We start from the raw sequence: 110,170 nt of genomic DNA, 5'->3' as shown, positions 1-110,170 counted from the left end.
TATAGTTTTACCAGCTAGGTGTGCATTTAAAAAAAAAAATTGTTTAATTTGCCCTGGTTTTGAAACTTACATAAATGGAATCATATCGTATGGTATCTTCTGTGGCCCAATGCATCACATGGCCATAACTCATTTTCACTACTGTATAGTATTCCATCATATGAGTATGCCACAACTTATATATTTCACTGTCAACAGGCATTTGGATTGTTTCTAGATTGTGGCTAATGTGGACAATATTACTATAAACACTCTTGAGCATGTCTCCTAGTGCATATGTGTAGAATTTGCCTGGGAGTAGAATTAATGGGATGTGAATTATGTGCTTGTTCAGTTTTACCAGGTGCAGGCAGGGTGTTTTCCCAAAGTGGTTGCATAACTTTTCCCTCCCATCAGCAGGATTCTCTTGTATCCCATCCTTACCATTATCATACTATACTTTATACCAACTTGAGAGGTGTAAAATGGTATCCTGTTAGAGTTTAAACTTGCATTTTCCTAATTACTCATTAGTTTCAGCATCTTTTCCTATACCTATAAGCAGTATGTGTTTGTCTTTTTGTGAATAGTCCAGTGTGTCTTGTCATTTTTCTGTTGGCTTGTTGATATCTTTCTTATTGAAATGTAGGTGTTCTTTCCATGCTCCGAACACAAATCCACTCATGGTTGCAGATTTGGCTAAATCTTCTGGGTTGAGGCTTAGCTTTTCATTCTCCTTAGGTGCCTTTTAATGTAGTCAGATTTACCAATCTTATTCCTTACGGTTTTTACTTCCTGCATCTTGAGAAATTTTTCTCTAGTCTGAACTCAAGAGCTGTTTTCCTATATGATCTTCTAAAAGTTTTGTAACTTTTTTCCCACTTAAGCCTTTAGTCTTACTGAAATTGCCATTTAAATATGCTGTAAGGTTGTATCTAATTTTATTTTTTCTATATGGATAACCAGTTATTCCAGCACTATTTATTGAATAATCTATCCCTTTCATACTAACCTACAATACCATCCCTGAAACAAATTATGTTTCTGTACACACATGGAAATCTTTCTGTTCCATTGGTGTATTTTTCTTTTGCTGCCCTAATAACTCACTATCTTAATTACTAAAGCCTTATAATAAATCCTGATATTTATTACAGCAAATCTTTATACTGTGTTCTTTGTTTCAGAAATGTCTTGGATGTTCTTAGTGCTTACTTTTCCATGTACATGTTAGAATTATATTGCCAAATTCCATTAAAAATTCTGTCCAGGTTTTGATTGTAATTGCATTGAATCTATAGATTGAGAAGAATTGGCAACTGCATGACATTAAGTCTCCTTATCTAAAAACATGGTATACCTATTTAGTTGTCTTCTACTTCTTTTTTTAATCTTTTCTATTTATAATAGAGACAGGGTCTCCCTATGTTGCCCAGGTTGGTCTCGAACTCCTGGCCTCAGGCAATCCTCCTACCTCATCTTTCCAAAGTGCTGGGATTACAAGTGTGAGCCACTGTACCTCGCCCTAGTTGTCTTCTTAAATATATTTTAATAAAATTTTTATAAATTTTTTCTTAAAGGTCTCATACATCTTTTATTAGATTTATTCCTAGGTATTTTAAATTTCTGATTACTGTTATAAATTTTATCCATGGTAAAAATTAAATTTTCTAACTAACTGTTGTTGGTGTATGATAATGCCACCTTTGTATGTTGATGTTGTATCCAGCAACTTTTCCTACTCTCTGATTAAGTTTGATGATTATTCTGCAAATTCTGCACAGCATTCTATGTAGATAGTGATGTCATATCATCTGCAGAAATAAGTTTTGTTTCTTCCATTCTAAACCATATACCTTTTGTTTATTTGTCTTGCAAACTGCTCTAAGACATCCAGTACAGTGGTGAGTGTAAACAGTGACAATGGACATTTTTGTCTTGTTCTTGGCCTGAAAGAGGATGCTTTCAATATTTCAATGTTAAATATGCCATTTATTGTAGGTTTTGCATAGATGCCTTTAATAAGACTAAAGAAGTGCTTCTACTCTTAATTTGCCAAGAGTTTTTATAAGAATGGATATGAATTTTGTCATATGGTTTTCCATTTATAAATTTTTGCTTTTATTCTGTTACTAAAATAAATCATATTCATTTTCCCCTGTTAAATTCATCTTATACTCCTAGGATTAAGCCAGCTTGGTCATGCTATATTAATTTTTTTTTGGATTTTGCTGGATTGGTTTATTTTTTTCACATTTTCACACATATATTAGTGAGTAAGATGGACCTGCATATTTTCTTTCTTACACTCTAGGAAGTCCTCGCCACCCCCAGCTGCTGTCCAGGCCAATAATAAACTGACCTGAGGTATCAAGGTTCTGGGATATCAAGCTGGGAAGGTCCCCTCATTCTATTTTTTGATGGATGTGTTAAAAGGACTTATCTGCTCCTTGAACATTTGGTAGCAGCCACCAGTAAAGCCATCAGCTCAATGCTTTTTTTAAGGATAATTTTTAACTGACACCAATTTAGTGTCTTTGGTGGCTACAGGACTATTGCATTTTCTATTTTCCCTCTAGTAGGCAGAAAGCTGAAACTCTCTGTCCCTTCTTAGGCCAAGATCCTCCTCTTTCTCCCCAAATGATACTGAGGGTGGTAGGAAGTGGCATTAGAACTTGCTCTTGTCTTACTCAGAACTCAGCATCTCTGTTTCCTGTGCAAGAGCCCTTATTTGGCATAAAATCGAGGTAGTTGCTAGTGATCTCTCCCTCCCATCTGTCCCTCTTAAGTGTCCCTGGAGAGGGATAGATCAGATGCCATAAACCCGTGATTCTCCCAGAAGTCACGGAGTGAGACCAGATTGTTGAAAGTGCCATGAATAATTAAGAACCTTCTGGGGAAGTTGTTCATCTTGAGGCACTGCCCTCACTTCTCTCACTGAAGGAATCCAGATTCCCCCAGGGATCTCCAGAGGATCCAGGCTCAATAAACCTGCTTCCTGCATTCTTCTCTCCTTTCTTCTTCTCCCCTGGCTCTATGTCCACTCCCACAGGTATAGCCTTTCCCTACATTGTGTTAAAGCAAACTAACTATGGCCTGAGAAGGACTCCATACTTCCATATTTGGGTCCTTGTAGATGAAGGGTAACCTAGCTTAATAGACAAAATTGAAAACCTAACTTAGTAGTGTGTACCTGTAACAATAGCTGAGTGTTGGCCAATCCCAGCGGCCATACTTGAATTACTCATATGCTGCTGAATGTTCAAACTGCATTCAAACAAGGCAAACGCCAAGTTGTAACCAATCTCGCTGTTTCTGTGCTTCACTTCCAATTCCTGTACTTCACTTTACCTTTTTTGTCTATAAATTTGTTCTGACCACGAGGCACCCCTGGAGACTCTGAATCTGCTGTGATTCTAGGGGCTGCCCAATTTTTGATTTGTTCATTGCTCAATTAAACTCCTTAAACTCCTTCAGCTGTAGTTTGTGTTTTGTTTTGTTTTGTTTTGTTTTGTTTGTTTTGTTTTGTTTTGTTTTGTTTGAGACAAAGTCTCACTCTGTCACCCAGGCCGGAGTGCAGTGGCGTGATCTCGGCTCACTGCAACCTCCGCCTCCCAAGTTCAAGTGATTCTCCTGCCTCTGCCTCCTGGGTAGCTGGGATTACAGGCACATGCCACCACAGCTGGCTAATTTTTGTATTTTTAGTAGAGATGGGGTTTCACCATGTTAGCCAGGCCTGTCTTGAATGTCTTGAAATTCTGACCTCAGGTGATCTGCCCTCCTTGGCCTCTCAAATTATTGGGATTACAGGAGTGAGCCACCGCGCCCAGCTGAAGTTTTTCTTTTATCATTTGTAAATGCCGTTGAAGATGCCACTTTTCCTACAGTATAAGGCTCTCACATGGGAAATGCATGTCCCTTGACTCTAGGGCCTGCTGTCGCTGAGTTTGGGGGGAACTGAAGGGGACCCTGGCTAAGAGAGCAGCTCCATCGGAGATGCAGAATGGAAAAGGTGGCAAAGCAGTAGACAGAAGCACGTCTGAAAGGTTGGTGGAGCTAGGTGCAGCTGCAGGGTCTCCCGGCAACACCCTCCTCCACACCATGCTTTTTCTAGGCCTCCTCCCCAGATGCCACCACCTGGTCTAGGCTAGATTAACTACTCACAAGCACTCTTTATGCTCATTCAACCTCTTCCTGTTCGTAAAGCCCATTTCCCCTTGTTCAGAGCTTGGTGCCAAGAGAAAGTAGCCAGATCCCTCTTAATTAATTCAGGCATTAGGGCAACAAATGTGTTTCAAATATATCTCAAGGAAAGAAACAACCCTTCCAAAGGCCTACAGTGACATTTGTCTTGGGCCTCGCCTCATTTTGCTCAGGGTGGGAGTGAGGAAGGGAGAGCATGCAGACATTCCCGTCATTCCTTGGCACCCCCTCCACAGGCATGTGGGATCTTGGGGGCTTAGGATGGCCCCAGCCCCACCCACTCCCTCCTCCAGGGTGTCCTTGCCATTCCCAGCTGTCACCCGGGCCAATAATAAACTGATGAGGCCAGGCAAGCAGAAGCCCAGGCTTAGGTGAGGGCACCTCCCAGTCCCCCCGCCCACTCAGCCGCTTCACCCTTGGAGATCACACTCCAAGGGGGGACAGTAAAGGGGTCACCTGAGAAGGGGGGCATCTAGAGGAAAGGAACAAGGGCCCAGTGTCCACAACTACTGCCGTTACCACCGCTTGTCCTCGGCCTTTGTCCGAAGCAGAGCAGCAGGGACACAGGGAAGCCAGGCCACCCAAACCAGCCCAGACCCACCCACTGGTGCCCTTGTTTCCCTAAGTTCCTTCCTGGCATCTAGGGTAAGATAGTCAAGCTGTAGCTTTAGTTCATATGACCTTACTTGGGCCTCCTTAGAGGTGGAAATCTCCACCCTCTCCACGTTTAAAGTTAACTCTCTGTGTGCACATGTAGCTTATCTGTGCCCACAGTTAAGTCCTGGGCTGCCTTCTGCTGCACAACCCAGCGCTACGTCACTCAACCCTGGAGTATGAGAGTACTTGGCTCCGTAACATGAGCCAGGGCAGGGCTTCATGCTCAACATCTGGGATCCCTAAAGTCAGAGTACAGAAAAAATGTCACCCCACCATCTTCCTACTGCCACCACCTGGACACAAAGGTGACTCAGTATGGAGGGAAGATCACGAGGTCTTTACCCCTTGGGCAAGTCACTTCTCATCCCAAGTCCTCTGTGTCCCATTGTACAGTGGGCAGGTTGGACTAGATGACCTACTGGCCACAGCTAGCCACGGCCAGCCACTGGGTACCTCTTCTCAGAAAACAAGGAAAGCAAGGGAGGGCCAGAGTCTCCACTTGGCATCAAGCATCACCTCTTCACCCTGATCCCCCAACCAGAAAGCTCTTTGCAATATCATCCTGAGCTAAATGTGGGAGACTTGCTCTATGGCTTCCTCCTCCTGACACACGTGTATGCATGCGCCCAAGCACACACGCACACCACACCCTTGTGCAACACGCGTGCTTGCAGAGGAAACTTGTCCTTTCTTGGCCAAGCACAGGGGCCTGCAACAATGGGTGGGTGTCTTACATTGCACTTCACACCAGAGCCTATCCTTAGAGATTCCTCAGGGTCTCAGCCTGCGCTAGCTGACCCCGCAGGCCTTCCTTGGCCTTCCACCTGTCAGGTTCCACATCTGCATCAGCCACTGAGCTGCAGCCAGCCAATGGTGGAGCCACATGCCCAGGCTGTGCTCCAGAGCATCCCTACAGTGACTCAGGCCACTGACCTTTGAACACATCCAGACCTCCCCTCTGCCAGCAGAGAGATCTCCCAGCACACCAGACCCCAAATGCCTTGAGACAATCTCTTTCTAATCTCTTAATCCAGGGGTGGGAGCCATTTTCTATTAAGGGACAGTGACCTCAGTGGAAAATCATACTCATACGAGGGCCACATCACTGTATAAAATTACTGAAGTTCAGCGTGGCTGCTGCTGTTTCTTTTTAATTAAGAAAGATGTAGAAAACATTCAGAACACTTGATTTTTAAAGGAAGACAAAATCATGCAAAATAAACATGACCAATATGTTAAAATATGTTTTCCAAATTTGAGGCAGTTGAGATGATGTGACTTAAAAGAATGTAAAGGAAAGAAAGAGTGAGAAATCGTGGTGGGAAAAGGAGAAAGACCAAAAAAATAAGGAAGACATGAAGAGCAGAAGAGCAGAGAAAGGGCAGACCAGTGGAAGGGAGAGGGAAAGAGGGCGATGAGGTGAGGAGCAGCAAGGAGGGCTCGTTAAGCCCAGCTGCTGGATCGTTACTTTCTGCTCCATGCTTTTTGTCAACGCTAATCTTGTAAGGCTGGTTTTCAGATTATTACCTGGATTGTAGGCTACCACTTACACAAAGTCACTTGGTAGATGCTCATTTCTATTATACCATTTCATCTTTGCAAGAACTCTAAAAATTAGGCTTGAGAAAAGCAAGACCTAGAAAGGCTGTCCAAGCTCACACACCATAACAATTGGTCAGGACTCCAGTTCATCTGCAGATCAAAGCTTCTGCTGTTGACACTATACTATTTCTATTTTCTACCTTGCCATTATCTTCCTGTTGAACTGTTGATGATCTTTGTTCATTGCCCCCTTGATCACCCTGAGGCAATGAACAAATGATCCAGCTACTCTTTCCTTTCTTCTGTTCTCTGAACCCATTAAACTCGTCCCATCTCTATTCCCCACCTGCCCTGACCTCAAAGCGTGGTCTGATCTCCTCTCTTCCTGGACTTCCATGCCCAGATCTTCCCATGGCAGCCCAGCTTACCCTTCAGGTCTCCCCTGAAGCATCATTCCTTCAGAGAGTCCTTTCAACCACCTCCCTGTCGCTCTCTCACATCACTCCAAACTGTTTTTTATCATGGCACTGCTGCGCGATGTTTTTTTGTTTGTTTGTTTTTGCTGTTGACTATCCACCTTTCTGGGCTAGAAGAGAAACTCCATGTAAGCTGAACTTGATCAACCTTGTTTCTTACTGTATCTCCAGAATCTAATATTATTTCTGGCAAATAGTAGATGCTTAATATGTGTTTGTTGAATGAATGAGTGAATAAATGAACTGTTCTCTATCCCTTTATAGACTCTGCTCTTAGCTATTAGTGGGGCATTTTTGTACAGAACCAATAAATCAATCCCTAGGTTGCATTCCCCATATCAATCAGCTCAAGTTCTCCTTCTACAACTCTAATCAAAACTCATTCATTCCACAAGCATGTCCAAGCTCTTGGCTGAGACTGTGGATGAAAATAAATGAGATTTGACTCCAGATTCAAGGCCTGAGCTTCTGGAGTTGATAGAGTTTAGAAGGGAGGGGATAAAGCATGCCCACAAATATTATAATTCAAGATTAAATAAGTCATAAACAATTTAAAAAGAACAAATTAAATATGTTCAGAGGAAATTTCCTCTGGTTGGATGATCCATGGGGACGCTAATGTAAATAAACAGTAGAGCCGAGATCGAGCTTTGAATGAGGGTTCAGACCTCATTGCAGTCTCAGGCAGTCAGCCATGAGACTTAGAGCCATGACCTCAGATTGAAGGCCAGAGTGTGTCCAGACTGGACCAGGCACGTGAAGAGGCAGCAGGGGATAAGGATGGAGAGAGAGGCTATGTCCAGGTTTGTGGACTGCACATAGCCATGGGAGAGAGTGAACTGCATGGGCACCGTGACCCAGGCAGCAAAGTAAACCAGCAACACAGCCGCTGCACTTGCAGCTGACAGGAGAGAAGGGGGTTGGTGCAGGACCCTCACTCGCAGACCCAGGGGTTAACCAAGTTTCTGTCTGAGAAGCTCAGTGGGGCAGATTTCTCTCCTTTCTTAGTAATGTGAAATGTAAGCTGGTCAACAAGCATGATTTCTCAACAGCAGGAAATGAAGCAACTGTTTTTGAGACAGCATCCCACCCTGATGGAAGGCAAGGCTTCAGGCTGTGGTCATTTTCATGTCAAGTTAATCCTGGTTGTAGAAAACACTTCTCCTGAGGAGGCTGGCCTGTCAGGGAAGGGGTGGAGACCGGGGGCCCTGGGGTAGGAATGGGAATGAGGAATGAGCAGGGCTCCATGTTATTACTCATGAGCGGTGGGGGCTTTGCTGGAAGAAGATAGGGGAGTGTGGAGAAACTGGAGGCCCACTAGGAGGTGGTGTGGGAGGCTGGCGGTGAGCAAAAGGGAAGGAGGTGCAACGAGCTTCAAGGGGGACTTGGAGGTCTCAGGGAAGGATGCCAGACCTGGAATAGTTCCCAGCCTCTGCGTCTTTTCTTTTTTATTTTTCGACACAGTCTCGCTCTGTCTTCTAGGCTAGAGTACAGTGGCGCAATCTCAGCTCACTGCAACCTCCGCCTTCTGAGTTCAAGTGATTCTCCTGCCTCAGCCTTCTGAGTAGCTGGGATTACAGGGGCCCACGACCACACCAGGCTAATTTTTGTATTTTTAATAGAGACAGGGTTTCACTATGTTGGCCAGGATGGTCTTGATCTCTTGACCTCGTGGTCTGCCTGCCTTGGCCTCCCAAGTGCCAGGATTACAGGCGTGAGCCACCACACCCGGCCCTCTGCATCTTTTCTCTCCACCTTTCTGAGGCCCATGGCCCCTCCCAGACTCAGTCATAGCCCTAGCCTCTGAGACCTGGGACCACAGACATTTCTTCTAGTTCCTTCTCCTGGGCCCATCTCTGTCAATGCTTTACCATATTGCATTGTAAGTAATGGCTCAAACAGCTGCCTCCTACATAGACCCTGGGCCCCTTAAGGGCAAGGGCCCCGTCCCCCTCCTCTGCTGGCCCTAGCACCTGGAACAGTAGGGCTGAACCTGCAGGGCCTGTGGATGTCAGGCTGAATGATGTAGTTGCTGTTGTACCTTCTGGATCTCTTCCACCTCCACCTGACGTCTAAATGTCAGGATGCCTCAGGGCCTAGGCATGGGCTTCTGCCCTTCTTGCTCTACGTGAACTCATCCGTTCCCATGACTTTAAATAGCATCTTGATGCCAGTGACTCCCACATTTATGTATCTCCAGCCTAGACCTCTCCTCCGAGTTCCAGATGCATGTATCCACCAGCCCGCTTGCTCTCTCTACCCAGATAAAACATAAAGAGCTCTTTAATATGGCTGAGACAGACTCCCTACTCTGAAACTTATCCCCACCCCTCAAATTCCTCACACTAAACAATTAGCACAACCTTGTCCACCTTGCTAAAGGTAGGACTCACCGGGTGGTTACTGGTCCTTCTATTCCCTCATCCTTTTACATCCAACTCATCAGTAGGTATGCAGATGTTCCCTCCACAGAAAGTCCGTAGTCCACCTTTCTTTCCACCTCCATGCCCCCAGCCCAGGGCAGGCCACCGCATCTCTTGCCTGGACCTTGTTAATAACTGCTTATGCTCATGCCTCTTCCACTCTTGCCACACCCCAAATCTATTCTCTACAGAGACACCAGAGTGACTTTCCGAAACATAAACCTTATCCTGGACTGCCTGTTTAAATGCACAGAGGACAAAACCCCTCTGTGGTTTCCACAGGCTTCAGGACCCAGACCTGCCTCTCTCCTCTGGGCCTCTTGCCTCTCTCCACTTCCCCAATCTACTCTAGCCAGCTGGTCAGCTTGCTTGTGCTTTACTCTTTCTGTTTTCAACAAGCTAAGCTCTTTCTCACCTCTGGGACTTTGCATATGGTGTTCTCTGCCTGGATCATTTTCTCTCTTCTTAAGGTAGCTGACTCCCTCTCATCCCTCAGATTTCTGCTCAAGATCACCTCCTCGGAAAGGCCTCCCTGACTGTTCTAACTAGAGGAGGTTCCACTCCTCACTCTCCCGAGCTTAGCCCAGGACTTGGCACCTAATGGGGCTCAGTAACTCTTTCCTGAAAGAATGAGCAGATGCTGCCCTTAGTCCCAAGCAGACTCCTGTGAGCTCTTTAGCTTCTCCTTCTAAGCCATCAAGGATTCACTCTCCTTTCCCCTTATTTTTAAGTTTTCTCAAAACTTCCCTCATAAACACCATATTGTCGAGTTTCTGTCTCCCCCTAAAATAGCTGCAGAACTGGACAAAGACTGGCTATTCGCTTCCTAGCTGTCCCTTTCGGTTTCAGGGTTTAAATGCTAGTCATTGCAGGGGAACGGTGGGGAGAATGGAAAATTACCAACAGGGAGAAGTGGCAGAATCCAGGGACTGACCGTGTTCTTACACCCATGGTCCTCAGTCTATAGTTAGCTTCTGACTTCCTTTCTTGGCAAGATCTATACCAGCTATCTAGGACAGTCCTGATTTCTACTGTTCTGTCCTATTGTCCCACTGTGTATCATAAATTTTCTTACAATATGGGCTCCCTCTCTTTTTCCTCCCACTCTCCTTTTATCCCACGAGAGCAGCCTTAAACAACCCCCGCACTCAATGTGGAAAGAGCTGAATTCGGTTCAAATCTTGCTCAACCACATAAAATCTGCACGACTTTGGGCAAAGCACTGATCCTCTCTCAGCTTCCGTTTGCTCACCTACTGAGAGGGATAAGGCCAACAGCTCCATTCCAGGATCTGGCGGGGGGCGGCGGGGAGGGGGACGGCGGTGACTGGAATAGCATGTGTTGAGCACTTGGCACCCAAAGCAAGTCTCCCTTGCCCCTCAGGATAAATAATGGAGTGAATTAGTCTTTCAGCCAAAGGACTCTGGGCTCCAGTGAGTAATGTAATGCTTTACCCAAACAGTGGGAGTGTTGAAGTAATTTGGATGTTAGGGGACTGTTATATTCTCTCAGTTCAGTTGTGGCTTGAGTGATGAGTCAGGTCATGTCTGTAGACAGAGAGCTCTGTCTCCTTAAAGAGGAGGTGCCCAGCTCCAATCCCTGGGGAAAGGTTGTATCTTTATTGGAAACCAGAGCTCAGAAGACTAGCCTTAGGGAGATGGAAGACGGCCCCGACTTGGAAGTAGGGATGCATCCTTCAATAGGGGTCCCTGAACAGATGGCGCCCTCCATGTGGAATCAGGAGTCAAGCATAGCTTGAAGGTCTGACAGTTTGGCACCCACCTCGAAGCGTGCACTTCCCCTGCCTCACCCTCAAGCCTCCCCCGAGTTTTATCTGAATGACTTGGCTCAGGCTCCGCTTTTCAGGGCGAGGGCTCTGCCACCTCCTCGGCCAGAGTGTCAAGGGGTGACCAGTGACCCTGAGACCACCTTGGCTACAATCTCTCAAGGGAAAGGTGCCTCTTGGTGAATCTGAGTGACAGCGTAGGGATCATGCAGTCCAGCTGCTTCTTCCTCCCCACGAGGGAGGTCTTCACCCAGTGCCAACCTGGGTAGGCCTGCCTCGAGCTTATTTTTATTGAGGGAGCTGGCACTTTCTTTCAAATATCAGGGGCATTGCAGACCATGCAGGTTTCATCTCCTCCAGGCCCTTACCTAGCAGGAGAAAGGTCACTTTCAGGCATGTCCTCACACTCCCTGCACTCAGGTTGGCTTTGGGCCATGCCTGGTCAAAGGAAGCCTGGAGACTGGGCTCCAGGACAGGCTCTGTCATTAGCAGCCAAGCGGCTTGGAAAGGTCACCTGCTCTCTGCTTCCTCATTGTCAATGAGGAAAACAATCTCTGTTTTTGTTTTCTGTGGCCGCTGTAACTAATCACTACAAATTATAATGACTTAAAACAGCACATATTTAATATCTTACAGTTTTTTGAGGTTACAAGCTTAAAATAAGTTTGATGAGGCTAAAATCAAGATGTCCACAGTGCTGTGTTCCTTCTGGAGTCTCCAGAGCAGAATCCATTTCCCTGCCTTTCTAACCTTCTAGAAGCTGCCCGCATCCCTTGGCTTGTGGCTCCTTCCTCCATCTTCAACGCACATCACTCATACCTCTGCTGCCCTTGTCACATTCCCTTTTCTGTGCCTGACTCTCCATCGTCCACTCATGAGGACCTTTGTGATTACATTGGGCCCACCCAGATAATCCAAAATAACCTCCCCAACTAAGACTCTTAACTTAGACACATCTTCAAAGTCTCTTTTGCCATGTGCGGTTACATGTTCTCAGGTTCTGGGGTCTAAGACATGGACATCTTTGGGGAGCCATTATTCTCTCTACCACAACCTCGTTACTACATAAGCTGTTCTCAAATCGCATCCATCTCCCAGGCTTCAGGAAGGACCTTCTCATCTCATCGCAGGCCAAAGGGCCTGGTCCCCTAAGGATGAGGCCTGGTCCCCTAAGTACTCCTAAGGATGGAGAGTCTGTAGATACCTTTATTTGCCTGTTTTCTTTGTTTGGCTGGTTTTGCTTTTATTTTTATTTATTTATTTTTATTTTTTATTTTTGGAGACAGGGTCTTGCTCTCACCCAGGCTGGAGTGCAATGGCAAGATCTCAGCTCACTGCAACCTCTGCCTCCTGGGTTCAAGCGATTCTCCTGCCTCAGCCTCCCAGATAGCTGGGATTATAGGTGCGTGCCACCACACCTGAGCCATTTTAGTAGAGACAGGGTTTCACCATGTTGGCTAGGCTGGTCTCAAACTCCTGACCTCAGGTGATCCGCCTGCCTTGGTCTCCCAAAGTACTGGGATTACAGGCATGAGCCACTGCACTCAGGCTAGTTGCCTGTTTTAATGTTGAAGGCTCTTAAAGGGAGTTATAAGTGCTACCTGACCCATCTCCGTTATGGCAAAAGGGATCCATGTAGTTCTGCTGTATGCGTTTTCCAAATTCAATGTTTAATGGGGGAGCCACAGAATCGTCTCAACCGCAGAAGGTGGAAATCTCACAGGAGAGCCAGAAATGAAGCTGGGGTTGGAGAAGGGGAACCGGCCTCCTCAGAACACCTGCTCCGTGCCAGACCCTCACATGCATACCTCATTGAATTCTTACCACAATCCTGTGAGGAGCTGAGGTTCAAGGGTGCTGAGTCATGCTAACAAGGTCAGCAAGTGGCAGAGCCGAATGGGGGTTGGGGATTTTTCTGATTCTACCACAGGACCATGTGGGGTTGGGGTCACCTAGGCTCTGGCTTTGTACATTGCCAGTGTTTCTCTTATCCTGGCATCAAAAACAACTCAAAGGAGAGGACGGTTGTTTATGGTGAACAGGGCTATTTAGACAGGTTAGAGCTGTACATTTGAAGATGGGATTTAGAATGTATGGAGAAGGAGTGTGTGTGTGTGTGTGTGTGGTGTGTGTGTGTGTGTGTTTCATTAACCTCCACTTACTTCTGCATACCCAATGGAGAGGAGAAGGAGGATCATCCAGTGGATCGGAGTTTAAGATTGTCAACAAGACGTCACTAAGAACATCTTCTGCATGCCCTATAGATAAGTGCAAAGCATCCCTCAAAACAGTGGTTCGAAATCACAATCACCATCCAGAGAGATGTGTTAGAGACATGGGTCCTTGGGTGGAAGAAATCTGTTGAGAAAGTCAGGCCCTCACCCAAACATGGCTATGGGGAAGTCCAGCAGAAAGAGACACAACCCCTGCCCTCAGGAGGCACCAGATCTGAAAAGAAAAGGAGGCGAGAGTCCCTACCTTCAGGGAGATCCTAAAGTGTGTGGCAGATGGAAGAGAGAGCCCTGCCTTCAGGGAGCCTCTAGTCTGAGAGGTAAGATGAGACACACGGGCACTAAAACACCATCATAGACACAGGTGTTCCCAAAACTCACAGGCCCAATTGTTGTAAGAACACAGTCAGAGGATAGAGCAATTAGATGTGAGCCTGTGAAAGAGGGAAGGTTCCAGAAGAAGATGAGTCTGGAACAGAGAAAGGATCACTGAAGTGAGGAGTGGGCACCAGAATAGGGGTTACTCTGTGAAGGCGGGAGCAAGTCAGTTGATCCCTGGGATGGAGGACACCCAGATCAGCTTGAGTGGCCATCACTTCTTTAACAAGATGGGCCAAAACCAGGGTCCGGAAAATACATACACACATGGCTGCTCCAGGGGCCTTCAGAGGGGTGAAGACCGCTGGCCCCGACTTCTAGATTGGTTCCTTACCCCACTTTCACTCCCAGTCCCCAGCCCATGGCTGCTGTGTGCCAGAAAGCACAGACCCTGGGAGTCACTGCTCCCTTACAGGAGAGGCCGCCTGAACACAGTTGTCCCACATCCAGGCAGAAAAGGGGCACAGGGCCACGTTTCACCCTGTCTGCTAACCAGGAAACTGATTTCAGCCTGGCTAAGGGGACCCTTGTACAATTACTTGTCTATTATCTTCATGTGGCTTCTCCAGAGAGACCAGGTTTTCATGGCCCTATGAGGGACTGTCAACTTCAGTTTAGTTTAACAAATGTGTGCTGAGCATTGCTGACACTTTGCCTTGTTTCCAACATGACTCAGCACTTCACATACCATGGTAGGAAAAAAAAAAACAACAGGGTCGCCCTGACTGGGTCTGGTCCCCAAAATTAGCCTTGACTATTTCCCAGAAACTTGGCCTCTCTAACAAAAACCATTTGATCCCTGAGTTTTGCTCTGCTGAAGTCTGAGGATACGTTGTGACTCTGATGACCATGTGAGAAAGTTGCTGTTTTCCACTGTGAAGAAATGGTACCAATGTGAACACGGTCATCTAGGCCATTTGGGACTTTTTCCTTTAAACATTTGTGCTTTGTATTTGGTGAGCCAATTTTCTTTGAAAGCTGACTCCCTTCCACTCTTTGCGAGTGAAAGTTTGTTTTCTTCTCTTTTTTTTAATAGCTAACAATAATTTATTGTATATTTCAAAATAGCTAGAAGAGTTTATTTGAAGTGTTCATTGTTTTCTTTTCTTTTCTAAATGTATTAGTCTCTGGTCCTCCTTTGACAACTTATTCCTGGAGGTTCTACAAAGCTATAGGCCACCTGGCTCCTAGCAAGGGAGCCAGCAGACAGGTGGAACTCACAGTACACATTACCCCTTGGATCTGATCTGCAGCCCACCTCCTCTGGCTCCTCTGAAATGTCTCCTGTGCAATGATAGAGCTAAATCAATTCTTGCCAAGTCTGTTTCTGGTTCTGGTTCTGATGGTGTGTGGCCAATTGTGCCCACATTGGTAGCAGCAGGAGTGGAATCTGGGTTTGATGCTATGGCCTGACCATGACATGATTTCTGTCAGGATCAGCAGACGAGGTTTCTGGAATCTGACTCCCCTGGTAGTATTTTCAGGGTGAATGCGTTTGTCCAAGGATTCCGAGACTTCTTGGAGTTTGAGAATACAGGGTTGAAGAAGTTGTTTGACGTCTCTATGACTGTTGGAATTCTCTGTGGTATGTGTTTCATGTTGGTGTCAGTAGGTTCTTTTCATTCCAAGCTCAGTCCTCATCCTTAAGTTCTGACTTTTAAAGTTATTATGGTCCAAATAGCTATTGATAGCTACAAAGGTAAAATTCCTATAGCTAAGATAAAAGGAAAATCAGCTTTCATTAATTTCTCTAAATAATTAAATGATGCTGGGTGCTGTGGCTCACGCCTATAATCCCAGCACTTTGGGAGGCTGAGGCAGGAGGATTGTTTGAGCTCAGGAGTTCAAGACTAGCCTGGGTAACACAGTGAGATCCCATCTCTACAAAAAAATGTTTTAAAAATTATCCAGGCAGGGGGGTGTGCACCTGTAATCCCAACCTGTCAGGAGGCTGAGTTGGGAGGATCACTTGAGCCTGGGAGGCTGACGATGATGTGAACGGTGATCATGCCACCACACTCTGGCCAGGCATCAGAATGAGACCCTGTCTCAAAAATGAATTAGGCCAGGCATGGTGGCTCACTCCTGTAAGCCCAGCACTTTGGGAGGCTGAGGTGGGTTGAGCACTCGAGACCAGGAGGAGTTCGAGACTAGCTTGGCCAGCATGGCAAAATCCTGTCTCTACTAAAAATACAAAAAGAAAAAAAAAAAAAAAAAGTAGCCAGGTGTGGTGGTGCACACCTATAATCCTGGCTATTCAAGAAGCTGAGGCACAGGAATCGCTTGAGCCTGGGAGGTGGAGGCTGCAGTGAGGTGAGATTACACCACTGAATTCCAGCCTGGGTGACAGAGCAAGACTCTGTCTCAAAATAATAATAATAACAATTAATCAAACGATTTAGAAATAATGTCTCTTCATAAATTTGTATATGAGATTAAAAAGGGAGCATTATTGGAAGGATACGTACATAAAAAGAGAGAGATTGCGCTGTTAAATTCAGAAGGAGATCTCCAAATTACTCAGATTTTCAACAATGATGCTTCTTCTTAAAAGGCCTAATGGGACTTAATTATATGTCTTATCACGTGTCATTTATTTCAAATGTTGTCTCTAGGTTTAAATATCCTTGTCAATTGGTGACATTCTTACCCATAAAGATAAAATTAAGGCCCTGGAGATTTGTTAATGCCCCACTCTCTCATACAAATCGATTGCACATTATACCTTAATAAAAGACTCCATTCTCCTCCATTCTAGCTGATTAACCAGAACCATTTAATTTTATTATAAATGGATGATATTTCCGTTTTCCTTTCATATACTAAAGGTTCCTGCTACAAGCTAAAGAACAGGACTATTGATATCACAGGACATAAACACCCATGGACACGGGCTTCCCTCTATAAGCTGTCTTTGGACCTGTTAGACTGAACCAAGGGACTGACTCAGATTCTCCAGAATGGTTTTGGTCTAGATTCTAGAATAGGGGTCAGAAAACTGGCTGTCAGGTTTTTTTTTTAATAAAGTTTTATTGGAACACAGTCATGCTCCTTGGGTCAGTATTCTCATGGCTGCTTTCCTGCTACAAGGGCCATGTTGAGTAGTTGCATACAGAGTGAGAGCAACTGATCAGAAAGTATACAATTTTATAGAAGAAAGTTTGGTCTACCTAACCCAAGACCAACAAAACAAAAATGAATTACCTAGGACTAAGTGGAATAAGAACTGGTTTCATTATGATTGATGTTTTATTTTAATTAATATCAGAAAAAAAATCTGCTTACCCTATCTCTCATTCTGAATTTAACATATACCTACACAAACTGGAGTAAGGCACTCTTTTTAAAAAGGTTTTAATAATATATTTTATTTGACTCAGTATATCCACAATATTAACATTTCAACATGTAGTCAATCTAAAAAGTATTAATGAGAGAGCTAACTTTTTTTTTTTTCAACCCATGTCTTCAAATCCAGTGTTGGTTTTTATACTTACAGCACATGGAAGCACTCTTTAAATGTCACTTCGTCCCGATTGAACTTTCAAATTTCAAAAGAAAAAAAAAGTCCCATGGGAAATCTTAAAATAGATTATAAACTAGTGTATCATCAGAACAATTTTGAAAGAAGAAAAAAAAACCCTGCATTTCCTGGCAGGCTAGCAATATTAACAAATATGGCAATCTTAAAGAAAATAGCACTGATATAATACTTCACACATAAAAGCAATTTCTTCCCAGCTCTAGGGGCTTTACAAGGCATCCGGAGAGAAGTTCACTGTGCAGCCTGATCAGATTATAATGACCTGTGTCGACTGGACTCATCTACAGAACAGTACTCGTAACTCCCGCAGCCCTTGTTACAATCTTGTGTTTAATGTTGGGGTGTCGTAGGCCTCAGAAGCAGGTCTTAGACAATAAAAACATTCTCTAATCTTTCCCCTTCTCTGGTCATAAAGAAATCCCCTGACCTACCTTGTCGGATTGTAGGTCCTAAGACCCCTGTTTCAAAAGAGAGTCTGCCCAGTTCCCTGGAGGAAGGAATGCTGCATAGAGGCCAATCAGAATCTGAACAGACAGGCCTTGCTGGGTTTCCCTATTGCCTCTATTAGTATTAGACCACACCCTTCTTGTCCAATCACATTTCTACATGGTTGTCAATCATGACTACCCAGCGAAGTCTCCATAAAGGGCCATGATGACTGGGTACAGAGCACTTCCAGGTAGCTGAGCCTGTGGAGGTTCCTGGAGAGCAGCACCCCCAGGGAGGGCATGGACGCTCCAAGCCCCTTCCCCATACCTCGCCCTGTGTATCTCAGCATCTGCATACTTTGTAATATCTTTTATAATGCACTGGTAAATGTGTTTCCCTGAGTTCTGTGAAATGCTCTAACAAATTAAACCTAAAGAAGTGAGTGTGGGAACCCCAACTTGAAGCTGGTCAGTCAAAAGTTCCAGAGGCCCAGACTTGTGGTTGGTGCCTGAAGGGGCAGCGGTTTTGTAGGACTGAGCCCTCAACCTGTGGGATCTGATGCTCTCTGCAGGCCGAGAGCATCAGAATTGAACTGGAGGATACCCCGCTGGTGTCCACTGCAAGTGCTTGCTTGGTGATGGCGAGAGACCCACACACTTGGTGGCAGAAGTCTCCTGTGTTGATGGTTGTCATTGTGTTGAGTGAGAGAACAGAACAAGCACACTTTATGTTTTTTCCTCTTATCAGTGCTTTTACAAGTTCCTTTCCTTTTTATGATCAAATATCCTATGTTATAAATTTGAGGAGGAAAATTGTAACCAAACAAATTAATATAGCTTATTCACTTCTAGATAGAATGAATGTTTATGGTCATGTAGGGTATTTATATAGATCCAATGAGAATCTGTCCTTTTTCTTACCAGAAAATAACTGGATATTGACCATGCCAAAATTCCATTTAATTAGGTATGTGTTAAAGAAAAAAATTATCCAATGCCATTTGTTGAAGTATGTACGGATATCTTTATTCAAGATCGTCATGATAGGTACAGGAACCAGGGCAATGGGGTCTTGCAGTTGTGGGGAGAGATTGGACTCAACTATGAATACAGCATAGGCAAGTGGAAATCAGTAGCTAAGGACCAGGAGGTCAGTGGATAGAAATTACTAAGAGGAAACAGGAGTAAGGGAGATTCTGGCTAAACAGACCTAACAGGATTCTTGCTGCAGACAGGCCAGGGTGATCAAACATCCCCTGGGGCGTGATGAAGGACAAGGAAACTGGTCAGATGTCAAGGGTGATCAGATGTTGAGGGTAGGGGGTTCTTGCTAAATTGACTTAGCAGGGCTCTTTGCTAAAACCGGATTTTACAAGGAAGCGCACAGATGGGCCCAGGAGAAGATTCAGAAGCCCGACTGAAATTTGGCCAAACAAAGAATTTTTGTTATATGATAAGCCACTATTAAGGAATAAAGACTACATTTTACATGTGGAAATGACACCCATGAAGTCCTCTAGAAAACTCTGGGATGGCTTTAGAACTGATGAAATTCCAGCCTTAGAGGTAGTTAAAAAAAAAAAATGAATAAATAAAACCTACATTTCCTGGCAGTCTAGGAATATTAACACATATGGGAATCTTAGAGAAAATGGTGCTGATATAATACTTTACACATAAAAGTAATTTCTTCCCAGCCCTAGGGGCTTTACAAAGCCTCCTAGACAGAAGCTCACTGTAAAACATTAATATCATGTGGCTCTGGTTTCACTAGCCATACAAAAAGCAAGTATTTATTTATTCATCAACACCTCCTGTTATGTCAATAGAAATGAATTTTGGTCAAATAAAACAAAATATCAATTTGATGATGCTGCATCAGGAAGTTTTTAAGCAACATATACTGTTAAGCCCATGCCTCAATGGCAAGGATTTGCCCACAAGGAAAGAAAATCCATGGAGGCAAAGCCCAACTCTTCACTCTGCTGGCTTCATTCATGACCAAGTACCACTGCGGGGTGGGGATGGGGATAATTTGCATCTGGAGATAAGCCAAAAATAATATGTTATCCTGACTGGTTTAGGACTCTAAAATAATAAGCCTTGGCTATTTCCCATAAATTTGGATTCCCAGCTGGGTGCGGTGGCACACGCCTATGATCCCAGCATTTTGGAGGGCTGAGGCAGGAGGATGGCTTGAGCCCAGAAGGTTGAGGCTGCAGTGAGCCCAGATTACGCCACTGCACTCCAGCCTGGGTGACAGAGTGAGACCCTGCCTCAAAAAAAAAAAAAAAAAGAGAATTCCCTGACAAAAATAATTTTATCCCTGATTTTTGCTATGCTGTTAAGTGAAGATGTGTTGCAAAAACGATGCTGATCTCCACTAAACGTGATAACCTTGGGTCATTTTTTTACCCCTTCAAATACTTGTTGCGTTTCGTATTTGATGAGCCCGTCTTTCTGAAATCTGACTCGCTTCCGCTTTTCACAAGCAACTGTTTTCTTCTCTAAGTGTTTCTGCCTCTGAGTCTTCGACAGCTTCTGCTGTGCGCCAGCACCACCACCGAGCTGAGGATTTGGAGATGATTTGAATTCCTGCCTGGCAGAAGTCCACTCTCTGGAGGAAGAGACTACTTGAAAAAGAGAGAATTCTCCTCAAGTATTTGGTGGGGTGTCAACACCACCTCTGTTTGCTCTGACACGCCATGCAAAATGAAGGAATCCTCAAAACCACTGTGCCCAAGGAGCCAGCCCAGGCTCCCAGGAACTTGTTTTCTGAATGGTGGTAATGTCCACCCTCTGGCTCCTGATCCAGCTTCATCTTGTGCCTCTCTTGAGCTCCCTCCCCCTAATTCCATGCCTCAACCACTCTTGAATTCTTCTGGTTCCTGGAACATAACAGCCTCTTCCTGCCCCAGGTTTTTGCACAGTTTTTTTCTGTGGGGGTGCAGTGGGCAGGGGGCAGGCTAACACCTACCTTTCCTTTGTAATACATTACTTGTTTTTCTTTGTTTAATGTCCATCTTCTTGGCCAGACTGTATGCTTCATGAGGACAGGGACTGCCTCTCTGTTCCCATTCACCTTTCTGTCTCTACTGTCTACCTCAGTGCAAGGCAACTAGTCTAGTACACTTGCTTAAAAAGCATTGGTTGAACACTATCAATGTACTGTGGGGCCTAGAAATGTTTGATTAGGGAAATTAAGTCAGGAAGCTTGTTTTGTGGTTTTATGGCACGTCCTGAGTCAGTTCTTCACAGGGTAACAAAAACTATTGAATGAGATGAAATTTTGAGAACATCAGAGTTTAAACCCAAAATATAAGAGTATGAAGTTTTGCATCATTTTGAGATCATTTGTTCATTTACTAATTTATTCAATGAGTACTTTACTGAGCATCTACTATGTCTCAAGCACTGGGGATAGATACAAAGGTGGATAAAATGACCCAGCCCTTGCCTTTACTGAGTGTATAGTCTAGTGAGGGAGGCAAACAATAAAACATCCACTCCCACACACAACATATAAAATTATAACTGAGTCACATATTAAGGAGAGAGGTACAAAGTGCTCTGACAGCCCCATAGCAGGTTTTCTGTCACCTGGAAATTGCCTTTTCTGCAGACAAGGTGCCTGCTGAGCTGCAATCTGAAGGATGAGGAAGAATAAAGCAGCCAAAGAAGAGCAGTGTTAGGCTGCAATTCTCCATGGGTTGCCTGCATTTCCTGCACAGCTTATGCACAGAGGCACCGGCTTCTTTGTTCTAGGCAATCTTTTTAGTGATGTTTGCACAGCAAACAGCCTTGGAAGATAGAAAGAGTGCCCCCTCCAGACCAAAAGGCAGATTTGTTTACTCTCCAGTAATAAAGATAATGTCTCCCTTATCTTGGGCTGGCCAAGGTGAGGAAGGCTTACTGCTCAACATGAAAGATTTGGGTTCCTTAAACTAGTGATTCCTCTGCTGTGATGTAACTCATTGCATTCACAGCATCTACCCGGGCTCCTCCAACACTGCCCTTGTGGGACTTGGGGGCTAAGGGGAACTGACCCAAACATGAAGTTCATGCTGCTTGCTGTGCTATGGATAATAAAGTCCTTTGTCTCTGACCTAGGAGTCTCCTGTCTTCTGCCAACATCCATGAAACTGTAACTATCTCATTAATTTGCAAGCAGCATAAAATCTCAGATCTTTCATAGTTATTTACAGGCAAGTGGATGTCATATATAAAGGCCCTGTGGTGGGAGTCAGTAGAGCAAATATAAGGATTAAAAAAAAGACATACAAGCATGAGTGGAATATAGGGAGTGTGGGGGTCATGGCCTGAGATAAGGCTGGGAGGTGGTGAGCCAATGGCACGCTTGGCAAATCCTGTCGACACAGGCCCAGGGGGTGTCTTGGCCATTCGTTGTGACAAAGCTGACTTCAGACAGAACATGTGGAATTAATAAACTGAGCTGGAGGGAGCATAGGACAGCAAGGCCTGGGCCAATGTAAGCCTATGAAATAATTTTTAACAGAGGAAGATAGTGAAAATAGGAGGTGTTTTCTTAACATCCTGTGCTCTGTGGTGAAAAATTTTGCATTTGCATGCCACTTCATAATATCACTATTAGAAATTAGAAGTCCACCTCTCAGCGCCCCAAGTGAAGAAGAAGAAGCTATCACTGACTATCATTGCTGTCAGTCATCTTGGGTACAAAAGGAGGCAATCATCTTAAAAAGGAAAAGTGATGCCCCTTTAGTATTCACCAAGCGTGATTCTGGACAAGCCACTTTTTGTCCACCCCTCTTACAATGAAGGGAAGGGACTGGCTGAGTTTTAAAGGAAGACAAAAGAGAAAGAGGGAAAAAAGAGGGAGAGAGGAGAGAGACCTCACCAAGAGAGAGCTGCAAAACCAGCCTGGACAAAATTCGATTATGACCTAACATTAGTGAAAAATAAACGTCCTTTCTTGAGAAGCCCTCGGATCCATTCTGGCTCTTGGAGATCTGAACTTTTCACTCACTGCCTATTAAGCCTACAAAGAATGGAGTTGTCCTGGATATTTGGCCAAAAAAAAAAAAAAAGTATCCACAAACAGGGACGTAATCAGGCAGAGAGCCTCGTTAAGAAGTTTTATTCTTGTCCTAGGAGTGATGAGAGATCACTGAAGGATTTAGAGAGGGGCGGTATCATCAGACTTGGGTTCCAAAGCCTCACTGAAAGCGACGGGGAGCTGACTGATCCGAGATGCTCCATGCAGCTGCCTGTAGGAACTGTATTTCCTCCGTAGTGCCTCACTGCAGCACCGAGCTTGCAAAAGATCCTATCTCACTCATCTTTATGGGAATTTCAAAACGGAAACAAAATCGCACCAGGGCTTAAACCATTCTTGGGAATTTCCCCGTCTTTCCCTCTAAATAATCAGCACATAAACTGCCAAAAAAAAAAAAGGAAAAAAAGCAGACATGGGCCCAAAAGGGAGTGCTCAGTTTCAGGCTGTTTGCTTTCCTTCCTCCCAAGGCTCTCTGGCCCTTACCCAGCCTGAAGACACAGAGAAAGTGTGAGGGGGAGGGTAGGAGTAGGAGGGTAGGTCAGGCAGGGCAATGCTGAGCCTGGGAAGAAAACAACTGCCTTGTTTAGGGCACTGTGGCTTATGTAACTCAATTGTGCCCAGTTTCCACCTGGCCAGGGGCCTGGAGTGAATGCTGAAGATGCAAAGGTAGAGGCTGCCAGAAAAGCCAGGAAATTGCTGGCAAGAGCACCAGTGGTGGGGTGCAGGAGTGGGAGGAAGGCTAGGAAATGCAGCTGAGTCACATCTCCGGAAGCCCCCCATCATCACCCTAGTGGCTCCCCTGCTGGCAGGTGCCTCATGAAGACCTGACCCAAAGTTTTCAAAACTCTGTGGTTTCTCAACCCTCCTCTGGTAATCCATAGTACTCCCCCGCCTCCACTTGCCAGCCTCGTGATTCCTTCATTGACACATAGCTCAGTTCCCATAAAAGGGCTGGTTTGCTGCATCAGGGAGTGGAGTGGGACAGGTATATAAAGGAAGTACAGGGCCTGGGGAAGAGGCCCTGTCTAGGTAGCTGGCACCAGGAGCCGTGGGCAAGGGAAGAGGCTACACCCTGACCTGCTCTGCGACAGCCAGAATGTGTGTGAAGGCGGCTCAAACAGGTACCTGGGCTAGTCAAGTTCAATCCATCAGAGTTGTGTTTTCAGGCCCAGACAGCCCGCAGAGCCATCTACCTGCTGGGTAGGGGACTAAGGGAGTGGGGAAAGCAGGAGGGGAAGCAGAGCCAGGGGCCAGAGGAGGGACTGAGGCTGCAACCAGGAGGTGGGGGGGGACGGTGTTGGGGGTGGTTCTCAGTTGCTTGGGGGAGGGAGCAGGGCGGAAGGGCAGGATGCACTTGCAGGGTTCTGACCCTGGATTTCTCTTCAGGCTGTGTGGTCCTGGTGCTGCTCCAGTGCTGTGAGTAATCCCTCCACCCCTACTTTAAGTCCAGAGGTGTGGCGAGGGCACAGGGCAGGTGTGGAAGAGGTCTTAGATCCAGGGGAACACTTTGCCAGTTCCTTCTGTGGTTTCAATGGCTTGGAAATATTCACGTTCGCTAAACCGGAGTGAGGAGTATATGGATGTTTATTTTACTATACTCTTTGGTTATGTGAAAATTCTCAAAATAAGAAATTTTAAAAGGTCCTGGTTCAGTGAAGGCTTTGACTAACAGTCCCTGAGAGCTGCTGGTACAGTTGCCCAGTAGCTGCTTGGATGAGTGACGCCCACATTGTTTGCAGCAGGAGAAACGGAATTAGAGGCGAGGAAGGACTTCCTGGTCCATTGTGATATTGTGCCCCAGTTTGGGGGACATGCTGAGGGAGCACAGGACTGCCATTCTGGGTGGGTTACAAGTTAAAGGCACTCTCACCAGGGGGCAGAGAAAGGTGGGCCAGAGTCCCTCATGGACGAAGGACCTCACTGCAGGTCACTAAAGGTACCAGCCTGAAAGCCAGAGCCATCTGTGACACAGGCTGTCTTGGGCCTTCCACTCCCACAAAGCCACTGCTTCCAAGAAGCCTGTTGTGCTGGCACCAGGTCCCATTTCACCCTTATTCACCAGCTCCTGCCCTTCCCCCACACAATGCCTATAGTGTATTCATCCCCTGCATTTGATATTTTCTAAGCATTTTCAGAACAGGCCTTATTTTCACCAGTCAGGGAACTCCCCAGAGGCAGGGGTACCTGAACCAGCTCCTTGCATTTAAGAATTATGACTTTGCTCACAATCTGCACCCCACTCCTCCTCACCCACCCCCACACCCCATTGGTGCTCAGCTCTGGGCTCAGCCTGAGGTCTCTTGCCGAATCCTGGCCCCGGCCCCACCCCTGACTTATCCTTCAGGCTCTGCATACAAACTGGTCTGCTACTACACCAGCTGGTCCCAGTACCGGGAAGGCGACGGGAGCTGCTTCCCAGATGCCATCGACCGTTCCCTCTGTACCCACATCATCTACAGCTTTGCCAATATAAGCAACGATCACATTGACACCTGGGAGTGGAATGATGTGACGCTTTACGGCATGCTCAACACACTCAAGAACAGGTTGGGCCAGGGCTGGCCAGGAGAGTAGGGACCAGCTGGCCTGGTCCCAGGGCAGGGCAACCCCACCCAGAAGGATGGGCAAGGCCCCACCCTACTCATCTATGATTGGAGAATTAGAGGGGCTTGGCTTAAATGGGCAGAGGGGATGACCATAGGTGCTGGGCAATATTTGGGGTGATGAGAGAGTGTAGATGGAAGCACAGCTGAGCCCCTCTGGGAAGGGGGAACCCTCTCCCCGCCACCAATGTGCTCTCCAGGGAGCATGAAAAATGTGCATGACTCTACTTTGCCATACTCTGTCTTCTCCACTGGGGAAAACAAAAATGGGCAGCAGACCTCAGAGTAACTCCCATGAAGCCTGTGACCCCTCAGAGATCCACCACTATGAATCTCTATGGGATTCCCAAGAAGTCCTATGGGAGGACATCAGCGACCTAACCCAGCCTCTCACCCAAAGCAGGAAACCTACTATGACCTCTAAGACATGGGGCCACCCAGTGTCATGACAACCACATTCCACCCCTGCCCTCCCCACCTCCCTGTGCCCCACAGGAACCCCAATCTGAAGACGCTCCTGTCTGTCGGAGGATGGAACTTTGGCTCTCAAAGGTAGGAGCCTCTCCCCAGGGGCAGGACGGCAGAGGATGATGGCACAGGAGTGAGGAGCTTGGGTCTCCCCCACCCCTGGTATGGATGTTCCAGGGGCTCCAGACTGGTTAGGTACAAGGCCTACCTGGTTGTCAGGGGCCTGCCTGATGTGTAGCAAAGAAAGCAGAGCCCAGAGAGGGAGCGGAACTTGCCAAGAGTCACACAGCAAGTTAACAGTGGATCTCCCAATTCCCTGCTGACGCTGTATTTACAACCTTACAGGCCCAAAAATATGGGACTTCTGGGGCTACTGCCATTAGGGCTGGAAAGAGACAGATGGAAACCAATGGTGAAATTGAGGAGTGGGGAGACCCTGGGAGGAGTCTTTGGATTAGGTGGGGTTGGAGCAGGGCTTGAAATGGGGGTGGGTATGGCCACTGTTGGCACCTATGTGCTGGGTGCTCTCTCTGTGTCCAGCACCCTGTCTCCCCATGATCCCGTGTCGTCCTCACAACAGTATGGTGAGCTGTTATAATTGTCCCCGTTTTACAGATAATGAAACTGAGACTCAGGTTATAGCCTTTCACAGTGGTTGGCTAGTAAGTGATAGAGTAGGACTTGGAAACCTGGAATGCCTGGCTCTAAGGCACATGCATGCCTAGAGGTAACCCCTCTCCCAGTCATGCCCTCCCAGAGCTGTGTGGCCTCAGGCTCCCAGCTCTGCAGGTCCTGGAAACCCCACCAACAGCCCAAGGCACCTAGCATATCAGTGCTGAGCACAACATGGGGCTGATTTGGTCCTAGATTTTCCAAGATGGCCTCCAACACCCAGAGTCGCCAGACTTTCATCAAGTCAGTACCGCCATTTCTGCGCACCCACGGCTTTGATGGGCTGGACCTTGCCTGGCTCTACCCTGGACGGAGAGACAAGCAGCATTTTACCACCCTAATCAAGGTGCTGGTCAGGTCAGGGACAGGGAGGGAGGTGGGCAGGTAGGAGGGAATGGGGTGGGCTAGAAGCTGGCTTCAGCTGCTGTCCTCCTGAGGACAGGCAAAGAGGGACTTCAGCCTCACTGCAGTGTCCTGGGACCCTGTGCCCTGAAGACCTCACACAGCAAGGAAGGCTTCTTGTGACCATGGTGGGAGGTGGGAGTGGGGTTCTAAGAGGGGGAAGGTTGTGACTGAGCCGAGCACCCACTCGTCACTACCCACTTAGTGCAATGCCCATTGTCCACCCTGCGATCCCATCCTGATGCCACCCATACCCAGCATGCACTGCGTCCAGCAGCTCTCAGCTCTGTCTGGGGCAGCCCAAGCATCTCCAGTTACCAGGGGCAGAAGGAAGTCTCAACAAATTGTTCACAATACCAATAGAAATCACTTTAACTTTGGGATTTCACGTACCAGCTAGAACAAAGCACAGACCGAAAGGCAAATGTCTCCCAAAGTCATCTGCAGGCCAATAGGGGTCACCCACTGTTCCGATGCTCCCTCCAGGACAGGGAGTAATTGAGTGCTGATGGGCGTTCATGGGTCTGGGGACAAGGGTAGTCAGTTTTTTAGGAAAAGGATGAGTCGCCTGAGGATGGGACCACTGATGAGCCACTTTATCACTTCCACTAGGCCCCAGGCAGATTGGAGATCATAGCAAATGGGATGCACAGAGACCTAGGCCCCCTCGACAAGTCTACCTCTCGTGCCCTCTGGGACCCTCTCTCTCACCTGCCTGTCTCCCATCTAGGAAATGAAGGCTGAATTTGCAAAGGAAGCCCAGCCAGGGAAAAAGCAGCTCCTGCTCAGTGCAGCAGTGTCTGCGGGGAAGGTCACCATTGACAGCAGCTATGACATTGCCCAGATATCCGAGTGAGTCTCCTGCCCCAGGCAGCCTCCCCAGAACCTCTGTCAACACTCCTGTTTCCCCACCACCCCCAGCCCTAGCACTGCATGTAGACTGAGGACACTGGGCTTCCAGTCCCAGTTCTTCCAAAGCCTTGATGTGTGACCTTGAGCAGGTCGCTTACCCGCCCTGTGCCTCAGTTGCCCCATCTGTCAAATGGGGCATAACAATCCTTGCCTTTCCTTTTTCACTTGGGCTGTTGTTAAGCAGTTGAGAGAGTTGCTATGAAAGTATTTTGGAAAGGGAAATGGAAAAAGCTATTCAAACCCTCTGGCCATTGCAGAGTATTTTCTCCATGCCAGGCTGAGCAGAGTGCTGGGCCCTGGAAAGGCCAACAGCAGCCTCTTTCTAGAGTGCTGGGGAGTCCTCAAGGCTCTCTCACACACACAGGCCTCCCCCTTTCCTGTTGGCCCCACGCCTCATCCTCACCCCGCCCCTCATGCCTGTGAGGAACAAGGAACAGCCAAGCAGCCTCATCTCTCCAGAGAGCAGAGCCATGGGTCTCGGGAAACCCAGGAGTAAGAAACAAAGACTCTTCAAAATGACTTCAGAGCTTCCTTTAGGATTCCAGGGAGGTGTGAACTCAGTGCTTAATTAAATGGATTCTTTAGAGGGTGGGAAACAGGTGGCTCTCAAACATTTGCCCCACATATCCGAAGAAGCTCGTATTTTCGTGCAATCCGCCCCCAGGGGTCTCACCGGGTTTTGCGGGCGTGCAAAACCTCCTCCCACCCAGTGCCTCTTAGGTTCAGGTCATCCTTTGGCCTTGCTCTTTCCCCGCTAGGCTGTCTGTTGATACTACTTTGAATCTGCTTTCACTGAGATAAGCATGGCAGGAGTGGTGGGGGTAAGGTGGGATAGAGGCCAGCTCCCAAACATGTGCTGGACATAACAGAGGACCCATTCTTGACTGAAGTGCCCTTGTGGGACCCTGAGCCCATGCCCTGGAGTGGTACAGGGTGGTGTGCCAGCAATGGGGTTCAGGCTAGCAGCCTGTCTGGCTGCTGTCTGCTTCCCTTGTTCACATCCTGCTGGAGCCTTAAATGGGAGCCCAAACACTTCCTCTTTTTTTGTTTGTTTTTTTGTTTTTTTGAGATGAAATCTGATGAAATCTCACTGTGTTGCCCAGGCTGGAGTGCAGTGGCGCAACCTCTGCGGCCCAGGTTCAAGCAATTCTCCTGCCTCAGCCTCCGGAGTAGCTGGGATTACAGGCACCTGCCACCACGTCTGGCTTATTTAGTAGAGACGGGGGGGGGGTTCACCATCTTGGCCAGGCTGATCTTGAACTCCTGGCCTCATGATCCACCCTCCCCAGCCTCCCAAAATGCTGGGATTCCAGGTGTGAGCCACCGCACCTGGCCTAAATCTTTTCGATTAATAATTTCCTGCCTCACCCTCCATCCCCTTCCTCCTCAGACACCTGGATTTCATTAGCATCATGACGTACGATTTTCATGGAGCCTGGCGTGGGACCACAGGCCATCATAGTCCCCTGTTCCGAGGCCAGGAGGATGCGAGTCCTGACAGATTTAGCAACACTGTGAGTTCTCAGAAGGAGGGAGGGCCAGGAAGGGGCCGCAAGACCTGCCAACTGCCAGTGCTCACACACCAACCCCTCTAGTCCTCAGTACAGTCCTGCAAGACAGGGGTTATGAGGCCCATTCCACAGATTAGGAAACTGAGGCCCAAAGTCTGGGCATGCTCCATGGCTTTGGGAAAGTGGTCTGCAGGGTAAATGGAATGTAGGCAGGGGGCAGAATGGGGAGAAGCTGGGAACTGAGGAGGTGGGAGCCATTGTGCCCCCAGAGCCAATCACCTGATTTCTGCATCTGCCAAATAGTAATAGTCCCTTCCTATGCCTCAAAGGATTTTTTTCAAGAATGCAACTGTAAAATTCACTTTAAAGTGACATGATCAGTTCCCGGAGGGACAGGGGAATCCCCAGTGCACCATATACCTATAATCGCTGTCAAGACAGCAGCAGTATTAATTGCTCAATCTTCCGCACCTGCGCACTAACTGCTCACGTTGTTCCCACCCTACCCCACCCAGGACTATGCTGTGGGGTACATGTTGAGGTTGGGGGCTCCTGCCGGCAAGCTGGTGATGGGCATCCCCACCTTCGGGAAAAGCTTCACTCTGGCCTCTTCTGAGACTGGTGTTGGAGCCCCAATCTCGGGACCAGGAATTCCAGGCCGGTTCACCAAGGAGGCAGGGACTCTTGCCTACTATGAGGTAATGGAGTTAGGGTAGAAGGTAGGATTCCCCCCACACCACCGGCAGCCCTGGGGAAGGTGATTCCCCACCACGTTCTTGCTTTTTCTCCTTTGGAAATAAAGAAAATGTCCGGTTGCCCCAGCATGCCTGAGGAAGTGGAAGGGAAAGGTTAGGACATTTGTTGCTGAAAGTCTCCAGCAGGTACAGGCACATGGGCCTGCACCACTAGGCCCCTGGGATATCCCTCTGGCTATGGGGCTGAGGTCTTCCTTCCAGCCCAGGAAAGAGCAGAGGTCAAGAGGCAGATTTTTTGTTTCATCTAGCCTCCGCTGCTCTGTGTGTCCTTGGGCCTGTCCTCAGTGTCAACCAGCAGGCCTCACATCTCTGTTTAAATGGAAGAAGCTAAGCAGGGCCAAGGCAGCCACCATCTCTGGGACATTTGCATCTGTTTTATATAAACTTGTGTGACGCATGCAGCCTGCAGACCCTGGAGAGAGTGAGGCCGCAGGATGCAGCAGGAGCTAAAAGAGATTTGGAGAGTGGCGTCTCCTGGTGACCTGCAAGGTCTCAGAACGACCTTTCCCCTGTTATCTGCTCAGATCTGTGACTTCCTCCGCGGAGCCACAGTCCATAGAATCCTCGGCCAGCAGGTCCCCTATGCCACCAAAGGCAACCAGTGGGTAGGATACGACGACCAGGAAAGCGTCAAAAGCAAGGTAGGCTTCCCCAAGGCCACGCCTCAGGACAAAGAGAAAGAAGGAGGCCCTGCTCCCAGCAGCCAGATTCCTGTCCCTTGCACTGAGGGCTGGGCTGGGCTCACAGAGCACATGTGCCCTGTACACACTCTGTGCCAGGGAACCCAGCCCTGCTCCTCTGGGCCTCCCCTGCCAGGTGCAGTACCTGAAGGACAGGCAGCTGGCAGGTGCCATGGTATGGGCCCTGGACCTGGATGACTTCCAGGGCTCCTTCTGCGGCCAGGATCTGCGCTTCCCTCTCACCAATGCCATCAAGGATGCACTCGCCGCAACTTAGCCCTCTGTTCTTCTGCACGCAGCACGGGGGCCAAGGATGCCCCATCCCCCTCTGGCTCCAGCTGGCCAGGAGCCTGATCACCTGCCCTGCTGAGTCCCAGGTTGAGCCTCAGTCTCCCTCCCTTGGAGCCTATGCAGAGGGCCACAACACACAGATTTGAGCTCAGCCCTGGTGGGCAGGGAGGTAGGGATAGGGCTGCAGGGATAGTGAGGCATCACAGTGTAAGACTCGGGATTAGTACACACTTATTGATTAATGGAAATATTTACAGATCCCCAAGCCTGGCAAGGGAATTTCTTAAACTCCCTGCCCCCCAGTTCTTATCAAAGGACACCATTTTGGCAAGCTCTATCACCAAGTAGCCAAACATCCTACAAGACACAGTGACCATACTAATTATACCCTCTGCAAAGCCCAGTTTAAAATCTTCACTTAGGAACGTAATCGTGTCCCCTATCCTACTTCCCCTTCCTAATTTCACAGCTGCTCAATAAAGTACAAGAGCTTAACAGTGTGTTGGCGCTTTGCTTTGGTCTATCTTTGAGCGCCCACTAGACCCATTGGACTCACCTCCCCCATCTCTTCTGGATTCCTTCCTCTGAGGCTTGGGACCCCTGAGCTTGCAGAGATGAGGCCACCATGTCCTCTGCCTAGCCGAAGAGAGCCCCAGTGGGAGGCCAGCATCCTCAGATTCACCTGCCTTGGACTTAACCCAAGCATGGCTGATGACCTTCCACATATTAAGAGGTCGAGTCAGGGTGGATCACAAGGTCAGGAGATCAAGACCATCCTGGCTAGCATGGTGAAACCCCATCTCTACTAAAAATATTAAAAAATTAGCCAGGCGTGGTGGCGGGTGCCTGTAGTCCCAGCTACTTGGGAGGCTGAAGTGGGAGAATGGCATGAACCAGGGAGGTGGAGCTTGCAGTGAGCTGAGATCACACCACTGCACTCCAAACTGGGCGACAGAGCGAGACTCCATCTCAAAAAAAAAAAAAAAAAAAAAAGTCACTGCCATCCAGATTTCTAAATTAAATTCCCTGTTGAAAGAAACTTTTTCTGTTTCCTGAAGGTTAGCAGGCCCTGGGAAAGAAGTCTTTTCATCCCAACGCTCCATCTCTTCCGACCCACGGGAAGGTGGTGGGAGCTCATCACAGGACCAGGTTAGAAAGCCCTGAACTCTGGACCCTCTGGGCCAGCAGGAAATGCAGATGTCATCTCATGCACCCTTCCTGCCTATTGGGACTGGAGTCCCTTCAGAGTGCTTAAGAGATGGCCCTCCAGCCTCCCAGTGAGGGGCAGCTCATTACCTTGGAAGCAACCCATTCCATTGCTGGACTGAAATCTGTCAACAGTCCTAGTGCCGGGCTTAGCCCTTTGTTCTGTTCATCCCTCCCCTAACACTCATCACTCCACCCATCCAGAGATCAAAGTACCTCTGCTCAAGCTGGACTGAGATAGGAGGTCGGGAGGATGTGATGGGGTGGTTCAGAAGAATAGACAGATTTCCAGCCTTTATGAAATGGAGATGCTCTCATCAGGCTTCTGTTGAATTCTCAGAGCCCCAGGAATGCCTTTATCCAAAGACACTCCAGATATACACTCCAAAACTAAAGAGAATTGATTTGTGGATTCTCTGATGTTTGGATTATCTGTGACTTGGGATAATCACAAGTTGGCCTGATGGTTTGTGACTCTGGTTTGAAGTGGAGGGAAGGAGGAAATATCTGAAATGTGAACCAGCTGGAGCTGGGCAGATGCTACTGATCCCAAGGTCATAGTCCTGCTGAAGGCGAAGAAAGCAAGGACTCGGCAAGGCATGGGGTGGGCTGTGGGGAGGGAGTACCTGGTATTTCACCTTTGGCTGGTGGGGCCAAGTATTCCCTAATCCCTGCCACTGTCTACCCCACGGCACAGGGATCTTTGAAACCCCAAGGCTGCAAGCCCTCATGGGCAGCCAACCGCCCTCCCCTGGGGCCGCCCTTCCCCCAGCCTGGGACAGGCTCTCCAGGGCTGACTCAGGGTCCTGTGGGGTTAGTCATATTCGCTTATAGCTGCAGAGTCAGAGGCCAAGGATGGAGATCGGACCAGCTGGGCACTAGCACCCTGGCTGTTGAAGGCCAGTCGGGGTGATAGATGAGGGAGTGACTCCTCAAGGGGCCCTTGTGGTTCCAGGACCCGCTCCCTGCCTGGCAAGACCTGGAGTCACATAGCAGAGGGCAAGGGCATCCAGAGAGGGCCAGATCCAGAGGCTCCCAGGCCCTGCACTGCCACTCCCCAGCCGAGACAGCAGGGTTGAGAGGCAGCGACACCCTGGTGTCCCCAGTCCCCAGGAAAGGAAAGAGCATGCATGCTGCTGAGGGCCCTGAATAAATCACATTTACTTATTTTTAAATTGTGAGCACATCTTACATGCTAAAGTGCATAGATGTATTTGATTTGAAGAATGACTATGTAGTGAGAACCTGTGTAACCACCATCCGGGTCAGGAAAGGAAATCTCATTAGCACCCCTGCAGCCATCATGATCACATACACCCTGTTCCTCCACCTAGAGGTCATCGCCATACCAACTTTTGTACTGGCCTCATCTTCCTTTCTGGCCTTACCACCTACGGATGCACCTTGAAGAAGAGAGCCCAGTGTTGACTGCATTTGGATTTAATGTAGATGAGACAGATGAGATGCACCATTTCTGTGTGCCTTGCTCTTCTGCTCATCACTGGGTCTGTGAGTAGCTGAAGTTGCTCATTTGACCCCATGCTTTGCTTTATATTTGCATAAACACTCCACAGTTATTTATCTGTCACACTGTTGAGGGACAGCTGTTTCCCCCACATTTGACAATTACAAATAGCATTACCATGAACCTTCTTCTTCACGGCTCCTGGGGCAGGTGTGGGTGTTATATGAGTGGCACAGCTGGGTCACGGAGTAGGCACCTCATCCATTTTACTAGGCACTAGTAAAACTCTCACATTTTCCAGAGTGACTGCTCCAACACCAGCAATAAAAGTTCTTAATGCTCTCCCTCCTTCCTGACACATGGTGTTTTCTGGCTTTCCAGTGATTCCCAGTCTTAACATTTTATTGAATAAATGAATCAACAACTAGAAATCTGGCCATATCTGTCTCCTTTGGCACACTGAGAAAGCCCGTGCCCACAGCCTGCTTGGAAGAGTCTAGAAGCTTCAGAGTGCTCTCCTCCACTGGGGCGTCTTCAAGATCTGCCTACAACTGTACCCCACCCCGAAGGGCAAGGGTTTCTCTGTAATAGGTGGAAAACTGAGGCCCACAACAGGCATCAGGGGAGACCAGCTCCTTACCACCTGCCCAACAGAGACAGGAGCCAGGGGACTAGTCCCCCTTTCCGGGGTTCCAATGCTGGAGGACCATCCTCCGAGCAGCTCCACCCTCAGCATCTCAATTCCCTCTCTCTCTAGGGCCCTCAGCCTCATACAGAACAAGCAAGAGTCCCTGGGAACTGTGGGAGCCCGGGAAATGCGGGCCCCAGAGGCAAAGCTGGGAGTGCTCACAAGGAAGACTATTCCAAACTCTCAGGGCCCCAGCACCCAGTCTGAGAAGCTCTGGGCACAAGTGGCTCCATAGAGGCCAGACACACAGAGCCTGAGCTGGGCTCATTCTCCAGATAGAAGTTCTTCCTCCCATTGCCCTGACACCTGGCACACAGCCTGCTTGCTGTCCCATCTCACCCATCTGCACCCTCCCCCAGCTGGGCACCAGCACCCTGGCTGTTGAAGGCCAGTTGGGGTGATGGATGAGGGAGTGACTCCTCAAGGGGCCCTTGTGGTTCCTCCCCCAGAGCTATTCCTGGCCTGGGCGCCTCTCCACCCTCCAGTCCTCCTGCTTGACCTGACCCCACAGCTGGGAATCGTTTGCTGGGGGTGGGGCAGCCCCTGACTATATAAGCCTGGACCTAGGTGTCCCGGGCACCCTAGAGGCCCAGGTCCCCCAACGGCTGACCCCTGCACACTCCAGCCTGGCCCCCCAGCCAGTCCAGCAATGATGGAGAAAACCACCTCCAAGGACCCTGCCTGCAGTACAGAAGAGACCGCATCTGAATCTGCCAAGGTGCCCACCGCAGAGCCTCCCCGAGAAGTGGCAGTATCAGAGTCCACCGGGGAAGAGCGGGTGCCCAAGCCGCAGGCCCCTGCCCCTCAGGCCCCTGTAGCCCCCACAACCACTAAGCCTGCACCCCCAAGTGAAGGTGACTGAAGGTGGGGCAGGGGAAGGAGGGAGGCAGGCATGTCGGGGGTGGAGGGGAGCTCTTGGCCATGAACCTCTTCATCTCCCCAGATGTCCCCAGTGCCCCACTGCTGCTGACCCTGGAGGATGTGAGCAACAGCTCTGTGACTGTGAGCTGGGAGCCCCCAGAGAGCCTGGGGAGACTGGGCCTCCAGGGCTATGTGCTGGAGCTCTGCAGAGAGGGAGGTGAGTGCTGGGCTAAGTTTTGCATACACCCAGGGGAGGTTGTCACGGAGGGTTGCAGGGACAAGTGCTCAGGCCCTGTTGGTCAGTCTGGGAGAGACGCAGAAGGGGGTGATGCAAGCAGTGGGCTCCTCAACCCACCTATCCTTTCTTGCTCCACCAGCAGGAGAGCAAGAAAGGGTAGGTAGGTGGGTTGAGGGGCTCCCCTGTCCTCAGTTCCAAGGAGTCTCTGAGTAAGAGAAGGGTAAAGGGACTCGGGGTTCTCCTTTGGCAGGAAGGGAAGGAAGTGCTAAGTCTCAGAGGACCCGGAAGTGTAGGAAGTGGAGGGGGAGGAGCAGGAGAGGGGGATGTTAGCATAAGAGACAGTGAGGAGAAAGCAGGAATGGGGTGAGAGTATGGGGGCTACATCCCTGATGCCACTGTCCCCCTCCATGGCCCAAGTCCAGCCTGGCCTCTGCCTCTGCCCCTACCTTGCTGGTGACTTTGCAATTGTGTCCAACCCTCTCTGGGCTTCAACAACCTCATCTCTGGCCATGATTTCAGGGCTCTAACATCAGGTGTCTTTTATGCCATTTGACAAGAAGTCAGGGAAGGCAAAGAAGGGAAAAATGAGGCCCAGAGAGGGAGGCCGATTTCCCTAGATCACCAGCAGGCAAAGAAGCCCCATGGAGAGGGGTGCCTGTGGCCACACTGCCAAGACCTCACACTCTCTCCATCCCCTCAGCCTCGGAGTGGGTGCCTGTGAGTGCCCGGCCCATGATGGTGACCCAGCAGACCGTGCGGAACCTGGCTCTGGGAGACAAGCTCCTCCTGCGGGTGTCTGCAGTGAGTTCTGCAGGAGCTGGCCCGCCGGCCATGCTGGACCAGCCCGTCCACATCCGAGAGAATATCGGTAAAGCCCATCCTGGCCTTCAGCTCCCCAGCCCTTCCCAAACACCTCATCTAATGGAGAAACTGAGGCCAGCAGGTAGAGGGAGCCAGGCAGTCATTTCCCCCGTCCCACACTCACATGCACAAGCCACACACTATCACATCTTGCCTGAAGAAAGTTCCAGGTTCCTCAGCAGCAGGGGGTCTCTGGAGGTCTAAGAAGCCATTTCCCTGAGTGGTCCAGCCCCCATGCCTTGAGGAAGGGGCTTCCTGATGCTCAGAAACAAAAGGTCAAGTTCCCTGGGTCACCTGCTCAATGCTAAGAGTCCATCTGTTCTTTCTCCCATCTAATCTCAATTCTTCCAGTGGCTATAAACACTCATTTTCTGCCCATTTCCTGTGTCCTGGGTTCCAGATTCTCTCAAAGGTCTTGAAACAAAGAGAAGGCCCTACTTGCCCCTTGTTCCACCATGGCCCTAGTGGAAAGAAAAAGAGGGTCTGCGAAAGGTCCATGAAGACTTCTCCATCGCAGAGGGTGTACCTCACTGGGGCCCCGCAGGCCAGCTGCCATCCCCATTGCTAATATTTCTATTTGCAAGGTGCATTAACCTCAGTCCTCCCCTTGCTCCCCTCCCAGAGCTGATCGGGTTTCAGTCTGTTAATGACAGTGAGTCATTTGGTGTGATCTGAGGTCTCTGGGGACAGCACAGTCCCCCAGGGTGAGGAGAGACACAGGCAGGCAGGTGGCCTGAGGCCTTCTCCACCTTCTTTCTTGTTCCTCCACAAGGGGATGGATGGTTCCTGGGAGAGGCTAAACAGAACTCTGTAGCTCTAGACAAGGCCTCCAGAAGGAGAGGGGATCCACAGGAGGGGTCAAGTCTGGATTCAAAAGGAAATGTTCAGCTCTGAGGCCTGAGAGACATGGGAACCATGGGGTTAGGGAGCTTAGATTCACAGACTATTTGAGGCCAAACAGATCCCAAGGAGCCCAGAGCATCCCTTGAGGTCACCCAGCCTTTTATTGGCAGTCCCAGAGTCTGATGCCTACACAGGACCCTCATGCCCCACTGCACTTCAGGGCGTCTTCTCCAGTGGCACCCAAAACCCAAGGACATTCCCAGCCTTTGGCTCTGAGTGAGATGTGGCCCCACCTGGCAGCTGCAGTATGGCTGTGTCGACTCTAGTCTTGGAGGTGCCAGGAAGGCCTCTTGGTTGGGAGGGTGCTGGGCCTTCCCCAGAGAACCAGTGAGCTCAGACTCTGAGAGGCCCCTGAGGCCCAGCATTGATGGACCCAGCCAGACTCAGCACCCACTTCTCCATTCAAATTCCTCTGGCAGGAGAGAAGGGGATTTCCTGGAGAGAAGAGGGAGAGGAGGCTGTGAATAAGTGGGGAACAGCCAGGCTTGTCATGGGCAGGGCAGAGTGGGGTCCCTGTCCAGGATCCTTGACTGCTCAGCTGTCCCTCCTCAGCCACCTGGAGCTGCCAAGCATTCTTGACCCCCTGCAGCTGTCCCTAGAGCATTCCATGCCTGAGCTCCCAGAGTCAAGTGCCTACTCAGCTAATCCTCAGAGACATCGTGTTCCTTCTCACTGTCTCATCCTCCTCCGCCCTGCATGCCACCAACCAACTGCTGCCACCTGTTTGCTGCAAAGGAGCCTCAGTCATGGGCCCAGCACCCGCCCGGGGGACAGGGGTGGTGGCCACTGCAGCTTCCTTCAGAATGCCCAGGGGCTTCAGTGGTTGCCCCTGACCAGGTGAGGGTCAGAAGGTCATTCCTTAGCATAACAGGTGGCTGAAATAGGACTTCAGGAAGGACTTCCCAGCTCTGAGACTAACAGATTATGGGAGGGTGACAGAGGAAGAAGGGGGGACACCTGCCCTGGCTTCACTTAGGAAAGGAAAGATCCTAATCCTCTCAATAAGGCCTGGATACAGAGGAAGGGACAAACAGGGTTTCATAAGGACTTCTCTGAAAGTCCTGGGCTTGTGGAGGGTCAGGGGTATTAGAGCAGGAAGACGGCAGTGGCCTGCCCTTCTTAGAAGTGCAGCCAGACAGGTGCAGCACCTGCTCCCCAGCAGGGGGAGACAGAGAGTCAGCTGGGGCCCATCTGGTGCTTGGGAATGCCTGGGCTGCAAGGCAAATCCCATCCTGGCAGAGTCGAGGCGCCAAGGGAGTGCCCAGGATGCTTACCAGTTCACACCATGGAGGCGCTGACCTCCTGAAACCTCCTGCTCCCTTAAGGGATGTGGGCCCCTAGACCTCAGGAGTGAAAGCTTCACCCTTTCTGCAAGGAGGGACCCCACGGCAGCCAGGCACACGCAGGACCCTCCTCCCAGCCAGCATCCCTCACCAGCTATCCCCTGCCCCACCTCAGAAACCCCAATCAGCCACCCCACTGCACTGCTAAGCCCGGACTCTTGCTTTGATCCAGAGGCCCCCAAGATCCGTGTCCCCCGCCACCTCCGTCAGACCTACATCCGCCAGGTGGGAGAGACGGTCAACCTGCAAATCCCCTTCCAGGTGGGTATTACCCCCACCAAGGGTAAGAGGCTGGGTGGGAACCAGGTCCATTTAAGGGGAGCCTGGGAAGTGGCAGGATCTCCAAGGGTCGGGCTGAGACCCAGCGAGACGGCCTCATCCTCCCACAATCATGCCCATGACTCATTGGTGATTCTCAGCCTGGGGATGGGCAGGTGGGCCCCAGAGCAGGCTGGACACCTGGAGGATGTGGCTCAGGGCAGCCCCTGTGGCTCCAGCCTCTGCTGCCCCTCCTGAGAAGGGCCAAAGGGACAGGCTTCCCCGAGAACAGCTCGAGACTCCTGGAGTTAAGGGGGTGTGGGGACGCTGGCACCTCCCTACACTCACCCTGGGGGCTCCTCCCTGCCAGGGGAAGCCTAAGCCTCGGGCCACATGGACCCACAACGGCCATGCCCTGGACAGCCAGCGGGTGAGCGTGCGCACTGGGGACCAGGACTCCATTCTCTTCATTCGCTCGGCCCAGCGCTCTGACTCGGGCCGCTACGAGCTCACCGTGCACGTGGAAGGCCTGGAGGCCAAGGCAGCCATTGACATCCTGGTGATTGGTATGGAGCCAGGGGAACAGTGCTGCCTCAAGGGGGACCTGGAGCCCCCGACCGCCTATCCCAGAGCTGACGGCTGATGGGAGCAGGCCAAGGGAGTGTGGCAGGAGCCAAATCTTGGATGTAGGGGCTCTGTGGCCAGTCTGGCCCTCATGCTCACTTCCCCTCGCACTCTGGGCCTACAGAGAAACCTGGACCTCCCAGCAGCATCCGGCTCCTGGATGTCTGGGGCTGCAACGCTGCTCTTCAGTGGACGCCACCCCAGGACACAGGCAACACAGAGCTCCTGGGCTACACGGTGCAGAAGGCAGACAAAAAGACAGGGGTGAGGCAGAGCGGGGTCGGGGTACGAAGTGGTCAAGGTGGTGGAGAAGGCCCATCCCACTGAGTCTAGGGACCGAGTCTAGGGATCCAGTTCTGGTCTGCCCACTGCTAACCTGACTCCCTAGGAGGCCCTTAACAAGACTTTTCCTCTCTGGACCTCAGATGCCTCCTGAAAACTGTGAGGAGGGCTGGCCCGGGCTGTCTGAAGCCTTTCAAGCTCTGGAGCCACACTTCTCAAATCTTAATGTCCACATGAGCCACCTGGGGAGCTTGCTAAGAGGCAGAGTGTGACTCAGTAGGTCCAGGGTGGGGGCTGAAGGCCTGCATTTCTAAGAAGTTTCCAGGTGATGCTGAAGTTGCACATCTGTGGGCCACACTTTGCACATGAAGGCTCTAGGATTCTCTGAGGACCCTTCAGAGGTCACCTGAGTGACCCAGGGAGCCCTTCTTCCAATTCAATGTCCCTGAGGTCCAAAGCTGGATGGTTCAGCATCCCAGGGTTGGGGGCATGGAATGAGTTCTGTGAGGAGAGGGCTCCAGGGTAAGCAGGGAGGGTGAGGACAGGGGTGAGAAATGAGGGTGACGCCCAGGGCCCTGCAGCAATGGTTCACAGTGCTGGAGCGCTACCACCCAACCACCTGCACCATCTCTGACCTCATCATCGGCAACTCGTACTCCTTCCGGGTCTTCTCAGAAAACCTATGTGGACTCAGCGCCTCAGCCACCGTCACCAAGGAGCTCGCCCACATCCAGAAGGCAGGTGGGTTTGGGCTCAGAGCTGGCTGTGCTAATTCTCTCCCTGTCCCTGCCTCTTCCTTGGCATCTCTGCACCCCTCTCTCTGGGCTTCTCCTGGGCGTCTGCCCCTGGAACACGTGCTGTCCCCTCACTCCACAGCTATGCCTACACACACACAGAATGGCTGTAAAGTAGTGGATGTGGCTGGTTGATTTTAACAAACACATCAGAGCAAATCCACACAAATGAAAGATGCCCCTTTGGAGGCTGTGTACTTATTCCAGAGATGCGTGTGCATCTGCCAAGTTTCAGGCAGAGAGTGCCCGAGGGAATCTAAAGGGTGACCTGTGCATGGATGGGTAGTGTGCTAAAAAGGGTGAGTTCGCTAAAAACAAGCCTCCCAACCCTAATACACACCACATAGATGGACAAGAGAGATAGGAGTATTTACTGTCTCCACACAGGCACCTGACCCTCTTGCGTCAAATGTTAAACCCCGGGCCCTTTTCCCTGTCCCTTGTGTGCCCTGAGGCCCTCTCTGACCCACAGTCTGTGTGGGTTCCAGAAGGCAAACTTTTTTTAACACTAGCCTGAACTGCACAGAATTAGGAAGAAATTTTTGTTTAGAAAAGGAAAGCCAGTCAAGTCTCCAATGACAAACACAAAGGAAATATGGCATCTCTGAGTTACTAACCTCCACCTTCTGCCAAGATGCTCTCATCTCTGCTTTTTCCACCTTCTCTTCTCTGCTCACCACCCTGACCCACCCAGCTACAGTCTCAGCTTTCTCTGCCTCTTTGAGATTGTCCAAGTTCCCGCAAATAAGCCATGACTTGCTATCCATAGATCATGGATCACAGTCAGTCCTAACAGGTCTCCTTCACTCCTGTAAGCTCAGATTCACCCGACTTTCTCCCCTGAACGCAGATATTACTGCCAAACCTAAAGGGTTTATTGAGCGAGACTTCTCAGAAGCCCCCTCATTCACCCAGCCCCTGGCTGACCACACCTCCACCCCTGGCTACAGCACCCAGCTGTTCTGCAGTGTCCGAGCTTCACCCAAGGTGAGGGTCCAGGCCCTGCTGAGCCCTGGGCTGGTGGGGGCAGATGGGGACAGCAGGGCTGAGGAATCCTCCAGGCATCCACACCTAAGCCTGGGAATAGCCTTTGAGTGCCCCGCTCCAGTCCACACCTCCCCAGCTGTCTTCTGACCATGCCTCCCAGCCCAAGATCATCTGGATGAAAAACAAGATGGAGATCCAGGGCAACCCCAAATACCGCGCCCTCTCTGAGCAAGGCGTCTGCACCCTAGAGATCCGGAAACCCAGCCCCTTTGATTCTGGGGTCTACACCTGCAAGGCCATCAACGTGCTGGGGGAGGCATCTGTGGACTGCCGGCTGGAGGTCAAAGGTGAGAGTTTAAGGATGGGAGAGCAGGAGTAAGCACCTCTCTGGAGCTGAACTAGAGGCAGCAGAGAGCTTAAAATCAAGGCAGAAGAGAAGGGGTAATAAGATTGGGGTCAAGCGGGAGGGTGGACAGGTGTAGAAGAGGGTGTATAACCGTGAACCCTGTCAGTTCCCCGCCACTTCCCCCAAACTCTAACTGTAGACTCTCTTCCAGCCTCAGCCACGCACTGAAGAGCCACAGGAGGAGGCTGTGATGAGGAGCCAGGTAAATGGCCTGACCCACCCCCTCTGTTACTCTGCGGGTGGCACGGAAGCAGAGAGGAGGCCGGGAGCAGGGGGTGGGAGTGAGAAGGGAAGGTGGTGGTCAGCTCTGGGAACAAACTTGAGGACACAGGCAACTAGCACGCATCTCCAGAGACTCGCAGTGATGTTGCAGGGCCAGGCGATGCCGGTGTGGTCCGGAAGGGGGTTGATTCCATGGACCGCCACATGACCAGAGTCTACTCCCAGCTCTGAGTGACCTTCAGCAAAGGTGTTCTGTTTGGACACATTTCCTCATCCGAAAACTGGGGATAACAACCTTTCCCTGCCTTCCCTCCCCTGGTGGTGGTTCTGAGGCTCTGCATAAGTACAGAAGTATCTAGAACTGCAGTGGGCAGAGTTCAGACCTGGGCTTGGTCCTGAGGGAGGGAGGCCTGGTGAGAAAGAGGGTGCTGCTCCCCCTCCCCTCTCTGCACCTCTCTGGCCTGCAGCTGAGGTCTGTTCACACTAGGGGCTCAGGAAGCATGTCCTCCTCCAGGTGCTGCAGGCCTGAAGGGTCAGGTCCGTCAGGCCCACAGTCAAATTCCAGAGATGTCCAAGACCCCCACTTCCATAGCGACAGCTGATGGAACTGCCCCTGGTACCTGCTGGCCTCCCTCCCACAGAGGCTGTTGTCCAGAACTCAGGACTGGGCCTGGTAGGCCCCGGGCCAGGCTATCTGGGCTCAAGGGGTGCTGGAAGGCACAGAGATTGGAGTGCCCTGTGGAGTTGCACTCTGGGTGGGAAGCACTCCAATAAAGATGCGTGGTGTTACAGTGTGGGGCCTCTGTGCCACTGAGCGACATCATCTAGGGGGAGGTGCTGTGTCACCAGGAGGCGGGGGTGTCTGAATGTTTCACCATGAGGGGTTCTCCAGATATGTCACCATGAGGAAGATGCCAGTGGGAGAGGTCTCAGGATGTCATGGCTGGGGTGGGGGTTGGGGGTTCTGGACAGGTGAGTTTTCAGGATCTCACTTCCTGATCAGGGTTTGCTACCCCAAGTGTGTAACTATGGAAACAGACACACCCTCTCTGGAACCTTCCTTCCTTGAACGCCTCCACAGGCCCACTCCCGCAGCTCCTCCCGGCCCCCGCCATTGCTTCCTCTCTGCTGAAGCTGTCTTGTTGCCCTCAACAGTGGTGGGGGTGGGCGCCCAGCAATGTGCTCTCCACAGGGTTCACAGTTTTTTATTAGTCACATGGGCCTCCCTTGGGAGCCAGGGCACCCCATTTCCAACAGAGGGAAGGGCCTGGAAGCAAGGCCTGGAGTTGACACTCATGTTCAGAAGGTCAACTCAATGACCACCTCCCCTCCCCCGCCTCACCCCCCCCCCCCACACGGGGGCTCCAGACTCCCCCGCCTTACGCCCCCTCCACGGGGGCTCCAGGTTCCCCTGCCTCGCCCCCGCTCCACAGGGGCTCCAGGCTTGGCAGGGCATGGGTTGGTCCTTCCCCAGATCCCTGAAGTCCTAGACCCCCAGACACCTGCAATAGAGCTCCCAAAGTCCCTGAAAACCCAGCCAAATACTAGGGGTATTGAGGGATTCACATGACAGCAAGCCCTCCCACACACTCTCGGGGGGGTGCTCTCCTCTGCCTGCTGCAGCCTGCTAAACCCACCCCAGGGGGGCCCACAGTCAACACTGAGTCCTTACAGACCCTTTCCTTCGTCCACCCCGTCCCCAGGCAGGCAGAATGTCTAGGGTTCTCCTCTCCATTAGGTCCAGAAGCAGCAGAGATGGGGTCACCTAAGACAGTTCAGGCCCAGCATTGGGCAGGCCAGTGGAGCTGGTGGCCCAGATGACAGGTAATTACACTCCAGGCTCCTCCCTGGAAAACTCAGGGCAAGAAGGAGGGCTCAGAGCTGCCACCTCATGGCTGTTTGAAGCCAGCACCTACCCCACCAAGCTCACTCCCCAGGGCATGCAGCCAGCACTCCAGCAAATATCAGAAATGATTTCTGAACCTACCCTTTCTGCCTCTCCCACGTACAATCCTGGGCTGACCCAGGGCAAGGAGAGCAGGCACCCTAGCACCTGGTATGGCCTGGGCCCCAGTCCTCAGAGGTGGGAATGGAGGCTCCTTGATTCCTGCCCCTTAGCTGCCTCTGGCCACCCTCTCCTACAGAACAGGAGAGACAGCCAGGCCAGTGCGTCCTCGACCTCTCTCCTTCCATCCGTCTCAGAGGGGATGCTCTCCTCTCCTTAAGCTTGGTTGGTGGGGCTGCACCACCAACATCTAAGACAAGCAGACTCCCCTGCCTCACTGCAGAAGCCCAAGCACCTTCTCCCAGCCCAGGTGGCTCCTCTGCAGTCTTGGCCTCCCCAGGACCTGCCCAGCCCTGAAGCGCTGGACTGCTCATGGGATGGTCAGGCAGGTGGAGGCTCAGGACACTCTTGCCTCTGGACACCCGGTCCCTCTGTAGGATCCTTGCCCTCCCAAGCCTCCTGCAGGGCCCAGGAGTATAGGGTAGTTAACTCCTAGTGGAGGGACCACACTCTGTGGGTATCTCTTCAGAGCCTCCCCCGTGCCCCTGGCCCACAGCCCAGCTGGGGCAGGCTCAGGGAGACCCCCAGGACAGTGAGCAAGTGAGGACTGGACTGCGACCCCACTGGATGTGGGCTAGTGGGAGCAGAAGGCGGGGTCTAGTCATCAGGCCTCTCTTCTGGGAGATCCTCATCAATGGGGGGTGCGGGCTGGCAGCGGAAATGGTCATTCCAAATCTTAAGGAAGGTGACGCGGAACTTCTGGATGCGGAAGGCGTAGACGATAGGGTTCATGGCCGAGTTGCCGTGCGTGAGGAAGATGGCAATGTAGGTGAGGATGCTGGGTTTGTGGCAGGATGGGCAGAAGAGGGTGATGCAGTTGAGGATGTGCAAAGGCAGCCAGCTGAGAGCAAAGAGGAAGAGGATGAGGGCCAGCGACTTGGCGATCTTCAGCTCCTTCCCATAGTACTTTTGTGGGTCACCAGAGGAGGCCGATACCTTCTTGTTGAGCTGCTTGCGGATTAGGTAGAAGACCTCCAGGTAGATGAGGACCATGAGGAGAAGCGGGGGCAGCACCCACACAAAGAAGTTGAAGTAGACCATGTACTCCATGCTGATGACCTTCTCGAACTCGCACTTGATCACGGGCTCCCCCATGCTGCCATTGGCTGCCCAGGCCCGCTCCACTGCGCTCAGATTGTTCCAGCCAAACATAGGGGTCAGCCCCACCACCAAGGAGAGGATCCAGCAGCCGGCGATGGCCACCGCCGCCCTCCGGGGGGTCACCACCATCTTGTATCTGGAGGAGAAGAGGGCAGAGTGTTAGGATCTGCCTCCCAGCTGCCTCAAAAGGCCCCTCCGAGGCACACCTGGCCTCCAGGGGCCTCTAAGAGGAGCACCCTCCCCATCCAGGACCCGGTGAGTGGAGAGGTGCATGTCTTTTGCTTGAGGGCTGAGTCTTCAGGATCTAAGACTTAGTGCTTGCCATGCATTGGCTCATTCTCCTGCAGAGAAAGGAAATCCTGATTAATGACAAAAATAATAATAGAAAATCACAGAGGAGCTCCTTTAGGAATTTCAAGGAAAAGTAAAAATTCCTCCCATGCGCTCAGCACGCCCCCACTGGTTATCTCACCCTTGCTTCATGACAGCCTTCATCACGTAGGAAGTTACTGGCAGAATGAGGGCTACCCAATCGACAGATGAGGAAACTGAGGTTCAAAGTAGTCACAGGATCTGCTCAAGGCCACATGGAAGGTGACAGTGCCATCCCGTGCTTCCTAAAACATGTCTACACTGACCGAAACACCCAGGTGATTAACAAACCATCCCTTTTCTTAGGCCAGCAGACACAACTGTCATTTCAAAAAATCTTTCACACAAACCCCTTCTCTTGGCCTTGTCCCATACTCCTCTGCCATACCGCGTCTCCCACCTCTACATTAACCTCCTGTTTCCCCTTCCAGTCACTGTGCAGCACTTAACTCCTAACGGCTTGATCTCAAGAACCAGCCCTGCACTCCCAAGCTAACTGGAAATGATGCTCAGGAAAGAAAACTGATATTCACTGAGCATCTACTACATGCTGGATACTTTCACTCATTCATTCAAGCATTTACGCACGCATACATGGATGCATTCATTCAGCAAGCATTTGTCAAGTGCTTTCTGTGCTAGGCATTGCTCTCTGTGCTGAGAATAAGATAAAAGATCCCTGTTTCTACATATCTCACATTTTGGGTGAAGAGACAGGTAACACCAAAGCAAGAAAATAAACAAGACAACTGCAAATCATGATATGTTCTTTAAAGGAAATAAGTTGAGTCAAGGGCCAGAACTTTCTAACTTTTTTCATGTCATGACCCACAAAGAAGATGGAAACATCTGGATGACGAGGCTGCTCATGAGCCACAAGGGTTGGGTGTTTTCACATCTCAGGGTTCGTGCTTCCCTTTAAACCAATCTAGCCAACAGCCATCATGGCTTCTGCCTACACACTGGCCTTGGAGACAGTGCCAAGGGCTGGGTCTCGCCCAGCTCTGTGCTGAGGAGCTGGCTGAGCAGCAGCAGCTTGCCCAGTTGTTATTTTCCAATGCAGCTTCTGAAATGGATGGAGTGCCCTCCTGAGCATGTAAACAGCTTCTGAGACCCAGGAGTGTGAAGGGAGAGGCTGCCGACTGTTTCCTTCTGCCCCAGGGATGCAGAATCTGCGGCTTTCTCCTGCATGGTGATGATGCTTAAAAGTCTGTCTCACCCCAGACAACGCTTCTCTTAGATCCTTTACCATCCATCAAAGCCCACCTGCTCTGTGAAGGCTATAGAGGTAGGAAGGGAGACAATTTGCAGAGTGGGAGGAACCAGATGCCCCCTCTCCACCCCATCTAGAAGATAAGGACTAGAAGAGACCTTTGGAATCTCATTTTCTATCCCTTCATTGTCCCAGTGAAGAAATTGAGGACTAGATGACTCCAACACCTTCGGAGCAGTTCCCCTCTCCTACTCTGTGATCATAGGATCCTTGTGCCCCAAACCACCACCAAGGGGCCTTGAGAGGTGACTGGTTCACTTGTGACTCTGAAGTTTCCTTAGATCCAATCCTCACTCTCTTGCTGTAATTGAAGCCCATTCCCTCCTCTGTATCCTCAGCAGAATGACGAGGCCTGGTGCAGACACTGTGAGTCAGAAGACCCAAACTTGGGCCGCCAGTCTGCAACTTGCTAGATCAATGTCTCCTCTGTAAAAGAGACCTACTTCAGAGGGGGAGGATCAAATGAGATACTATGTGTGCAAGTACTCTGTAAACACCCGACCAGTATTCGCTTGCCTGAGCTCTTCTTACCCCTCCAAGCTCCTAGACAAATGGCCACCTGGAAAACTCCAGTATCTCTGGATGCTCAGCAAACACAGCCTAAGGGCTATTTAAACATCTTCCTCACATCTTGTTCCTGACCATCTCAAAGTGTTCCCCACGTGTCCTCTTAGACATGGTGGAAAAAGTTCTGGGAATGAGTCTACAGGAAAAGACCAAAGGAACGTTGGTCATTCTGAAGGCTGAGAGATGCTATCTCAGCAGCTACACAGCGGAGAGTAGGGCCAGATCCCCAGGTGAACCTCAGCAGGGAAAGAGAGCTGCTGCTTCAGACAGGACGGGGCCAGGTGTCCTGCCTACCCCTACCACCCATCACATCTGCTATTTATACCACATTTATCATGTACAAATCCCTTTCTCAGTCCTATCTCGGGTAATCCCCATAACCGCTGCTGTGGTGAGCACAGCAGATAAGGGAATGCCCATTTCACAGATTAGAAGCTCCACTGGCCTGGGTCTCCTGACTCCAAGCCCAGCTCACCTTCAGGGTGCCAGGCTGACTGGGGGTTGCTGAGATGCAGATGATCGGCAGGTTGAAAATATCCCTTGCCTATTAGATTTAAAAGGGGAACTTCTAGACCTCGCCCAAGGAAGGCACCACCCAGAGTCAGTGGGGTGGGCCAGGTGACCTCTGGTGCTGCCGTCCAGCCTATGGATTGAGGGATCTAGCCTGGGACTGACATCAGGGCAGTGATGACCTATGGAGAGAGGAGAGGTAGACAGTGACAGTCTAGACACTGACAGGAGAGAGGGAAGAGACAACTTCTAGCTACAGAGGTGGCTCCCTCCCCTCTTCTCTCCTCACCCCTCACCCTTCTGACCGCTTGGAGCCCCTGGGGTTAAAGCTTCCCTGGGGCTCCTCCAGTACCCAGTCCCAGCAGACCCTGCAGCTTAGGGTATCAGCTCTCATCTGTTTTTCTTGCTATTTTCTTCCTGGTGGGAAAGGGCTGGACCCAAGACATTGGCTGAGGTGGGGCAGGCTCTCACAGGAAGGGCTGCCTCCCAGGGCGAGCGGAGAAGCTCACCTCTCCTTACGCGTGGGAAAGGAAGCAGAGGCTGCAAGTCCTGAGGCATGCATGGGGTGGGGGGCTGTGGAAGGTGCCTCTGACTTGGGAATGCCCCTCCCAAGTCCACAGCATCCCCGAGGGCTGTGCTGGGAGCTAAGCAGGGAGATGCTGCTCTCAGGAGTGTGCAGCTCAGGCGTGCACGAACGGGAGAGCAACGGAACAGAGACAGGAAAACACCAAGTGGGGTCCCGTCCACAGGCCAGCAGGGCAGACAGCGCCTTAACGATAGCCCTGAGGGGACCGGGCGCAGTGGCTCATGCCTGTAATCCCAGCACTTTGGGAGGCCGAGGCAGGATCACATGAGGTCAGGAGTTCAAGACCAGCCTGGGCAACATGGTGAAACCCTGTCTCTACTAAAAAAAAAAAAAATACAAAATTAGCCAGGCATGGTGGCACATGCTTGTAATCCCAGCTACTCGGGAGTCCGAGGTAGGAGAATTGCTTGAACCCAGGAGGCAGAGGTTGCGGTGAGCCAAGATCACGAGATCGCACCCTTGCACTCCAGCCTGGGCAACAAGAGCGAAACTCTGTCTCAAAAAAAAAAAAAAAAAAATAGCCCTGAGGCAACCAGGGAGAGCCCCACCTCCAGAATCTCCTTCAAAGTGCCTAAAATCCCACAAGGAATGAGACATTCCTTTGGGTTAAGAGTTGCCTTCTCTGTGTGCTATTTATTTATTTAGTTTATTGAGACGGGGTCTCCCTGTGTTGCCCAGGTTGGTCTCGAGCACCTGTGCTCAAGCAATTCTGCCCCCTCGACCTCCTGAAGTTCTAAAATTACAGGTATGAGCCACCACGCCCACCTGTGTGTTATTTTTAAAAGCTGAAATGACATGAACTCCATAGTATGAATTAGTTTATTAGTCGGAACTTCTCATTGATGATGATAACATGAAAAGACTGAGTCCCCAGAGCAATGGGCTACAGAGACCCTGAGAGGCAAAGGGATCGCTTGAGGAAAGAAATGGAAGGCGGTTCCTGTTGAGCCTCTCAGTGATGGCAAGAGCTGGTGGCTGAACAGAAAAGGATTTCATATCATAGCTGCTGCAAGAGTGTCAATATGGTTTAGAGGTGGAAATGAGGGAACGAAGTCTACAAATCCTGTGTCCAAATAGGGCAGGGCAGAGAGAGCCATTGGTTCTTCCCAGGACACCCTGGCAGGGCTGCCATAGGAGGGGTGGGATATTCTGGAGGCTAAGTGAGGAAGGAGTTTGAAAATAATAGTTATCTGATCAATAATAACAACAATAAAAATGCTGGTAAGCATTAACATTTATTTCTATGCGCTGGGCACTATTTATGTATTTATTTAAGTATTTATTTATTTATTTATTTATTTAAGAGATAGACTCTCACTCTGTCTCCTAGGCTGGATTGCAGTGGTGCAATCACAGTTAACTGTAACCTCAAACTCCTGGGCTCAAGAGATCCTTCCACCTCAGCCTCCTCAGTAGTGGGGACAAGTGTGGGCCACCATGCCCAGTTATTTTTAAGTGTTTTTGTAGAGATGGGGGTTTCACTATGTTGACCAAGCTGATCTTAAACTCCAGGGCTCAAGTGATCCTCCTGCTCTGGCCTCCCGAAGTGCTGGGATTACAGGCGTGCGCCGCTGCGCCCGGCCCTGGGCGCTGACTTTATAGACATGGTTTTTTCGATACTTCAGCACAAGCCTATCACTTAGATGCTACAGGTTGAGCATCCCTAATGTGAAAATCCAAAAGCCCAAATGCTCCAAAATTCAACACTACTTGAATGCCAACAAGACACTCAAAGAAAATGTTCATTTGAGCATTTCAGATTTCCAGATTAGGGATGCTCAACCAGTGAGTATAATGCAAATATTCCAAAATCTGAAAAAATCCAAAATTGGAAACACTTCTGGTCCCACACATTTTGGATAAGGGATACTCAACCTGTGTCATTATTCTTATTTCTTAACTGCAGTAACTGAGACTTGGAGCGATTAGAAAACATGTCCAAGGCCACTCTGCCAGGAAAAGGCAGGAAAAGAATTTCTAAGACTCCAGTACGTCTAAGTGCAAAGCCCATATTGGACCCGGCTCTGCCACTCTGGAAGACAGAGGACACGTGAGGATTGGAGGGCGGAAGCTTGGAGCAGAAGAAGGGAGCCATGGCTAGGGCCCTCAAGGCAAGCCTCTCCTGCCCCAGGCAAATCTCCCTGGACTAAGCAGTTGTGAGGATGCCATTGTGCCTTGCCTGGGAGCCTCACTCCTCCCGCAAAGTCTGACCTCTTTCTGAGCCATCAGAATGACCTGTTCACATGCATGTGCTGCCCAGCTATTTAGTTGGTATCTTGTTCCTTCTGGGGGCAATCAGGTCGTTGAGACTCACCCTTTCATTTATTGAAGGGGTATTCATTGAGCACCTATCAGGTGCCAGGTTCTAGGTGTTAGGGTTCAGGAATATAGAAGAGAACAGACTCATGAAAGCATCATTCTGCAGACAGAGAAACAGGCAATAGATATGCAAACAAATAAACCAGATCATTTTAGAGAGTGAAAAGACCTACCAAGCGAAATAAGCAGGGTAACCCAGGAGTGAGTGAGTGGGCAGGGCACGCTGCTGATACGCAGGGCAGCCTCTCTGAGGATGAGACAATGAGCCGAGAGCCAAAGGGCCACCAACGAGTCAGCCAGGGAAAGATCTGGGACAGAGCCTTCTAGGCAGAAGGCACCATCGGGGAGAGGTGCTGAGGCCAGAGTGGCAAGAGAGGGCTAGTGTGAAGGAGCCTCAGGGGTGAAGGCCCAAGAGAGGCCAGCTCAGTCAGAGAAGAGGCCTAGGGCTGAGAGGGCTGCAGTAAGTGTTCTGGGGTTTATTCTAAGTACAAGGAAAAGTCATTTTAAGCAAAGGAATAATATAATCGAATTTCTGTTTTTAAAAATCAACTCAGGCTGCTGTGTGGAGAATGTGTTGCAGCAGGGAATAAGGGAAGGCAAGAAAACCAGCAGGAGGCTATTTTAGCCATCCAGGCAGATGAGGGTGGGATGCTGTAGCAGGCGGCATGGGAATTGAGAAGAAGCATATGGCTTTGAGATGTATTTAGGAACAGGGCCAACAGGACCTGCTGCTGAGTTTGGATGTTGCTATGGTTTGAATGTGTCCCCCAAAGCTCATGTGTTGGAAACTTAATCCCCAATGCAACAGTGATGAAAGGTGGGACCTTTGAGAGGTCATTAGATCCTGGGAGCTCCGCCTTCTTGAATGGATTATGCCATTGTTGCAGAAATGGGTTCATTATCACAGGAGTGGAGTCTTTATAAAAGATGAGTTTGGCCACCTTCTTTTCTTTCTTGAGAGTGTGCTCTTTTGTCCTTCCACCCTTGAGCCATAGGATGAGCCAGAAAAAAAGGTCCTTGTCAGATGCAGACCCTCGATCTTGGACTTTTCAGCTTCCAGAAATGTGAGCTGAGTAAACTTCTTTTCTTTATAAATTACCCAGTTTCAGGTATTCTGTTATAGCAGCACAAAATGGACTAAGACAGAAAATTGGTACCAGAAGTGGGGTTGTTGCTATAACAAATACCTGAAAATGTGGAAGCAGCTTTAGAACTGGGTAACAGGTATAGGCTGGAAGAGTTTGGAGGAGTAGATGACAAAAAAAAATGCCTAGACTGCCATAAACGGAGCATTAAGGGCAATTCTGGTGAAAGCTCAGAAGACAAGCTGTAGGGAGCAACTGAATCTTTTAAGGGATGATTTGAATGGTCGTGATTAGAATGCTCGCAGAAAATCTGGACACTAAAGAAATTTGGATGAGGTCTCAGATGGAAACAAGAAACAAGATACTGAAAACCGGAGTAAAGGTGGTCTTTGTTACGTAGTTGTAAAGAACTTGGTGAAATTGTGTCTTGTGGAAAGCAGAACTTTAGAGCAACTAACTGGGATATCTAGTAGAAGGACTATCCAAGCAACAAAACATTCAAGGTGCTACATGGTTTCTTTTTGCCATGTATAGCAAAATGAAGGAAGATAGAGATTATTTAAAGATGAAAGTTATCATTAAAAGGGAAACAGAATGGAAAGACTTGGAAAACTCTCAGCCTGGCCATGTAAAGAATTAAAAAGTGTGTTCAGGAGAGAATACTAAGGATGTGGCCAAAACACCATTTGCTAAAGAGAATAACATGGATAGAAAGAAGCCAGGTTCTATTCATCAAGATGATGGGAGAGTGACCACACAGGCATTTCAGAGATTTTCAAGGCAGGTGAGGACCTTTAGAGCAAGGTTTCCAGAGACACCAGGCGGGACCTTGGCGTTTGCTGCCCAGGGCCACCTCAGGACTCTGCTCCACCACAGTGCTCCTTGGCAGCCCCAGTCATGTCTCGAGCAGGCCCAGATGTAGCTTGTGCTGCTGCTCCAGAGAGCACAAGTGGTAGGTAGGTCTTGGCAGTGTCCACATGGTGTGGATTCTGCAGGTGCACAGAGTGTGGGAGTTGTGGGGTCATGCCAGCCTCCAGTTAGATTTCAAAGGATATCATGGACAGCCTGGAGGCCCAGGCAGAAACTTGTCACAGGGACAGAGCCACCACAGAGATCCCTCACCAGGGCAATGCCTCCTGGAGTCATGGGAGTGAGACCACTGCACAGACCCCAGCACTGTAGGACCACCAGCATGCAACTCCAGCATGGGAGAGCTGCAGGCATGAGACTCCAGTCCACGAGCGTTGCTTCATGGGCTGAGCCCAGTAGAGCCAATATGTCCAGAAGGTGGTACATGGAGTAAAAGGCTATTCTAGACTCTTAAGATTTAATGTTGTCTGGCTTGTTGGGGTTTGGACTTACTTGGGTCCTGTTACTGCTTTCTTCTTGCCTATTTCTCCCCTTTGGAATGGGGATACCTATCCTATTCCTGTCCCACTATTGTATTTTGGAAGCATGTAACTTGTTTTGATTTCATAGGCTCACAACTAGAAGGAAGTTTGCCTTAGGATGAATCCTGTCTTGAGCCTCACCCATATCTGATTTAGATGAGACTCCAGACTTTGGACTTTTGAGTAGATGCTGGATCTAGTTAAGACTTTGAGGGCTACTGGGATGGAATAAATGTATTTTGCATGCAAGAAGGACATGAAGTTTGAAGGCCAGGGCAGAATGCCATGGTTTGAATGTGTCCCTCAAAGCTCATATATTGGAAACCATCCCCATTGCAACAGTGCAGAGAGGTAGTACCTTTAAGAGGTAATTAGCTCATGAGGCTCCACCCATATGAATGGATTAATGCCAATACTGCAGGAACAGTTTCATTATCACAGAAGTGGGGTCCTTCTGAAGGATGAGTTCAGCTCCTGCCTGTGTGATGCCTTCAGCATGTTATGAGGCAGCAAGAAGGTCCTTATCAGACATGGTCCCCAGTCTTGGACTTCCTAGCCTCTAGAACTAGAGGCTAGTTTATTGACTCACAAGTCAAATAAATTTCTGTTCATTATGAATTACCTAGACTGTGCTACTCCATTATAGCAGCAGAAAATGAAATAAGACAGATGTCCAGGTGAGAGAAAGAATCAACAAAATGACTCTGGTTTTGATCCTGACCACTGAGCAGAGGGTGCCGTATCATTCCCCCAGTCTCCCTGACCCTTCTCTCCCCGAAGGGCCCATCCCCTTACCTTGAACTCCACTTCACTCTCCCTGAACTCCACTCTACTCTCACCATGCTAGTAGACACTCTTTTGTTTACATACCTGGGGCACTCTCCCACCTCAGGGCCTTTGCACTTCCTGTTCATCTCCTGAAATGTCTGGGAAGGCGCATTCTCCATTCACTCAGGTCTCCACTCAGATGGCAGGTCCTAAGGGAAGATCCTTGACTCTCCTGAAAAATAGTCTCTCTCACTGTATCCTCTTGCCAGATTTAATTTTCCTGATAGAGCTTATCACTTCCGGACCCTCTCCCTCCTCTGTCTCTCTCACACCCTCTCTTCCCTCATTATCTATCTATCTATCTATCTATCTATCTATCTATCTATCTATGCATTTATTATCAGTTTCTCTCCAGTACTCCAGTAGAATGTAAGCCCCATTAGGACAGAACCTTTATTTGGCATGTTTACCACTGCATCCCCAGTACCTATATCAGTGCTCAATAACTATTTGTTGAATGAATGAATAAATACATGTAAAAATGCATTAATGAAACCATACATCCACTTATTCAGAAATGATTGCTTGAGGACCTGCCATGTGAGTACATCTCAGGGAACAAGAGATAAGGATTAAATGATAGGTGTTCAATTAGAGACAGTCAGATTAGAAAGGCATAACCCTAGCCCTGAAGGCAATTATGATGCCCTGGATGAGGAAAATCATTCCCTGGTTCATTCCCTGCTATGCTGGGAGCTGTAGGGGATCCACTGCTGAATCAGACAACTCCTGGTCCCCTGCCTAGGTCCTGCAACGTAAGGCTGCTATGACAAGGGCCTCTTATGAAATGTATGAGAAACTGCCACCAGGCCACCAGCCAGCCACCAACATGTCCACAGTGGCTTGTAGTCCCAGCATTGCCCTGCACACTGTGAGACCAGCAGAGGCTTCCCTGGGCAGAACTTGCCTCCCCAGAGTCTCTTAGCCTGCACCCCAGAAAAGCAAGTCTTCATCTCATGCTAATTCCCAGCAGACATCATGAGAATGCCCAAGCTCCTCATTGGTCCTTTACCTGATGAATCGTCCTTTTCAGGGATGAGATCACTTCTAGTTGGAGGCCCAGCGGTGCACAGAGGGGTGGCCTCTCCTTGTCTACACCCTCAGAGGGCACTCCTGGATGCCATTGGGGACTGATTGTTAGGCTGACTCAGAGAACATAAACGATAAACCACTTTAGAATAGGAAGAGCTCAGTCCGGGCGCAGTGGCTCATGCCTGTAATCCCAGCACTTTAGGAGGCCAAGGCAGGCGGTCACTTGAGGTCAGAAGTTCAAGACCACCCTGGCCAACATGGTGAAACCTCATTTCTACTAAAAATACAAAAACTGACTGAGCATGGTGGCAGGTACCTATAGTCCCAGCCACTTAGGAGGCTGAGGCAGGAGAATCACTTGAACCTGGAAGGCAGAGGTTGCAGTGAACCATGCCACTGCACTCCAGCCTGTGTGACAGAGCGAGGCTCCACCTCAAAAAAATAATGAAAAAAAAAAAGAATAGGAAGATGCCATCAGATGGTGAACACACCATGGGACCAATCAGCGAAGACACAGCTGACAGAGAAAAAAGAAGGAAGAGGGAGTGGGCATAGAGGCCCTACAGAATTCTTTTTGGTGAATGCAGAACAGTCAAAGTGAGAAAGGTGTGAAGAAGCCAGCTACCACTACAGGGATGAGACTGGAACACGCTGCTTCTGAAGCTGTCTGTCCTTGGCTTTCTCTCCTGGCCCTGCCCTGCTTTGTATCACCACGGGGCTGACCCTGGCAGGCTGCACTTCCCAAGCCCTGGGGCTATCCAGGTCCACAGGAAATACTGCAGTGCTGGAGCAATGGGGACGGGTGGTGGGGGGAGCTGTCCATCTCCCTGTCCCAGCCGTGCACTAGGCAGTGGTTATGACTCCTCCATGGCTCCACCACACATCAGACAAACCCACCATGGGTGCAGCTTCTACCAGCCAACTGCAGCCCCTGGGCTCTGGGATCACCACCTCCTCACTTTGTCCTTCTGCCTCAGGGTAGCTTTCTGTTGTTACTCATCTCTGGGTTACTTCACTCTCCCTGTTTGTGTCGGCTGCTTCATCACCAATTCCTGGTATAAGGCCCTCAGCTGTAAACACCTAAAATGATTTCTGTGTTCCTGGTTAGACTCAGATGGTTCAAGAGTAAAGCTGCATCAGGAAGAACTGAGCACAGTCATCTCTAAGAACCCCCTGCCAGAGGTATAGGTATGAGTGAGCCACCCAACTCTTACAAACGCCTTCACTCAGAGGCGAGAGAACCCACACGTGGGTTTGGAAAATGCTAACAGGATGACACAGTGTCCTGTCAACTGCTGAGACTGGAGCAGGGTCCTCAGGCCTGGCCATCCCTGTTTCTCATCACCTGTTCCTCATGGAAGGACATGGGTGCAGGGAGGTGGAGGGCCGGGGGATGCCAGAGGTCCACGTCTTTCTGCGGTCCTGCGGTTTGGATAGTTAGGGACTGAATCCTCCCTCTTTCCTTCCCTCGCCCTTGGCTGGGAGGGAGTGACAGTTCATAGCTCTGGTCCCCTCCTTCCCACCTCCTCTCTTATCAAGGATCTCAGCCACTTGTAACTGGAAACTTGGATCTCAAGAGCAAGAAAATAAGGCTTTCAGACTATTAAACTACTTCCTGCAGAGAAATTCTTCCTCCCCAAGGAGAACAGGAAACCAGATATAATCAGAAGTGCTGGGCACACTCCAGGGGCCAAATATTTAACAGTAACATTGCCCAGGGGAGTCTGCTTCAGGGGCCCTGGGGAGGGGGCAGGATACCGGCCCTAAGAATCCTGCCTTGAATCCCACTGTGAGGGGCTCTGTGGCATCACTCACCGTCCAGAACATCAGTGCCCATCAATCCCCAAAAGGAGACTCGGGCTGACACCCCAGGGCCAGCCTGCAGGGCTACAGGGAGGGGGAAGACACTCTGTGTCTTGAAAGAAAAGAGCAGGATAAATTGATTAGGTCATTAGTGTAATGGGCCTTGGAAATCACTCCTGGTCACTTGCTGAGGACAAATAACTCCACAGCCTGGTGGGAAAAATAATGAGGTTCCTGTGTGTGACTCAGTAACACCCTCTATTCTGAGCAACCTCCCCCACCATCTGTCCTTCGGATTCAGGGCCCCTTTCTGAGCGCTGGACATGAGCAGAATAAACATAGCTCCCACCATGAAGGAATTCTCAGTCCACAGGAGAGGCCCAGCACCTGAGCAAAGGGATCCCCAGTCTGATGAGAGCGGCGTGTGCTGCAACGCACAGGGCAGAGATCCCCACCAGCACCCCCACTCAAAGGTTTCATGGATGACTGACTGCACAAGCTCACCGGAGACCTGTGTGCCTGCAGAGAGCTCTCTCTCTCTCTCTCGGTGGGCGTACTCATCCCAACAAACAGAAGTCTGGATTTGCTCTGTGGTTCTGATCCAGAGGGGGCTTCAGAGGGTGGGGTGCAAAGCGGGAGGCTTTCAGATTTGGAGGAGGCATGTTTTCAAAGTATATTTGCCTCTGATCTTCATCCCTTTCTCCCAGTCCAGGGCATATCCTATGGAATGTTTATCCACAGCCAGGAGGCCAAGGTATCGCACTTTGAGACAACGCCCTGGGTGATTTCACAGTACAGCCACCTCCTCACCTCCCAAATTCAGGTATAGCTCCCACATCCCCGTGAGGGGTTGGTCCTCGAGGAGGAGGGTGTCTCACCTGGACAGTAAACGCAGGAAAACTGGACCCAGACCTCGGCATTCTCAGCTCTTTCTACACTGAGATTTGATTCTCTCCACCTCTCCAAGGAAGACCGGGATGGCAAAAGGACCAAGGCCAACTGGCCCCACCTGCTATGGGTGACTGTTTCTGACTCATCCCGTGGGACAGGAAAAAACCATCTCATCTGCATTCAGACTTAATGACCTGTGAGTAGCTGCTGCAGGGAGACCTCACTGGGATGGCCAGGGTGCTAACAGGGGCAAAATTCCTTTTCCAGCGAAGTGTAAAGGCCTGCCATGGTGGGAAGGGAGCTGATGGCTTTATGCAGGTTCCCATAGACCTCTCTGGTCTTTGCAGACTGTGGCCACTTAGGAGAGCAGCAGAGAATTCTCCAGCCCAGCTGGCACATGGGGAGAGCCCAGGCAGGAGGGAGCCAGGAAGCAGCAGAATTCTGCAGGCTCAGGAGAGCAGAGGGGGCCCATGCTAGACCCCCAAAGGAGGGCAGTCCTCCTTGGAATACCTCACTGTGGTGGGAATCAGGAGACCCTCGTTCTGGTCCAGGCTGTACCAGAAGTGAGCTGGCCTTGGGGGAGACCCTTTCCCTTTTGGGGCCTCTGTATCCGTGTCGGGATGATGAGGGATTGAATGAGATCTTTTCTGGGCTCTAGCAGGTCACGGTTCCCTTCTTCTGGAATGTGTCAAATCATCTTCTATGGAGAGCTGAGTTCAGCACTAGCAAAGGGAGGGAGGGGCACTGAGCACCGAACTCCTCATGGGGAAGAGGAGACCAGGGGCAGTGGTGAGGGGCACCCACACCTCCCCGGAAGGGAGCCCCTCCTGAAAGGATTGCATGCTCTAGCTCTGTGCCCCATGGAGAGGAAGATGGGGGGCAAGATGGAATGTAAAGAGAAATAAATACATATTGAGTGGAATGAATGAATGAATGAATGAATGAAGTGTGCTGTGGGGTAAGATCCAAGTTCAAACTGTGACTCCACCGCTAACAGCTTGTGGCGTTGAGCAAGTAACAATTCTTTGAGCCTTTGTTTTGTCTGGGCACGATGGGAGGAGACGGCTGGCTTGGCAGTCCCCCTGTGAGGATGAGGCTGGCGCAGTAACTTATCTGGGCACTCAATGAACAGTAGCACCAGGTGACCATTGCTATCTCCAACAGGAGCACACCCCTGATTCTACTGGAATACACAATCGGCCCTTGAAGAGATACAAAACAGGTTGCAAGGACATAGATAAACAAAAAATTACTTCTGTTTCACTTTGGAAGGCAAGTCACATGGTTTCCACATCTATTTCACAGCCAGCTCTCCTACTTCACTCAACCTCGTACAGAACGGGTCTGTATTCCCTGATCTAACTGACGAAAGTGTCTGAGTCTGGGGTGGGGGTTTGGGAACCTGCTCAGCCCAGCACTAAACCCTACACAGGGTCCTGAGAAGCCACACTCCCTGGAGAACCCCAGTAAAGCTCCACTGGGGAAGTGGCCAGGGAGGAATACTGGAGATATGGGAGGTGGAATCAGGGGTAACCCACGCCCTTCCTCCCACCTCCCTTCAGAGCATCTCTTGGCCTGCCTAGAACCACGGGGTACAGGGCATCTGCCTGAAGGCCTATTTCCACCAAGGGACTGTAAATCCAACCCCCACTGGAGAGATCCCATGCAGACTCGAGATCAGCCCAAAGGCACCAGCTGGGGTTGGGACCTAGAAAGCAGGTTGAATGCTTGCTGACAGCCTGGAGTGACGAGAGGAGGTGCCTGTTGAGCCGGGGAGATTGGGATGCTGTGCTCTGAGGAGGCGGCTGCTCTCACTGAGCTTGGGTTGTCAGGGTCCCCTAAAGATCACAGCACCTAGCCCCTTGCTCTGGAAAAGATTCGACAGACAGCAGGTAGAGGAGGACAGAGAGGACAGGAAGAGCTCACCACCTTGGAAATCTTTCCAAAGAAAGAGTCTACCCCCACACTCAGCTCCGCATTCCATAGCTTGTGCTTCCACATTAGAAAGTCCTTCCCAGAGTCTAACTTCAGTTCTTCCTGCTGCATCAGAACTCAAGGAGACACCACTCTTGGGACCTGGAGGAAGTACAGTCACATTCTGCCCGGTCCTGGCCTTTCTCCCCACCTTGCAACCAGGCCAAGGAGTGCAGAGCCCAAATAACAGCAGGAAGGACCCCGGGACCCAGTAGTTTTCCATTGTCCCTCCTTGGTATCTCCTGACGCTCTCTTTGCCCTGTGTCCCTCCACATAAGCACTCACCAAGCCCACAGTGTACAGAGTCCCTGCAGAAGCTACAGGCCAGGCCCAATCCAGGAACCAGTCCTCCCCAGCCAGCAGCCACCCAGGCCAGGGCAGAGCCCAAGGAAGAGTTTAGCAGCAGCTACAGCCCTCCCGCCCCAATGCATGTGCTCAGGGGCTTCTGCCCCAGCTCCAGGGATAGCTTTGTGGAGGAGGGGCCCAGACACACAGATGCAGTGGGAGGTGGGGGGCACCCAGGCTCATTCAGTGGGTACAGGTGAGCCAGAGACCCCCCTCCCCAGAATAACACGCAGCAGGAAGTGGGAATGTAAGGTCTCCTAGATCATCTGGGGGCTGGCTCCCTTCTCTTCCCCATGTGGGACAATCAGAAAAACTCTTTATTTTTCTCCCAGAGCACATAACTGCAAGTACCTGAAGGGCGGAGACCAAGTCTGGTTCAAAATCATCTTCCTAGCACCTACCACAGTATCTGGCACACAGTAAGGACTCAATAATATTTGAGGAAGGAAATGCAATCATATAAAATGCTCAATTAAAACCAGAGAGGCAGAAAAAGAGAAGAAAAAAAAAGAAAACAAACATAATGACTAGAAAACAGTTACAAACATGGCAGATCATTAAGCCGAGTATTGCAATCATCACCTTAAACGTGAAGAAAGTAGGAGGAATTGGTAAGAGGAAGCCATCCTGAGTCTTCTTGCTCATCTCAACCACAACATCCCTACTGGCAGGCAGCAGAGCTCTGCTCCCCACGGTCACAGCTGAGGGGCCTCCTACAGAATGCTCAGGGTCTCCACTTGAAGGTCCTGCCTCAACCACCCAGCCCCAATATCTCAAGCCAGTTAATTAGATGGTCCTCACAGGAGTCTAGCACACTTCCTCCCGCTGCAAAACCAGCCCTTCTCCTCACTTCCTGGCCTGGGTGGAGGTGGGGAACAGCCTGTCCTCCTCCTCCTCTGGGAGCTGGTCTGTGCCCCCGTCATTTGCACGGGTAAAACGGAACAGCATGTTAGCTGCTGGCAATGTCCCAGGCCAGGAGCCTGCCAGGCAGCTTCTCCGAGGGTTGATCAATAAACTCAATTTCCGTCATTTTTTCCACTTCTGTGAAGTCCTATAAATCACTCCGATGTGCCACGACCCTGGATGGGGGAAACGCATGGTGTGTGTGGAGGAGGAGGAAGCTTATTAAATCAAATCCTTTTGTTTCCATCCACCATTCATGGAAACTTCAAGGTGCTTGCTCAGAGCTGGAAAAAGAAAATGCAGGCCGGGCGCAGCAGCTCATGCCTGTAATCCCAGCACTTTGGGAGGCCGAGGAAGGTGGATCACCTGAGGTCAAGAGTTCGTGACCAGCCTGGGCAACATGGTGAAACCTGTCTCCACTAAAAATACAAATATTAGCCAGGCTTGGTGGTATGCACCTGTAGTCCCAGCTACTCAGGAGGCTGAGGCAGGAGAATCGCTTAAACCCAGGCGGCGGAGGTTGCAGTGAGCCGAAATCATGCCATTGCACTCCAGCCAGGGCAACAGAGCAAAAACTCCATCCAAAAAAAAAAAAAAAAAAAATGCAGAGAGCCAGTAGTAATGGGCCTTGGGGAACTCCACCAGGCAAGAATTGGGCAGGACATGCACTGCGACCAGGGGAGGGGTGGACATGAGCAGTGGCACAGAGGGCACGTGGGGGAACAGGCATAGAGTGGCTTCCCTCACCCAGTTGATAGAAACACTGACGGTCTGGGACATTTGGAAGGTTCAACCCCAGGGCCTCCAACTTCCAATTCCACAAAGGCCTGACCCCTACACTGCTCTCTCCCCCCCAACCTCCTCAGCTGGTGCCCACCGTCTCCCACAGAGCACACTGGCTGGCTAGGGGGGCCAAGGCTCAGGGTGACAAAACACTGTGACAGACTCTTGACAGCGTTAGAGGACCTGGATTGGAATCAGACTCAGACCTGCTGTTAGCAAATCACATCACCTCTCAGAACCTTAGGCTCCTCATCCGTAAGATGGAGTCCGATGTCTGCTGCACTGGTGATGTCAGAGCGATCATTTAGCATTGAGCTTTTGCATACAGCCCTCCTCTACTCTTCATCCTAGGAGGAAGGGATCCATCTCCACAGGTGGAGACTGGGCGACTTGCCCAAGGTCATACAGCTAGTGGCCAGAATCGTCATTGCAACCTACGCCAGCTGCCTCTAAAGCATGTATTTTTGTTGTTTGTTTTTTGCGACAGGGTCTCATTGTCACCCAGGCTCGAGTGCAGTGATGTGGGATCTCGGCTCACTGCAACCTCTGCCACTCCAGTTCAAGTGATTCTCCTGCCTTAGCCTCCCGAGTAGCTGGGACTACAGGCGTGCACCACCACGCCTGGCTAATTTTCGTATTTTTAGTAGAGACGGGGTTTCACCATGTTGGCCAGGCTGGTCTCAGACTCCTGACCTCAAATGATCTGCCTCCCTCAGCCTCCCAAAGTGCTGGGATTATAGGCATGAGCTACCAAGTCCTTTGTTTGCTTATTTCATGGAATTTTATTTCTTTTTACTGAAAAATATTAATTGTATATATTTATGGGGTACAACGTAATGCTTCAAAACATACGTTGTGGAGTGAGCAAATCCAGCTTTCAAAATTACTATAAGAGTAGATTTTAAAATCAGTGTTTTGTATTTCATGCACTGCCATTCCCGTGAGGCTGTGAAGAAATTGAGGACAGGGACTGCGGTTTTATATTCCGCAGTATCCTGCATTGTCTGAGCTTCTCAAACTGTAATGTGCATGTGAATCGCCTGGGGTCTTTTAAAAATGCAGATGATGAGTCAGACAATCTGGGCTGGGGACTGAGACTCTGCATTTCTCACAAGCTCCCAGGAGATGCCAAGGCTGCTGGTCCCTGACCATGCTTTGAGTAGCAAAGCCCAGTGGCACTCAGCCAAATGTCGGGCACAAAAGGAGTTCTCTCCACCCTTGTTTGGGGAAGAGGGTGACTGAGGAAGCCCAGAAAAAGAAAGGCATTGTTTTGGATCAGGAAGGAAATAGGAACACAAATCCCTGCAGGATCCATCACAGATTCACCAGTGAGACCAGTTTCTCTTAATGGATAGCCACCTCCCCCGATACGAGGAAAGGAAAGGCCAGGAACCAAGATGGGAGAAGACAGGGGAAAGAGGCTCCCTGCCTCAGCCAAATGATAGCAGTCCATCACAACACCCCTGGCAAAGCACTTCCAAACCAACGATCCTATCCAATGCACACTCCAGCTCATGCGCTAAGAAGAACAGGTTCTGTGGTTGCCACTTTACAGGTTGGAACCTTGAGGCCCAGGAAGGTTCAGTGCATGCCTACAGCTACAGCTTGGATGGTTAGTGTTGAAGCTGAGACTGAACCCAGTCTCCTCTGCCTCTGAGCCCGATGCTCTTTGCGTGAAGCACTCTACCTATGGAACGGTGGCAGAGAGGGTCTCCCTGGGCCCTTCATCGTGCCTCACTCCCAGGGCCTACTGGGCTGCTTCTCCAGCCCACTCCGCCGTTCTCACCTCTGTGGACCCCATGGGATTACTTCTGCTGCCATGATGCTAGCAACACCTCCTGAGGTAGCTCCCCTGCACCTGTGATTGAGGCAGCAGACTCAGGCTGAGAGAAAGCCAGCAGGACCAATAGAAACCCAGGCAGCAGGCCAGACAGGGCCTGGCTCTGGCTCGTGCCTATAGCACTTTCCATCTCAGAAATCTCAGCCCTCTTTGCTTGGCAGTGCTGATTTCTCTGTTATCTGCAAGATCTTGTATTCTCTCTCTCTCTTTTTTTTTTCAGACAGGATCTCACTCTGTCAACCAGCCTGGAGTGCAGGGGTGCTCATGGCTCACTGTAGTCTCAACCTCCCAGACTCAGGCGATCCTCCTGCCTCACTCTCCCAAGTAGCTGGGACCACAGGATCATGCCACCACACCTGCCTAATTTTTTTAATTATTTTTAGAGACAGGGACTCCCTATGTTGCCCAGGTGGTCTCAAACTCCTGGGCTCAAGCGATCCTCCCACCTTGGCCTCCCAAAGTATTGGGATTACAGGCATGAGCCACAATGCCTGGCCAAGATCTTTTATTCTGTGTTGCCCTCAGCCTAGAAACTCCCTTGAAGGCAGTGGCGAAGGGAAGTGATGTTGATACCAGCCTTGCAAGACTAAATAAAATTAAATCTGCTACCAAAGAAGTCACCTGGTGCCACCCCTGACACTGAGGAGATGCCCAACATGTAGGCACCCCTCCCCCACCAGGCTGCAAGTCTTCCTTCCTTGGGAACTTCTAGTGCCAGGCAGCCCCTTGGGCTCCCAGAGGAGCTGGAAGGAGGAAGGGAGGTGCCCATCTGACATTTCAGAGGCAGGTGCCCCAGGCAGCATACCCAGAGCAGTGAGCAGTGGCAGAACACATTCTGACCTGAGTGCAGGGCTTTATACGCCTCCCAGCCCTGCCACAATCACTTCCCCAAGGCCGGGCTTGCCAACTTCAGGCCTTGGCAGGCTTGTAAAGGAACTCCTCAAGCCACACTGTCCACCCCAACCACAACAGAGACAGACACACCCACCACTATCCATCCATCCTCCTCCCTCCCACCAAACAGCAGGAAAAGAAGAATGAGCCCCTGAAACTGGAGAGAGATGGTGGTTACACATTGGTTCTCTCTACAGTCCCGTGAGGCGCATAATATTAGTTCCACTTCACAGACGTAGAAGCCGAGGCTCAGAGAGGATAGCCACGGGCACACGGCAAGCAGGTGGCAGAGCTGGGACTGGGAGACTGGTTCGGCCAGCCAGACTCCAAAGCCCAAGCTGTGTTGTGTCCCTCCAGGCTGCACTCAGCATTCTGTGACTCTCAGCGCCCCTTCCCTTCTGTCAGCCCCTGCACACACCCACCACTCACTGGATCCTTACAGGCGGCCAGACCTGCCTCAGCAGCCCTGAGAAGTCAGGCTGGGTTGCCATTCCCATTTACTAATGAGGGTGCAGGTCAGAGGGGAAGGTGGCCTCCAAGTGGGCACCATGGCAGCCCAGGCCCAGAGTTCAGGCATCCTGTTTTCCCAGCCCCAAGTCTCCCCTGTGCTGGGCAGATTGCGGGATCACTTCACTCTAACTGGACTCAACACACTTTCCTCGTCTCCCGGTCAGTGTCTTCCTAACCTGTCTAGGCCTTGGTGTTGTGGAGAATGATAAAAGAAAGGGATTTGACATCAAGGCCACCTCTTATACACATTGGTTTATAAGTCTGGTGAGGGGTGGGGGCCTCCCCTGTCCTTGATTCTCCTCCTTTGAACATTTTTTCTTCAAGTCTTGACTGTGGACTGAATTCAAGCTCCCGGACACATGAGGTAGGGAGCCACGCCTTGGGGATGGCGGGGAGGGAGCCCACAGTGGTTGAATTGCACGCTGGCACTGGGCTGGAATCCCTTGAGGATGAGGTGGCTCTGGGGCCTCTGCACTGGAGGTGGGTGTGAGTCGGTGTCTCTCCCACAGCTGAAGTCTGCACAGACGGGGAGGGGACATTCTCTAGGCCCTACTCTTCCTGTCAGGGCAACCCCTCCACAGGCACACTCAGAGCCAACTCACCCCTGAACAATGAAGCCATTCTCCCTGCCCTTCCAAGAGCACTGCCTCACAGACAACTCCGCAGCGGGGATTGGAATGGTGCCCATCCTATAAACTGAGACCCGCAGAGGTAAGTGATTTGCTCAAGGTCACCCAGCAGCAAGCACTGGAGTCAAGGCTCAAGTACAGATCTTTTCATTCATGCATTCAATTATTCATTCAGCAACTCTGGTTATACTTAGCTGTGTGGCTGTTACCTGGTAGTTTAATTTCTCTGAGTCTCGGCTCTCTCATGTGGAAAATGGGGATATATTATTTAATGTATTAGTATAAAATACTATTAGGGCCTCTTCATAAAATTGTGCAAGGATTTCAGCAAGATAATCTATGTAAAGTATTTAGCACAGGGCCTAGCAATCCTAGGCACACAAGCGCCACTACTATTACCATTCATTCAGTGATTCATTAATACTGAAACAGCAGAAACCATCCACCACTGTGGGTAGAGAGATGAAGAGGCTTGGACCCCACCTTCAAATCGCTCACAGGTCAGTGCAATTTGATAAGGGTTATGTTAAAGGGGAACACAGGGAGCTGTGGGAACATGCAGCCAAAACAAGGAAGGCTTCCTGGGGGAGGCGTCATCTGAGCTGAGTGTTAAAGACTAAGTAGAAATTAGACAAGAGAAGGGAACAGCTGTGTGTGTGTGTGTAAGAGGTGGTCTTAATGTCAAATCCCTTTCTTTTATCATTCTCCATAACTCTTAAACAGGTTAAGAAGAGACTGACTGGGAGACAAGGAAAGTGAGTGTTGAGTACAGGTGGAAGGAGGTGTGGGGCTGCGCCTTCAGGCCGGGGAGGTGGCCTTGCACTGTGTGCCTGGACGTGGGCCAGGCCTGCTCAGGCCTCCTGCCACTGCGGCAGTTGGAAACGTGTCTGTCTCCACACTGACTGTGGTCTACGTCCTTGAGGACAGACTTATGCCGTCAGAAAACACTTGTTGACTTGAACATGTAAACTACATCAAGAAGGATTAATGGGTGGGGCACAAACAGGAAACCATTAGACTCTTGTCTGGCCCATGGAGAATGAGGGACTAGGGGCAGGGGCTGCATGGAAGTGAATAAGCAGAATTGAATGAAAGGTCTGGAAGCCAAGAATGTCATTTTTTTGACTTATAAATAAAGATTAAAAAGCTATAACCCCCTACACACACACACACATAGACACACGGGTGTACATATGTGAATACACACCCCACTAAGAACCTGAAGCCACTGTGGCCTCCTGTCATGATTAAAGGTGGTGGTGGAGGGGGGCTTCATGCCTTCACACCTGACTGTGTCACCCAAATTTCATGTGTTGAAAACTTAAATCCCCAAATTCTTATGCTGATGGCATTTGGAGGTGGGGTCTTTGGGAGGTAATTAGGATTAGATAAGGTCATCAAGGTGGGGGTCCCCCCAGTGGAACTGGTGGCTTTATAAGAAGAGGACAAGAGGCCTGAGCTGACACGCTCTTGCCCTCTCACCATGTGATGCCCTCCACTATGACACAGCAAGGAGGCCCTTGCCAGATCCCAGCACCATGCTCTTGGACTTCCCAGCCTCCAGAACCATGAGCCAAATAAACTTATTTCTTTGTAAATCACTCCGTCTGCGGTATTCTGTTACAGCAACAGAAAACGGACTAAGACAACACCCCTCATTCTAAGCTGTTATTAGCCCCTGGGACCTGACACAGCCACTCTGAATGTTGTTTGCATCACTGTTATCAAGTCCACTCTATCAGCTCTCCCAGTTATGGCCCCAGGAGACCATAATGGTGGGTTGGGGGTTGTGTTTACAGAGAACAGGGCGTTGCGGCAGGTGTGTGTGCTGGGCACAGCCTGCTGAGTCCCCAAACACACGGAACGATTTCCTCCCTAGAGTCCATTTACAGAGCTGCCAGGCCCCAGGAGAGCCCTCACTCCAGCTCCCTCAGAGCCAGCTCCCCACCAGGAGCAGACAGGACAAGGCATCCAAGAGAAGGGGGGATCAGGAGGAACTACTCACACCCTGGAAGCAGAGTCACATCAACACTCCTCCCCACATACAAACAGGCAGCATGGGGACAGCAGGGAGCCAAGGTGAGAGTCAGGAGACCAAGATACTCACACCCTAACTTGCTGTACAAGCTCCGGTGACCCCATTCACCCCTCTGTGCACCCCACCCTCTGAACTCTTAGGGATATTTTAATTAAATAACCTTTCCTTCTCCGTTACCTGCCTTTGTCTTCTGTAGGTGAATATAAAATATCCAAATGACTTCTTCCCAACCTGGCTACTCAGTCTTCCCCACTAAGGTGTCCTTCCTCCATTGGAGCATTCCCTCATTTCTTCACTCCACAGACATTGATTAAGCCACCTACTAAGTGCCAGTCAGACACACGTTAGGTGCTGGTTACGATGGGCAGGAGAGTTGGATGGTACCACGCCCTGCCCTCATAGTGCATGCAAATCATTTTGACACTGACCTGAACCCACAGGGATCACAGTGGTCACATAACATCAAGTGGTAAATAAAAAACAGACTTTGGATTATTTAACAACAGTAACAGCCCCACTTATGGAGTGCCTACTATGTGCCAGCCCTTGAACGTACACTATCTCCCAGCCTCACAGCAACCCTAGGAAGGAGGCATTATGAATCCTGCTTTACAGAAGAGGAAATGGAAGCAGCACAGGAAGGTTAAGCAACTTATCCAAGACAACACAGCTCTAAGCACCTGGACTATGATTTTTACTCCAGTCTGACTGCCTGGGGAGACTGCTCTTACCCTTCAGTTCACTAGAGTGTCTCTGTAAAGCAGCAGGAGGAAGACGTCTCTTGGAAAGGGGGGTCATTAAAAACATCCAGGTTAGGCCGGGCGTGGTGGCTCATGCCTGTAATCCTAGCACTTTGGGAGACCAAGGCAGACAGATCGCTTGAGGCCAGGAGTTTGAGACCAGTCTGGACAACATGGTGAAACCCCGTCTCTAACAAAAATAGAAAAGAATTAGCTGGGCGTGCTGGCATCAGCCTATAGTCCCAGCTACTCGAGAGGCTGAGGCAGGAAAATCGCTTGAACCCAGGAGGCAGAGGTTGCAGTGAGACGAGATCGTGCCACTGCACTCCAGCCTAGGCAACAAAGCAAGACTATCTCCAAAAAAAAAAAAAAAAAAATCCAGGTTAGAGGAGCTTTTTCCAAACAGACCATCCCATCTCCTGCCTCCGAGAGAATCACTGGTGCGTTACCATTCCAGCAGGGTGGGTATGCATCAGAGCCCTCAGTTCTGTTGGCATAGAGAAAAGGAGCTGAGAACCGGCTCTTGCCATGCTAGAGTCTCAGCCCCTGCTCTCCCAGTGGTGGGGAAGTGAGAATTGGAAACTGGTAGCCTCTGAGAGCAGGGTGCATGGTGAGAGTTGGGAGGTCTGGCTCTCACCGCCCACACCAACCCTGCCAACTGCAGTGCAAAGTGTTCTCTGCTACATGAGGCAAAAGGAGATGATTTCTGCATGTAGGAGCTGACAGGGCTGCCACGAGCAGGCCAGGATGACTGGGACACAGCGTGCCCCCATGCCAACCCTGGGGCTCCCCCATCCCTCCTGCTCTGCCATCAGGGCCAGGCTAGAGCTGGCACTTGTCACTGCCTGCTTATTGATTGACCAGGTTCTCGGCTACATTAGCTGAAATGGGGCCACTCAGTGCTCTACAGCAGCTATGAGAGGACCCTGATTGTTGCGAGTCAGAGTAGGAACCACTGTGCAGGAGTTAACACAATCCACAATGCAGACCACTGGCTGGGTTCCAGCAATGATGAGAAACGAGACCCTGGAGGCATGCAGAGGCCAGGATTCTCCTAAGCATTACTGGGGAGGGGCAGAGGCCTGGGGTAGGGATAGGAGGCCTTAATGTCCCAGAAGCCACTGTGCCACATTCTAAAGGAGCCTAGCCAGAGGGCCCCCCAACTCTGCTGTCTCCTTCTGGAAGCCTCAGGGAGCCTGAAGCCTCGTGTTCCTACTGCTGTGGTCCCAGTCTGAGAAAGCAATGGCTTCCTGAGAAGTAAGGTGGGAAGAGAACAGCTGGAGTGGCTGAAGGCATCTGAGAATGTCTGGATTGGTGGGTGTTTAAGAGACCCTTCCATGAGGCTGTGTGAGGCAAGAGAGAGCCCCTCCGCCTGACCACATCAGCGGAGGAGAGCTGGGGAGTGGTGAGGGAGAAGACACCAGCGGCCCTGCCATCACAGTGCTTCCATTTGGATACCTAATAGGATCTGAATCATCCTCCAATTTCTTCTTCCTCCCCACCTACCCCATCCCCAGAAACAGCACCACCATCCACCAGTGCCTTAAGCCATAAGCATGGATCGTCACATTGGATTCCTTTTCCCACATCACACCTCAACCCATTTCCAGTTGGTTCCAACTCTAACATGCCTGAAATGTTTCCAGTTCTGTCCATCTCCACGGCCTCCTCCACTCCCTGCCTGCCTCAAGCCCCACCTGCTGCCCCCCAGTCCTAACTGGGCTCCCTACATCCTCTCTAACCCCACTAACCCCACTCCAACCCATCCTCCACAGAGCAGGCAGAGTGACTCTCTTATGTTAGTGTGATGAATGACACTGATTGATTTTTTTCAAATGTTAAACCACCCTTGCCTAGATGGAATAAACCCTTTCGGGTGGTGATATATTATCCTTTTTATATCACCGGATTTGATTTGCTAATATTTTCTCAAGGACTTTTGACCTTTTTAAAATGTAATTTGAATTATGTCATTCCCTGCTTAAACCACTCAGAGGCTTCACAGCGCACTTAGAAAAAAATCCAAACTCTTGAGCAGGAACCACAAGGCCTCCAAGGCCTTACTGAAGCCCTGGTGGGTCTCTCTGGATGTCATGTGGGGTTTTGGAGAAACCAACAAGGGCCCACCCCAGAGAACACCAGCACGGCTCCCTCTAAGTTCACAAATGACAGTCGAAGGCACCTGCTTGCTGGTGTGTCCCTGGGCTCTCGCTCCCTGCTAGCCTCTAAGTTCCATGAGGGCAGAGACCCGGGTCCCCTTCTTGCCCGTGGTAAGGTCCTTAATCTCATCATGAATCTGGCATTCTGAGTTAATGAAGGAATAAACTCTCTGCCTCCTCCACGCCTGGGCTCGTGCAGCTGAACGTGGCTGGTGAGAAACACACAGCCACACAGCTGAGTTGCACTTCAAATTCATCATCGCGAACTTAAGGGGGGCCCTTCATGCTGCCCTCACTTACACTAGACTTCCTGAGCCTAGTCACTCTCCCACTTCCTAGAGAATTATTTCACACTTGCTGCTCTCTCCAACACCTCCTACTGCATCCTCACTCTTAGCTGGTGACCTTGCTTCCCAATTCACTACGAAAATGGAAAGAATCAGGAGAGAGCTTCACCTACCAGCATCTGCACCCACAGATGCTGCATGTTGCCACAGAAGAGCCTCCAGGATCCCGTCTAAAGCCAGTCTCTCCATGTATGCCCCACTAGCCTAAACCAGGACATCACTTTAGAAATTCTCTCCTTTGTTTCATCACTAGTGTTTTACTCTCTGCGGGATCATTTCTGTCAGCACACAAACTCACTAACCTCCCTTTTATCTTAAAAAACAACACAGGGGGCCAGGCGCAGTGGCTCACGCCTGTAATCCCAGTTGTTTGGGAGGCCAAGGCGGGCGGATCGCTTGAGGTCAGGAGTTTGAGACGAGCCTGGCCAACTTGGTGAAACCCTGTCTCTACTAAAAATACAAATATTAGCCAGGCATGGCGGCATGCAACTATGATCCCAGCTACTTGGGAGGCTGAGGCAGGAGAATCACTTGAACCCGGGAGGCGGAGGCTGCAGTGAGCCGAGATCATGCCACTATAGTCCAGCCTGGGTAACAGAGTGAGACTCTGTCTCAATAAATAAATAAATAAATAAATAAATAAATAAATAAATAAAATCCCAGCATAAGACAGCTCGCTTCCACTTCCCCTGACAGCTACTGCCCCATTCCTTTGCTCTCTTTGCAACAAAATTCCTCAAGAGTACTCGATACCAGTCCTCTTTTCTCTTGAGCCGTCTCCATTCAGGCTTTGCCCCCATCACTCCTTTGACATTGCCCTTGTCAAGGTCACCAATGGCCTTGCAAAATCCAGTGGTAATTCTCGGTCCTTACCTCACTTCACCCATTCGTCGACCCTCCTTGGTGGAATGTCTACACTTGGCTTCCAGGGCACCACACTGGCTCTGAGTTTTCTTCCTGTGTCTGGAGTTCTCCTTCAGTCTCCTTTGCTGGTGCCTCCTCTTTTCCCACCTTCTCAATGCTCGGTTATTGGTCTTCCTCTCTTCTGTATCTGCGCTGTCTCTCTTGGGGACCTCATCCAGCCTCATGGATTTAAGCCCATCTACATGCCATACCTCTCACACTTACAACCACCCGTCCAGGCCTCTCATTCTTATATATCCAACCACCTGCTCAACATTCCACTCAGATATCTGTTAGACACGCCAAAGTCAGCATGTCTAAATCTGAACTCATTTTCTTACTTCCACCACCTGCAGCCTTTCCCACCTTAGATGATGCCAACTCCATCCTCCCAGTTGCTTAGAAGTAAAAGTCTGGTCATATTGACTCTTCTTTCTCACATCCAATCTATAGGAAAATTCCCACATCCAAGTCATAAGCAAATTCTTTGGCTTTTTTTCAAAATACATCATGAATTTAAACAAATCATGGTACATTCATACAATGTATGAATTCTAACAGCAATGAGGGGAAAAATCCTACTCAGTAACAGGGATGAATCTTGGCAAGAATTTTGAGCTTCAGAAGCCAGACATAAAAGGGTATAAACTGCTTGACTCCACTTATAAAAGCTCAAGAACAACCAAAATCAATCTATAAGGATAAAGGTCAAAACAGAGGTTGCCTTTTGGAGGGTAGTGACTGGGAGTGAGCCTTGTACAATGCTGGAAGTGTCCTAAATATTGATCGGGGTAGTAGTATATAGGTATATACATATGCAAAATTTTATAGAGCTGAACATTTGAGATTTGTGCACTTTACTGGATAAAATTTTTACTTTGATAACAAAGTGAATTAAAAGTTAAAATTTTTAAATGCACATCCAGAATTAACCACTTCTCACCACCTCCTCTGCTATTGTTCAGCTTCGAGCCACCTCCGTCTTCCCTCACCTGAATCACTGCAATAGCGCCTAACTACTCCCCTGTTTGCACCCTTGTCCCTAAAGCACATTCTCAACATGGCAACAAGAGTGATCCTTTAAAGCTTAAGTCAGATCATGTCACATCTCTGCTCTAAATCCTGCAATGGCTCCCCATTCCCCTCAGAGTAAAAGCCATTGTCTTTCCAGTGGCCTCCATGCTGTACCTGGGCCAGTGGCCCATAATCTCTGACCACTCTCCCCTTTTATCTCTCCATCTCAGCCCCACAGGCCTCTTTGCTAGTCCCTAAACCCTTCAGGTACATTCCTATGCTAGGGCCTCTGTTCTAGTTCTTTCCCCTACATGGCATGCCCTCCCTATATATGCATGGCACGTTCCCTCGCCTCCAGGGTTTTGGTCAAATGGTGCCTTTTCAGTGAAGCCTCTTGGAGCACCCTGTTTAAAGTTGCAACCCTTTCTCCCAGCCCCATTTTGGGCTGGGGCATCTCCAATCCCATTTACCCTGCCCCCTTTTTCTTTTTTCAATAGCACATTCTAGCTTCTAACACTCTACCTGATTTAGGTGTTGCATTTATTATTTAGCATCTGATTTCCAATTCATTAGAATTCATTCTCCATGAGGATCTCTGTTTTATTGATGAAAGTATCTCAACAGACCCTGGCTCCTATGAGGCACTCAATAAGTATTTGTTGAATACATGAACAAATGAATGAGTTAATGAATGAGTAGGTCTATCTGTACCAGGGCCCTGTGTAGGGACAAGTCAGCTGCCCTCCTCTCTCAAAGGGGAAGCAAGAGGCAAGAAGGTAATTTCAAAGAACCTTTCCTACACAACCCGGGCTGCATGGAGTGAGTGTGGAGTGGGATCCAGCTGCCCAGCCCAGCTCTGCAAGGCATCAGCTGCTAGTCTCCTGCCATCCCCACTCCCACCACAGGTGGGGTGAGAGTTTCTCCTTGGCCACCTTGTTCCGTGGGAATCCATCATCTCAGCAGAGACTCTGAGCTGTCAGACAGAGGTAGAGACCAGATCAGCCTGCCCATCTTTGTATCCCTAGGCCTGGCAAAGTGCCTGACATATAGCAGGTACTCATAGCACACTTATAAAATAGATAAATGGATGTTGCCAGCCCCTCAGCCCCACACCTCTCTGCAGTTCTGCTGGGGAATAAACTTCCAGGATAAGGAGCAAGGCAAGAGAAGGTACCCCCATGTCCTCTCCCTTGGGGTCAGGGAAGCCCCTTGCCAGCTGCCCCCATCTCCCTGCCCACCTTCAAGCCAGTATTTCTAAGAGGATGTGTATGCCAAGACCCACCCGCCTGCCTCTCCTTCTTCTCCTTATCCCCACGGCCACCTGCCAGGCTTTTCTTTGGACGGTAGCAGGTGATAGTTCCCTCTGGGCTTGAATTAAGAAGGCTGAGGTTAAAGGAGTGATTCACGCCGCCCAAGGAGCCATGTCTCTCCACTTCCTTCCTCTCTGCTCTGTGTGTCTGTCCCCACTTGCTGAATGAGGCCAACCAAGATGTGCCTCATCCCAAGTCCTCTCCCAGGGACACTGATTCCTCACCATCAGGATGCCAAGGACTTCAGGAAAGAGACCAGGCAATAAGGACTAGACTTGGGACCCACACAGTCCTGCCCAACCCCGCCCAGAAGGGGAAGTGGGCTAAAGAATGCCAAATGCCCCCTGGGGATTTGCAGTGTGGGTAACATTGGTGAGGGAGAAAGGAGAGTTGGAGTAAAGGGAGTTGGGAAATATTTAACCTCACAAGGCATTCCTTCCAGATAGCACCTATGCTATTTACTGGGTGACACAGCCCAGGTTCTGACTTGGCTCTGACCCCATGAACAATGTGAATCATTAAAGTGTTTTTTTGTTTGATTTTATAATTTCTTTTCTTTTTTTTTTTTTTTTTTTTTTTTTTTTTTTTTTTGAGCAGAGTCTTGCTCTGTTGCCCAGGATGGAGTGCAGTGACATGATCTCAGGTCACTGCAACCTCTGCCTCTTGGATTCAAGCATTTCTCCTGCCTCAGCCTCTCAAGTAGCTGGGATTACAGGCATGCACCACCACGCCCGGGTAATTTTTGTATCTTCAGTCGAGACAGGTTTCACCATGTTGGCCAAGATGGTCTTGAAATCCTGACCTCAAATGATCTGCCTGCCTCAGACTCCCAAAGTGCTGGGATTACAGGCGTGAGCCACCGCACCCAGCCTCAACTTATATTTTAATAGATTAAGGGGTACCTGTGCAGGTTTGTTACACAGTAAAGCATTTTTCATAACAATAAATAATCAGAAACAATTGAATTAGCCAGTGATATAAGAATGCATAAATAAAATATGATATTCAAATATTCATTTATTCAAAAAAGGTTTCCGGCATGCCTGCTCTGTGCCAGGCATGGGGAAATGGGAGTATGTAAGCAGATGTGGTCCTGGCCTTTGGGAACTTACCACGCCCAGAAAGAGTGACATTAAATAGAAAGCAACCCAGGTGATGAGTGGTGGACTTGGAAGGAGAAGGAGATTCAACCCAAGTGCCTAACAGAGGAAACTAACCTGGTCCAGGTGGGGTGGGGCTCAGGGAAGGCCCCCCTAAGGAGAGCCCATTTTAGCTGAGCCCCAAAAGATGAGTAATAATACAATCCAATATTATACCGCCATAAAAATCCTTACAAAATCATTTTAGTTGACACAGGGAAATGCTTGTAATGTTAAGTGAATAAAATAGGATATAAAACCATGTATATATAGATGTTCTCAATATGTAAAAATAATATATCTATATATACATGTGTGTGGAAAAATTTTCTGGAACACCGAAATGTTAATGGTAGTTCTCTGTAGGTGGTAGAATTACTGGTGATTTTACCGTCTTTATTCTTTCTTCCATTTTTCACAATCAACATGGATTACTTTCATGCTCAGAAATAAACAGCAAACGTCAGGGTGCGGTCCCTACAGCTCCGCCTCTGGGTAAAAGGCATCCTGGCCATTCTCCGGCTTCCACGCAGGGCTGACACCTCGGCAGGTTGCTCCTCAGGCACTCAGAAACTTCCGGGAAGCCACGCGACGCCAGCTGGGGGAAGCTTTCACACTTGAAAGGAGTCCAGATGCCTCTTCAATTAAAGGCCATGTTCTCCCTTGGCCCAGCAAGCTGCTTGGCCTAACCCACCTGAAGGCTATCCCTAATTCAGAGAAATTATTTTTCAATCACAAAGTAATTTCCCTCAGTTTCATTCCCCTCTAAGCTGCCACTGATCTGCTGACTTCACCCACTGAGGCTGCATATTTTCCTTTTCTGTTCCTTGAGGGGCGGGTGACTGCAAAGAGCTCTTCTGCTCAAGTTTTTTACATCAGAGGCGGAGGAGCAAGTATTCAGATGAGAGGAGGAAAGAACTCCCAGCCAAGTAATCTTGCGTAAGCTTCTCCTCTCTCCAACCTCGGTTTCCTCCTCAGTCCACAAGTGTGAGAGTTTGGGCTTCAGGGCTTCCTCCAACTCCTCTTCCCTCTCAGACACTCCAGCCCTATGACTAATCCATCCTTAGACACAGGATCTGAAGACAGCCTACCTCTCTGAAAGCGGATGGCAAGACCTGAGAACAAGTGTTCTGGGACCCACAAGCCACAGACAGTCACCTGCGGGGGCATGACGGCACACAAGGCATTTCAGGGTTGTCAAGAAAAGCCCAGGCTAGCCAGGGTGGGGAGGGCTAAATTGATGCCTAAAAGTGAACATGCCCTAATTTACCAGATTTCTTTCCCCCCTCCGGCTCAGGACGCCGGGCTCCTCCACCACTCCTTGCTATGCTTCCCCGGGTCAGCAGCCCAGTGGGGCAGGCTTCCAGCTGTGGACAGAGGCAGGACTGCCAAGGGCTCAACTGCCCACTGGAGTGAAGGTAGAGGGAGGGGAAGATGCTGGGTGGGGGCTGAGCAGTGTGTAGAGGTCATTGGCAAAGATCAGAGGAGAAAAATCACCCTACTGACAGCTTCCTAGAAACTCCTCCAAAAATCCTACAGCTTCTTGGGCTGACGCAAGATACACATGGGCTTACTGGTTGAAGGCATCTGTTAGGCCTAGAGTCAAATCCTGCTTCTGCCCCTGACAAGCTGTTTGGGCAAGTTACTGAAACTCCCCAAGCTTTAGCCCTCAATTTAGCTAAATAATTGTCTATAGAGAGGCCAGGGGAGGTGGCTCATGCCTGTAATCCCAGCACTTTGGGAGGCCAAGGCAAGTGGGTCACCTGAGGTCAAAAATTTGAGACCAGCCTGGCCAACATGGTGAAACCCCATCTCTACTAAAAACACAAAAAATGACCTGGGCATGGTGGCATGCACCTGTAATTCTAGCTACTCAGGAGGCTGAGGCAGGAGAATCACTTGAACCTTGGAGGTGGAGGTTGCAGTGAGCTGAGATCGTGCCACTGCACTCCAGCCTGGGCAACAGAGTGAGACTGTCTTAAAAAAAAAAAAAAAAAAAAAAAAAAAAGAATTGTCTATAGAATGGGGGTAACAATAAGCTCTACTAGTGAGACTATGAACATTGAATGAGATTAAGTATATTAAAAACATAGCATTGTTCCTAGCATACACTCCCTAGGAGCTAAAACACACAACACAACAAAACAGCACTGGCAGGAGTCAGGATAAGGAAGAAATACAGAATTAGAGCTGATAGGAACCTCAGAGACCTAAAATCCAACCCCTTCATTTATTTCTTTCTATTTATTTATTTACTTATTTATTTATTTATTTATTTATTTATTTATTTATATTGAGACAGAGTCTTGCTCTGTTGCCCAGGCTGGAGCATAGTGGCGTGATCTCAGCTCACTGCAATATACACCTCCCAAGTCCAAGCGACTCTCCTGCCTCAGTCTCCCGAGGAGCTGGGATTACAGGCATGTGCCACCACGCCCAGCTATTTGGTTTTGGTATTTTTAGTAGTGATGGAGTTTTACCATGTTGTCCAGGCTGATCTCGAACTCCTGGTCTCAAGGGATCCACCCAGCTTGGCCTCCCAAAGTGCTGGGATTACAAGCATGAGCCACCATGCTCTGCCTCCAACCCCTTCATTTAACAGATGGTGAAGGGGAAAGGCTCAGAGAGGCTGAATAACTTATCAAAGGTTGCATAGCTAATTAGTAACAGAGCAAGGTTCAAACTCAGATCTGCCTGACTCGCAAACACCCACCACCCCTCACTCCACTCCAACCCAGCTGGCCATGGACAGCCCCCTTGCTGGGGTCTCCTTCCCACAGAGAGGTTTGGTCAGGGAGCCCTCTGTTAGCACCCTTCTCTACAACTAGCCCCCGGGAGTAGGCACCAAATTGCCACAGAGTGCCACCAAGAAAACTCTGGGTGAGGAGGTAGGGGACAAATGATAGAGATTCCCTAGAACTAGGAGCTGAGGGGAATAGGGTTTCAATTACCAAGCATGTGGAGGTGCTATGCAAATAGCATGCAAACCATAAGCAAATGACCACAGTTACTGATGAATCAACAATTTGAGCTTTTAAAAAAAAAATGTTTGTAACTGGATCATATTATATGATGTGAATCTCTTTTCTCTCTTGGTTTTCTGCCAAGTAGAAAGAAAGAAAATTCGTGGTTCACTGACCAAACCACGCCCCACTTGGTGAGAGCCAGCAGACACCTGTATCTGGGTGCCCCAGACCCACCTCGCCAATGCTAAATCAGTACGACTCTCTGTGCCCAGGGCCACATCTACCTTTGACTGGCATGGCAGGACAGCCAGCCTGGTGCCCGGGGACCTCTGGCCAAGGGGGGTTTCAAGGACCCAGCAGCCTGCTGACTCCAGCCACGTAGAGAGGAACAGAGCATGTTGTTCCTCCTGAAGGGGACCTGGGCAGTGGCACGCAGGAGCCCAGAATGGCCCAAAACCTCAGCCAGGATCCCTGCTTGAGAAGCGAGGCCCCAGCAGCCTTTCCCTAACTCAGGAGAAAGGCTCCTCTCCAATGTGCCAGGACACTCGTGGGCACTGCTGCTGTGTGGCTGTCACGGAGCCACGCTAGGCTGGTGGGGGCATCTGTGATCATGGCCCTGAATCAGAAGTGGGGACAGTTCTAGCCCACAGCAAGAAAGTGAGAGGTTAGACTTCTGGAAGATCTGCTTGAGGCTCAACTGTGTGTGCTCCGGAAACCTGGCCAATTCAATCAATGTTTATGGAGGGTCTGTGATGTGCCAGACACTGAGCTGGGCATTCTGAAGAATTTGCAGAAACAAGTAAGATGTGGTTGCTGCCCTGAGGCACCAACACTCCACCAGAGGAGTAGAAATATGTATAGATATAACTTAACAGTACTTAGACACCTCCTTGGAGATGTGTTGTGTATGTTTGTGTGTGTGTTTCTTCGTGTATATGTGTTGAAACCGAAAGACACCTAAGAGCGTGAGTGGCAGGAGTAGGGCTTGCCTATCCAGCCACACTTGAGCTGTATGTTAATAGTGACAATAAAACTACAAATAAGACCTCCCTATGGCTTGCATATATTAGGCATAATATTAATACAAGTGCTTTGCATATATGAGTTCATTAAATTATTCCAATAACCCTAGGGAGTAGGCACTATTATTAATGTTCCCTTTTATACATAAGGACATTAAAGCTTAAAGCGGTTAAATAAGTGACTTTTGCACAGCTAGAAATTCCCAGCAAGGATTTGAACTCAGGCCCACGGCAGCCTCTGTGCAGGCCCCTGCCTCCACCCTCAGAAGACAGCTCCCCAGGACGCCAGCTCCAAAGCCACAGCAGCTGCCTCCTGAAGGAATAAGCCTGCTGTCCCCACCAGCACAGCCATCCCAGCCCCACAGGGCAAGTAGGGCACATTCTGTCACTGCAACACAGGACCTTTGGCACACCTTAGCACTCAGCAGACAGAATTTCTCCAGCAGCCTTCCTACAGCTGAACATCTGCATGAGTTTCCAAATGTGGCAACACTTTGTTATAATGGCCAGGCTCAGAGGCCCTGCTCTTCTAATGCGCTGAGACCAGCTTTCTATGTGCAGCCCAGCAGCAACCTAGGACTAATGGCAGCATGTGGGCCCCTCAGTGGATGAGCCTATGGGGCTTCTGGCTGCGTTCCCTTCTTCACCCCACCTTCTCTGGAAAACCTGGAGGGCGGAGGGAGGTAGACAGGGCAGAGAGACTGGCATCAAGCTGCTGGGCATGGGGGAATCAGGAAGGAAGGCAGATAATTAGATCACACTTCTCTCCGAGTGAGCTTCAAGGAGACCCTCTGCGTCTTAGTTTCCCCTTTAAAAGCTCCTGTCCCACCTCCCTTACAGCAGCATGATGATAACAGGAAAAAATAATGCATGTAAGAAAGGCTTTGAAAAGTTACATGTGCACAAATGTAACACAAAGGGAGAAACATGGGTCCCTAGGCCTACCCAGGCAAGGGGCCAAGTGAGGTCAGAGGCCCTACATCCCAGAGAAGCTATGCCGGGGGTGGCAGGTGCTGGAGATGGTCAGAGCTCCCTAGGAGAAAAGGAATCTACTGGGGGCAAGAATTCAAAGAAGGGGCAAGCACGCCTCACAAGAGCGTCCCAGCAGGGCCAGTCCCTGGCAGTATGCCCAGGCACTCGCTGGCACTTGGTGGCCCAAGGCACTGCCTGGTGATGAGATTGTGGCCTGGCAGCTCCAGGCAGGGAGCCCCAACATGGACTGGACACTCACACTGAGGACGGCACCATCAGGCCACCCATCCCAGTGCTGCCTGGAAGCAGCACAAGCACCTCTACTATGACCAGCAAAGACATGGTTTTGCAACATAACAGCAATAAGAAGAGTAGGCACCAGCATTTTTCCTTCCTCCTGTCTATAACAGAGATCCCATAAGTGGAAGTGAGGCAAAGGTAATCAGACCATTGGGTTCAGCTGGAAAGCCCTGGAAGGAACAGCTGGCTAGCACAGAGATACCTGGTGAACAAGAGACCCCCAAAGCGTGCCTTCAGGAAGCCTGCTGGGGTCTGGCTAGAGCAGCGGCGCTCCTGCCCCTGTTGTGCCACCCTCATTATGTTCCCACCGCACCCTAAATCTCTTCTCTGCCTCTTTCTCTTCCTCTTCCCCGGGACTGGCAGAGCTCAGCTCATTCCTACCCAGCACTCACTGAAACCCCATCTTAGTGGCTCCTCCAAATCTTTCACCTCCACCCCAGGCCTGACAGGCAGCCTTAGGTTCCCTGGCTACAAGAGCTTCAGCTCTGAGGTCATGGGCACTGGTAAGTTCACAGTCCAGTCCTCCAGCCACCCATCCCCCTCCTGCTTCTCTGGCACTGCAGAGCGGAGCACAGGAAGGCAGAGTGAGGACTGGAGCACAATGGCCCAAAGAACATCTGGCTTACTTGGGGTCTTATGCTCTACCTTTTATCCTTTCTAGATGGCCCTCAAGCCAGCCATCATGCAGTGCTGTGAGTACCTTCAGCGGATGTGGACTTACCGGAGAGGGATCTTGACCCGGAGGTAGCGGTCCACGGCAATTGCCAGCAGGGCCAGGATGGAGCTCTGGGTGAGGATGAGGACCGGACAGGCAACCATGAGGCAGGTATGGAAGTAGGTCTGTGGCCCAATGTTGATGAGGATGGCGAGGGGAATGACCAGGGCACCCACGGCCACATCAGCCACTGCCAGCGACACGATGAAGCAGAAGGTGGCATCCCGCAGCGCCTGGTTCACCTTCACCGCCCAGATCACCAGCACGTTCCCAGGCACAGAGACCAGGGCGATGAGCACCTCGATGCCGATGTAGGCGGCCTGGAAGGCTGAGATGGAGGGCGGCATGGCGGGCACAGGCTGGGCACATCAGCAGACGGGCACCAAGGGGCACGAGGCAAGCACCTGTGTGGTCAGGGAAGCCTGGGATGGGGAAGCCTGTCTGCGGGGGGGGGGGCAGGGAGCTCAGGCTGCCCTGGAACTCCAGGTAACCCCATGGAAATGTGTCCCACTTGGCACATGCAGCTCCTACCCAGGCTGGAGGGACACCTGGCTCCTTCTCTGCCTAATCTTTGTCCCTTCCCTTTATCATTCTCAGAGGTTCCATTCAGCAACTTAAAATAGCAGCGCTCACTCCTCCACTGGCTTTTTTATCAGGTGTGAGGCAGCTCCCAGCTCGCGCGCGCGCGCGCGCGCACACACACACACACACACACACACACACACACACACACAGAGGGGTCTCCCATGACTGACTCTGCCCACCCTCGTGCACAGAACAGGATACAGGGAGCTCACCATCCTGCCTGCTGGCGGGCAGGGGTCCCAGAGGCAGTGCCCAAAGTTCCAGGCAACAGAGCTCCGGGCCGCGCGCGGTAGGGCTGGGCTGGGCTGTGGACACCGCGCGGCAGCTCATAGTCCTCCGGCTCCCGCCGCGGAGCTCCCAGCCCGGCCTTTCAAGCAATCACATGGTGCGGCAGAGACTCAGCCCTGGACACTTTTAAAGAGGTAGCGCCCCTGTTTCGCACCTGGGACTGGGGTAGCAGACGTGGGTCTGGGGACGGAGCCCAGGACAAGGCTGGGGCGTTTCTCCCTATACCCTAGCGTGCCCGCACCTGCCCTGCGCCACCCACTTGAGACCCGTCTGGTGCCTGGATCTTAGCAGTCCCCGGGTCCCGCTCTGTCGGGTACCCTTGCCCATGGCCTGCCCCAAGGGGGCATTCCGGTCTCTTCTTTCAACCCTCTCCTGCACCCCCATTGGGGAGCCACAGGGGCTAAACGAGACTCAGACTTACCCAAGGTCACCAAAGCTAGCAGAGTTCCCGGCTACCTGAGCTGTTCTGTCCCAGTGCCCCCACACCTTGACGCCTTCAGCAGCCGCTCGCTCCAGGGATTCCTGGGGAAGCCAAGGCCGGCCTGTAAGGTCCAGAGGGATGGTAGCTCGCCAGGACTCGACTCGGGCGCCGGCGGCTCTGTCGCCCCCGGCGCGGGAGCTGAGTGACAATCGGGCTCCGCACACCGGGAGGGGGCGGGGGCGGCGGCGGCACCCGCGGGCCCCTCCCTCCTCATCCTCCGTCTCCTCCCCCACCCCCTCCTCTTAACAAAGGAAGTGATACTGGGTGAGAAAAGCTGGAAAAAATGTGAGCTTTTCGAAGGGCCTGGTGTGCGCGCCCAGCCTCAGGACTGGACAGAGGCGCAGCCTTCCTGTGTCCACTCTCTCCCTTCTCAATGCAGGACTCCTGGGAGCCCTGGTCTGGCCTCCAGCGACCCCTCACCCCTCACAGCACAGCATCTCTTATGCAGGACTTCAGAATGCTCCCTCTGGGATCTCCCAAAGCAGTCAGTTTGTAGTCCTGGCACCCTCCCCCAGTCCTAAAACCCTGCTCTCTCTATGAAACCAGTCCCTGCATCTTCTCATCCCACACTGTTTTGCAGGCTCTACCCTGAGTCATTATATTCCTTTCTCATCCATCTTTCAGAACTGCCTTTTAGTCTATTAGCAATTTCCATTTTGCAGATGAGGATGCTGAGGCTCAGGGAAGGGACCTGGCTTCCCAGGATCGCCTGTCGGTGTCACTGGCTCTGCGCTCCTTTTCCTTCCTCCTTCTCCGTCTTCCTAGCACAGGGCTAAGCCATAAGGCATCCAGTCCAATCCCCTCATGTTATAGATAAAGAAGCAGGCTCAGGGAAGGAAGGGAATTCCGGAGGTCACAGGGAAAATCTTAACAGGAGCAAAATAAGAATCCCAGGCTCCTGACTCTCCACTGTGTCCAGACCCCTCCCCTGGCCACCTTCTGCCAGTTTCAGTTTAGGCAGTCCACTGGTATTAACTAAGGACCAGACCCTGGAAATGAATGGATGCCTCACAGAGATCCCAACCTGAGAAATCCTTGTTTGTGGGTATTGGGCCAGGGTCCTAGGAGGGCAAAGAGAGTCAGGCTGGGGACCCCAATGTTAGCTAGCCGCAACCCAACCCGGCCTCTAGGGGCACTGCCCTGTCACTGGATCTCAGAATGCAAGGAAAAGGGTTCTGCCCAGACGAGGGTGGGCACGTTGCTTCCGTTGGGGACTGCACTGAATCACAGTGAGGAATGATGTGGGACCCGGAACCTGGGTAGCTGGGAGGCAGGCAGGAAGGGCAGTTGAGTCTTCTGAGGAGGAGGGGGAAGCCCTCTGTGGGGAAAGATAACTTCCATTTCTGCCTTTAGGGGGAGCAAGGAATCAGTGCCTCAGACAACAAAATTACATTCCTTCCCTAGCAGCTAGCTGGAGAAATTAGGAAGTGTAAACTCTCCTTCCTCCTCTTCCCCCTGCACTTCCCCTGCTGACTGTCAAAACGCCCAAGGGCACCTGACATCCTGCCTACTCCCCCTGCCACCCAGACATGCAGACCTTTGCGACCATCCCCTGCCCCTCCACCCTTTCCTTGGCTTAAGCCATTTTTGGCTCAAGGCTTTCTCTCTCAGTTTAGACTCAGTTTGCCAATGGTCACACATCTAGATGTCAGAAGAGACTGCGAAGACCCAGATGGGCCCGGCTTGGGGACAGGGATGGGTGAGTGGGGTCACCCTCTCTAACTATTGGCAGCATCTTCAGCTCTGGAGGGCACCTGAGCACCCACCACCACCTCCCACACACATACACTCCCACCTCCTATTCGTCTTACCACACAGGTTGCTGACATGTAGTGGATGCATTTGCACAATACCTGTAGGTAATTTGTTTGTTTCACAGTTCTGGGCAAAATAAGCCAAAATCTTCTTCCCTTCTCTTCTCCATCCTTCAACTCCTGCCTGTTCTCAGACCTCAGGGATTAGACCAACCTATCTGAAAACAGAACTGGCCAAGGCAGGGTCTATTCCAGAGAGCAGCCTTGGGGGAAGCACAAGGTCTCCTCAGTCCTCTGGCTTGACACAGAGGTGGGAGAGTCGGTGCTAAGATCTCCTGGGTGGCAGGGTCACTCGGTGTGGTGAAAAGAGCACTTGACCGAGAGTCAGAAGAGCCGGAAGCTGGCTTCTAGGCTCTACTCTGCCACTCACTGGCTGTGTGACCTCTAGCAGGCCACTTTTCCTCTCCTGGCCTCAGTTTACCCATCCTACATCAACAGCTGGTAAGTCCATTCCAAGGTGGGAAAGATGGGCTGAGATGGAGACCACAGAACTGGGTCCTTCCCCCTAGAAACCTTCTAACTACCAGCTCCCCCATGAGGGGCAGATAACAGGGGTGAGAGAAGGGGAAGTTTGTGACGGAGGCAAGAAGAGAAAGAGGCAAGGTCACAGGTCTATAGCAAGGAAAGGACAATGAGGGAGGCTGTAGGCAGAACAGGTGGAACCAAGGTGTCCGGAATATATCCTGAGCCAAAACTCTCTGGCTTTCACAGTGTGTCCAGGACCCTTAGACAAGATGACCCTCCCCACACCAGGGTCCCATCACACACTGCAGCCATGCGACCCTCCAAGCTTCACCTGCCTTCAACAGCTGAGCCTCAGTTTCCCTATCTGTAACAGCAGTGTAGGAATACCCCTCTGTGTAGGATGGTTATGAGAACATAATGAGCTGGCTTTTGGAAAGTGTCTAGCACTGATATTTTATCAAAAAGGCAAGCAGGCAGCACCAGGCCAGTGAAGCACAGGGGTGGAAAGGGGAAAAGAGTGCAAAATTATGAAATCTGCACTGTTCAGCCAGGGATGCTAATGTTGGTACCAAATTCCACAGGGACCAAGATTAGGTGCCCTCCAAGATGCCCAATGCAAAGCTTGTATTTTCCATGTGGCTCAGGGGGTGAGATAATGCCACAGTAAATGTAAAGATCCCCTAGGGTCCTTTTACCTCTTGATCCTACTTCTTTTCTTCCTGAGCCCCTGTCCTGGGTCTCTCCACTGGCTCCTTGTAGCTGTAGCATCCCCACTCAGGGCAGAGGTGGGTGGGGAAGAGGGAGGGCTGAAGGGGAAGCACTCCTGGGTGAGGGGAACCTTGCTGAGCAGCCCTGCTCTTCTTCTCCCTGGAACTCTCCAAATTGGACTAGACTTCCCAGGTTGGAAAGGGCTGCCCAAGGAGGTTGAAGTATCCCAGCACACCCCTCGGGAGCCCAGGAAAGAAGGCAAGGAGTAGTGGCTGTCAAGGCTTGGCTCAGCCCTGTGGGGAGAGCTTGGGGATTGGAGGAGGTTTATAATTTTTCTCTGTCCTTTCCAGCAGGCAGAAGGATATTTTGGTCCCTGTCTTGTTTTTTTCAGCATTGCTCTGGCCAGTGTGTGCACAAGGAGGAGAACTGTTGGATAAGAGCAGGCAGTTGGGACAAAAAGATTTCTAGGTGTCAGGAAAGCCCTTAGCTCTTCCCCTGAGGGGCGCATAACCATGCCTGTCTGCCTCTGCAGTGAATTCCTGGAAGTTCCCTTCCTCTCCTTTTCTACCACCCTCCTTCTGCTCTCATTTGTACTCTGGAGCTCTCTGCCTCCTTCTCCCTCCCTCCTTCCAGCTCACTTCTCCCCAGTCAGGGCTTCTCTGGGCCAGATACTGGGCCTACGGGAAGAACACAGGCAGCGTGTTTCCCCGTGTGTTTGTGAGGTGGCAGGGAGGCATGGGGGAGGTCAAGGCCATCTAGTTCCTGTTCCTCCAGACAGCATGGAACTGTTCGTACCTCCTAAAGCAAGGTTGTCGTTCACATTTCTTTCCTAATCTCATCATCATTCATTCATTTATTCTGTTGGGTAAACATTTCCTGAGCCCCTTTTGTGTATCAGACAGTGAGCTGAGCATTGAGGGTAGAGGCATAAGAAAGCCACAGTCTCTCCTGCAGGCTCCAGAAAGAGTTCACACTCAGGTAGGGAAGGCATGAAGGGCCTCAATACACAGTCCCTCCAGTGAGGATCAGGACATGTTTCCTGGGTCTTGATACACTGAGGACCCCTTAGGGCTCCACAGAGGAGCTTCAGGACCTCCGAGGCTAGGAAGCAGGGTCAGATCTTGGGGGCTCAGGGAGCCACCCTGTTTTAGATGAAGCAGCTCTGATTATTTCATATATGGGTTCCTGGTATAAGACTTTCTTTGAACATAAGATTTTATTAGCTTTGTGGCTCTTAAAAACAAAAAGTGAAAATCTGAGCTTCAATCCAACCCCTCCAGATAAGGAAACCGAGACCCAGAGAAGGAATGAACTTAGCCATACCCATCCAGCAGTGAGGGGCAGGGCTTGGTGCCCGGCAAGGTGAGCCTCATTTTGAGCCCTGGTCCCACCTATCCCTCAGGGAATTCCTCGAGAATCCCTCAAGCATCAGCCCTTTAACCTTAGAACCTGATGAAGTGAGGATTCTGGGCTTTCACACCCTCCCCACCTTAGAGCAGAGGGAGGCAGTGTTAGGTGGACACACCTGTATATAATTATAAAGCCCCTCACAGGTGCACAGAAGTTTAGTGTTTATAAGAGAATCCCCTTCAAGCTCATTCTTGTTGGTATAATAAAAATACAGAAATTCTCACAGACAGTATCCCATTGAATGCTCACTACACACCAGGGAGATAGCAAAGCAGGTGTTATTAGTCCCTGGTCACAGATGAGAGAGGTTCAAGGGAAGCCATGTGGCAGAGCTGACACTAGAACCTGGACCATCTGAGGCCTGAGCCAGGTATGATGTGTGGTTTTTTGTTTGTTTTGTTTTGTTTGTTTTTTGTTTTTGAGACAGACTCTCGCTCTGTCACCCAAGGGGGAGTGCAGTGGCGCGATGTCAGCTCACTGCAACCTCTACCTCCCGGGTTCAAGTGATTCTCCTGCCTCAGCCTCCCAAGTAGCTGGGATTACAGACACCCGCCACCATGCCTGGCTAATTTTTGCATTTTTAGGAGAGAAGGGTTTTCACCATGTTGGTCAGGCTGGTCTCAAACTCCTAACCTCATGATTGCCCGCCTCGGCCTCCCAAAGTGCTGGGATTACAGGTGTGAGCCACCACGCCCGGCCGTGTGATGCGTTTTACCCATGAAGGTGTATATGATGGTCGGGAGGTGATTGGAACTGCTGGGCCAATTAGTCTGAAAGGGCTTCCTCAAGGAGGAGAATCTCGGGTAGCCCCATCCACCATTTATTTTTTTGGCATTTGTGGAGGACCTACTATGAAGTTGCCCCCCAAGGGCTGCAAGCATGGGGGCTGGAGGCCCAGCTGGTGTGTTCCAGGGGTCCCAGACAAGGGAGGAGCATACTGGCTGGCAGGGGCTGAGAAGGATTCTTGAGAAAGCAACACGTAGCCTGGGCCTTGGAGGAGGCGCCGGATGCTCTGTGCTTGCAGAGACAGGCTGGTGGTCTGGAGGAGGACTTTGTGGGCAGAGAGTGAATGAGCAGCCTGAGCAAGGAGTGTGAGAAACTACTCGGTGTGTTTTGGACAAAACCAGGGGCTTGGCAGGGGCACTGGATCCAGGCTGGGCAGCAGGGTGACAACTAGGGGCCACACTGCTGAGGTCCCCAGGGCAGACTGAGAGGACTGTAGTAAGCGATGCACCCACTTAAAGGCCTCACCCACAGAAGGCCTCAGCCCCAGTCCTAGATCTGCCCTGTAGCACTGGGTGAAGCCCGACCACTCCCCACACACCCCTGAGCCTCAGTTCTCTTATCCATAAAAGAAGAAGAATAACATTACCTCTTTGACTTTATGTGAAAGTGCTTTTCAGGTTGTAAATCACTAGACAAATATACTCTACTCTGTTGATAATGGAAAGCTTTTGAGGATTTTTGAGGATTTTCTGACGGACCTGAAAGATGCTATAGGAAGTTCATCCAAGACGCCGTGCAGAGGGGAGGAGGAGGGGGTGAGAGCAGGCAGACCTGCCAGGCAGCAGTCATGGTCAAAGATGATGAAAAGCGAAACCTAAGAGGAAGCAGTGGGAACAGAGACGAAGATGGACAGGAAAGATGTCTCGCGGGAGGACTTCCGGGCATAGTGGCCAGGGGACCGAGGAGGCAAAGATGACTCTATTTCAAGCTGAGTTCCCAGGGAAATGCTGATGAGGACGAGGAAGATATGACGGACAGGCTGGTTGGGGGGACGGGGGATGGGATATGAAGTCCACTCCTGGAGAGGTTCGGCTTGCTGTGCCCATGGGAGGGGTCCAGCAGCCTTCTGGAAATGGCCAAAGGGTGATCCGAGCTGGAGCTGGGTCATTGCAATGGAGGTGACAGTCAAGGCCCTGGGAAAGATGAGGCCACCCAGGAGAGGATGCAGAGAAGAGGCTGGGGAGAAGCTGGGCTGTGCCCACAGTAATCAAGAGGGAGGGCAGCCAGAGGGGAGGAGCAGGCTACCAGACGTTTCAGGAAGCAGGGGTGCTGAGTGGTTCAGGGTTGAGAGCTGAAGGGCAGCTGTGATAGGTCTGAGGGGGATGTGGTTGGATTTCGTGAAAAGAAGGGTGTGGAGACCTCAAAGAAGCTTCAGGGGATGGGGGAGTAGGAGCGCCTCTCATAGGTTGATGCTGCAGCAGGTAGGCAAAGTGGAGGCCGTGGGTGCAGACGAGTCTAGTTTGAAAGAGTTTGGCAGGGAGGAGAACAAAAGATGGATGGTGAGCTGCAGGAGAGAGGGGTCAAAAAGAGGTTGGTTTTACATGGGGAGCTCTGAGCATGCTCACAACCTGAGGGAGGGAAGCCGTGGCAAGGAAGAGATGAATCAGAGGGAAACAAGGCTGAGCACAGACCCCAAGGAGCTAAGCAGTTAACGACAGCTGGCTGGGCACAGAGCTCTGGATGTCCCAGAACTGGAAGTATCTAGCTCTCCACCAGTTCCAAGCCCTCCCCCACTGCCACTGGGTCCTAAGGGGAGGCTCCCAGGTCTTCAACCCCAACCTGGCCCTTCCCTGAAGCCCCTCCACTCCCCTACCTGACACAAGGCCAGCAGTTGGCCAGCCACACTGCAGCTCCATTAGACTCAGCCTTCTCCCAGCACCAGCTCCTCTTCATCTGACAGCCTGTGGCCCAGCCCCAACCCCTAACCCTAGTCCATGGGGTACCAGTCACAGATTTCTTGGCTTTGCTGCCCTGTCTGCAGCCAAAGAGGTGCCTCTGGGCAATCCACCTGCCACCCCTCCACTGTCTGGGAGATCCACCATGTGACAGACTCATAAGCGCTCATGCTGCCTTGTGCAGCCCACCCCATCCCAGCCAGCACATGCACCCCACCTTCCTGGACTCCTCCAACAGCACTTCCAAGCCTTCAAAGGCAAGCAATCCTCTGTTTCCCCTCCCCTCACTAGGCAGAAGGGGAAATTGAATCAGGGGAGATGATGTGATGTCTGCTGGAGGTGAGGCAGCCTGGTATCTGCCTCCTTAATCGCTCCCTTATTCCTCCCCACCCATCAAGAGGTGTCCTTGTCCCTCAAGAAAGACAAATACCCCCACTACCTTCTGTATGTTCCAATAGGGAGAAGAAGGTTGTCAAGACTAGAGAAAGAAGGAAGGATGGGCAGAAATAAAGTTGCCACACTAAATTCAGGATACCCAATTAAAAAATTTTAACAGCTTTATTGAGATACAATTTACATATTATAAAGTTCACCCATTTAAGGTGTACAATTCAATGGTTTGAGTTACTTATAGAATTGTACAACCATCACCATCATTTAATTTTTGAACATTTTCATTACTTTTCCTCCAAAAAAGCTTTGCACCCATCAGTAGTCACTTCCCAACCCTTCCCCCCACCACCCATCTGTAGGCAACCACTAATTTACTTTCTGCTTCCATGGATTTGCCTGTTCAGGACATTTCATATAAATTGAATCATACAGTACATAGGATACATAGTCCTTTGTGACTGGCTTCTTTGACTTACCATAATGTTTTCAAGGTTCATCTGAACTGTGGCATGTATCCATACTTCATTCCTTTTTTAAGGCTGAATAATATTCCATCCTGTGGACAGGCCACATTTTGTTTATCCATTCTTCAGCTGATGGACATTTAGCTTGTTTCCACTTTTAGGCTATAGTGAATAATGCTGCTATGAACACTCGTGTACAAGTTATTTATTTATTTATTCATTTATTTATTTATTTATTTATTTATTTATTTTGAGATGAAGTTTCGCTCTTGTTGCCTAGGCTAGAGTGCAATGGTACAATCTCGGCTCACTACAACCTCCGCCTCCCAGGTTCAAGCGATTCTCCCGCCTCAGCCTCCTGAGAAGCTGGCATTACAGGTGTGAGCCACCACACCTGGCTAATTTTTTGTATTTTTAGTAGACACGGGGTTTCACGATGTTGGCCAGTCTGGCCTCAAACTCCTGACCTCAGGTGATCCACCCGCCTCGGTCTTTGGAAGGCTGGGATTACAGGCGTGAGCTACCACACCTGGCTCACATACAGGTTTTCATGTGAGGATATGTTTTCATTTTTCTAGGGTAGATACGGACAGAATGAAAGGTAGAGCACTTGCCTGGCCCTTTCTCACATTTATCCCCTGTATCATTACCCCACCTGGGTGGGAAGCTATTATGATCCCCTTTGACAGATTAAAACACTGAGGCTCAGCTGGGCGCGGTGGCTCACGCCTGTAATCCCAGCACTTTGGGAGGCCGAGGCGGGCAGATCACAAAGTCAGGAGATCAAGACCATGGTGAAACCTTGTCTCTACTGAAAATACAAAAAAAAAAAAAAAAAATTAGCCAGGCGTGGTGGCGGGCACATGTAGTCCCAGCTACTCAGGAGGCTGAGGCAGGAGAATGGTGTGAATCCGGGAGGTGGAGCTTGCAGTGAGCTGAGATCGCACCACTGCACTCCAGCCTGGTGGAAGAGCGAGACTCCATCTCAAAAAAAAAAAAAAAAAAAAAACACACACTGAGGCTCAAGGAGAGACCCGAAACCACTGAGTGCTGGCGCTGAACCCTGAGCTCAGGCCTCCTGATTTCCACTCCAGGTTCTTTCCAGTTCATCACAATAGCCCACTCAGAGAGTCTGCAGTCCACTGAGGGAATGAAACAGAAGGAACTGAAAAGCAACATCTTCCATGTGAACCATCACCTCATCCTTCTGAAGTCCCAATTAGGTGCTTCATGGACCGTGACCTGGATTGTGAGGGCTGAGATTGAAGCCAGAGGCTTCACGGAAGGAAGGAGTTTTTGCTCCACTCGGTAAAAAGCTAACTGGGATGATGGCCCCTGTCCTCACCCAGTACCCCTGGGTCCCCTGAGAGCCTGCAGGAGAGCCCACCATGCACACATTCTCATAGTTATTTCTCTGAGTGAAACCCTTCCCAGCAGCAATGGAAGCCAGGATGTGGAAACACTAGGCATTCACTCATTACACTCAGGAATCAGAACTGGTCACACAGGCTTGGCCACTGATTCCGGCTTCAGCCCATTCCCTCAGCTCCAGTCTCATCCTGGCCCCAACATCCCTGATGTTAAGCAGAACTCAAAGTGCTAGTCTAGAATCATTCCCTTGAGATCTGCCTCACGCCCTCTGCCCTGAACCCTGTCACCAGCCAGCACTGGACATGGAAAGCAATTTGCGCTAAGTGCATGTTCCTCAGGTCAGGGTAAAGAGGTAGTGGATGGCCTGGGCTCCCTGGTCCTCTGTGGGCTCATCCCAAAGTCCTACATTCTACACCAGAAAAACAAACAGCAGCTTGCTAGAGGTGTCTACTCTATAGTTAAAAGCCACTCACTCCCTCTGGCTCGTCAAGTGGGGTGGGAGACACACAGAAGCCCTTCACTTACTGAGCTTTTCTATTTCAATCACTATCCCTGGCCCGAGTTGGACAGACTTCATCCAGGACTTAAAATAGCTTCCGGTGCATAGAGCTCCAGAAACATTGGTCGAACGTTCAGTGTTCAGAGTAATACACTTTGAGAGTACAAGAAGGAAGTCTCACAACGCTAGAAGTCATTTGACTCTCATAGCATTGCCGGTGAAATAAGTATAATCATTTTCCCATTTCGCAGAGGAGGAAACTGAGGCTGGGGGCGGGAGGCGGGGAGGGTGGATCTGCTGAGCAGCGGGATCTAGAGCTAGAAGCAGCCGCCCAGCTCAGGGCTGTTGTCCGGGGCTCGGGGTCCCCCTGCTGGCTAAATGGAAGTCTGGGCGTGGGCGAGGAGCTGGGCAGGGCCAGACCCCAGTCCCGCAGCCTGAGTGCCCTGCCCCGCCCCGCTGGGTGCTGGGTTCCCGCGGCTGAGAGAAGAAGGAGGATCCATAGCTGGGCTCAGGATTAGAGCGCCTGGCGGAGCACTGCGCAAGGCTTCAGGTGAGATGCTTCACCCGGCATCATGGGCCAGAACAGACAAAACAGGCAGCGCCTCAGCTCCCCACCTGCCGGAGCCTCTCCTGAGCTGATCTGCAGAAAGGCCAAACGGGACGGCGCCTATGAAGGCCCAACAGACCCGCGTCCTTGGAGGGAAGAGACAGATTCGGTCTCCTGACATCCAGTCCAAAGTGCTTTGTTCCTACAGCATTGTCTCCTCCCGTTTCCGGGCAAATCTCCTAAGCCAGTCCCAAGAGAACAGAACCCTACTCTTTGGATCTTGTCGCTCAGTCTGGAGTGCAATGGCGCGGTCTTGGCTCACTGCAACCTCCGCCTCCTGGGTTCAAGCGATTCTCCTGCCTCAGCCTCCCAAGTAGCTGGTATTACAGGCGCCTGCCACCACGCCCGGCTGATTTTCTATTTTTGGTAGAGACTTTCACCACGTTGGCCAGGCTGGTCTTGAACTCCTGACCTAAGGTGATCCGCCCGCCTCAGCCTCCCAAAGTGCTGGGGTTACAAACCGCGCCCGGCCTTCCAGAGCCTTTACGTTCACCCCACTTCATCTAGCTGCTCTCAGTTCCCACAGTGAGGAAGGCTAACTTACACTGATCCACCACGTCCAGAAGTCACCCCTTGTTGGGGGATGGCTGGCCCTCGACTGGGCATAGAACCCTCTGTTATTTCAACACTCCTCAGAGGTTTTAAGTTTGGTCTCTAGTGCCAAATTTGGCATGACATCTCACTTATGTCTCTTCTTAGTGTGTGACTTTGTGCACATTACTGAACCAAGAAACTTCCGTTTTCTCATCTGTAAAATAGAAATTGTAATGCTTTCCTAATGGGCTGGTGGGAGGATTCAGTGATACATTATACAATCAACAGCACTGTGCCTTGCTTAATAGTGAGTGTTGGGTAAATGTTATAATGACCATTACCTATCCTACCTTAACACTTAACTAAAGAGAGAATGGGGTGAAGGGTACATGGGCAGGTAGTTCTGGAGAGAAACGTGCAGAGTGCCTCATCACATGCTTGGGTCTTCTCCAACCTGGCCACCTCCTTGCGTTCCCACCCCGTCTGCAAGGGGGTGGGTGGCAGCTGCGTCCCTCCCCTGCCCATGCCCTGACAGTGCCAAAGGGTTGGCACAGCTGCTGCAATGGCCCAAATGCCTCAGGTTAGGGCTAGGTAGGGGACAGCTGGGGGTAAAGGAGAAGTGTGAGGAGGCAGAGCAGGGGCACCCTTCTCTACCAGTATGTCCACTCACCCTGCAGCTTCCTAAGCCTTTCAGGTCGGCCAGACACCTCTGACCTCACTCCTGCCCAGCCTGAGGGGGCTTCCCCCTCTTTCCCTCTCTTGTTCTCCGCCCTCTAGTACCTCTTCCTCTATGGCTGGACCCACCCAGTCTCCCAGCCCCCTTGCCCAACTCCCTCCCCCGCCCACATGCTGCCCAGCTGTCGCTGCCCCTGAGCTGGCACTCCGCCCACCTGCACCACTCATGAATCGCCAGCATTCACACTCTGACCCCAGAACCTCCACCTGTTCCCCTCGGTCTGAGCAGCAGAGCTGTGTGGCCCCATCTGTTGTCCTCCATTCAGGACTCAGTGCAAGAGACTACACTTTAACCCCCCAACTTCCACCTGCCAGGAGCGGGTGGGAAGGACTGACTGGCATGATGTCTGATTTGGGGGGCTCCTTATCTCCTGGAAGAGCAGGCCTTGTTCTCCCCTGCCCCAGGCCCACCAGCACTGTCCCAAAAGACCAACATTACAACTGAAAAAGCAAAAAGCCCCCTCTTCCCAAAGTACATTTGCATATTTAATAGCATTCTCCTATTACATTTCCCTTGTTGATGGCCAGCCCCTAAATCGGAAGCTGGTCAGTGCAAGATGGTAAGCAGAAAGACACAACAGTGACAACATTTTCAATTAATGTTTCATTATATAAGCAATATATGAATACACTTTCCTTGATAAAAAAGTGAAACCACTGTAGTTCAGGCTCAAATTCCATTTGACCAGTTACCCAAATCAAGACCCTTTCATCTAAACGCAGAGGTGACCATTGTTACCAGTTTGATGTGCATATTTCCAGGAATTGTTCTATGTATTTGCATAATATAAGTGTATGTGTATATGTACATTTACACAGAAGTGTGTTTACATTACGTATAAATGAGAGTATGTATATACCCCTATACACACATTTATATATGCAAATATATATATTTAAAAAATGTAGTACTATCATGGGTTTGGGTTTTGTTATTTTTTTACATGAATTGTAAACTACAAATATTCTGCAACTAAATTCACTAAAAATGTCTTATCAAGTCAGTACATATAGCTCTGCAATCTCTAAATGATACATAATTCTAGCATGGACACATCATAGTTTGTTTAGCCATTTCCCTGTTGATAGGCATTTGTGTCTCATTTTCTCCCACTACAAATAACATGTCCCTGTCACAGATTTTAGCCTTCTCCAATTTGGTCTTACCTGGTCCCACCTGGTCCTGTGTTTCTACCTCTTGTGAACAAAAAGATTTATCATGTAACTCTTTTTAAGGGCACAAATGTAACAAATGTGTCCTTGGGAACATTTTATTACAAATTTTTAGTAATTTTTTTCAAAACCCTAGGTCCCACTATCATGATTTCTGTATCCACTCAGAAGCAAATTATTGCTCTAGGAGAGACAGCTGCAGTCAAGGAGGTAGAAGGAGATACAAGAAAAAAAGTGAAGAGAGAAAAGGTGAAAAAAAAGGGAACAGAAGAAGCAAGAAAGAGAAAGAAGTAAAAGTACAGGCTTATTTATTACCGCACCCTCTGCAACAGGGCAAAACTGGAACTGTACGACAGAAAGGAAACAGTTAAGTAAAACTCGGCATATCCATTCAGTGGAATATTACTCAGTCATTAAAATAATAATTGTGAAGATTATGTAGGAGCGTGGATGCTTCTGATATTAAGTTACAAAGCAGACTACAAAATTAAAACTACATGATGATGACAACTATGCAAAATGATGTGGGCATACAGAGATGGGAAAGGAATATAGACAAATGAAACCAATCTGATTTGTTGGAGTAGCAGAATTGCAGGGGCACTATTATTTACTTAATTCCATTAATATTGCTGTAATATTGCTTGTGCATATATGATAAATGCTAAAATGAAACAGCAATGGAAAGAAGGCAGGAAAGGAAAGTGAATAAAAGAGAAAGAGGGAAAAGGGAGGGAGGGAAGAAGAGCATGAAGGAAGGAATGAGAGGAGAGGGTTGAAGAAGGGAAATGAGAAGAGGGAAGTTGGCATCAAGCCCACATATGAGGGCTGGGCTGTCTTCAGCAGATCTGTCAGTCACAGTGTCGATGCAGGCTTTTCTTCCAGACCCTTTGGATCAACAACAGTTTTCACTGTTCATAGAAGATGGGATCTCCCCCCTTCTTCCCTCTAGTATTCTTTGAAGCCTGCCAAGGAGCTAGGGATACCAAGCTCAGGACTGTGCTCTTCAGGGACTGACAGTCTAGTCAGGTGGGGAGAGATGGAGGCATAGATATGTGACCAAACTATGATAGCCAGCCCACAAACACTCAAATAGAGATCTAATCCTCTAAAGGTGGAGGCTGTAGGGTTCCAGAAGGCTTCACAGACCAAAGAACATTTGAGCTGGGGCTCAAAGGATGGACAGGAGATTTTCAGGCAGAGAAAAGGCAGTAGCATCCTAGGTAAAAGGCACACATGCAAAGGAACTGAGGCCTAAATACACACCCATACCACGTACACTACCATTCATATGGCTAGACGCAGGACTCAGGAGAGACAGAGACAAGAGATGATGCCTTGATTTTATCCCCGGGGCAATGAGAAGCACTGAAGGGTTTGATCAGAGCAAAGGCACACTCTGACTTGTCCTTTAGAGACAATGAGAAAAGTAAGTGGGAATAGGGCAAAGCGGAGAGAGGGAACATCAATTAGGAAGTCACTGTAAGAGTTCTGTTGAGAAGAGTAGGACCCTATGTTGGGCAGTCAATGGGGTGAGGGGAGAAGGATAATACAATAAATTCTTAGGTAGAAATGACAGAACTTCATTCATTCATTCAGCCAGTGTCTTTTGAGGGCCTGCTATGGAATTGGGTATTCAGAGATCAAAGAGAGTCTGTGTCCTAACAGGGAAGACAGATGGTTATAGATCAATGTGAAAAGAGCTATGACTGAGATAAGCCAGTGGGGCTGCGGCCGTGAGACCAGGAATTGATGGGCTGTGGGAATGGAGGAAGGTCTCGTATGACTTCTAAGTTTCTGCTTCCCATGGTGAGTGGAGAGTGGAGCCATCCACTGAGACAGGAGGCACAGAGTAAGGCCATGTCTAGCACATGTCTAGAGGCAGATGATAATTTTTATTTGGGTCTCTCACTCTTCCTTTGTTCCTGACCCATTCAAAAAAGGCAAATGTCGCTTAAAGAGCTTGTTGCCTTCCTGACAGAATGAATTACATGAAAAGCACCTAGAATAGTGCCTGGCACATAGTAAATGCTCAACAAATATTAACAAAGAAAACAAGAAAATTCAGAAATGTAAAGCAAGGTTCATACTTTTGAAGGTGCCTCTCTCCCTTCCTCCATGAGACCAGGGAGGAACATGCGACTCCTGGCCCTGAAAGGCAGGTCACAGGAGACTTGACAAAACAAGAACTCAACCAAAACGAAGAAGAGCTTGTTAAAAAGAGAGTGTGGCTATAAACATGCAAAAACTCAGCTCACTGCTGGCAGATGGGACACCTGCAATGAGGGGAGAGATGGGGGAAGAGGTGTCTCAGCAGTTTCTTCCCATGCAGAGTTTGCACCATGTTATTCGTTTGAAGAGTATAGACTGTGCACGTTGCAAATCACATTCGTTGTATTATATCATAAAGGAAGCCACCAAAATTGTGAAGTTTTTGCTGTTGTTGTTCTCGTGCTTCAACTATTGTATTTACTGAAATTTTGGAAGATGAAGCAGAGTGTGGAGAGATTGTTTATGTTGATGCTGTTGGGTGGTGAAGTCATGGAAACTTGTTAGAAATATTTACTGAACTGCTTCCCCAGATAAAGGACCATGGAGAATTAGAAGGCTTTGAAGGACTCAACTCATCTGACCTGAGGTCTTACTGATGTGACAAGACTTGTAAACACTCTAATCTTGTTTGAAACAATGTTGATGCCTGGGTTGAACTTAAGCTGCCCACATGGACGAGGTGACCGACCACTGGAACCTGCTTTCATTTCTTATTGCTTGACTATTCTAAGCACAATAAAATCACTAATCATAAAGAAATGCAGGCCAGGCATGGTGGCTCACGCCTGTAATTGCAATGCTTTGGGAAGCCAAGGCAGGAGGATCACTTGAGGCCAGGAGTTCAAGACCAGCCTGAGCAACATAGGCCTTGTTTCTACAAAAAAAATTAATAATTAGCTGGGCATGGTGGTATGTGCTTGTAGTTCCAGCTACTCAGGAGCCTGAGGCAGAAGGATTGCTTGAACCCAGGAATTCAAAGCTGCAATAAGCTACGATTGTGCCACAGCACCCCAGCCTAAATGACAGAGTGAAACCCTGTCAAGAAAGAAAGAAAGAGAGAGAGAGAGAGAGAAAGAAAGAGAAAGAAAAAGAAAGAGAGAGAGAAAGAAAGAAAAGAAAAGAAAGCAATGCAATGAATGCAATGCTATTTGATGGACATAAAGTCATATTTTAGGATAAATTCTCAGGTTTTGATAAGTCTGAATCTTGCTCTAAGCTTCTGTATGCTTACCTTTTTGAAGTTAACCTCTATGTTCCAGGCTCACTCCAGATGTTCACACGTACTCATGCATTCAAGCCTTACAGGCAAACCTGCGGGATAGTTTCTAGTATTATTCCCATTTCACAAATGAGAAAACTGAGGCACAGAGAAGAGGCAACCACACTTTTAAGTTGGGAGCCTAGACTCCAAGTCTGGCAGTCTGGCTTGAGTGCTTTTAACCACTTTGTGTATAAACTTGAGAATGTATTTATAATAAATAACCCCCTATCAGCGGGGCCTCATTTCCAGGGAACTTATTAAGCTGAAAGTGAATTATGCTTGCCAAGAAGACTCAGTTTTCCTAGAACTTTATAAATCACTGGATAAATCCCAGAGCCCAAAATGTCATATTGGTCAGTGGTCTAACACTGGGAATGTTTGAGTCCATTTTCTCTTTTTTCATGAAGTGACTGGGATCAGCACTGAGAGCCATCACAGTGATGAAAATCTGGGATGTGTATTGAGATGTGCCCTGACTAAGCACACTCCATGGTGCCATTTGTTAAGTACCTATCCTTGTGGACTTCACTGATGTTCTCAAAATTGACCCACATCTAGCATGGGCCAGTAAGAGTGCATGTTTACATAAATTATATTAATTCAACTGCTTTTGTACAGTTGTTAACAAACCATAAATTTGTTCAGCTAGCTTCACTAATATAGAAAACTACATTCTTTTCAAACATTATAGACTTCAGTTCTGAAGTATAGTGAGTAGTTTACCAATTAGTTCTCTCAGTAATTCAGACAAAAGATTTAAAACCTTTGTAAGCACATTAATAAACTGGAAAAGAATGAAAGGTAAATTCAGAAGCCTAAAATCATGAGAAGCAGGCACCCAGAGAGATAAGCCTTGTACTGATGTCAGCATTTACACTGAGCTTCAATTTCCACAAACCAAGGGCTTGTCAACAGTGGGAAGTCCAATAGGGGACCACAACCCCAGCATCATCCCATAAACCTGAAACCCAAAGGCTACAATTCAGTCTAATGGTGAATTCAGAATAAATCAGTGCCCCACCTGCCTGCCTTAAACCTGACACTAAATAGAAGGGAGAAAAACATCTCCCTTGAAAATTAACAACTACCAGCTAGCCCTTATGTAGCTTTGCTGTACAAATTCACACTATCTTGGTGGTTCTAGAAACCTAAAGCCAATAATTTACTTTCTTGTGATCCAGGGCTGGCAGTTCCCTCAGATGCCTGGCTGATGCAAATGAAAGACTCTCCTGGAGGAAAGGAAAATATCTTCAAGCCAGGCATCAGAGAATTCCCAGAGATATAGTTTTTGTTTTTTCTTTTTTCTTATTTCAATTTTCAAGGTACATGTGCAGGTTCGTTACAAGGGTATATTGTGTGATGCTGAAGTTTGGGCTTCTAATGATCCCATCACCCAGACAGTGAACACAGTACCCAACAGAAAGGATAGAAAGGTTTTCAGCCCTTTCCCCTCTTCCTCCCGCTCTCCTTTTGGAGTCCCTAGTATCTATTGTTCCCGTCTTTATATATAATGTGTGCCCAAGATTTAGCTCCCACTTATAAATGAGAACATGCAGTATTTGGTTTTCTGTTCCTGAGTTAATTTGCTTAGGATAATGGCCTCCAGCTGTATCTGTGTTGCTGCAAAGGATATGATTTCATTCTTTTTTATGACTGTGTAGAATTCCATGGTGTGTATGTACCATATTTTATTTATCCAGTCTACTGTTAATGGGCACCTAGGTTGATTCCAAGTTTATGCTATCGTGAATAGTGCTGTGATGAACATTCAAGTGCATGCGTCTTTTTGGTACAACTATTTGTTCTTCTTTGGGTATATTCTCAGTAATGGGGTTCCTGAGTTGAACGGTAGTTTTATTTTTAGCTCTTTGAGAAATCTCCAAACTGCTTTCCACGGTGGCTGAACTAATTTACCTTCCCATCAACAGTGTATAAGCTTTTCCTTTTCTCCACAACCTCACTAACATCTGTTTGGTTTTTTGTTTTGTTTTGTTTTGTTTTTTGACATTTTAATAATAATTACTCTGACTGGTGTGAGGTAGTATCTCATTGTGGTTTTGACTTGCATTTATCTAATGATCAGTGATGTTGAGTTTGTTGACATACATGCTTGTTGGCTGCATGTATGTCTTCTTTTGAAAAGTGTTCATGTTTTGCCCACTTTTTAATGGGGTTATTTGTTTTTTTCTTATTGATTTGCTTAAGTTCCCTATAGATTCTGGATATTAGTGCTTTGTCAAATACATAGTTTGTGAATGTTTTTTCCCATTCTGTAGATTGTCTGTTTTCTGTTGATAATTTCTTTTGCAGTGCACAAACTTTTTAAAGTTTAATTATGTCCCACCTGTCAATATTTTGTTTAGCTGCATTGCTTTTGAGGACTTAGTCATATTCCTTGCCAAGCGTGATGTGCAGAAGGGTAGTTCCTAGGCTTTCTTCTAGGATATTTATAGTTTGAGGTCTTACATTTAAGTATTTAACCTATCTTGAGTTTTGTATATGGTGATACACAGGGATCCAGTTTCATTCTTCTGCATATCGTTAGCCAGTTTTCCCAGCACCATTTATTGAATAGGGAGTCCTTTCTCCATTGCTTCTTTTTGTTGACTTTTCAAAGATCAATTGGTTGTAGGTTGTGCAGATTTATTTCTGGGTTCTGTATTCTGTTCCGTTGGTGTATGTGTCTATTTTTGTACCCGTACCATGCTGTTTTGGTTACTTGTAGCCTTGTAATATAGTTTGAAGTTAGGTAATGTGATGCCTTTGGCTTTTTTTTACTTTTGCTTAGGATTTTTTTGGCTAGTCAGGCTCCTTTTTGGTTCCATATGAATTTTAGAATAGTTTGTTCTAATCCTGTGAAAAAAATAATTTGTAATTTGACAGGAATAGCATTGAATCTGTAGATTGCTTTGGGTGGTATGGACATTTAAATGATATTGACTCTTTCAGTCTATGGACGTGGGATGTTTTCCCATTTGTTTGTGTCACCTACGATTTCTTTCAGCAGTGTTTTGTAGTTCTCCTTGTAGAAATCTTTCACTTCCTTGTTTAGATATATCCCTAGGTGCACGTGCATGGCTGTTGTTGCATTCTTGATCTGGCTCTCAGCTTGAAGATTATTGGTGTATAGAAATGTTACTGATTTTGTATGTTGATTTTGTATCCTAAAAGTTTCCTGAAGTTGGTTATCAGGTCTCAGAACCTTCTGGCCGAGTCTTTAGGGTTTTCTAGGTATAGAATCATATCATCAGTAAAGAGAGAGAGTTTGACTTCCTCTCTCCCTATTCGGATGCCTTTTATTTCTTTCTCTTGCCTTATCCCTCAGGCTAGGATTTCCAGTACTATGTTGAATAGGAGTGGTGAAAGGGGGCATCCTTGTCATGTTACAGTTCTGAAAGGGAATGCTTCCAGCCTTTGCCCATTCAGTATAATGTTGGCTGTGGGTTTGGTGTAAATGACTCTTATTATTTTGAGGTATGTTACTTCGATGACTACTTTGTTGAAGGTTTTTTATCATGAAGGGATGCTGGATTTTATTAAAAGCTTTTTCTGCATCTATTGAGGTGACCACATGGTTTTTGTTTTTAATTTTATGTGGTGAATCGCATTTATTGATTTGCATATGTTGAGCCAACCTTGTATCCCAGGAATAAGGCCTACTTGGTTGTAGCAAATTAACTTTTGATGTACTGCTGAATTCAGTTTGCTAGTATTTTGTTGATTTTTTCATCTGTATTCATCAGGAATATTGGTCTGTAGTTCTCTTTTTCATCGTGTCTTGCCAGACTTTGGTATCAGTATGATATTGGTACATGGAATGAATTAGGGAGGAATTCCTCCTTCTCGAGTTTTTGGAATAGTTTCAGTAGAATTGGTACCAGCTCTTCTTTATATGTCTGGTAGAATGTGGCTGTGAATCCATCTGGTCCAGGGCTTTTTTTGGTTAGTAGGTTTTTATTACTGATTCAACTTTGGAACTTGTTATTGGTCTGTTTAGGGTTTCAGTTTCTTCCTGATTCAGTCTGGATTGAACCTCCCCAGGGACGCTGTGAGTTTCCAGGAATTTATCTAATTCTTCTAGATTTTCTAGTTTGTGCATAGAGGTGTTCGTAAAAGTCTGTGAGGGTCTTTTTATTTCTCATAGACATAGCTCTGAGAAATACGAGTTTGCAATTAGAAAAAAAAATCACTAAACACAAGAAAATGAGACACCGTGAGGGACAGCTCATGGGGGAAAAAACAGAGAGCACTATGTTTCACAAGACAGGATAATTTTGCCCTCCAGGGGGACATTTTTGGTTGTCACACCTGGGGGAGAAGGGAAGAGTGGTGCTACCGGCAACTAGTGGGTGGAGGCTAGGGATGCTGCTACGCATCCTACAATGCACAGGACAGCCCCTACAACAAAAATTCATTAAAAAAAAAAAAAAAAAGGTTAAACTCAAAGAAAGTGGAATAAACCAATTAAAAGATAATTAAGAAGAGATGAAACAACAGGAACAAACTGCCAAAAGCTAGTTTTTTGAAAAATCCAATACAATCTATAAAACTCTGGCAAGAGTGATCAAGTAAAAAGCAGACGAAGCGATTCCAAAATACTAAGAATTGAAAGGAAAGACAAAATTATATAGGCTGCAAGGATTTTTTAAAGATAGTGAGATAATATTAAGAAAAACTTTTGTGCCAAAAAATTAGATGAAATAGAAAAATTCCTAGAAAAAAATATAGCCTACCAAAACTAAGTCAAGAAGAACAAAACCTGAATAGTCTTATAAATAGTAAAGAAATTATGTTAGTAGCTCTAGTAAAAATTCAAGAAACAAGTAAGTCCAATCTTACAAAAACTCCAGAAGACTTAAAGAAAAAACCCAACTCATTTTATGAACCTAGCAAAACCTTGATGTCAAAACCAGATTTTTAAAAGTATGAGAATAGAGTTTTACAGGACATTCTACTCATGAATATAAATGCAAAGTCTAAACAAAATGTTAGCAAACCAGATGCTGCAACATATAAAAATGTACCACATCCTGACCAAGATGGGCTTATTTCAGGAATGAAAGTTGCTTTATCATTTTTTAAAAATATATAAATTAATGTAATTCATCACATTAATAGATAAAAGGAAAGGAATCATCTCACTTACTGCTGAAAAAAGTATTTGATTAAGAATCTATTTATGACAAAAACTCAGCAAAGTAGGGACAGAAAGATATTGATAAAAGTTTGCTTTTAAGGACTCACAGCAAACATACTTAATGGCAAATCCTTGACTATCTGCCTTAAAATATCAGGAACAAGAAGAGAATGTACATTACCACCATATCAACCTGGAAGTTCCAAGCTAGACACAGAAGGAGGAATGCAAAAAAAAAAGGAGGGAGGGCAGGAGGAAAGTTGTAAAAATTGATAAAGAGGAACCAAAATTGTTATTTTTCATGGATAAGTTTATTTATGTGGCAAACTCTAAATAATCCACGGATAAATGAGTAGAATAAATAGAAGCACTTGGCAAGGTTACTGACACAAAAATCAATATACAAAAATCAATTTTACTAAATCAGTTTCATGTTCATAAACCAGCAAAAACAGATAGAAAATGTAACTTTAAAAACTATGGTCATTCAAAATAACATCAAACTGTAAAGTAACTAGAAATAGATCTAACAAAAGATTTGCAAGATTTTTATGGAGAAATGCGTAGAACTATTGAGAAGCATTAAATAATTATTTCATGTAGCAAACACTTGTGCAGGACCCACAACATGTCCAGTGGTTCTAATGCTTTACAATTTCTAACCTATTAAATCCTCATAACCACACCTATGAGAAAGGCACTATTACTATAATCATCCCATTTACAGATAAGCAAATGAGAAACTATCCCAAGGTTACACATCTACTGAGTGACGGAACTAGAATTTGACCCCAGGAAGCTTAGCTACAGAATCCATACTCTTAATCTTGTATTATGTTGCCTCTCATAAAGAGTTAAATAAATGGAAAAAGACATCCTATTTATAGATTGAAATACATAAAATTATAAAGATGTCATTTATCTTCAAATTATAAAGATGTCAACTCCCCCCTATATTAATCTGTAATTTCAATGCAATTTCAATCAAAATCCCAGGATGTGTTCAGGTGCAGCATCTTTCCAGCTTTTGAGGTTCTCTTATAGCACAGGAGGCAAATCAGATCACTGCTGTGCCCCATGTTGAAGTCAAGAACTGGACCACCCCTTTATTAAGCCCCTAATATATTCTGGTCACTGCACTAGAAACTGGCATACAGTGAGGAACAAGACAGACAACATCCCTCAAATAACTGAAATCATAGAGAGTATGTCCTTTGACCACAGAGTAACTAAGCAAAATACCACTAACAAAAGATAACTCGAATATCACCATGGAAATTAAACAACATACTTCTAAATCACCCACAGAGGACAGAAGAATTAACAATGTAAATTAGAAAATACTGTGAACTAAATGGGTTATAAAGACCCAAGATATCAAAACATGTGAGACACAACTAAAACAGTTCTTAGAAGGAAATTTATATTCATATATTAGAAATAAAGCCTTAATACATACAATAGAAATAAAGCATGAAAATCAATAATCAAAGCATCCATTTCAAGAACCTATTAAAGAAGGGCAAGTTAAACCCAAAGAAAATGCAAGCGAGAGTATAATAAAGATAAGGGCATGAATCAATGAAACAGTTGGAAAAAAAACCACAGAATAAAAAATCAACAAAGTCAAAAGTTGATTATCTGTAAAGACTAATAAAAAACTCTTCAAAGACAAAACAGAGAAAACATATATTCCAACATTAAGAGTTTAAAAAAGGACCATCACTACAAATCAGATCCTACAAATGTTAAAAATGTAAGAGAATGTTATGAACAACTGCCAATACATTTGAAACTTTTCACAAAATGGAAAAATTCTTGAAATATACCAGTTACGAAAATTAGCACTAAGATAAACAGAATTTATCATGTGTCCTATTTCTAATGAAGAAATTAAATCTGTAATTTTAAAATTTCCCAACTCTAGGACTACATGGATTCCCAGGTGAACTCTTCTAAGCATTTAATGAAGAACTGGGCATACATTTTACACAAACTCTTCAAGATAATAGAAAAAGAAAAACATCCCACAATTTGTTTTATGAGGATAGTATTTATAAATGTGGTACTAAAACCTGACAAAACTTTGTAAGAAAAGAAAATTATACATCTGTCTCCCTCATGAACATCGTTGAAAAGTCTAAACATAATATTAGCTAATCAAATGCAATGGTATAAAAATTATATATAAAAATGACTTGACATTCAAAAGCCAATCAACATAATTCACCACATTTACAGAACAAAGAAAGGAAAAGAATGAATGACCTCAATAGAGGCAGAAAATGTATTCGATGCTCATTTATAGTAAAATACTTTGAAAACTAGGAGTAGAAAGGAATCCCAAGGTAATTTATAGATTCAATGCTATCCCCATTAAGCTACCAATGACTTTCTTCACAGAATTGGAAAAAACTACTTTAAAGTTCATACGGAACCAAAAAAGAGCCCACATTGTCAAGATAATCATAAGTCAAAAAGAACAAAGCTGGAGGCATCACGCTACCTGACTTCAAACTATACTACAAGGCTACAGTAACCAAAACAGCATGGTACTGGTACCAAAACAGAGATATAGACCAATGGAACAGAACAGAGCCCTCAGAAATAATACCACACATCTACAACCATCTGATCTTTGACAAACCTGACAAAAACAAGAAATGGGGAAAGGATTCCCTATTTAATAAATGGTGCTGGGCAAACTGGCTAGCCATAAGTAGAAAGCTGAAACTGGATCCCTTCCTTACTCCTTATACGAAAATTAATTCAAGATGGATTAGAGACTTAAATGTTAGACCTAAAACCATAAAAACCCTAGAAGAAAACCTAGGCAATACCATTCAGGACATAGGCATGGGCAAGAACTTCATGTCTAAAACACCAAAAGCAATGGCAACAAAAGCCAAAGTTGACAAATGGGATCTAATTAAACTCAAGAGCTTCTGCACAGCAAAAGAAACTACCATCAGAGTGAACAGGCAACCTACAGAATGGAAGAAAATTTTTGCAATCTACTCATCTGACAAAGGGCTGATATCCAGAACCTACAAAGAACTCAAACAAATTTACAAGAAAAAAACAAACAGCCCCATCAAAAAGTGGGCAAAGGAAATGAACAGACACTTCGCAAAAGAAGACATTCATACAGCCAACAGATACATGAAAAAATGCTCATCATCACTAGCCATCAGAGAAATGCAAATCAAAACCACAGTGAGATACCATCTCACACCAGTTAGAATGGCAATCATTAAAAAGTCAGGAAACAACAGGTGCTGGAGAGGATGTGGAGAAATAGGAACACTTTTATACTGTTGGTGGGACTGTAAACTAGTTCAACCATTGTGGAAGACAGTGTGGCAATTCCTCAAGGATCTAGAACTAGAACTACCATTTGACCCAGCCATCCCATTACTGGGTATATATCCAAAGGATTATAAATCATGCTGCTATAAAGACACATGCACATGTATGTTTATTGCAGCACTATTCACAATAGCAAAGACTTGGAACCAACCCAAATGTCCATCAATGACAGAATGGATTAAGAAAATGTGGCACATATATACCATGGAATACCATGCAGTCATAAAAAAGGATGAGTTTGCGTCCTTTGTAGGGACATGGATGCAGCTGGAAACCATCATTCTCAGCAAACTATTGCAAGAACAGAAAACCAAACACCGCATGTTCTCACTCATAGGTGGGAATTGAACAATTTGATCACTTGGACACAGGAAGGGGAACATCACACACTGAGGCCTGTTGCTGGGTGCGGGGGGGAGAAGGGATAGCATTAGGAGATATAACTAATGTAAATGACGGGTTAATGGGTGCAGCACACCAACATGGCACATGTATACATAGGTAACATTGTGCACATGTACCCTAGAACATGAAGTATAATAAAAAAAATTATCAAAGAAAAAGAATAAATTCTAGCCTTATCCCTTGTAGCTATTAAAGACTGAATACCAAAACATAATTTTTTTAGAATTGGTCTAGAAAAAAAAAAGAAAGGAACTCCATTAATCTGATTTTGTTAAAGTATTTTTAAAATAACACCAAATATTATGCTTAGTAGTAAAATATATAAAGATTTCCCCTTTGAAAACAGGAACAAGATAAGGATGTCTGCTATTATGATTGCAATTCAACATTACACTGGAGATATAGCCAGTACAATAAGGCAATACGAAATTAAAATGAAGAAGAAATGTAAAACCAAAAATCTATCATTATTAGAGAATAACATGACTGTGAATATAAAAAGTCCAAAAGAACTTATATATGTAAACTATTAAAACTTAGAAGTGCATTTACCAAGGTCATTGGATATATGGCTAGTATTAAAAAGTAATTGTATCCCTATATGCTAGCAATACACAATTTTAAAATAAAAACACAGAGCCTTTATATGTCAGCATCAAAAATCATATACCTAGGAATAAATCTAGTGAAAAATATTAAAATTCTTTACAATGAAGACTACAGGGCATTACTGAGAGATATTATAGAAAATCTAAACACATGGTGAGATACACCAAATTCATGGGTTAAAATACTCAATATGGTGAAGATGTTAGTCCTTCCCCAAATTCTAGGAGTTTTTTGTTTGTTGTTTGCTTGCTTGGTTTTCTGGGAGAAATTGGCAAGCTGGTTCTAAATGAAGAAAACAGTCTTGAAGAAGAACAAAACAACGGGTGCAAGGGTAGTTGGGAGACAATATAGTCCAGAAATGCATATATATGGTTACTTGATTTACAACGAAGATATCATTGCATTGCAGTGGGAAACAATCATCTTTTCAATAAATCACATGATGTCAGTTGAATATCCATATGATGGGAAAAAATAAACGTTTATTCCTCCACCTCAAACCACATACAAAATTCAGTTCCAGACATATGAAGACCTACATGTGAAACATAAAACAATAAAACTCCTGGGAGGAAACAGGAAAACAGTATCTGCATGACCTTACAATGAGCAAAGATTTAACAGGAATGAAAAGCATTAACCCTAAAGTAAGAGACTGACAAACTTGACTTCATTTAAATAAAAATTTTCTGTTCACCAAAAGACATGCTTAAGAGAGTGAAAAAGCAAACCAGAGGGGAAGAAGACATTTGTAATTACACACACACACACACACACACCACATTACAAAAGACTACCACTGAGAATATCTGAAGAACTTCTGCAATCAATGAGAAAATGACAAATGATCCAATAGAAAAATGGGCAAACTACTTGAATAGGAATATCACAAATGAAGAAATCTGAATGACCAGTAAACATTTGAAAAAATGTTCAACTTCATTAGTCATCAGGAATATTTAACTTTTAACACAAGAGATACCATTTTATTACCTCCAGATAAACAATTTAAAAAATTAAGTCTGACAACACCACTATTCTTGGAAGTATAAGTTGGTGCAACCACTTTAGAAAAGAATTTTTACACTATTTAGCAATATTTAAGATGTATATACTCTGTGACTCAGCAATTTCACTTCTATATATTATATATATCCTAGAGCAACTTTTCCATATAGGAAACCAAGAGACATGAAGTATAATACTCATTGCAACATAGTATTTAGTACTCCCAAACTGGGGGAAAATACTTTCCATTGGTAATAAAATTGAGGAGTAGTTGTGTTTTATTTATACCATGGAATTCTGCACTACAATGAAAAGAAAATAAATTGCAACACACACAACACAGATGAAAGAAGTTAGTCACAAAAGAAGACATAAACTTTGACTCCATTAACAAAATATTTAAAAACATATAAAATCAAACGACATGTCATTTAAGGATACAAATAAACAATAATAAATCGATAAAGAAAAGCAAGGAAATTAGAAGCATGAAATTAGCAATGACATACCTCCATTCAAGGAAGGAATGGGTAAGATTATTCAAAGAAAATGCTGCCAGGTTCTCTTTCTTAAACCAGATTGGCAGGGATATGAATGTTGTTGGATTATTTTGTACATTATGATTTGTAAATATCTCCTTCTATTTAGTAAAATTTGGTACAACAATTATAACTTTATGGA

At 48.5% G+C, this 110,170-nt stretch overlaps 3 protein-coding genes across 8 annotated transcripts; 2 read left to right on the top strand and 1 right to left on the bottom strand.

The window, feature by feature from the left end:
• Window positions 1-23,551: 23,551 nt before the first annotated feature.
• CHI3L1 (chitinase 3 like 1) lies at window positions 23,552-31,476 on the top strand. The gene is made up of 10 exons (XM_010378814.2): window positions 23,552-23,803; window positions 24,069-24,098; window positions 25,027-25,228; window positions 25,781-25,837; window positions 26,621-26,771; window positions 27,558-27,679; window positions 29,130-29,253; window positions 29,766-29,948; window positions 30,530-30,646; window positions 30,822-31,476. The coding sequence occupies exons 1-10, from the start codon at window positions 23,779-23,781 to the stop codon at window positions 30,960-30,962; spliced, it is 1,152 nt and encodes a 383-aa protein (XP_010377116.1). The 5' UTR covers window positions 23,552-23,778; the 3' UTR covers window positions 30,963-31,476.
• A 149-nt stretch (window positions 31,477-31,625) lies between these two features.
• Window positions 31,626-42,908, top strand: MYBPH (myosin binding protein H). 4 transcript variants are annotated; one of them, XM_030930490.1, is made up of 11 exons: window positions 31,626-31,732; window positions 32,035-35,189; window positions 35,279-35,413; window positions 36,135-36,302; window positions 38,714-38,802; window positions 39,170-39,365; window positions 39,548-39,687; window positions 40,287-40,446; window positions 41,350-41,486; window positions 41,647-41,833; window positions 42,044-42,908. In XM_030930490.1, the coding sequence occupies exons 2-11, from the start codon at window positions 34,985-34,987 to the stop codon at window positions 42,058-42,060; spliced, it is 1,434 nt and encodes a 477-aa protein (XP_030786350.1). In that variant the 5' UTR covers window positions 31,626-31,732; window positions 32,035-34,984; the 3' UTR covers window positions 42,061-42,908. The 4 variants fall into 4 exon arrangements, 3 of the variants coding, with proteins under 3 accessions (XP_030786350.1, XP_030786360.1, XP_010377117.2); XM_030930500.1 differs by lacking the exon at window positions 31,626-31,732 and having other exon boundaries at window positions 31,892-35,189; window positions 42,044-42,094; window positions 42,266-42,908; XM_010378815.2 differs by lacking the exon at window positions 31,626-31,732 and having other exon boundaries at window positions 31,893-35,189; window positions 42,044-42,094; window positions 42,629-42,908.
• Window positions 42,909-43,303: 395 nt separating this feature from the next.
• On the bottom strand, window positions 43,304-83,603 carry ADORA1 (adenosine A1 receptor). 3 transcript variants are annotated; one of them, XM_030930472.1, is made up of 3 exons: window positions 82,238-82,423; window positions 81,447-81,844; window positions 43,304-45,416 (listed from the first exon to the last, which is right to left on the bottom strand). In XM_030930472.1, exons 2-3 carry the CDS (start codon window positions 81,785-81,787, stop codon window positions 44,777-44,779), a joined length of 981 nt encoding a protein of 326 aa, XP_030786332.1. In that variant the 5' UTR covers window positions 81,788-81,844; window positions 82,238-82,423; the 3' UTR covers window positions 43,304-44,776. The 3 variants fall into 3 exon arrangements, with proteins under 3 accessions (XP_030786332.1, XP_010377121.1, XP_010377119.1); XM_010378819.2 differs by lacking the exon at window positions 82,238-82,423 and adding an exon at window positions 82,735-83,603 and having other exon boundaries at window positions 43,306-45,416; XM_010378817.2 differs by having other exon boundaries at window positions 43,529-45,416; window positions 81,447-81,768; window positions 82,238-82,355.
• Between the last annotated feature and the right edge of the window lie 26,567 nt (window positions 83,604-110,170).

The sequence above is a fragment of the Rhinopithecus roxellana genome, chromosome 1 (assembly GCF_007565055.1).
Source record: "Rhinopithecus roxellana isolate Shanxi Qingling chromosome 1, ASM756505v1, whole genome shotgun sequence".
Lineage (NCBI taxonomy): Eukaryota > Metazoa > Chordata > Mammalia > Primates > Cercopithecidae > Rhinopithecus > Rhinopithecus roxellana.
The sequence above is the reverse complement of the archived record's forward strand: the minus strand, read 5'-3'. Positions and strand labels throughout refer to the sequence as shown.

Coding starts and splice junctions, on each gene's coding strand:
- CHI3L1 (XM_010378814.2), top strand. CDS start 23,779: ATGTGTGTGAAGGCGGCTCAAACAG. Junction 26,772..27,557: donor ATTTTACCACCCTAATCAAG/GTGCTGGTCAGG, acceptor TCTCCCATCTAG/GAAATGAAGGCTGAATTTGC. Junction 29,949..30,529: donor GGACTCTTGCCTACTATGAG/GTAATGGAGTTA, acceptor TTATCTGCTCAG/ATCTGTGACTTCCTCCGCGG.
- MYBPH (XM_030930490.1), top strand. CDS start 34,985: ATGATGGAGAAAACCACCTCCAAGGACCCTGCCTGCAGTACAGAAGAG. Junction 38,803..39,169: donor ACCTGCAAATCCCCTTCCAG/GTGGGTATTACC, acceptor CCTCCCTGCCAG/GGGAAGCCTAAGCCTCGGGC. Junction 39,688..40,286: donor AGGCAGACAAAAAGACAGGG/GTGAGGCAGAGC, acceptor AGGGCCCTGCAG/CAATGGTTCACAGTGCTGGA.
- ADORA1 (XM_010378817.2), bottom strand. CDS start 82,355: ATGAGCTGCCGCGCGGTGTCCACAGCCCAGCCCAGCCCTACCGCGCGC. Junction 81,769..82,237: donor GCCCGCCAGCAGGCAGGATG/GTGAGCTCCCTG, acceptor CCTCCATCTCAG/CCTTCCAGGCCGCCTACATC. Junction 45,417..81,446: donor CGGGTCAAGATCCCTCTCCG/GTAAGTCCACAT, acceptor CTTCTCCTCCAG/ATACAAGATGGTGGTGACCC.